At 38.5% G+C, this 144,179-nt stretch overlaps 3 protein-coding genes and 1 long non-coding RNA gene across 6 annotated transcripts in view; 3 read left to right on the top strand and 1 right to left on the bottom strand.

The window, feature by feature from the left end:
* Positions 1 to 20,812, top strand: part of GAD1 (glutamate decarboxylase 1) — a 32,932-nt gene extending 12,120 nt beyond the window's left edge. Inside the window, exons 6-17 of the mRNA XM_066553610.1 lie at positions 319 to 409; positions 4,488 to 4,600; positions 5,948 to 6,063; positions 6,200 to 6,279; positions 6,484 to 6,538; positions 7,464 to 7,580; positions 7,740 to 7,804; positions 11,066 to 11,144; positions 12,749 to 12,898; positions 14,210 to 14,317; positions 14,988 to 15,077; positions 16,650 to 20,812. Of these exons, the coding sequence (XP_066409707.1) occupies positions 319 to 409; positions 4,488 to 4,600; positions 5,948 to 6,063; positions 6,200 to 6,279; positions 6,484 to 6,538; positions 7,464 to 7,580; positions 7,740 to 7,804; positions 11,066 to 11,144; positions 12,749 to 12,898; positions 14,210 to 14,317; positions 14,988 to 15,077; positions 16,650 to 16,823 (1,238 nt within the window). The 3' untranslated portion in view covers positions 16,824 to 20,812. The remainder of the gene's footprint in view (positions 1 to 318; positions 410 to 4,487; positions 4,601 to 5,947; positions 6,064 to 6,199; positions 6,280 to 6,483; positions 6,539 to 7,463; positions 7,581 to 7,739; positions 7,805 to 11,065; positions 11,145 to 12,748; positions 12,899 to 14,209; positions 14,318 to 14,987; positions 15,078 to 16,649) is intronic.
* A 13,306-nt stretch (positions 20,813 to 34,118) lies between these two features.
* On the top strand, positions 34,119 to 36,266 carry LOC136559047 (uncharacterized). The gene is made up of 2 exons (XR_010783956.1): positions 34,119 to 34,217; positions 35,791 to 36,266. It is a non-coding gene; the product is annotated as an uncharacterized lncRNA (long non-coding RNA).
* Positions 36,267 to 37,987: 1,721 nt separating this feature from the next.
* GORASP2 (golgi reassembly stacking protein 2) lies at positions 37,988 to 53,638 on the top strand. Its single transcript, XM_066553807.1, has 10 exons — positions 37,988 to 38,094; positions 46,340 to 46,420; positions 47,143 to 47,346; positions 47,792 to 47,878; positions 48,328 to 48,458; positions 49,053 to 49,185; positions 49,298 to 49,421; positions 49,779 to 49,865; positions 51,799 to 51,894; positions 52,599 to 53,638. The coding sequence occupies exons 1-10, from the start codon at positions 38,032 to 38,034 to the stop codon at positions 52,916 to 52,918; spliced, it is 1,326 nt and encodes a 441-aa protein (XP_066409904.1). The 5' UTR covers positions 37,988 to 38,031; the 3' UTR covers positions 52,919 to 53,638.
* A 15,119-nt stretch (positions 53,639 to 68,757) lies between these two features.
* TLK1 (tousled like kinase 1) lies at positions 68,758 to 137,286 on the bottom strand. 3 transcript variants are annotated; one of them, XM_066553249.1, is made up of 21 exons: positions 137,127 to 137,286; positions 111,153 to 111,271; positions 107,605 to 107,676; positions 103,091 to 103,166; positions 100,528 to 100,574; positions 100,061 to 100,147; positions 98,887 to 98,976; positions 97,956 to 98,048; positions 96,613 to 96,723; positions 94,793 to 94,929; positions 93,298 to 93,486; positions 85,962 to 86,028; positions 82,328 to 82,425; positions 79,053 to 79,134; positions 78,705 to 78,796; positions 78,529 to 78,618; positions 77,740 to 77,909; positions 76,308 to 76,443; positions 73,760 to 73,871; positions 73,375 to 73,482; positions 68,758 to 70,509 (listed from the first exon to the last, which is right to left on the bottom strand). In XM_066553249.1, the coding sequence occupies exons 2-21, from the start codon at positions 111,264 to 111,266 to the stop codon at positions 70,333 to 70,335; spliced, it is 2,148 nt and encodes a 715-aa protein (XP_066409346.1). In that variant the 5' UTR covers positions 111,267 to 111,271; positions 137,127 to 137,286; the 3' UTR covers positions 68,758 to 70,332. The 3 variants fall into 3 exon arrangements, with proteins under 3 accessions (XP_066409346.1, XP_066409345.1, XP_066409347.1); XM_066553248.1 differs by lacking the exon at positions 137,127 to 137,286 and adding an exon at positions 136,397 to 136,664; XM_066553250.1 differs by lacking the exon at positions 137,127 to 137,286 and adding an exon at positions 135,668 to 135,687.
* Positions 137,287 to 144,179: the final 6,893 nt, after the last annotated feature.

The raw sequence follows: 144,179 nt of genomic DNA, 5'->3' as shown, positions 1-144,179 counted from the left end.
GCTCTGGAAGTGGGCTAGCCCAAGCCCCTGGGCAGGTCCCGGAGGTGTTTACAGCCACAGTCGATTCTGAGGTTCTCTTTTAAAGGCAAATGATTCCATACAGGAGCTCCCATCCGAAGCATTTTTAAAGTTTGTAGTAAGACACCCGTGAATGTTGGCTATCAGTCTCCCCATAAGCAAGACTTGCTTTGAAAACTTTGCTGCGAGTATTCTGAGTACGAACCTGTGGTTTTTGTCAGAAAAGGTGGATGGTTTAAATTTGAAACCTGAGAGATACCGGTAGAGTTTGTTCTAAGTTGCTCTCAATTCTCTTTACAGGTCACCCTCGCTTTTTCAATCAGCTGTCCACAGGACTGGACATTATTGGCTTGGCTGGGGAATGGCTGACATCCACTGCTAACACAAACATGTAAGCAGTGTCTTGTCACCAGTGTCTGGGACTGGTGCTTACACAGGCTGCCATGTATCATGGTAGATAGGTATTATCACAGATATGAATAATTTTCATTTTTAAATGATGAACGATACATCTTCCAGAAAAATGTCTCATGTTTTTCTAAATGTGTCCGTAAGACAATGAAAATAATTACATGAAACTGAACAGTTTTATGTTTCTTATAAATAGAAATGCAAATATCTGAGAGCACATGGTAAGTAAAACATTATTATTCTAATATAATAACCTGAAATTACTTTTCTTTTTTGGACCAATCTTCTCTATATTTTTCTTTTTTTTAAAAAAGCTTTGTCTCTAGACTGAACAGGTCTGCAGCTATTCACATGCTAACACTAGAACACAAGATATGGAAAAAATTTATTTTCTTCTCTACTGTTGACTTCAGAGATAGCAGGCTTGAGGCAATACCTTTTGTTCATGTGTAGTAAAGAATTGGCTTCTGGGTAGCTTCAAAATGATTAAAAATGTAACACTGAAAAATAATTTTATGCTAATGAAGGAATTAGTCTAAGATTAATAAAGTCATGTGTAAATGAATAAAGGGAAGTATAAAAAAGGTAAAATTTGACATCTGAATGCATCAAATAAGAAATTTTTCCTAATTTTTCTTGACCTCAGAGTTAATGAAAGGTAAATGTCAGTGTAAGGTATTATGATGAATTTTTTCAGCAGAGTGCAATTAACGAAAAAAACCCCAAAAAACAACACTAAACAAAAACATCCACAAAAACAATATATGTTTTAATTATTAAACAAGTATTGTAAAAGCTTTAAAGTGCTTTGAGGTGCCTTTTTAGCAGCACAATTAAAAGTGAAAACAGTTCTGATCACATTTCTAAACAAAACTTTGCTTAAAGGTTGTTTCTCTGTTTCTCTGAAATTGGTTTATATTTCAGTGTCACTTTTTCCAAGCCCATTTGACTAACTTAGTTATCCCAGTTTAGTTATCCTTTTGTAATCAGTGAAATTACACAAATCTGATAAGACATAAAAGAATTCAGCTCTATGGCAGACTGTGACAGGTAAAGAAGTACTGACATCATTATTAATAACATTGCACTCAATTAGTCACTTCTTAAAAAATAACTCTTTTTAATTGATGTTTTCCATTTGTTGAAAGTAAGCTGTTAAATAGCTAGTTTCTCAACCATTTGTGCTTTAAAAAAGAACGCATCTTGAAAATACTTCTCTGTGAACATGAAAATTTAGTATCTATTTGTTAGCATGAGACTTAGTGTGCCCTTTTTTTCAGAAAACCAAAGTCAACATGGTGTGCTTTCAAGTAACACACTAATTGCAAATAAGGTTAAAGGAAGATGTTTGTAAAATATGATTCTAAGAACTGACAGAGAAGGTTATTAAAAATAAGCAAATCTGTGAGCTCTGGGGAACATGGTATTTGTTTTGAGTACTGTTCCAACACACCAGAACAGGTTTTGACCTTTACCTAGAAACTGTTCCAACCTATTACAGCTACATGAGCACATAACACAAAAGCAACCATAATATTGAATTATAGTAGGAATGTTTTTCATATGCCATTTTTTCTTTTCTACAGATAAACAATAATTAAAATATTTACGAACAATTAAAAGTATGTGTTTTCTTTTTGCAGATGATTTTTGAGTAATCAAAACATCTGTACTCCCTTAAAATTTTAAATTATCATTAGGAAATATTACTTAAGTGTCACTGTGAGGATTATATATAAAAATAAACATAATAAGCTTTCCCCATTGACTTGGAAATGATGTATCAATGTGCTATTCATAGCTCAATCTCTAATCATGAGACCTTCAGCATGGGAATTTCAGAATTTCATTATTCATCCAGTTCTGTAGCACAGGGCATTCTGTCACCATGCAGCAGCCAATTGAGGTTAAAAATAAATATTATCTGGAAGTTCTGTTTATGCCTGCTGTTAGCTGAGACAAGGGAATACATTGGTGTTTTCAGTATTGTGCAAATATGCTTATGAATAGAAAATTGATGTAAAATGTTCTGTGTTTATTCTCAGACTGCTTTTTACATGCTGGCCAACAAGAGAATGGTAGCTAGAATAATTTGGTCTGATAAAGTGATTTGTCCTTTATGTGAGAGCAGAATTATGCCAGCACTGGCTTCTACCAAGAAACCAGTTAGTACATTCTGTTAGTAATGAGCTGATACTTATGACTGTGATAGTTAATTCACAGAAATACCTGTAAATGTTGTAACTATAGGAAAATCTAATCAGCTTTTTTTTGGAGATTGATTCTAAAGTTTGATGGTTCCTTGTAAGCCAAACACATTTTTTGGGTTTTTACAGAATTTTTCAAAATAACTTAAGTTTAAAACAAGTAAGGTGGAATGACCTTCAACTACACGTGATTTGTAAATTCATACCCATCAACTAATATAGCTTCATTGGCCTTGCAATTTATAAACATCTACTATCATTTATTTCTTGTCACTTCTTGGAGGCTTAGAAAATAACTACAGAATAGAGTAAATAAATAGTATTTTCTTTGTGTTTAAAGATATTCAAAATTCAGTGTGCAAGGTCTCATGGCAAAACCCAAAATGTGTTTAAACAGGTGGGGAAAAAATAATCACATTGACTTAAGAGTACCTTGTATTGAGCTACAGTGTTCTATAGACTGCTGAGTTCCTGTGGACATTGGTTGATCATTCTGCCTAAATAAAAATTGGAATCTATTCTAGACTTGCAGTGCTTAGAAACAAAACCCCAAACCAGTATTAGCAGATACTGATTTATTAATTTTATCCATTTGTAGATAGTAGCAGCACCCAAACTTCAGATCAGTATTGAACTGTCTCTGCCAGTTCTAATGATAATAAAAACAAAATAAGTAGTATTTTGGCTTCTGAAAATAGCAATCACAATAATTAAACAAATTAGAAATCTTTAATATTAAGGGAATATTTTAAAAATAATGGTGTTTCTCTGATGGACTAAGGACACATAAAAATTAAAGAAAATATTAAAATAATAACAGTGGAAGTGACCAGTGTAGTAAAGGACTGGAAATAAAGGACAAGTTTTTTCAGACACTTGTTCACTTTTTAATATCATGTCTCATTCAAGTTTGCTGTACCTGTTCTCAAAATATCATTTTAGTATTAGAGAGACAACACAGATGTTTTAGCAAAATTATTCAAGCAGAGAACATCAGTCAAATCCGAAGTGTCAGGGTGTCACACTCTTACAGATTCCTTTAGAAATCAGAGGTTGATTTCTTCATTTCTCTCTGCTTCCTTTTCCCCCTTACTTTTTTTTCTCCCCCACAGACAGTAAGCAGAATTTGTTTACAGCAGTAGTAATTTGTCCATCTACCTCGATCACCAAAATAGTTGTATGGTTGTCAATTTCCATCCACATATCTGACTCTGACATCAGGGCATGCCAGGATATGTAATGTTTTTTGCCCTCATTAAGTGGATACAATAGTTGACTGCTGACTTGGTTTTGGTAATTGGTAATTAGAAAATCATCATTTGTAATTACTCTTGACAGTTATTGATCACATTGTATTGTAGAAGTAAGTTGTCCTTGGAGATCATCAACAGAATAAATCCACATAATTAATTATATTTAAACTTTGAAACCCTAGCTCAATACTTCTAATTATGGTTTTATTTAGCTCAATGAAGTTCACTGTTTTCATAAGGACTTAGCAGCATGTTATTCCACAAGTGTGGAATTGGCACTTTGGGAAACAGTTGTTTTAAAGGACAAACTTGTACAGAAGTCAGCAGCCCTATGATGTTGAACATTAGGTCTTACATTCACTATACAGAAAGCTGCAATATATATAATACTGCAGTTTTTATTCATCAGTACTTCCAATATTGTCTTCCTGAGGATTTTGGCTTGGGTAAAGTTCCAGGATCAGGACCTCAAGTTACAGGAAAACTTTTAGAAACCTCGAGCATTTTAACAAAGGATCACAGTCTGGGAATTTATCATGTGTTTTTAGAATCTGTACCTGTATCATGCTTATTTGGTATTTTTGCTTTATCCATGCAGGTTTACCTATGAAATTGCTCCTGTCTTTGTCCTCATGGAACAAATAACACTTCGAAAGATGAGGGAGATTATTGGATGGTCAAACAAAGATGGTGATGGAATATTCTCACCTGGTGAGTTTTTCTTCTCTGTTTTGGTGGTTTGACTAAAACTTCGAAAGTTAAAATAACCATAGGCTGTGTCTGAATACTCACACTATGTGCAATTTAGAAGTAGGAATGCTGTGTTTAAACATCCCACAGAATAGTTGGGGCAAAAAATTATCTCTGTGTATGGCTATGTACTATGGCATTTAAAACTTGACCCCAGTACACAGTTGGGCATTTAAACACCCCTTTTATGAGCTTCATTTCTGGAGGCACTGAGCAACCACAGCTCCTTTTGACTAGAAGTTCTCAGAAATCATGTACTGGTTTCTTTGGTGGTCAGTGAGGATTTGGGCTCACAGTCAGGAAAAGTTTGTGGCTGTCTGTCACTTTCTGGGACTTGTTATCTGGGATATAATCTGATTGCATTCACAAGTATGACTGTGGTATAAAGACCAGGACAATGCAAGGAACATAAAGGCAGTGAGCAGTGACAGAAATGACTGGTGATGAAACATGTGAAGGTCCTGGGCTAATGTATGGACAATGTGGATGCCTAGCAGGACTTTTCTGGGTTTGGCATGAGGGAACACCACCCTGTCACAGAGCATAAAGGACAAAACTACCTCATTTTGGAACAGCCCACATAAAGTGCACACTCCATTCCTATCTGCTAGAAAACACAGATGTTTCTGTGTTCTCATCAATGACAACATTTCAGAGGAAGAAGTCATCCTAGGCTTAGGGGTGAGATTGATCTTATTAAAGCTTGAGGTCTGCACCAAAGAACTGAGCTAATTGTTCAGGGCTCTTTTTAGCAGCAAACCAAGATAAATAGGTGCTTTCCCTGTATTCAAATTCTTCAAAATTAAGTGTGAAAATAAATTAGGTGAATCATAGCCTGTGACGTGCCTCTTTCCCCTAAATGACTGTGAGGGAGTTTAGAAGAAGTAGCTCAGCTGTAGAAATCTACCTTTCAGCATCTACTTCTACATCTACAGTAAGATGGGATAAATCCATCTAATATATGACATTTCTTCAATCTCAGACAAGTTAATAAGTTCCTGTTGTTCTTGCTAACAAGAAGTTTACACAAAAGCAGCACAATGAAAGCTGAACTTTTTAGGAATATGTTACAAAATGATAGCAATTGAAAGAGATGGCGCTTAAGAAATTCTGATTGTTATTCTGGCTTTCTCGAGAGTCTGTCCTGTGCTATTCAGACAGATGCCAGTGCATTTCAGAGAAATGTTTTTTCATAGTTCACTGCCACTTTCACTGCATTATGCAAATGAGACAAAATTGTCTGTGGTATAATATACTTTTTGTTTTCATTATCACTATTGTATTACTCATTTATTTGTTCACTCGCAGGAGGAGCGATCTCCAACATGTACAGCATAATGGCTGCACGCTACAAGTATTTCCCTGAAGTTAAAACCAAAGGCATGGCAGCAGTCCCTAAACTGGTTCTCTTTACCTCAGAACATGTGAGCTTAATACACTGCTAATTCTTAATTTACTTAAGTTTACATTTTCACAACATATGTCATAACATGACATATGTTGTGAAAATGGTTCACCATTAAACAACTGCTCCATTTCACGTTCATTTGTTTGCTGCAGAGTCACTACTCAATAAAGAAAGCTGGAGCTACACTTGGATTTGGAACAGACAATGTTATTTTGATAAAATGTGATGAAAGGTAGGATGAATGCTAAAATTTTGATAGATTAAATGTGTTCATGTGTTAAATTTGTTTTATTGTGTTTAAGGACTGATTTAGTATAGTGTGTCAAGTCGCTAATGGCCTGTTGAGAAAATCCTATTAAATTATTTCAACTGCAGCTATTATTTACATATACATTCTTTAACTTTCTTTGCCTTTCTGTTTCTGTGATAATTACAGAGGCAAAATAATACCAGCTGATTTGGAGGCAAAAATTCTGGAAGCAAAAGAAAAGGTTTGTGTTTTAAAAAATTGGTGCTTAAATGCTTGGCTTAGTAAAATTGCTTCTTCCTTTGAAGCCAGAGTGTGGACATTAAAGAGAACATTATAATGATATAAATACAATAACAGTATTTTTATATGTTTAATTATACATTCATGTATTGTTTAAAGAATTATCTGTATGTCTTGGTGAGGTTTCCATTTTCTGTTTAAAACCAAAAGACTTTTTAACTCTTGAACAACAACTGTAGCTCATGATTTTTAAAAATAACTTCCTGTTTGAAAATATATGGAAACAAGCATGGAAACACAAAATCTTTTATCTAAACTTTTAAGCTTAGCCAAACCCATAAAAGATTCTACAGAGCCCTTAAAAATCCTATAGATTTCATGTAGGTAGCACGTATATTTGTTAAATATAGACAATAAGATTAATTTTTTGGCATTAATTGCTATTTCTTGAATCAATGCAGTGGAAAAACCCATGGATTTTTAATAAAATAACCAAAGAGAAATCAAGGTTTTGTTTTTTTTTTATTTCTTAACTTCTTTACATTTGGGAACTCTATGAAATAGCAGTTCACATTTATTTCATCTAATTCAAAATTGTCTCTCTTTGATCTGATAGTTTCTCATTTATTGCTTTTGTTTTAGATTGCTTAGTTTTGCTTTGTTTTGTTTATTAGTAGATAAGGACTAAAGGAACCATTTCAAGCTTTCAAATCATGACTTACAAATCATATTTAATTAATTTTTGTTTATACTGCTGTAAAAGTCCCACATTTACTTGAATATTGTTCATCTTCCACTACATTGTTTGAATCTCTTCTCTGAAATAGATTGAGATAATATTTCTGGAATTATTTTCCTTTTTTCTTTTTTTTTTTCTCTCTGAAAGTGTTTTCAATTTATAGTTGACTTTTTTTTTTTTTTGGTAGGGATACGTTCCTCTTTTTGTAAATGCAACTGCAGGCACAACAGTATATGGAGCCTTTGATCCGATACAGGAGATTGCAGATATATGTGAAAAATACAACCTCTGGCTCCATGTTGATGTAAGTAACACAAAAGTGCTGCTAGTCGGGCAAAAGAGGATCTCAGTTTACATGTTTTTTTCCTTGAATTAAAATACTTATTACTAGACTCTGAGTAAACTAAAATCTGTTGAGCTTTTCCAAAAAAATGAGTCTTCTCTTTTCTTCTGTCTCTTCCAGGCTGCCTGGGGGGGTGGACTCTTAATGTCCCGAAAGCACCGTCATAAACTGAGTGGAATAGAAAGGTACTACCCAGGGCTTCTTTGTAATTCTATTCTTAAAGTACTTTCACAAGATACCTGACACTTCAGCAATTCATGAAAATGTTCCTTTGCTACGGTGAGGAGTTTAACACTAAATTAAACAATAGTGAGGCAAAAGGAAAAGGTTCAGACTAGGGAGATGGAAACAATGCTACAGAAGAAATCTGTGATGTACCATTGAGTGAGAGGTAAGTTTTCAGCAGATTTGAAGGAAGACAAGTATATTACGCAAAGTTTTGGAGGGATCATAAGTCTGGGAATGCATGGAGAAGTATTTGAGGAAAAAAATGAAGTGTGAGAGCTAGACAATCTCTGAAATGTAGGGCTTCGAGAATACCAGTGATAAATGAGGGATCCGGGGAAGGTGTTTGAGCATGAATACCCACAGTGGGAATTTGTAGAGGTACTCTCCTGAAAGATGTTTGCAGGTTTTCTGGAAAATAAAGAGTGTATGTTCATGAGTTCTGTAAATGGAACACATACATATGCTTAGTCTTATATCACTTTTATTTATACATACACACACACACACACACACACACAGATAGGTGTGTACAACAATGAGAGGAGGTAGAGACTGAATTAGCAGCAATTTTCAGGGGCAAGTTTCAATACCTTTAAGGCTTGAAAGGACTGTGATAGACAGAACTGCTACACTTCTGCTGTACTATGGAGAAGACTGAGGTAGTTCACAGAGAGGCCAGAAAGGGTCACAGATGTCACCAGTCTGAGGGCACAGGGGCCTGTGTGTTGGTGCCATGTGGGGATTACATGAAACAAACGGGAAGCTCTTGTTGAGGTCAGAGTGAAGTCTGCAGAAAAGAGCATGTGTGTACCCCCAGGCAGGTAACCCAGTTTACCAAGATGCCCACTGAGACCAGAAGCCAGCCTTTGATTGAATCAAACTTAAAGAGGTAAAGCATTTGTATTGGTAGTGACAGCAGAGTGGGAATGTGACCCTCCCACTGGTTCTTACAATTTTGACTCAGGAGTCATTCCAGGCATAGTCTTTGGCACAGTTGTACCCATATCCAATGATGACAAGTCTGTAGAAGATGCTATATTTATAATCCCATGTGCGTGTTGAACTCTAGATTTTCTCTGAAAGCACTTAACCATAAAATGGTGCCCATCTGAAAAAAATCAGAAAAGCAATGAAGAATCACAAACTTTTGATCTTTTCCATCATTGCAGCTATCAGCCTTCAGGGAAGCAAAAATATTTGAAGCAAGCTCTATCCATGTACTTTTAAATTAGCATCAAATTGCTCCCTTGAGTTGGCCATTCTGAATATGGGCACTGTGTAAAATAGTAAAATGAGTATAGTGAGCAATGCTCTTCCTTAGGGAAAACAAACTGTCCTAGGTGTGGGCATCTCATGCAGTAAGTGAAGAATAAGTACATCAAGGATAGTGTATGGAAGGACTGGCAGCAAAACCATGGGGACCTTTCTGTTGCAAGTACAGCAGCATGTGGTGTGGAGTACCCTGAAGCAGCAGAATACAATCAACATTTGCCCAGCCCAATTTACTTGTGACTCATGGCAACATGTCTAATATTAAGTCAGCATTGCAAAATAATTTTCTTACCATACAGAGGTTTGGTTACAGGAGTTTGGCACACCCCTTTTGACCTGAGGTCAACCCTAAGGTGCTAATTAAGGCCATAATTGTAAGTAAATACAGAAAGCAGCAGGCTATGAAGTGTGAAATTATTTCTTTCCCAGTCAGCTATACGGGTTTCTAACATGGGATGGGGCCCACATGTATGGGATAATTGCCTGTCACGGGCCCCAGCTGGGCTCTCTTGATAACACAGGTTGTACTTTGCCTGCTTGGACACACTGGCATGGAGGACTGGCATGCTGCCAGGGCACAGAGCTGGGACTGCCTGTGGTGGGACAGCCTCTGGCTGGGGGCTGCACTGAGGAGAGAATGACAGCTTCATGTTAACATAAACCTAATGCTCCTTGTGAGGAACGACTTGAAATTGTCTTTGTTTGAAACCCTGAAAGTTAAATGAATGTGCTAAACTGAAGGCATGGTGTTTTCAAAAGGAAATAAGTTGTTATATAAATTCTGTTATCCTGACTGCTTCATCTGAACTATTAGTGAAGTTTTTCTAAAAGATAAGTCTGAGCTATTTATCTGCTGGTTTGCACTGCATAAGCAGCTGATGTCAGATGGATGGTGAGCTCCCCAGGTACAGCACAGGCTGCACTGTTCCTTCAGCTGAGGGGTGCTACAGTCTAATCTAGCACATACAGGGATTGGAATTGTATCTAGAAATCAGTGGTCCTCAGACTGGAGTGAAGACATCACTGTGTTACTCAAAACAGAGAAACTGTGGTTGTGTCTGTGTCCTCTGAGAGCAGGGTGTAGAAGAGGAGGAAGTACCTTTTAATTTTCTTTCAACTACATTGTAAAAACATGCATAGTCTGTGAAATACAATTATGCACTTTGCTTCTTTGGAACATGCAGTGAATCAAGGGGACGTTTGGTAATTAATTACTTGGGGTGAAAAGGTCAATGGATGTGCAACGTTGGCACATTTATTTCAGTGTCACCATTAAACTGTCTAGGATAGTATGTTAAAATACAGAACATCTGTTTGACTTGTAAATTAGGTGATCTTGTGGACTGTAAGAAATTTTAAGCTTTACATAGAGAATGGTAGGATAAGATGTAAGGTTTTAGAGCCTTTTAACAGTCCATGGGCTTGACAAGCAAGGGCTGTGGCTCTAACTGGGAAAGCAGGTAAGCATGCAGAACATCTTTTTACTTCCTTTCTATTTTTCCAGCAGCTGTTCAGTAAAGAACTGTATTCTCCCACAATTCATATTAGTCCCTTAATTGTCTGACACCCCCACTTTCCCAATCAGTACCTTGAATTGATAGAACATATCAAAGAGGTTTTGTTATTTTTATTAGCGCTATTTCTAGAAGAGAACTCATCTGGGGATGATGTTACTGTATCAGCTAATCAGTCTGATACTAATAAGCTGGTATTAGTAATAATATAAAATAATCACAAGTCTGACATTGCAATGTTAACACAAAAAAAATTCCTTTCCCGGACAGCATAGCTGGGAAAGAAGACACTTAAGACAGCAATAATACCCATAGTGATATCATCATGGTCAAAACTCCATGTATTTCCAGCTGAAAGCAGAAAACAAAGGTCACTGCTTCAGATTAAGTTTCTGTTTTCCAAACCTATCTGAATGTGTAATTTTTTTGCAGAGCCAACTCAGTCACTTGGAATCCACACAAGATGATGGGAGTGTTGTTACAATGTTCTGCCATTCTTGTCCGGGAGAAGGTCTGCCTTATATTTAATAATTAAACATTAAAAAAAAAAATAAATATCAAGCCCTACTTTTTAAGAGGGTACTGCAAAATCTGTTTGATTTCAAAACTTCTTTTGGAAGGAATAATTGTGTGGATTTACATTGTGTTTTGGAAGTTATTTTATCTGTCCTGGGGGTTTTGGCTTTTTTAAATTAAAGTTGTAGACAACGTGGGTCAGATCCTCACCTGTTGGATCTTTGCATATTCTGATAGCAACAACAGAGCCATGCTAATGTATTTCATCTGAGCACCTGCCCCCTTGTTTCTGTGATACATTGAACATAGGGCCTTGGCTTTAATACTTGGTCACAGTCTAAACTGCTTAAGTAAGAAGCAAGTTTTTACCTTACATAGTGGTTTAGAAGTTTCCCAGTTCTGTTGAAAAGAAAACATGCTGGTCTTATTATGACCCTTTTAGGGCTAGCGTCTAGATTCTTAGTTGTCATCAATTAAAGGAGAACCTTGTGTCTTGTTTCTTTTAAGCAATACATATTTTTATTAAATTATTTAAAAAAAATTAAATCATATGTGGTACCATATGTGGATAGGACTAATGATGTTGCCTACTAACCTCTTGTATGCCAATTGCTACTAGAAGCACTTAGTTGAAGAAGTAATCCTTGTGCACAGAATTGGAATGGAAGAATTGGAAGTTGCAGCCCTAGGTCTGCCATTGTTCTTCCAACCAATCCATCTCTAAACTGAGGACTGCAGCATTTATTTCCCTTTGTAAAACTCATCTATGAAAGGGAAGCACAAGCCTTTGTTAGTGGCATGCATGCTTATTGTGCCAGCTATTGCAGGATTTTGGCAAGAGTTTTTGTTCTCTATATGAGAACTTTGATAGATGTTTTTGTATTTATGAGACACACTGGTGTCTTCAAGTTTCTTGCAAAAAGCAGTTTCAAACTCTAAAGGAAATGCGAACCATTTTAGAAACGTCCCATATGAGACTTCTGTGTAACATAAGGAATTTGCTGCTCGGTGTTTCCACCAGGCATTTTTACCAGTAGTCCCTAGATTTCTATTGGTCTGTGAACCATATTTATTTATATGCAAAAAATGTCCAGTTTATGCTATTTGTGCTTATACTTATCCCTAATGTTAAGTGTCATAAAGCTGAACAACCTTCAAAGTTTAAACCTTCAATTACATTTTTTCACTCCATTTTGTGTAGCAATCTGTTGCATTGAGAGACCACAGCTTTATTCTCGTGTGTAATTTAACAAATCATGAATTTCAGTTTAAAGAATATAGCCTTATAAATTGAAGTGGTGAAAGCTAATATCACAAACTAAGTCTCCAAATTAATCTGTGAATATTTTCTCAGGGGGGTGTTTCTGTGTGTAAAACCATATGGCTACTCAGAGACTTCTAAGAGAACCACCTTAGGTTAATGAAATTAATTTTGTGGCTCAGGTTTGCAAAACAAGATCAGTATGTTATAATATGTCCCATCAAAGAACAATCCTCCTGTACAAGTTTGAAATACATTTTTATACATTATTAATGTGTACATTCTCTCATGCACAAATGCCAGGTAAGTCATGTAAGTGTACATGTTTTTTGTTGTAGGGTATCCTTCAAGGCTGCAATCAAATGTGTGCAGGCTATCTCTTCCAGCCAGACAAACAGTATGATGTCTCCTATGACACTGGAGATAAGGCAATACAGTGTGGTCGACATGTAGACATTTTCAAATTCTGGTTGATGTGGAAAGCAAAGGTAAATAACAAAAGTTTATCTCAAAAACCAGAAATGTATTTATTTAATTTCTACGTGTCATGTAATGGAATCCTTAATTTTAACATAAATATTTGTGTCATTACAACCTCTAAACACAGAAATATCCAAGTATTAATTCAGAAAGGAACTATGTGAATTGTAGAACAATGCTAGCTGTCAGTAAATTCAGATGGCAATTAGAAGAAAGATTTAAGTCACTAGATGAGTCCTGCAGAAAAACCATTGAGTGCAGGGCACCAAAATGATCTCTTGTTGTGATGCTCTACACTTAGATAGTATTTTATGGCAGATTACTTGTAACAGCAGAGCAGCCTTGATGACTTACAAGGGTCCTTTGAATATGACATTTCAATGCATAGATTTTATAAGTGACTTTTTAAGTCAAAACAAGGGCTTTTTCTGAGCAAGCTTTGCCCAAGTGACGATTCCACAGTTATTCTGGTACTACTGGGGTATGCCTGGATGGCTGAATTTAAGCATGGGCTTTTGTCCAGGCTTACATGTTCACAAGATGAGGATTCATGTAGTCAAGAAAACACATTCCATTGTTATTGCTTTATCTGCTATCATCTCATTACTGTTATTCTTGATCTTCTGCTGGCAAAATGGGAATTCAGTTGGGTAACCTGTCCAGAGTCTAATTTTTAAAATAAAATTGATATTATATCTAATGATAAACTCTAAAATCATAAACCAATTTTCACTTTGGGAGAAAATGCTTGCTTCTTCATTCATGTACAAAGTGTACTTCAAAAAAAACCCCAACTATTTATTATCAATATTCATATACTTTTTCTGGGATTATGACCTTGACAACATATCAGTGGGTAGGCAAGTGACATAGTAAACATGTTCCAGACTTTTGCTTGCTGGTTAAACTCACATTTCTAGCAAACCGTTCAGAGAAAATATTTTACTTCCCAATTCTTACACTTTCAACTGAATTCCCATTCCAAGTTTCTAGTCTTTCAGCAGCAGCTGTAAAGCCAGAACATAATATCCATAATATTTTTGGAAGCCCAAAAAATATAAAAGACCTAAAATAATCTACTAAAAATAGTGAAAGTCCTTGTTATTTTCATAATAAATTCTCTTAAAATGAGACAACTGGGGCCACTTTTAGCCACTTTTTAACCGTTGATTAATGCTACTTTTAAGTTACAAGAAATAATACTGTTAAATGTTTTCTGCCTGAAAATATTTAAGAGTGAAACTTATCTGAAAAGGTGATTGCATCAGAGCAGGAAAAAAATGACCATATAACTAATACCTACTTTCTTATTAAAATAGGGTACAGTAGGATTCGAAAATCAGATCAATAAATGCCTGGAGCTGGCAGAATATCTCTACACTAAAATCAAAAACAGAGAAGAATTTGAGATGGTTTTTGAAGGGCAGGTAAGTTTGCTTTCACGTATGTATGAGCCAAATATGTCTTCATGCTTCTCACAGTTCTTCAAGACAGCTATGCAAAACTGCTCTGATTTTCTAAAGAACTACATGACTATTGGCATCTCTGCAGATTTTTTGTCAAATACATGTGGTTTTATACCATAAATGTCAGGTTTATCTCCTCTTCTTCTGCAGAGGCCTTCTCAGTTTAGGGTATGAAGATTGCCTTAATACAACCTACTCATACTGAGATTATTAGTACATAACTGAGAATCTGCTATTTTTACTGTATATTCTTTTCCTAGTGCCAGTACAGAAACCTTTGGATCATAGTATAAACTTCATTTCCCCCTTTGCTAAGGAAAGGAATATTAGATTGCCCTTGCTGTGATCCTGAAAAACAGTTACTCATAGAACTGCACAAGGGTGAAAAGCATTTGCACTTCATTAGCAACATAACTATTGCAAATGGGACAATGTATAGGGAATCTAAGGCAGCAGTGGCAAGCAGCAGTACTGTAATGCATTTCTGTCTGTTTAAAATGCAGGACTAGGAAAGTTAATACTATATTTTGTTTTTCATGTCTGTGATAAAATATACTACTGACTAGCCTTTAGTGTGGGAATGATCTGTGTAATTTTTTTAATTGATGCATATGTTTGGTTCTTTTTGCAGCCAGAGCATACAAATGTATGTTTTTGGTATATTCCTCCAAGTCTCAGGGGCATGCCAGACTCTGATGAGAGAAGAGAAAAGTTACACAGGGTAAGTATTTTTTGGTTAAATGTAAAAGGATAATTCCAAATTCTGAGACGTCAGTTCTCCATTGCTTGCAATGACCTTGATATTTGTTCACTTTTGTCTTTCATTTATGTTGATGCTCAAGTAATGTTTTCCCTATAGAACAAGATTCAGAATATATTCAGTTATCCTGTGCTCAAAGTGTTACAAGCCTTCAAAAAGTAGCTAGGCCTACAGACATCACAGTGTTCTTTGGATAGGACAGCTTATCTACAAGAGAAACAGAGGGTAATTGTTTGAAAATGCTTGGACAGGTAAAGGACATGAAAACCTGTGAGTTCCTTCTCAGGTATTTATTCTGATTTTAAATGCCAATGCATTAATGCATTTCAGTGAAAATGAAGTCCTCCACCCTTTGGAGGACTTTGGGATACATTTATCTGAAGTAGTAGAGGAAAGTGAAGGCATCCTAGAAGCACCACCAGAAAAGATATAATGTTATTCAGAACTTGAGGGAAGCAAAATACAGTAATTTTGTAGTGGTGTTTTAGAAGTTGGAATGAAATACATTCAGAAGAAAAAAGAATGATATCATGGTGTCAAAAATAATTGCTCTTTTGTGTCTGAGTGTGAGAGTGTGTGTTAAGGAAGGGAGAAGAATGAGCAAACTTGGGAGATTTTGTAGAGGATTTAATGCCTGCATCACAATGGGGGAAGAGAATAGAAGAGACCAGAAATTCCTGAGTAAAATTCCTGGGTCAAGCCAGTCCCATGTTAGATAAAGAAATTGACAAAAACAAAGAGAGAATAGAGGAAGATAGCGGTAAGAAGTAAGAAACAGCAAGAGGGATGAAATATTTGATTTAACCCTGTTAAATGTTAGAGGACATCATAAAGCATTCTACAAAACAGTGAAGGAGCCAGACATCTGACCTTGCCTGGCAGAGAGTAGAGCAGGAGAATGAAGGTCTGGATGGAAAAACTGGGCTTAGTCAATACCAAATATTAAGACTGTCAGAACATTATTCCTTGTAAATTAAACCAAGGAAGTGAGCTTGTGGTAAATGCACAGTACTGCAAAACTACTGGAAGATTTCCATGGCTTATCCTAACAAAAAAATATTCTTTATGACATAGATCTTGTTGAAAAATTTCCATTGTTGTCTCCCCATACAAAATGCTTTGAGAATACATAATATTCTCATGGAAAATATCCACTACCCTCAAGAAGGTCTGAAGTGGACATTCATACAGAAGTAGAAAATGTTTCACCATGACAAAATCTTCAGCACAAAGAAATGATATACATTTAATATATAAAATTATTACACAGCAAATACTCTGGGGTACTATTAATTTGTAAATCAAAAAGATGGATATTATTGTTGTCAACTTTTCTTTAAATAGCCAATCTTACATATTTAGTTTTTCAAGCTTTTTCTTGTTACAGACATTTTTTATTAAAACAAATGCCTGTCAATTTATTTTTTCTGAATTAAGAAATGCTGCGATATACAAGGAAAGAATAATTTTTTTCTTCTCTCTTTGTGTGTGTGTGTCTCTCTCTCTTTTTTTGTTTTTTTTTTAATGATAAAGGTGGCACCAAAAATCAAGGCATTGATGATGGAGTCAGGTACCACCATGGTTGGATATCAACCTCAGGGCGATAAAGTCAACTTCTTCCGAATGGTCATCTCAAACCCAGCAGCAACTAAATCTGACATTGACTTCCTCATTGAGGAAATTGAGAGGCTGGGGCAGGAGCTGTAGTGATTGAATGATTTATTTCTTGAATTCACTGTTTTCCAGCACTGGCTATTTTTTAAACCCAGTTCTGCAGAACATGTTTAAAGGAAATTCTGTAAGTTGCAATCTCCTAAGACATCCTTAAACAAAACAACTATAGGCTACTGAAATATATATGTATTGGTAGATCATATTATTGAGGGAAAATGTATTATCTTGAAGTTGAAGTACTATTGACTCTTACATTGGTCTTGTTTATTGTAGACAGCAGAAAATTAATAGATATTAAAATAGCAAATTAAGAACTCTGCACAGTATATATGTACAGTATAAATAAATATATATAATTATATATATACATACATATATATATATATAAAGTGGTTATAAACTTAGATCGAAGCCACAGCATGTTTTCCACTTTAAGAAAATTAAGTTTTCCTTCAACAACTTTGATGTGGATAATGTGCTACAAGTTTTTCTGCCAGACAGAAATAGACATATAGAAACATTTCTAAAATGTAGATTCTTAGGAGCTAAAGAAAATGTATAACAGTATTAGATCTTATTGTTGGTGCTTTTCACACATACAAAACAGCAATCTCTAAGAGCACCTTTGAGTAAAATAGTTGTACTTGCCCCTTAGTGTCAAATCAGGGGATGACAGTAGCAGAGTCATTGTAACAGGTATATTATTGCTGTATTTTTAGAGGTTAATTTGTGTAGATTGTGTATATTATTGTTAAATTACTTTGTGTAAAAGGATTTAAATGTAATAGTTTTACAGCAAGATAACTGTTTAATTGTAGGTATCTGAAACATTTGCTTATTTATATGCAGAGATTTACCATGCTGAAGAGTTGTCTTGTATTTTCTTCCGTTTGTAATGTAATATTTATATATTATTGAAGTTCTAAATAATGTTTATGGTATTTTAGTGTCTTTGTGAGCCAAAGAAAAAATATGAAAATATTAGTTGACACTTTTGTTTAAATCCTAGTGCCCTTAAAGTATAACTTACAGATAATTTTACTGAAGATAAGGAATTCTGACATTGTGTATAGACTATCAAATTATGGGATCCCTTTAATCTATTAGAATTATTAGAAATTTCAGTTTTATTTATTGTAATGTCAGACTGTTCAGTGTTCTGAATGCTTTTCTAGTGAATATTGATTGCTAACCAAGGCCCCTGTTTTTGAGTTTTATTTCAGAACTGACCTCTGTGACCATTTTAACTAAATTCTGTGGGAGTTTCAACCACATCATTCTTTTAGTGAAATGGAATTTCACTAAAATGGAATTTGGAGCTTATAAAATAAATAAAACCAAAAGGAATCTCAGTATCTTTTAATACAGCCAGCTTGTCCCAATAATTTCAACTGGTTAGTCTTTTCAAAGTATAGACACCAGATTCATCTGCAGCTTGATCAATTTTAATCATTAGCTAATCAATATTACTGAGTGGAAAAGTCCATACTAGAAACAGAGTAGTGGAACAAAATGGAGATTCAATAATCCTCTATTCACTGAGTTGGTGTCATGGTGATAAATGGAATATGCTAATTTCAAGTGTTTTCATACGTGATTCTTTGCAAAGCAGTAATTAATTGCTTTTTTTCCCCTCCCCTCCATCTCAGTAATAAAATTGAATTATTTTAGAAACTTTCAGTGAAATACAGTCATGCTATGAAGTTTTTACAGTCTCTCTGGCCCCTGTCAGTCCTGTGGAAAGACAGCTACAGGTAAGAGAGATTTCCATCCTGCAGGTCCCACTGGTTGTCCTTTGAGGATGGTGTCTAAGGTTTGTGGCTGTGTTAGCACAGGGAGAAGGAAGAAGTTGTTACAGAAAATGCTGTCTCCTACAGCACAGCCTTTCCAGGTTTTCATAGAACTCTTGCTTATTCCTCTTTCAAAATCTTCTGTAAAATCTATTCTTCAAATCGAGTTGAAGCTAAAAATTATTGTAAATTTGTCACTGACCTTTAGATTTATGAGTATGACTTTCTAAATTGATCTGCATTGTTACTCCATATCATGAAACCCCCTAGTAATCTTACCAATACAGTATTCCTTTCATTAGATTTTTTCAAGACGGTGTAGTTGGTTTCTTGCCTTCTTGATCTCAAACCTCAATCTTGCTCAATTATAAGCCTATTGTATTACTTTGTATTCAATACTTGACATTTCCTGATGGAAACATCCATGCTGTATGACCTGAGGCCTGCAGTACAGGTCATAACCATTGGCATAAACATTGACTTTAGTGCTAACTTCCATAATATTGAATGCCATTCTTTAAAGATACCAGCTATTCATCAAAACTAGAGAACCTCTCATCGAGAGCTGTTCTTAGAGTACAGAAAGAAGCTTGTTTTGAAGAAGCACATGTCACGTTTTTATTTCAGACTTCTGTCTGAAATCTGGTCTCAGTTTTACTTTATTCAAAAGGCAGCTACAGAAGATTGAAAAAATTCTTTCAGTCCTTCTTGTTTATGAGAAACAATATGAGCTAATATAATTAATCCAAAGACATATAACTGGTGACTTAGCTTCACTAGAGGATTTTAGGTCTTCCACACAAATGCCATAGTTCTTATGATTTCCTCAGTTCTTAGGTGGGAATTTCCAATTTCCTCCATCTCCCTTGTCAATAACAGTATAACTAAAGCTTCATCTTTCCCTCAGTCCTCTAACCTTAATATTTTAACCTCAAGAACCCTGTAACCAGATCACCATCTCAACATTCTAATAGTAGTTTAATGTATCTGAGCTGTTAATTCTCCTTGAAGCAAATAAATGAGGTGAAGAGAACCGTCTTCATCCTGATCATGAAGCTGTAGGAAGGACCATAATACAGCTCATGGCACTCAGCACAGCCCTGTTCTGAAATGCAGTCAGAAACAGATCTAGACCTCCTCAGTGCATGTATAATGTTTTGCTCACTAAAATTTCTGCTTCTTCCTTTTATGAAGCACCTTGTGTTTTGAAGGTTAAAAGCATCAGAGGCTCTTGCTTTTGCCATTGATGGTTTGCAGCCAAGGGGGAACAATGGAGCTCCTCCTGCTTGTTTTGGAAGTGAGAGAGTCAATGCATAGGTGTTGTCTCTAAAGACAGAGGGCTTAGATTTATCTTCCTACCCTCTGCATTTATCTTGCTTTTCTGCAGTGTTGTGTCTTGACACAGATGACCACCATTGGATTTTTGCAAAGCTTTTGATTCTAATATCAGATTCTGGGGTGCTTTCCTATTAGATATACTGTGTTCAACAGGCACCGTGCTCGTATTAATTTCTGACTTGGTTAACTGATTTTAACAGAGCAGTTATAGTCATTAGTGAGAAAACTCATCTTTTTTCTTATTAGGTCATTTCCATCTGAGTAATATGCCACAGCTTCTCAGAGTAACACTGACCTGGAACTTTCCTTCTTTTAAATCCATATGCTATTGACTCTGAGAGATTAGGATGTATGGAGATACAGGAGTATTGACTAATGTAAAGCATTTTAATTCCAGGTGAGCAACTTTGTTTTTCTGAGGTTTAAAATACACTCTGAGCTAGCAATTTTGCCTTTAAATTACAGGGACAATCACTGTAACTTTGCATGGGTGAATTCAGATCAATTAAACAATAGGCAAGATCTTAGCTGAACAAGTAGCTGCAGTGCTTATGAACTGATATAATTTATTTGGAAAAGACTGACCGCTGGATTAAAATCAAGAGCAGCTGGTGATTTTGAATGAGAAAAATTCTGATTGTGTTATTAAAGGTAATTTTTAGAGAAGATAGATTATACCATTCATGGCAGACAGCCAGAAGCAGGGGCCTTGAGAATAATCCAGAATTTTAAGATTATCATGAAGTTAGCTCATAATCTGTTTTTTGAATGGTGACAAATATGAAAGGATTTTTTAAACAGAATCTCTGTTTTGTGGTTTAAGAAATGTTGAAGTTATAAAGAAGTTATGCAATGCACTTTTAATTTTTCAATAAAAGTTTATCTTAAAAATTACTAATTTGTCTCATAATTTTTGTGAGATCTTTTGTTTCCTTAAGAATATGAGACAAAAGCCATGCAACATTATCCCTCACCTCAAAAATAGTAAGGCAAATGTTAAGGCAACTATTTAAATTTAATTGTGGGTTGAATGTGAGCTTGTACCAACAGTGACTGAGGAAGAACCACAAGCACAGAACCTTGGTCAGTTTGGACAGGATTGTTGAGACATTAGTACTGTGTGTAATATGAAAAATGTGCTTTAAAATCGTGGATTCTAGACCATGCTTTGGCGTAACCCACTATTCTCTTGTACTCTTGCAGGAGATAAATAATTTTAGGGATTTTTTACACCAAATAGATCAAAAAATAAGAGTACATTTTGAATTCATTAAACTAAAATTCTTTTTTTCATGGTATAGATAAATTCTGATTAATTGCTGCTCTATGCATTATCAAAATCAACTGTCATTGATTTTAACATATATAGGAAATTTTATTTTGATTGCTTTAAGGTAGGATGAACATCCTGCAATTAGGATGAATTTTCTTAAGAACAGTTTTATTTTTAAGTTAAATATTTTATGAAACAAATTAGTCATGAGAAAAATACATACAAAGAAACTTATTCAGTCAATTAGTGTAGCATACAAATACCATCATGTAGAGCACTAAAAATTATGGAAGATAATTGTATGGTGTGAGTATTAAGGAATGTTCAGCTTATGCACACACTGTTCAGTAAAATGTTAGGACCACAACAAGGCTGTGTGTAGTTAGCACAGCTCTCTGTGGTCAACAGAATTACACCTGCCTGGATTTCTTCTGTAGTGTTTTATAATTTGCAAGTTGTGACAGTTATGCTGAGGGTGATGATACATGAATTGGGAGTACTGTTCACTCAAGAGCAGCAACTAAGTGAGGAGGAGATGAGAAAATGCAAGCACTGTCTGAAAGCAAATGATGAAAGGAAGGATGGCTGCAAAACACAAAAGGATTTCTGTTTCCTTTGAGTATTTGAAAGAATCAGACTTTTGGACAAAGTGAAATTAAAATTTTGGTTAGAAGAAAAGGTAAGATGCAAGAAGAGGATTTTAAGTAGACCTGGTAAAGACAGAGAAAAGTTCTGGTTCTCTGCTTTAATAGATCTATCTACTGGGGAAAAATGGAACATTGTTTAGTAATGATGATAACAGAAAAAGCTGAAGACCTTGAGTTATTTCTGCTATGTATAAGTATTCTGCTCAGCATCTGAATGTAATTATTTCAGATTGGATAAGTATACTTGAGATGTGTATTTGTGAATGTATTTATATGTATTGGTATAAATGAGAAGAATGGGTGCATACCTTACATACTCAGTGTGTATCAGAAAAAAAAGTTTTGCACAATGATTATTGTTTTGTGTAGGATTTTTCAGGACAGTTGAAATATAACATTGAACAAGTTATATAGTGAAGGAAACAGTAAATTATTTTCCCCTACCCTTTAAAGTATGTGTGTTGGATATTTATATAAATGATTAAATCTCTATCATATCGAATTCAAATTCTCAAATGACATACCTTTTAACAGGATACCAGTCTGGTTCATCTACAAATAGTTGGTTTGATGCAGGAATTACTGTATAAAAATTTATGGCCTTGTTTTTTGTGGAAAGGTGTGGAAAGTCATTGTGTCACGACTTTGTGAGCACAAATATGTAAGATCAATGCAGATGATAGCAAACGGAGAAAAACTAAGTTTAACTTTCAAGAAAACCTAGAAAAAATGTCACTGCAAGCAAAATCAACACATGTAAGTACAATTACTTTAGCTTAGATTATAAAAGTCTATTGTCTGTGACCACAGTGTAAGCTGGTTTGAAGCAGTGTCTACTCAGTGTGACATCATTAAGAGTTCCAATTGTGCTGGTGCATAAAGCAGGCATGTTGGCCTTCCAAAAAACAGAAACTTGAATGCTACTTTAAATCCAACAGGTGAAAGTGTCTCTAAAAAGCAACGTGAGAAAGGCATAAGACATTTCTCATTCAGTGTCATATGCTATTTGTATCTTCTAAAGTTGGCATGCATTATAAATTGCATTCACTGTTTAACACATTACCTTATTAGGACTTTCCCTGGGTCTCAGCAAAAAAGACCATTAATCTCAATTAAGCTTTTCCTTTACTTTTGGGAAGGTTGCCCACAGGGTAATGCTGACATTCATTCTCATGGATATACATCCAGTCTTATCACCAGATAAATTCTTTATTTCCATTAGGCTGAGGCTTTTTGTAGTTCCTTGTTGCATTTTCTGGCTGTGAGCACCCTCTGAAGACAAGGCCTTTATTGAGTGTCTCTTTCAGGTGATCACTCTCCTGCCACACTCACAGCACTGGCCATCACTAACGCACTGGCACAGCTCTTGGTTTTCTCAAGGAGTGCAGCTTCACTGGGCAGCAGGCAGCAGACCTCACCATGCTGGGTTTACCAGTGCTGAACTAAAGAACCACAGCTGTTTTGATTACAGCAGGATTTTCTATTTGTGGAGAAAAAAAGACTTTTACTAATTCATTATAACCACTACTCTTAATTTCCCAGTAAGTGTGCTGCTACAATAATTCACTGTGTTCACTTCTCTTGGTTGCTCTATCACTTGTACCAGACTCAGGTGTGTTTCAGGGGTACTATATTTCTTCATACTGCTTTGGACATCATGGCTCTTCTATTTTAGTCTATAATTTTTCAAGAAGAGGTGTGGGGGATTTTCCCACTACAAAAGAATCAAGTGTAGTTTCTGTACTACAAATACCCCAAATCAGTGAGTAGTTGTTAGCTTTTACTCAATCATAGCAAAAGTAAATGTAATTATTCTGTAGGTATAAATTAAATACCAACTTTATCTTACAGTATAATGTGATGTGTCTTAGTTTGTCTTCCCAAGCATATGAGGCCTGTCTTTCTGCAAGCTATGATGTCCCAGATTGCTAATTGTGGCCTGGCTCCCTGGCAGTAAGAACTGTAATTGCCATCAGACAGCTCCCTCTGCTTCCTGAAGTGAGTGTGTGCAGACTGACTCCAGCATTAGAGCTTGTGTTGTAGGTTAAAGAAGTTTAAAAAAAAATTCCTTTCAAATACATCAACATTACTTTAAAAAGAACTACTAGGCCAATAATTGCTACAATTTTCCTTCCCTAAAAGCCTAGCATTTTTTTCCTCTCAGAAATTCTGTGACTACAGTGTAAATAATTATGCTTAGCTATTGTTGAACAACTTAAGAACTCATGTTAATTTTCTATATATAATGCTGCTACAATTTTACAATTACTGCTGTACTGGAAGCAGGCCAGAGGTGGAATAGAGGTTCTCAGGGGAGTTTGAAGGCTCTCTCATTTATTCCATAGCTCAGATCAGAGCTGTCTCCATTAAGCTGGCAAAGTGGCTGAAAAAGTCACTGAAATCACTGGATTATGCTATAGAGAGTTGGTTGGATTCTCAGAAAATGTACATGGCTTGAATTTCCAACTGGAATGCCGGTTCCCCTCTAATCTTTTAGCAAATACATTTAATTAAAAGAGCTTCACCAAACATAGGGCCCTTACTTGGGACCATGCCCTCAGTTTAGGGTTTATGTAGTGAGCTACTAATTCATCCATCTACATAGATAATTTCTAAAAAGGCACAATACAAGTGTACATCTTGTCCTGGGGTGACTTTTATGATGCTTGTATCCCCATCCACACGTTTAGCCCAGAAATAAGTTTGGCACTTTGAAGACTGGTTCTGAGAGCAAAGTGGGGAGAAGAATCCCAGAATTTGTTATCAGGAGCTGCACTTGCTCTCCTGCATCCTTCTCCTGGACTGTGCTGTCTGCAGCACAGGCAGTGGGACAGAGCTCTCCCGTGCTTTTAGTTAGTTTTTAGGTGGCTGAGGCAGTGAATTTCCCTGGACTGTGGTTTTTCTTTTTCTGGGAACTGTTTGAACCTGCACTGGACTGAAAACCCAGAAGAGCACCAGGAGCTGACACCTGTGGCCACCAGGGCCTGGGACACTGCATTCCAGCACTGGAGGGACTGAACACAGACTGAGTGAGCCCAGTTACAGCCCACCAAGGGGACTTGCTGAGTTTGTCATCTCTCAGAGTAGCAAGAGGTTTTATTGTGTAATATTGTTCAATTTTTTGTGCTAGTGAGTGCTTTGCCTGTTAAATAAACAGGGTTTTTTTCCACTTTTCTCCAAGGAAATCTTTTCCCGAACCAGTTGTGGGAGGGGCCACTTGAATCTGCTTTCTGGAGGAGCCCCTTTTGAGGTTTTCTCCCAGATTTGCCTTAAACCAGGGCTGTGTCTAGGCTTGTAACAACAAATTATTCTGCAAATACAAGACATCCACCAAATTTTAGAAGTAAATAATATTTTATATATTATCTGTCTTCCCAGCATTCCATATTTCTCATCCTTCCAGTGAATGGATCAATAGATCCTTTCAAATGGGTGTACAGGGGAGAGAGAGTGTACAAGGAAAGCTTCTGTGCAAGGCTGCCAAACCAGTCCCTTATGCCCATCTTTGAATGGAAGACCAGATTGTGAGGTTGTTGTAACAGGAGAGCAAAAAACCCACCAGGGTTTCTTGGGTACAAATTAAACGGGAAAGAGAACGGGTACACCAAAGAACAGTCACATAGGGCTAATTTCAAAATAGTAAAGTTGTCCAGCAGGCAGAAAGGAAATGTACAGTACACTTTTGGCTGTACTGTACAAAGTACAGTACTTTACAAAGTGGTAAAACATTAGAAGAAGCCAAGAATTAATTTGATACCACTTAAGTGATGTTCATTGCATATAGTTTGAAATAGACATCAGCATAGAGTAGGTTATTTTGTAAATAGAAATGTAGATTAATATATACCAGTCCTAACCACTTACTTATATAGTTTTAGATCCATAAGGTTTTTCTGGCCGTAATATTTTTTCATTACATCCACAGGCACTAGGAACCTTTTTTGCCATCTACATCACTCAGCAGAAGGTACTAAGAGGAATTGTGTAGAGGTAAAGCTTTCTTCCATCCACTTTATTTACTTATGTTTATCTATGTTAAGTCAGTTTAATTTTCTAATAGTGTTGATGTCTGTAAAATTGGGTGTTGGTTTCCTAGGCTAAATCATACAAGTTTCATTACTAAAATAATTTGCTATGGCAAAGGGCAAAGTTAAACAGTGAAAAATAAACTGCATAGAAACAGATGTGCAGAAAAAAGTAGTCTGAGCTAACAGATTATTCTGTCTCTATGTGATTTGAGTCTGATGTGCTCTCTGAAATGCAGATTCAGCAATCTGAGCAGCTGTTCAGCAGTTACAACAAAGAATACCAAGTATTTAGAAAAATTGAGGCCCATTTCCCTATTACACTGTAAAATCAGGCTTTTGTCTCCAGTTGTGAATGAGATGTGATTTGGTAGGTTCTTGTCCACTAAAACCAAGTCATATTCAGACTTTGACAATTTTTAAAAATAAAACAATTACTGTTTGAAAATCTTTTACATAGTAAGTTATGCAGAATCTTCTCATGGAGAACTGGATATATATTTCTAAATCAGACCAAATATCTTAATCAGTTATTATATAAGAGATGAAGAAAACAATATAAAATAATTGATTCAAAGCATGCATATAAAAATACATCAGATGATAGAAATATTTTACCCAGAGTATTTTGATTTTACATTCTTTTGTTATACACTACATCCTACAAATAGCTTTTAAGCTACCCTAGAAATTGAGGAGCTTTGTAATTTCTTTGTATTCATCCATGCTCTATAAGCCACATTGTAATTGTAGCTAGTTTTATGAGCCTGTATTATTTGTAGGTCTCTGGACTTGGTAACATTTTATAAGATGCAGCTGTTGAACTGCTTTTAGCTGGTTCAGTAATGGTTGCAATTGTTTTGCAGTTGACTGTAATTCCTGGGATTTAGTTGATTTGTTATTTAAAAACAACAACAAAACAGGAAACCTTTGATAAATTACATTCCTAATTTATGCAGTTATGTTGTAATCTGTTGATGGCTCTCTAACAGATCAAGACTTAACAGCATAAATAAAGAGGTAGTTTAGAACCTGACATTAAAAAAAAAGTGACTTCACCCTGGTGTAATGCTATTGAATTTTAGTGCAGTTACACTAAGGAAAATTAAGGTGAAACTGAATGAACTAGAACCAGGTGTACTGCCCTGCTTCTAAAAGGGATGTGACCATAGTAGAAGAAAAAAGTCGTTTAGGCAAAAATAAGGTCAGGGTGATCACAAGAGATGCTCTGCATCCCTTTTGTCAGCCTGCACCTTGGTTTTCAGCTACAATTTCAGGGTCATATTTCGTGGCTGAACATCAACAACTCTAACCCGCCAAACTTTGCTGCTGTGGTACAGCGGCATGTAATGGTGTAAGAATGGTGGGCGCTGTAATTCCTCTGTGACTGCTCAGGTTATATTGTCCAAGACCCCTATTCAGGTTCATGTCCAGATTTCTTCTTTAATATCTCTAAGGATGAAGAATGAGGATGAATCTGATATCTGGTGTCTCCTATTTTCCTTCTGTATGTGATGGTAAAGCCTGAGCACATACCTGGAAGTGAGAGTAGATTATTCCACTTGCAGTTAGGAGGGAGACCTAACTAGTAAATGAATAAAATCTAAACTACCTTAAAATCTAGAGATCTGCAAAAAATAAAACAAAACAACCATCCCCCAAACAAACAAACAAACATACATCCCCCAACCCTAACCAACAATAAGAGATCCAGTGTAAAAGGAGACTAAATAATTTCATCTCCTTTCCAGGTATCAGAAGAATCAAATTTCAAGGTTTAGATCTAATAATCTTTTATATTTATTTGGCCTGAACAAGTATAATACTAAACATTCTGGAAATATCTCATGGGTGATAAAGAATTGTATTGAGTATTTACAATGGAGAAATAAAATCATTTCCCTTGATCATCTTAATATTTTTGATAAGGGTGAACCATTGGAACTCTCTTATACAGAGTCAGGAGTTTCACTAAGAACTGAGAAAATATTGAAGATGAAGGAGATTGGGTCCTCTGTGCCCGATGTGCTTGGACTTCTTCATGAATGACTGGTACAGACTGAGACAGCCTTCCAAAATTGTGCTGGTGTTCTTAAAGTAGTTGTGTTTTGATCTGTTTCAACAGCTTTGTTAACACTTTGCACTAAACAACAATTTGCAATCACAGCTTTTTAAGGCAACTAGAAACTAACCTGTGTTTTTCTTTTGTTTGCTTTTTAACTGAGCAGGATTATCTAAGCTGTTTTTTATTACAGTAATTAATTCAAAAGCTCTCTAATATCTGTTTCTCATTATGACAGAGCTAGGTCATGAATTGTGTATTAAAAAAAAAAAAAAGAAACAACTGTAACAAATAAGAGTCCCTGTTCCAAGATGTCTGTAATTTTGCATTTTGACTGCATTTTGCACTAATCAGACTTTAACATTGCTACTTTCCAGTTCACATTTTCCAAGCTCAGTCCCTGCATAAGGGACATTTTAAAGATTGAGCAAAAGGGAGGGTACAAGGAGATAAAACAAGGTTAAACTGAGATGAGCCAGAAACCCCCTACAAATCTTACTTTGTATATTTTAAAAGACAAAATGGGCTTGTACAAAATGGAGACCTTTTGGAAGTAGACCCACTGCCTTTCAATATTCTAATATGAAAAAGTACAACTCTAAAGCTTGTGCCAGTAGCCCTCAGTCAGCAGCTTTTCTGTTTCCCACGGGGCTTTCATTGAAGAGAAGCAGTAAGAAGAAGCAGTTGGAGAGAAGGCCAAGGGAGCAAAACTGAGCACACAGGTGTATAGGTGAGGACAGGTCTCACCTCAGGACCTGGATCTGAGAATTGCCTGTAGGTAGGACTGTGGCTGTAAGCCTGGGCTTCCTCCAGCTCCTGCTGGATCAGGGCCTTAGCCTGCAATTTCTGGTTCTTGCAGCACTCTTATGTTCCTTTTCTAAGCAGTTCTGTGGCTTCCATCAAAGCCAGTGGGTAAACTGCCTTTCCTCTGCTCGTTTTTGGCTGCAGCAATTTCCTCTGTGCTTCTGTTTCTTAGTCTCTTATGGTGACCGCAATTTTTCCCCTTTATGCTGACTTAAGTAGGAAAAAATTTCAAATTATCATGATCATCTGTTCTCAATTTTCTTCAGCCATTTAATTCTTTCCATCCTTGATGTTGTTTTGCTTAGCAGATTATTGGCCCAAATCTCTGTTCCAGGAGTGTCTGAGCCTAGGACAACATCCAAGTTTGTGTTGGAGGTTAAAAGCCCTGTGTAACATCACACAGTTCACTGAATCTGACACCATATCAAGAAAAGACACTCAAAGAAATACACTTGGGAGGTGATGTCTGTCCCTGAAAACAAATGAAACATCTTCCAGAAACATCTTTGAAAGTCCTAGCTAATGCCTTGTACATCACTTCTCTCTAAAGTCACACTCTAGCACTATCCATAAGTCAGAAGGAAGAAGCCCTCATGGTTAAGGTTCAGTCATTTATGTGAATAACACCACACTCTTCACAGTGTGTTCTAGAATAAAAGCTGGTCCATATATTCAAGGAGGACTATATTGCAGGACTCAAACCCCCCTTGGCTCTAGTAGTGATCTACCCAGAGCAGCTAGAGGAGGAGTCAGTGCCAGCAGGAATAAAGGGGCAGCTCCAGAAACTGGCTGGGTCTTTCCAAGTGGTGCTATATCACCAGTCCTGTCAATTGCACTGACAACTGTAAATCCCATCTCAAAATAAATAAAAGCTATTCCAGCACATCCAGCTGGGCCCACCAGCTCTTGTTTCCCAAACTTTGTGCTTGCTGAGAAATGAATCTGATCAGGTGGCATTAGCAAGGGCCATTGAATCATTCTTGTCAGCAGTATGGGAAAGCATTGTTGTTCTGTGTCATTTGGCTTTCAGTGCAGTGATTTCAGATGACAAACTGCTCATTTGATTTTTAAGCTCAACACATGGGTGACATCCTCAGTTGCTGCCTTTGGGACACTGCAGAAAGCAGGGAGAGCTCCATCTGCCTGCAGTGAAATGGAAACCATGTCAAACAGATGCTTGTCCAGGGCCAGTGATTCTTGTCATAAACTGCTCTTTAACTTAGTTTAATATATCTAGGTAGCTGTGAAAATGACTTCTGGCTCTTTTTCTCGTCTCTCTTTTTCTTCTCAAAATCAACTCATTGATTTTGCTAATTCACCCAGGAATTCCTTTAGCATTTCCTCTATGGAAGTGGTGCCAAGAGCACTCATATAGCCAGCAAAGGAAGGATTAACCTAAGCTCCAGCTTCTAGCTGCTCTCATTAGTACATGTGAGAGAACAGAAATTCCAAATTTTTTTTGGAGAAAGGTTGGGTGCTGCATTGGGTTGACACTGCTTTCTGGCTAGGCTTATAGGATCTGATTATATCCTAGGATTTTGCTCTCTTCCTAATGAATTTTATTTGCTCCCTCCAGCAAGAGCTCGTTAAGAGAACAGTCATCTGGCTTTTACAAACTCCACCTACAGAATAATTCTACCCAGTAGTATTCTTCCTAGGATTTTAAGGCCATTATTTGAGGATTGCCACTCCCATGACATGTATTACATTACTAGTTTTTTAAATTGTATTCAAACTCCCAAACATAATCTAAAATTAAATAATGTTCACAAGGACAGGCCTCCTGCTTTCTCAGGAATGTGATAAATACCAGCAGAAGCTCAAAAAATACATTTCCTTGTTGTGGAAGATAGAATTCTTCTCCGTAAGACTTGCAGGAAAAGAAGTTATCAGCTATTGAGGCAGAAGAAAATTAATCACAAAAGACTTCTCAGGGAAAGAAAAGATAAAGGACAGGGAGTTGAATGTTGGTTTTGTTGGGTTTTTTTTCTGAAGGGGGGATTAAAAATAACTTAAGAAATGCATAGTTATGGAACCTTTCATATTACATGTCAAGATGAAACAATTCAAAAATATAACAAAGACTAAAAGGGTCTTTTCCTGAGGCTAAAGCAGATTGAGCTTTCTCTGAGAGCAATGTATTGTTTCGAGTCTGGCTGGAAAGAGGCTAATGGTGCTTAGTTTGTAGCTGTCCAGAAGCTGGAGGAATGTGCCCTTCTGTGACTAATGAATGCACTTAGGAGGGCTGTCAGAGAGCTGGAGCTCTGTGGGCAGGAAAGAGGAGTATTGTGAACATGTATAGCCCATGGGGCCAGATCATCCTTGTGTCAGTCTGAGTGCAGCATTTGTCCTGTGTATCTCAGGTTCCCTGTGATAATGTTTGTTTTATTCCTTCTTTCTGTGAAGAAGGACCTTCTAGGACCTTTGTATTTCTCTCTCTTTCACCCTATTCACATGTCACAGGTTAGCCAAAAGAGAAGTAGCCCAGTCAGAGCACATGTGCAGCACAAGTCAGCGTTTATAGATTGCCTGGTTTCAGAGGGCCCCTGTTCTGGGCTTAGGGATGCAGAAGAAAATGACAGAGCTTCTGGGAGAGGCAACTCTCTGGTAACTCTGCCTTGGTACAAAGTGAGAGTACAGTTTTAGAACTGCTCCTGTACTCTGACAACCAAACCTATGAAGGCCAAAGCAATAAAATCAAATACTGTGGATGAAACCATCACAGGGATTTCTTTTATCTCCGATATTCAAGAACTATATTTGGCACTTCTGCTTGGTCAGAACTGTCAGGGCAGGTGTAATTTCTCTTTTTAATGTTCAACGTGTTTGCTATAACTCTGTAAAGCCTACAGAAAAGGTCTGGACTTTTTTCCAAGAAGGACTTTTGTGTCAGGCTCAATATATGGGACCCTGCTCAGGTCAGGACACTAAAGGACTTAATATATTAATCATTTTTAAATACAGGGGGTTTGTAGTGTAAGACTTTCTCCAGTACTGATTTCTTCTAGAAGAGTCTTCATCAACAGCTGTTCTAAACATCCCTCAGTGGACTCTGGCAGCTTGGTAGTACTGTCAAGCTGTAAATTTGCTTTCCTATCTTATTACTCTTTTATCTTAAACCGTAAAATTTGAGTTGGGAAACTACAAAGTAAATTTTTTGGTTTGGGTTTTTTTTTTTACATGGACCAACATCTGTCATTAACATTTCAGTCTATATTTTAGATAAAGGGCTCTAGAGAAACTGTAGATAAAGCAAAATGTAGAGCTGACTTCTTAATTCACGATCAAAGAATTTAAAGTGCTTTATAGGACTAAAGCTGAAGTAGTACACATCACTATACAAAGTACTGAGCACCCAAGACACTGCAGAATGGAGTCTGTGAGCAAAAAAATTTGTCATTTGATTTGTTGTATTTAAGAAAACAGGATTTTAAACATCCCTGGTAAATAAAAAGGAGTGCAGCAGCAAATCTTTGACTATCAACAAAGTCTCTTAGTATAAGCAGTTTCCAAAACTCCAGATTTTGGACTAACCACTTGGGTCAAAAATGACTGACAACTCATGTAAGTATCATGTAATGAATTGGTTGGAAATTACTTAATTGATCCTTCATTATGAACCCTTCTTCACAACATCCCTAGCTGCAGTACTCCCAAAGCCAGCTGCCATCTACAGCTGAATAGTAGCAGGCACATTAAGCCTCTTAAATACTTGCATTGTGATTCCTAAATTGGGTGACCAGAACCTTAGTCTATGCAATTGCTTCTATAATTAAGATTCTATCTGTGTTTCTATAATGAACCCTGTTTTCAGCTCAATACATTTTAAAGAGACTGCTTTTCGTTTTTAGCAGTGATTTCACATACATTGTGTTATTTCCTAGTTAATAATGAAGTGAATCTTTGAAACATTCTGACATTTGTCATAAACTCTGTGCCCTCTCTTAACCATTCACCAGTGCATCTTTTACTGGGAATACATCTATTTAAAGGTTATTCTCCTCTATTATGTCTCCTCTTCATAATACACTGTAAAAATTCTTAACACTATGCTTCAGGCCAGAATTTGTGGGCTGATGTTTGTATGAAATGGGACAACAAGCTAGAGTAAGGATTGCAAGTCTAAAGTAATTACGGTGGCAACAAAGAGGACATTGATTTTACTAAGCCCATTCCAATATTCAGGCACACATTTTCAAAGCTTTTTAGGAGCAGAAGACATCTATTTTTGAGCTTAATCAGTCTTTAAGTCTCAGATGAAACCCCTGTAGCAAGTAAAAAATCGAATAACAAGCCATTCTGTCAGAAACCTATGGCTATAATATCTTTAATAGTCAAAGCTGTGCCTCTCAGATCTGTGTGAAAACTATTTACCAGTGTCTAACTCAGAGCTACTGGCTCTTCAGCAGCTTTGGGAAGACAGAGTTTAACTGTATTACAGCCAAGTCAATCGCTTTTACCAGTTAAAGTAATGAAGGCTTTAGGTAATTTCCTGTGTCCTATTAATAGGACCTCCACAAATTAGTTTTGCTGAGTTTCTGGTTTCTGAAACAAAAGCCTTGATGCTGGTCTCAACTGACTTGGGGAAGAGAACTGTAGGTTACCTTTACAATTCTCTGATCCGTTGATGGCATCTGCAGTCCTTGGTGCAAATTACAGCAGCCAGAGGAACTGTTCCTGATAATAACCAGAGCATGACAACACTGACTACAGCTCTAACATGTGCCCATGCTGGGAGCTCTGGGGAAAAAAGCAGAGAGCATTTCTGGCAGCTATCTGCCACAGAGCACTCCCCTCACAGAGATGCAGTGTGCTCGTGCTGATCCTGAGACATTGTGGCCCTTCCCTCCCAATGCAGAAGAAGATTGCTGTGTGTTGCAATAGTACCAGTTTAGAGTTTTCAGCTGAGGGTTTATGAGCTCCAGCTCCTTCCTTGCTGGATACAAGTCACTCTTAATTGTCTCCGTGAAACTGCTTCCCCTCCCTTCTGCATTACCGTAAATCAGCCATAATGCAATAGAAATTGATAGATATTTAGAGTGGTAAAAAATGTCAAGTGGTCAAGACTAGGTTCTTTGTGTTTGGCATGGTTTTTGTGCCTCGAGGAGCACCAGGGGAGAACCAGCCCTGCAGCATTCTCACTGGCAAAACTGCCTCAGGGTAATTTGTCCAGCTAGTGCCTTCTTCCCTTGCATTTCATTCCCTGTTTAGCTGCGTAGCAACTAATGACTATGAAACCAGCTTTATAAAAGCCCCACACTACTTCTGTACTTAATTAACTTTTAGAGCATTAGACCATAGTATTTAACCATAACCTGCTGAGTTTCAGGGTTTCTTGTTTGGTCAGACACTCACTAATGCTTGGCTTCCATTCAAAGTGCTTCACTGTTAATTTCTCCTAACATTCACACACGGTGTGATCTTTTCACAGCTGCTCCCAGCAGCAGGTCAAGAACAGGCTCAGTCTAACACCCCCTGACATTTGCAGGTAAGCTGACCATTGCTATCTTATTTCTTCTCACATTGCCTCAGTTCCAAAGCACCTACTGCTCCTGGTCTCCATTGTCCAAAACTGTGGGGAGTGTTTGTGAGTACTCCTGCAGCCAGTGGATGGGTGTGTGGCTTCTCTGTGTCAGCAGGCTTTTACCAGCCATTTCTGTGATCGGGAGCTACATTTTTGTTTTTGTAGAGCTGAGGGGCCTGTGCTTCAGGTCTTCTGTTGCTGTGAAGTTCTAAGTATTGCAGGTGCACAGCCAGGTGGATGCCTTCCAAATAGCAGTGGGTTGTTCCCTGTGTGCTTGCAAAGGAGATAAAATCTCCTTGGGCTCTGCTAACATATGACTTGATCTTAGACATACATCAGACTCTTTATGGCTCCTACCAAGCCCAGTCCTGCTCTGCTGGGACTGAAGTCAACAAGCAGATATTCTGAACTGCAATTCCTCATATCAGGCATTACATTAGGAGCTGAAATTAATGAAGTCATATATTGATTAGGGGATAAAACTAAGAGTTATATATTATAATCCATCTGCTTCTTAGTCACCGCACACTGCTGGTGTATTTCCACCTGAAACTGTAGCCTTCCTTTAATGTTTGCTTACTGGGACAATCTCTTTTATTACTGTAGGCCTTCCCATGACTCTGGCAGTATTCACTTAATTTAATTTTAAAGGCACCCATTAATTAAAATTATTCTATTTACTGATTCTTAATAATGCCTCAGAAGCTTTTGTTGTGGAGTGCATGTCTGTGTTTGAGCTTAAAACCGTTTCTGCAATAAATCATAATTTTCTGCCTGTCTTAGCCTCTAAGTGATTTGGGTCAAATAGACTGATTTGCTCACTGTAGCTCCCTTCCTGCCACACATGCCTGGGTTTCTGTCCATTTTCATTCCTGTTTGCCCAGCACCAATAATACAGAAGGGTTAAAGGAGAAGAAAAGAAAGTGCAGTTCTTTTCTTTGTGCACTGCATATCCTGCTCTGCAGAAGGATGCTGGCCCTGCTGGAAGCATTTACAGCACATCCTCTGCAAAGGTCAGCGTGGCTGCTTCATCTATTGCAAACTGGATTTTAGCCAGCAGCTGTAGCTGACAGTTTCAAGAAGGCCACTTCCCCATCCATCTTCCTCAGACAATTGTGAGCAGTCTCCAAACTAATAATTCATCATTTGCACATGTGTGCCTTCTACTTTGTTATTTTATGAACATATTAGAAGGGCCCTGCTCTATTTATTAAATTCATTATTATTCTTATCCAATGATGACATGTTGTTAGCCAGGAAGATGCACTTGCTATCTCACAACTAATTATTCCAATTAAGTTTTCATGATTCTACCATAAAGCACAGCTCATTAACTTTAATCACTTTTGAAATGCAGCTGCTGAGATACAAACATAAAAGAACAGGTAGGTTATATTTGTTAGTTAATTTCTGCAAATGGGGTTTGTTGTCATTAGGTCTTAAGTGATACTTTCAGGCAATCTTGTTCCCACTTTCTAAGGTAAGATTTGTCTTTTTTATCTAAGAGGGTTCTAAAATTCGTTTGGTTTTTTTACAGACTAGTCTTTTGCCATAGAATATTGGATCAAATTCAAAGATATTTCTGCAAATAGACCTGTGTGTTTCAGCTGAGCCCTTAACTGAATTGATGGACAACTAGGTGGCATCTTTCTTTGCTGGAGTGGAACAATCCCAGAAAGGGTGACATCACTTTGATGGAGAGCTGAGATGCTGTGGTAAGGCAAAAGTTCTGAAGGAAAAGAATTCCAGGTCTTGCAGTGATGTGTGTAGTTTATGTCTCCAGGGAGGGGCCAGGTTCAGATTTCTCTGAAGGGTTGATTTGAGTGATTGTCCTGTTTTGGCTGGGATAGTGTTAATTTTTTTCTTAGTGGATGGTTAGAACAAAACATAGCTGCCTATTTTTGAGCTCATCACATGCAGGCATGAAATGTCTACAGACTTCCTGAGGAAGAGGGAAATGGAATCTCTTTGTTGCTTTGAAAATAAAACAAACTGACTGCTGGTGCAATGCTACTGACTGGGTCTCAGAGGTGTAATGTGTGAGCAGACACAAGGAGCTGCAAAATCTGTTGCCTTGTTTCACCACCAGCATCTTTAGGAAATGTGAAGGGCATTCCTCCTTTGATAACACTTCACTCTTGCAATTGCAGTCAGAGTAGATATAATTTGTATTTCCTTCCACAAACAGTTGGATGCAATAGCTGCTGCAAATTGCCAGAGTGCTCTTCCTCAGCCCCTCAGACACCTCTCAATGGTCACAGGAGCAGAATTCAGCCATAAAGTGTTACTGCCAAAGACAGGGGCGGTTTTCACCTTTAAAGTTTGTAAAGTGATGGGTTTGGCTTTGCTATTTACTGGGAACTGTGTAATTAGAAGTTAGGTTCATAAAGTCAGCACTGTGTAATTTGGCCAATCCCAGTTTTAAGGCTGTTTACATGTTTAGAAGTTAATGGAAGTGTGTGAAAGGCTAGTATTCACATCACAGATTTTCAAATGCATATTCATCAAAGTGGCAACTTTTTAATGGCAAAACACTGATACTCTTTTTGGTCCTGGTGTTGCTGGGCAGAACTATAAAGGTTTTTCTATTTTCCCAAAGAAGTAAAATTTTAGATCTTTTATTTACAGTTTTCATTGACATGGGAAGGGGCTTCTAATAGGTATTTTGCAGTGTCTGTTTTGCAGTCTCGATTTTGTGGAGTCCAGAACTGGTCATGTCTGACGAGAGTGCCTGGAGAAACACAGTCTGTCTGCTCCAGTGGAAACAGCTGAGCACAGTAAGGTGGTTAAGGGTGGAAAGGGTTTGGTCATCTCTGCAGGCAGCACCGGGGTCAATCCCAAGCACGGTGAATAGAGGCTTTTAATACTAAGCAGTGAAGCACTGTGATAATACAGAGGGAAATGAGTCCAAAAGAAGTGAAGTAGGCTAATCTGAATATCCTTTCCATACTCTATTAAGAATCTTTAACACTGTGCTGCAGTTCACTATTAAATAGTGTTTCTGCATCACTAAAAGACCGGTGACAGCAGCATTCCTTAAAGGTCACCTCTCTGGGGGTCTGCGGGATCGGAACCAGGACGCACTGGTCTGCGTGGGCAAGCTGTGAAAAAGCCTTCCAGTCACAAAGAGAGGGAAGATCTGAGGCTGACATTCGTAGTGTTCCCTGATCCCGCACCGTCCGTCTTCTCCGGCGGCACGGAGGCGCCCCGTGGGCTCAGGGCCGGCTGTCTCTGCTGCCGTGGGGCGCTCTCCCCGCTCCAGCGGGTCTCTGCCGGCAGCGAGCACCGGCCCCGTTACCGCGCTCATGTTTGCGGTGCATGCCTTAATTGCGGTGCGTTAAACGGGTTAATCCAAAATTCGGCCCTTGGGCAGCATTTCTCGTTCGCTGTGCCGGTGCGCCGCTCCTCCCGCTCCAGCTCCAGCCGGGTTCCTGCGCTGCCGGCGCCGCCTCGCAGGGGCAGCGGCGCTCGGAGCTCCAGAGAGCTGTGGGAGTAGAGAAGGCAGAGTAGGTTATGAACTGCCACCTTTACGTTCTGTGCACACATCTACCATACCTTATTCATGCAGCTAACGCTAATAAATTAATTAACTCTTCGGTCTGGCACCGCCGGGTGCCCCCGCCCCTCACATGGCGCCGCCGCACTCGGCCGCCAGGGGGCGGCACGGCTGCAGACGGGAGCGCGCGGCCGTGGCCCCTCGCGGCCGCCGTAGGGCCCGCCCGGCGCCGGGCGGGGGCAGCGCGCGGTGCCACGTCCCCGTCGCGGCGCGTTTGCGGCCATGGGCGCCTCGCAGAGCATCGACATCCCCGGCGGCGGCACCGAGGGCTACCACGTCCTGCGGGTAAGGGCGGCGCGGCCCAGTCGGGCGCCCCGGACACTCAGCCCGGCGGCAGCCCGTGGGCGCGGGGCCTGTCCCGCCGTGGGGCCGCGCTGGAGCGGCCCGGGGGCTCCCGGGGCGGCCTCGCCGCTCTCCCCGCTCGGCCCCGGGGACGCGCTCGGGCAGCGGGGCCGCCGGGGCTCCGCCGCGGCTCGTGGAGCGGTGAGGTGCGCCGGGCCCGCGCTGCCGCTCCCGGACTGGGGCAGTCTGGAGGAAGAATTGGTCCAGAATAAACAAATCTCGGGCCGGGTCGTGCCGCCAGGTTGTGCCTCCGTGTGCCCAGGCCAGGGCTGGCGCATGGGAGGCGATGCTGGGTTTGGGCAGCCTTTGAGGCGAGGCCGCCTCTCCTCCCGCAGACGCTGCTCACAGCCCGGCCCGCGAGTCTGGGCTGCGCTCAGGGCTCTCGGGATAACGCCTCAGCCTTGGCCTGGGCGCTGCATCAGGGACTGGACTGGACCGGACTGGAGCTGCTGCCACTCAGGGGTGTCGGGTCAGGGTGTTCGCATGACAGCACCTGAGGGCTGCACCTCCAGTGAAAGTACTGTTTTTCATAGGTACATTGGTTTTATATGCGAAATACAAAATACGTGATTAGGCTGCATTCTTGAGGTTCTGTGAACAGTCTTTAGAAAACCCTTCCGTTTGCTTCCAGTGGGCAGCAGACTGGCTCCCAGGTGGTGCTGTGGAATCTGAGGCTCTGGGCTACCGGGGTTTGCTGGAGTCGGTCCCTGCCCACAGCTCGGTGCCTTTGCCTCTGTGGCCGCAGTGAGGGCTCACTCTGGGTACCGTGCTGGGCTGGTGTGTTTGCTGGAATTGGTGCCTTTGGGATAACTTCTCTGCTTTTGAGAAGCACATACTGATGTTCTGGTCAAATCCAAACATTCTGTTAAAATTTATGTAAGGACTAAAGCCACAGTGGGTTTTTTCCTCCCTTTTAATATTAATGGTATATAAAAATCCAGCATTATTAGTTTATGTTAGTCCACTTTGTCTTCTCCTTATCCCTCAGAAAAACTTTCCTGCTGGTTGGTAAAACTGGCAGGCTTTTTTTTTCTTTTTTAGCATAGTACAGTGTAAATTTCATAAACTTTTTCCTTTGGAGACTTGTAAAATCAGTATGTGCTTTGCAGTTAGAATATCAGTTACATCAGATTTATGAGTTCATACTGTTTGATTAAAACATGTTAATAAATTGAGATTAATCTCTTTTATGAAGTAGAATCTACTCATTTTTTCTTGTAATCTTGCTTGGATCTGGCACCTTTTGTTTTAATTTAGGCACTTTTTTGTTGTGATGTTTTTGCTATGACCCGAAATTGCAGTCTTTGGTTGCCAGTCTTTGTAAATGTAATTGAGAGGTGCACATTAAAGGAGTTGATTTCCAAGAGGACATCCTTATTTGTATTAAATGCAGAAAAGGAGCTGCCTGCTGTCTTAAAAAGACTGGTATCTCTATTTTTCACTGCCTTGTCTTCTTATTGATATCCTGAGATGCCACAATAATAAATTATTACTATTTTTCTGTGGAGAGGCATCTTAAACTGCATCATGATCCCAGCCTAATAGTTATCATTTAGGATGTTTTTATTGAAATGCATGTGGCATGCATGAATGTGACTAGAATTTCTCTCTGTAGTTTTTCCAAGTTTAATTTTCCAGTTGCCATTCTGGAGTAAGTTTGTTACAGACAGCCTCGGGCTCGCACTGTTAGAGGAGCTCTGCGAGTGCTTTGTCTGCAAGGATTGACCTTCAGTAGAACTTTGGGTCAAGCAAAACTGCTGTTTTGTTCTAATTTACTCTCAAGTACATTTTCTTTCTGAGCTCAGTACTTTAATGAAGTAAATGAGAATGGTAGAAAGAAAACAGCAGTAGTCTTCCAGTGTTACAGATCTAATTCAAGTAAGATCAGATTTCTTTGATAACACCAAACTTCTGTAAATAATGTAAAGTGATTGTTTAAAAGATTCCATTACATGTGGGAAAATTAGAGAAATGTCAGAAAAAATTTTCAATTACTGGAAGAAATTGTTTGGGTAAGGCAGATAAATGAAAATATGTGTTAAACGGCCATGAAACAAAGACATTACATTGTTCAGTGTGACTGTAGGAGCCAAGCACAAGTTGCCAGAGGGATGAGCAGACTGAGACTGTTGCAAGTTACAGGTTTTTTACAGTGAGATTTTTAGACTGTACATGCTGTCTCCCCACAAAAATAATAAAAAGTCTCTCTCTCTGCTCACTTCAAACAGGAGCAGAAATATATGCAGCAAGTGAACACTACCATCATTAATCTTCAATGTAAGATTTGGAGATGACTTAATTCTTTTGGCTACTTCTGCTGATATTCAGTGCAGTATTGCTTTCACTGTGAGCTTTATCACCAGTGCAGTTGGAAAGGGAATTAGGAACTTTCCAGGGCTGAGGCGCTGTCAAAGGAAAAGAATTTCATCATATGCATACTTGACAGCAGAAGTTGCTCTGCATTGCATTGTTGGTGTTCTAGACATTAAAATGTAGGGTGGTTTTGTTTTGTTTTTGTGGCTTTCTGGGTTTGGTTTGGTTTTTTTTTTGGTAAGAGGGAGAAAAAGTTGTTAAGTGTTCTGTTGCCCAAGTCTCTTCATAAGCAGACCTAGTAATGAGTCATTTGTTTGAAGCAATTCTCCTCGAGTTTCCTTTAACATAAGGTGTGTGGCTGATAAGACCAACTGGCTGACTCTGTGTATTGCTCAGTATGTGTTTGTTTCTGCTCTTCAAAACAGAATGAAGGAAAATTTTGAGTAATTTTCTTGCTCAGCAGTGTGAAACTGCTGTAGTTTGCCCAGGCTGATGTAATGACCTGACCATAGCTGATGTCACAGCATCCCAGTAGCTGGGGCAGAGTGACTGGAAAATGGTCCAGTGGAAAAGGTCCAGGGGTGCTGGTAGACAGCAGCTGAACATGAGCCAGTGTGTGCCCAGGTGGCCAAGGCCAGTGGCATCCCAGCCTGTATCAGGAATAGTGTGGCCAGCAGGGCCAGGACAGTGCTTGTCCTCCTGTACTGGGCACTGGTGAGGTCACACCTGGGTGCTGTGTCCAGCTCTGGGCTCCTCAGCACAAGACAGACGTTGAAGACTCTGGAACAGGTCCAGAGAAGTTCTGGAGCACAGCTCCAGAGCTGTGAGGAGCAGCTGAGGGAGCTGGGGGTGTTCAGCCTGGAGAAGAGGAGCTCTGGGGAGGCCTCATGGCTCTCCACAACTCCCTGAGAGGAGGGTGCAGTGAAGTGGGGGTCACCTCTTCTCTTAGGTAACAAGTGATGAAACAAGAGGAAAGAGACTCAGATTACACCAGGAGAGATTTAGAGACTGGATTTTAGGAAAGGATGGCCAGGTATTGGAATAGGCTGCCCAGAAAAGTGGTTTAATCACCATCCCTGAAAACATTCAGAACACGTGTAGATGTGGCCTTTGGGTTAGATTTAACGGTGGACTTGACAGTGCTGGGTTAGTGGTTGGACTCAATGATCATACAGGTCTTTCCCAAATGAAATTGTTGTAAGATTCTCTGTAAGAATTCTTACGTGTGAGAAATTTGTATGCTGTCATGTTATGTGGTGTTCTCCCTCAAAGATACTGGCAGCAGTGAGTGCCCAAAGTTTAGATTTTCCACTCCTGTGTTTGTACTTCAGTTTGTTGTAATAGTGATACAAATGTGTTGCATGAAGGGATCTTTTAAGGGAGGTTCACATTTTAAAAGCTTGAGTTAAATTCTCTGTGCTAAAATAAAAGGTTATCTACATAGATAGAATCTGTTTTCTTACAAAAAACTTATAAAGCTTTTTCTTTTGAAAACTGTGTTTCATTAAGAAATTAAATTCAGTTATACAATGTAATGTATTAAAATAACTGACAGAAATCAAAGAGATTCTACAGATCTAGCAGGAATTGCTTATATATGATACATAATGAAATTTTACTGCCAGTTATGGAGTGGGTGGAAGAACTACAAAAAAGCCTTTCCGTATTTCTTTGCTAATAAAGTAGAATACTGGGGAGAGTTTCTTAGGTGGGGAAAAAAGAAAGCCTTGGAAGTTGTGTATTTAATGCTTGAAGCTAAGTTTCTAAAAGTTTAAAAACTAGTAGAAGGTAGCTGACTTTTCAGAAGTGGTCAGAGCCTTCATCTGCCTCTGAAAAATGCACATTTCAGTGCCTAGTTCCATTTGCAGTTGCACTGCTCTCTTGGGGCTTCAAATTGTGACCACTGTGCTGCTGAGCAGACTTCTTAAAATATATAATGTGCAATGTATACTGTGTAGGCATAGAATGATAGTGTTGGTAGCAGTGTTCAGCAAAGAAAAACTTCATTATTTACCAGGAAGGTCTTTTCAGGACTGCAAATAAAATTGGTGTACTGACCTTGAAACCTTTTTCCTGTTTAATTCTTGACAGTGAATTAAAAGTGAATCAGTGTGTGATCTATGTACTCAGCAGCCCTGCTGTCATCTTGGTGAGAAACTGAAACCCTGCAGCACGGTGTGAGGCCCTTTTCTGCCCTCTGATATTCAGCATTTGACAGAGATTTTCTTAATTTGCTCTTAAAAAGGTCTGGTATTGCATTGCCACAGCTTCTTTGTATTTTGTGTGCCACTCTTTGTCTCTATTGTTAGAAAATCATGATGTTTACCCACACAGTGGGTAAACTGTGACTTGTATTTCTGAAGTTACAGCTGGCTTTGAGAGAATCAGGCTTCCCAAACTGCTGGGGATGGTATCTTGCCTGCAGTAGCAACTCTTGTAAATTCTATTACTTGGTTATTTCTCAGCAGTTATTCAATTACAAAGGCAAGTCACTAAATACCTACTTGGGGCACCCAGCAAAGCTGCATAAAGCCAAATTGCTCAAGAGGCACAGAGTTTAGGTACACATCCATGGAATCTTTATTATCTCCATCCTTAATAAAGGTAGAATAATTTGTGTCCTTGTATTTTCTAAGGTCCCTGGTTATCCTTTGTTGCTGTAGCTCCTGGAAGAGATCCTGGCCACAGAGCTTGGAGCAGAGAGCTGTGCTGTGCCTTTGGCACTGTGTGGTGGTGATGAACTGGGCAGGCAGTGACTCAAAGTAAGATGGTGTGACAAAACCTGCATGGGGTCAGTGCCATTGTCGTGCAGGGCTGAGCCTATCACTTCTTTAAGGAGGAGACTTTTCATGTGGAATGAGCTCAGAATTTCTGGGTGCCATTTCTGGGACTGCCAGGTGTAAACAGGCTTTTCCATCAGTGAAGGTAGACCAGGGAAATAGAAACTCTGTGACAACCTGTGCACAGCAGGATGACAGAAGGGATGCACGTCCCTGCTTCTGAGGTGTGATTGACACAACTCTAAGGGTTTGATTTCTTTCAGCTACAGCTTCCTGGTAGTTTTTACATGCCCACTTAGAAACAAACCATGCAGAGGTGTTCAGGATTGTGATGGGTTTGGGGCAAGGAGTTCAATGCCTGAAGATACTTTCTGCAAACGAATCATTTGGAACTTGGAAACTCTCTCAGTCCTTTCATCATTTTGGGGCAGAACAAAGATTAGGTATTCTAAGTAAATTTTTATCCACCCAGGTGTCAGTGAGTTTGACATTGATGGATGCTGAACATATGTAGTTCTCATTTATTGTATGTACTCCATCTTATTTCAGAAAGTTGCTCTATTGAATAGTGGCCACTCTTGGCTCAGAGTGTTCAGGATATAATCTCTTGGAGGTCATTAGGGAGGGATACTGTCAGGATGCAGGGGGTTTGTTGTGATTTTGGTATGGTTTGGTTTTTTATTTCAAAGAAATTTCATTTAGAAATGGAGGAAAATCTCTGAATGAGATGAAGCCTGGCCTTTGATAATTTCAAGGCCATGACATATATCCAGTCCCAAAAATCTGATGTGTTATGCTGGATGTACTGATTTTTAATGCTGAGGTTTAACTAACACATAACATCTTTTTTTCCCAGAAACTGTTTTCCCAGAAGGTTCTGAAACCATCTGCTGATTTAATTTTGGTATAAAGCCTGCATGTCAGGTTCATTAAAAACACAAACTGTAAGTTCCTGTATGACCTATGCAATAGATGGTGGAATAAGAGAGAGAGAGAGGTTATTAGAGTATTTTCATGTCACTTCTCTAAACTGAGGGAAGAAGAACAACAAACAGCATAAACTCATCCTACAATCACTACTCAAACCCAGGAAAGGAGAGGATGTCTTGAATTACTTGATTACAAGAGAAACTGCAAGTCTGAGAATACCATTATGAATTATGTCTATAGGAAAGCAGAGTTTTTTATTCTCCTTTCACAAACCTGTTTAACCTCTCTTTGACCAGGAGGTCTCAAGTATTCAGTATAGTAAGTAAATGCTTTCTGCATTTGGGAAAAATAATTCATGTAGTGAATTTTAGTCTCTGTCTCTTTTCTCCTAAGCTAAAATTTCTGTTTGTGGAGGCTGTCCTCAGGTAGCCATACATTACTGCAAGTTTGAAGAAACAGTCCACAAATGCCAAAGCCACATCCACAATGTGCTGGGAATTTCTGTGCAGCTGGAAGCAGGCTGTCTGCCCCATGCAGCTTGGCTTATACTTTTACCTTATTACCTGGTGCACAGTTTGGTGTCTGATCTCTGGCTGTTGTTGGTGAGAGGCATGTGGAACAGACAGGGTGAGTCAGTAACATGGAGGCAATAGTTTGGATCTAGCTAGAGGGACTGCAGGATATTTGGTGACTGGGAGGTGTGGTTCCTTATACTTAATTCTCGGGGAGGGAGAATACCTGTACCCTAGCTGTGGGACATTATTTCCCAGGAGCATACAGACATCTTGAAGAGACACTTTTACAGACACACTTCAAATCCTAGTAAGAAATTATAAATGTGGACTTTGGGGATGTTATTGTTGCCTCAGTGATTCTTATTCTTAACTTTGGGATTCTTAACTTTGGGATGTTGTTGATTTTGTACTTTTTTGCTGCTTTACAAATCTTGGACAGCAATCAATGTGTGTGTGATGTGACTCTGGAATTACTAATTCCAGACTTAGGTTATGTGACTAATGTTCTAAGCTTTGGGCATCCCACAAGTAATCTGAGTTTTTTCCAAGCTCTAATTTTATGAACATATTGGGCAGAGATAAATAAAATTCTAGAAGAACAGTTTTATTAGTAATCAAGCACTTTTAAAATTCCATATTAGAATATTTTGTTCTAGATAGGTCATGTTAAGAAAATTCAGTTCCTGCAGAATCAGGCCAGTATTGAACAATCAAATACATTTTTACCACTTCTGTCAGGTAGAATAATATGTAATGTAAGGAACTGCACTGTAAAGGGTAATGTTTTTTAGATCTTTTTGAAAGGCGATTGTAGTACATAAAAGAAAAAGCCAGTGGGTAAAATTAATCAGCTTCCATGCAGAAAAAGAGTGCCCTTACCAAAAAAGCTGTAGGAAAAATCTGACAGCCATGTTAGAGTTAGTTTTCATTGTCAGCAATGCAAGCAATAGTGAAAAAATAACATTGGTAAAATGTCTCTCAGTTATTCCATTTGGAATTAAAAGCATATTTTTAGCTTCTGGAAGTAATGTGTATCCAAAACTTAAGCCTTGTCTTAGTGGAGCGGTTGAATTATTTGAGCTGCCATGGCTGCAAAATTGCATGTGTCTTTTCCTGCAACTTGAAGGGCTGTTAATGAAATCTGGTTGTACAGATGCCCTCTGTGGCTCAACAATGTCACCAGGTGTTTAATCACGAGATAACAGCCTGTGCTTACAGATGTGACTCTCCTATGCCTTTAGTAAGCATAAGATAAAAAGCAAGGTCCAATGTTGGCACTGCTGTGGAAAGATAGTATTTTTTAACCAACCTTTTCAGAATTCATTAACCTTCCACTATTATCTCCTTTCTTGAAACAAATACAGCTTATCTGATGCAACTGTTAAGCACTGCTTTTCCCAGGGAGTGGCTACTGCTGTGTCATTCCTCAATTTATAAATTACTAATTCTTTTGAAATATCTGTATTTTATTTTTTTTAGGGGAGGGAGTTTTTGGTTCTATAGATTATATGATTATATTTGAATATTTTAAAATTATATGTACAAACATTAGTAGCTTCTAGAACTACAGCTGGCAAAAATAGAAATATAATTCTAATCTGTGAATCAGCATTGAAGCACTTTTACTAAATTCTTATTTAACTTTGTTAGGTACAAGAAAACTCACCAGGGCATAGAGCTGGATTGGAGCCATTCTTTGATTTTATCGTGTCCATTAATGGTTCAAGATTGGTAAGTGTGTTGCTATTTTATAACTTTTAATAGAAACAATGGGTTGAGAATATGATCTTTATAGGTAAACCAATGGATTTGTTTTATTTAAATGTATATAAAATATTTCTTCTTACTTTAAAACGAGGAAGGCAAACTGCATGAGGAATTGATTTCCTTTACCCTGTAGGAGCTGTTCTGTCGGGTTTAGTTGGAGGATAAGACAGACATGCTCTCTGCAGACATCTGCACCAAGACAGAATTGCCTGCTGATCACCTCTCATGGCTCATGCTAGTGCCCTCCTACTTCTGTTTGCTTCCATGAGAACTCACAAACTTCCCACAGTCCAAACAGGCTGAGTGAAAAGCTGCTGCCAGAGCTGCTGGCTGGGCAGGAGGCATGGGGAGAGCTTCCAAGCAGAGCTATGATCAAACAACAGACCATCATAGCAGTGGAAAAAACCAGCTGTGGGAAGCTCTGTGCCAGTATGCCTGCATTCAAGAAAGCCTCTGAACCAGCTGGAGTGTTTTCCTTTTGGAAAGTATGACCTGTTACTGTGAAGTCCCAGGGGTTTTCCAGTGTTGTATTCTAAAATTGTGAAGGGACTGGAAACCTGTTACAAAGCAGCTGTTAATACATGTTCTGGTAATGTGCAGTGTATCTTTGGAATACAAGTGTTGCTGTAGAACTGAATGCTTGGTCTGTCAAACACTGAGCCAAACTCCTTTTTAAACATTTGCAGAATAAAGACAATGACACTCTCAAGGACCTGCTGAAAGCAAACGTTGAAAAACCTGTAAAAATGCTTGTGTACAGTAGCAAAACACTGGAACTGAGAGAAACATCTGTAACCCCCAGCAACATGTGGGGTGGGCAGGGCCTGCTGGGAGTGAGCATTCGCTTCTGCAGCTTTGATGGGGCCAATGAAAACGTCTGGCACGTCTTGGTACGTATGGACTTGGAAATGTTCTCATTCCTGGTGCGTCTGACTTTCTGTTGAAAAGTAACTTGATGGGATGTGCAAGTTAACGAGTCATGAGATCAAACCGGTCTCATTAATCAAACTGGCTTTGATTGATTTTGGGTTTGGGAAGACTTTTGAACCTTCTTTGAACCTTCTGTCAGGCTTTGAGAATTCTGTACAAATTCATTTCCCACACAAATGTATATTTGTGGCTGTATTATCAAGTCTTGTATTTAAATGAATGGGTTTGTACAATACTCAGAGATACTGTATTTGGTACAACACCAGAACCATATGGAAAGGGAGTGCCATAAGCCAGTGTTTCATTAGTTTGTCTGACACAGAGCTTGTGTGAAGTGCATATCTGTCTGTCCTGCTATACCCTGACACTTACATCGTGGTTTGTAACTTTCCATCTTAAAACTAGGAGGTGGAGCCAAATTCTCCTGCTGCATTAGCTGGACTTAGACCTCATAGTGACTATATCATTGGAGCAGATACTGTCATGAATGAGGTAAGTATAAAATATAAGGTCTTTATTTTTAAAAACTAAAAACCCAATTGTACCAGGGCAGTGTGAAACATCCCTGGCTCTGTCGCTGTTCAGTGTGAATGGAAATCAGATGCAAAGAGGAAGGAGCTCTGGCATGATGCCTCTTCTTAAAGGCAATCCTGGAAATAAGAACTGCTCTTAAATGTCTTCATGATATGTCAGATACAAACTTTTATACTCTAAAATTAATATTTTGCATAGCAGATTTGAAATCTGGGCTATGCCACATGTTCTGAGTTGTGCTAGCAAAACACATTTTAAAGTTGGCCTTTTGATAAAACAGCAGCACTGCAAAAACTGCAGCGTGGCTGTTACCAGAGTCCATTACAGAAAGTCAGGACTAGGATGATCTAATGCCAAATGATAAAATAAGGACAAGAAAGCCCTTACTCATTTTTCTCCTTTTGCAGTCTGAGGATCTCTTTTCCCTTATTGAAACACATGAAGCAAAGCCATTAAAACTTTATGTGTACAACACAGACACAGATAATTGTCGGGAAGTGGTGATTACTCCAAATTCTGCCTGGGGTGGAGAAGGCAGGTAAGGAGACAATGTGTTACAGGGGGATGAGGCAACTTTCTTATAGCACCAGCCTGAAAACTGCTGGATTTAACTTTTCCACAAAGACAGGGAAAGAGTGCTGTTATATCAAAAGCGTTTCTCCTCAAATTATATATTTACTTGAAATTCACACACTAATGAGAGGGGTGTAAATCAGTAAATTAGCTAGTGCAGAAGTACATAAAGTGCAATGGTTCTTTCTGCATTAAATTCCAAATAGTCATTAGCTTGTGCTACATCCTTGAAGTATTGTGAGTAGCCAGAACACAGCACTGCAAGTAACAACAGAGAGTTGAATTCCAAGCTGTATACCTGGTATAGCTGCTTGGTTTAAATAATAATGAATTTTACTTTGTGCTGAGTATTTATTGCTAAAGCCACAGATTTTCTTCTCAATTGTTTTGTATTGATTATTTCTCCATAAAAAGTGAGGCAACGTGGGGGCAGGAGGGGAAGGTTGTACAGCATTTACCTTGAAACTTGGTGGTGTCTTGAGTTGTTCATGCATTGCTTGCTGTAGTCTGTAGCTGTAAAGTCACTTAACCTGACTTAAAAATCTTCCTATTTTAAAAGCCTAGGATGTGGCATTGGTTATGGATATTTGCATAGGATACCTACTCGCCCATTTGAAGAGGGAAAGAAGATTTCTCTCCCAGGGCAGTTGCCTAGTGCATCTCTCAGTCCCCTCAAAGATGGTTTCACAGAGGTAAGTTGTGATCCCTCTCCTTTGCCTTGGTAAAAATGGATGATGATTTTATTGCTTTTCTGCCTCTCTTGGTTCATGTAGAAACAAACCCTTTCTTTTCTCTTTCAATAAGGTTCAGCTATCATCAGTAAATCCCTCAAGCACCCTCCCTCCTGGGTCAGCAGGCCTTGAGCAGAGTCTCTCAGGACTTTCTATTAGCTCACCTTCAACTACTGTCAGTAATGTTCTCAGCACAGGTTGGTATTGTAAGGAACTGACCTGAGTGCATGGCTTTTTTGACTTTTTTGATTCACAGATGTTTCTAATTAATTGAATAGACGGCAGAAGAGAGAATAAAACTTTCTCCTAAATTTTTCTCAACAAAAAGGCTAATGTACTGGATTTGTGCCTTACTTGCTCACAAAATAGTTTCAAACAACTTCTATTAAAAATACCACGTGTATTACTTAGAATACTATTTGGCTTATCAGCATTTTAATGTTAAGGCAAATAGTAATTCTCCTGTAAGCAATTATTTATTTGTACTCCTTAGGGAAAGAAGATGAAGTGTTGCATGCTTAAAATCAATATTGTTTCCCTGTGTACCCCACCAGGTGTTCCAACAGTTCCATTATTACCACCACAAGTCAGTCAGTCCCTAACCTCTGTGCCACCAGTTAACCCAGCAACTACATTACCAGGTGAGTAGGTAAAATTTCTTAAAACATTTCTGAAACAAAAATCTTACAGGAGCAAGAGAAAAGAGCTGCCTTTTCCACTGCTTTTTGGGGAAGGTATAACTTCATACAACTTATGCATTTCATGTAAGATCTCTCTTTATGCAACCTCTACAGTGTGAAGAACTATTTTACTTGGAGTATGTTCACAGCATGTCTGTAGCACAGAGGGTGACCTGGCAACAAGAGTTACCAGTTTACCTTTTAGGGTTCCCTGCACAGTGGATGCAGTATTCAGAATTTCTCAGGAAGGTTTTGCTTTGCTATTTGCAACATTTTAGGAAACCCATTTTTAAATACTCAGCTTGATCACTATTCTAGTATAAGTACAGGGCTAACAATATAGAATTTATGTTGCAGTTACTGTTTCTGAATTATATAGGAATTTTAACTGGTATAATACAAGTAAGAGTCCTTCTACAGCATGGTTGTTTCCTGATAATAATGAACATTTCAAACACTGCTATTCCAGAAGTATTCACAAGGGGTAAAATAAGGATTGTATAGGATTTTGCTGTGGCATTGGTGTACTGGTACAGGACTCGATTGTGCCTTCCAAGACACTGAAGGAGTTGTATTTGATGTTTTACTTGTTATGAGACAAGTAGACAAAGATGTGTCCATTAGATAACGCTTGGAGGAACAGCCTCTAACACAGAAAAGATGTGCAGTAGAGCTCAGTGCATGCAAACAAGGGCAGAGAACTCTCACAGAAGCTGAACTTGTTAGTAGTTTTCTATTTTATCTAGGAAGAAAAAGATTATTGTCCTTTTCTTCCCCAGCTGCCTAATCCACCCCTTCTCTAAACTCTGCAAATACAAGGTTTCTGTTCACCATTTTCTCTGAATAGTATCATTGCTTTTTTAAAAGCAAATTAGAATATTTCTTGCAATTTGCATGGGTGTACTAGTGAAATATTCTTACTAAATATACTGGAGGCTTAAAATTTGAGTGAATTTGTATGAAGTTCAGCTTTTTTCAGATTAAAAACAAAAAAAACCAACCAAACAAACAAAAAAAACCCAAAACCAAATAAACCCCAAACCAAAACAAATTTGCATATAGCTGACCTGAGAGCTCTTTGAATCAGATTATGTCAATTCATTATGGCAGATGAATTCATGGGTAGTTAAAGATGGCTGGGTTTTAATCAAAATCTCTATACAGTGGCCTTGCTTTAAGACTTTTCTCCTCTCTGTCTTCATACTGCAGTATCAACAGTTTATTTCTGAATTAGCCTTTTCTGAAATAAACACAAAGTACAAATAGAGCCCTTGTCCCAGAAATGAAGCTGTTCTAAAGTGGAAAATTCAAGAGCAGAAGGATGTTCCATAGCAAACACAGTGATGGAAGGACATGTGTTGCATTCATTGTATGTTTCTCTTCTACTTTCAGTCCTTTCTGACTTTGAAAGTTCTTTTGTCTTGCCTTTTGATATACATTTTTGTGATTGACTCTAGTCATGAACTAAGTAGAAAAGACTGATAATAGAGTGATCAAGATTAGGGATCAGGGAATACTGTGTATTTAATCATATTATTATTGTTTGCCACCTAAATTGGGAATGGAGAACTTCTGGTATAGTGCTGTGGTGAAACAACTACCTTTGAAAGCTGAACTTGGAATGCAAACCTTCTAATTCTGAAATAAGATTCTGCTTTCCTTAGAAAAATCTGAAAGGTTTGGGATTATGTATTTGCTAGTCCAGATTTCCTGCAGCAGGTATCTGATCTCACTGTGCAACTTAAAAGCTGAAATTCAGGTGAATTTGCATTTTTCCATGTAAAAATTATAATCAAGATTTAAAGTAGGTTTTAAATTATCAACAAGATCTAAGAAACAGTTAGAAAAAGACAATTTTAAGTTTTCAGATGTAACTGTTCCACTCTTCTCTTAGGTCTGATGCCATTACCAGCAGGGCTTCCTAACCTGACTGATCTGTCCAAACTTAATTTACCTGCACCACAGATTGTTCCAGAAATGATACAGCCTGGTATGTGCTTCTGCAAACTGAAACTCTGTAATTAGAGTTATCCTTGACAGTCTAATTTAGACCCATTTGGGGGAGTCCTGAAGGGGATAAATTAAATCTTTGCCTGAGATGGGAGTGGATGTTAGTGCCCAGATCAGGTAGATAAACTAATATTCTTCATCTTTAGATAAACTAATTCTAAACCTGTGTCTGTGTTTAGATGTTGCATTTTTTTATTACCTGATTTATATCTCAGAAGAGATTGTACCAGAAGTGGACGTATATTATTTTTGGGTAAAAGAAAAGAAAATGTGAATTGTTTCCTTGTAAGATAAATGAGGAGATTGGACCTCCCTGAACTGAATGCCAGAATTATGAACTAATATTAGATTTATAGTTTTGAATTCAGCAGAACTGCTGAAGGCGCTCATGGAGCAAGGAAAAAGATATTGGAAGCTTGTGTGTAATATGGTTTTTGTTAACTTCCTGTTTCTGACAGTTTCAGTGAAGGCCAGACAAACCTAGTCACAGTGTTAATGCATTAAATGCCTAGTCTTCTGGGGAGGTACAAGAAACCTTGAATTTACTCTGATTCTTCAATTCTGAAATCTGAAAAGTGTCAGGCTTGAAATGAGCCGGCTGAGTCAGTGCTGCACAAACACCATTTGAGCTGTCTGTGCTGTGCAGCAGCTCACTGTGGTTTTTTTCCCCTTTTTTCTCTTTAGGTTTGCAACCCCTTCCCCCCTTGCCGCCTCTGCATCTGATGGGAATAACACCTCTGTCAATGCCACCCAAGTGTGTTCCTGTGCTTCCTTTGGTCACAGAGGCATCCACTGTGCCTACAGATTTGCTTCCCTCTATTCCTCAAGCTGGAAGCTTCTCCGTCAATCCTGGCACTCCTGAAAATGTAGAGGAGACCTCTGCACTCACCTTGGATAGTGCTACTCCTACTTCCAGGGCAACTATTGTTGACAGATCAAATGAATCCTCTGCAGCTAATGAAAAAACAGCTGGAATCACAGATACACAAGCTTCTGAATCATAACTCCAGATCACTCTGTTGGATTGGCTTGGTATTTATTTAGCCATGGGATACCTATTTGAAAAGCAAGCTATCATTAATTTCATACTAGTTTGTACTTAATCTTTAGAAGTCCTGTAAATAATATGGAGGTATAATAAAAATAAAAGGGGATTTATAAAGTGTGGGGGGGAGGAAGAACTTGTATGTTACCAAAAAAAAAGTCAAGGTGGTAAATAGAGTTCCACTGCCAAACTCTGAGGTGTATGTTTTTAATATAGGCTGACAGCCTTACCCTGCTAGGCTTGTCCTTGCTTATAATTAGCAATTTTTGCTTCTGACAGAAATGAAGCGGGTCCTGCGTGTGACATTTACGTACCATAGTTCTTGTTCTTTGCAAGTATCTTGTTTCTACAGTGGGGATGAGAGTGTTTAGTCTGAGTTGTGAATTTTAACGCTGCAAAACTTCCACCTGAAGATATTTCTGTTAAAATTGCTGAGTGGCCTGTTAACTGACATGTTGTTATTCAACTTGTACACAAACCTTTGTCTTGAAGCTCTTGAGAGATGCTCCAGCCCTGTTTCGTGACCACTGCTGCGTTGTTCCATACGCCCACTGTAAAATGGCATCTGGAAGGGAATACATGGAATGTTAAATGTAGCACACAATTTGGCACTTCATGACTACTGTAAGGTGAATTAATGGATTAAGCATACATATAGCAATAAATTCCTGGAATTTTATTCTTTGTGTGACAAAATAGCTTTTTTTTTTTAATTCTTTAAATCTCATTTTTCTTAGCTTAGCTCTCTTGAGCACAGATCTGTGAAAGGGCCCCCTTCCAGAGGAATGGATCCAAGAGGGAATGCCAGACATCTTAATGGCAGGCAGGATCAGCACTTGTGTTAAATCCATTGCAGCAATGAGTCATTAAATCTGCCTCCATATGATTCATACTTGGCTTTTTAAATTCATATTTAGGACAAAAATTGCAGATTAACTGTAGATTATACACTTGTAGAAACTGTTATGTGCACTGTATTCCAGGTGATAGCATTTGCTTTTGTTAACGGGTACAGTTGATGAGGAAAACTCTTCTGTACCACTCCAGTCCTTCTGTATTCCTGGGATTTCATTTATATGTGGTTGCTAAAGCATATGCAAACTTACCCATATCATCAGCAGGCTTGAGCTGAAGTCTGTCTCAACAGCTGTGGAATTAATTTTGGCAATGTAGCTTGCCTGAGCAGTGTTTGGAACAGTAGTTGCATCTGACTTCTGATCATAATGATAATGTCTCAAATAATTTGTTCAAGTGGAAGCCTTATCTAATACCTGTTGTCCTGTCTTATCTTTAGCACCTAAGTATTTGTCTTTCCTCTGCCCCACTGCTGCACATTTCTCATCATCTGTTATGGCAAAAGCCCATGTCAAAGACAGACCCCAAATACTTTTTCATACTGTAAGCAGTTTGTTTTCTCAGCTGCTTGGAGTGTGAAATCCCTCTGCCTTGCTAAGTAGGGCACTTGCTGTTTTTCAGAATGTATTTTTATTTACCTTTGTAAATCCAGTGTCGTATACCTCAGAATTAAACCTTGACATGAGAAGAAGGATGTTCCCTTTTTTCTTTCCTCTAACAGGGACTGTATGTTGGTATCAAGCTTCATTGAGCCTCACAGGTCTGACAGCCTTTCCTGCAACTTTGTTCCAACACACTTCCAACGCAAGAAGAGTAAAAATATGTTTATCACAAACCAAATTTAGAGCAGTTGCTGATTGTAATCAGATGTTTTTAACTAGAGTCCTTGGGTAGATGTTTTTTCTTGCAGTACAGCACAGTGTTCTCTGGTATGATTCTATGCTTTGCAACAGCAAGCTGCAAACTTTCATAGGTCTTGTGCACTTGTCTCTAGTAGCAGACAAAAGAAGATGCTTAGTTTGAAGTTTAACATTTCTGTTAGCTATTTTAAGTCCCTTGTTGCTGACTATATAGCCAGCCTTTTGACAGCTACAAGAGCAGTGGAATTAAGGCAGTGTTACCATCAGCAATTCTGCTGAAGAAAATGTGACTTCAGATTTGGAGATGATTCAGTGGTGCAGATTTAAGCTGTAATCTCTTAGCTAAAAAGTCATGAACATTGGAAAGTTGAACATTTACTACTTAAAATGAAAACACAGGCCTTGAAGTCATACTGCTCTACTCTGTCCCTCTTTATCCAATTCCCTCAACTTGATGTGATGAAATTTTACCTTAATCACTTCTGTCTCTTAATTACTTGATTTTCCCACCAAAAAGAGAGAGCACAGAGGAATAGGAACTTAAGATACACCAAAGGACTGACAGCTGATGTAACCTTATTTTCATGAGTTCATATATTCAGCTGTTAATGAACAGTTAGGGACAGGCACATTAGCTTTATTTAAAGCATTGACACTTGGAGTTCTTTAACAAGTCCTGACAGCAGATGAAAAGAGATGTACCATGAACACCCCCAACCTTGCATGTAATTAAAAATTACTTACATGTGTATGACCTACTCTAAAATGAATACAGTAATATCCTGCTCCACCAAAAGCTGATCTGGGGGCTGTGTTCTCTGGCACCCTGGATTTGTTGTGAGGACAGGGTTGCCTCGACAGCCATGTGAGCATGTGCTGATGAAGTGCTCTTTGCAGTTTGATGCTCTGCTGGTGCTCCAGGAAACAGCTGCTCAGGCTGCAAGGTCAAGGCAGGAGTGTGGACAAAGCACTAATGGTGAACGTTTCTTAGCTTTGGGGAGGGGGGGGGGGGGGGGGGTGTCAGAAGGTGGGGCTGAGCCTCTGAAAGCCACCTTTTAAGTCCTGTCCACATCAAAGCTCGTCGCAACTGGAGCTCCCTGCGTTGCCGCGAAATAGCTGTGCAGGGCCACGAGATGGCGTGCACTCATTTCTTTCGGCTGAATTTACAGGATAAGACTCAGCAACGAGGGTGGTTGGTTCCCGCCCCCCCCAGCAGCAGCAACTGTAGTCAAATGGATGCCAGCTGGATGCAGAATGATGGTGCTTGGGAACTGTAAAACCAAACTGATCTGAAGGCAGAAATGGGCTGAGCTTAAGCTATTTCTAAATTTCAGAGTTTTGCTGGCAGTTTGCTGACTTAAGTTAACCATGGGACTGGGTGAAAGTTTTGAAGAAAGCAAATCCTTACAGGCAGGGACTTGTTTGAGATAGTGCAATGCTGAAGGAGAGGCCTGGATAATAGTTCCAGCCTCTCTGTGATCTAAGTGCTGATTATGGAATTAAGTTGAAGGGGCAAGATAAGGATCAGGGACGTTTCATTGTGGCACTGTGTCTTCCCTGATTGTACACAGGCTTTGTCTGTACCAGTCAAACAAGTGCTCACAATCACTCTGTAGCACAGGGGTTTAGCTGGCACCAAGCTCAGATTTTTTGGTTCTTCACTTGGATTTAGACACCTAGAATCTGTTTCATTTTAGATTTGAATCTTGTAATATTAGACGAGAATTAGACTGCAGAAGTGTTTCTTCATTTTTAAGTGCCTGTGATTCGTAACTAATTCTTGTAATCCTACTCTGTACATTCTTAATGTACCAAGGCTTAATATATATTTGTGTAGTCCAGCACTACAGTGTCTTGCACTGTGCTGCACCTCCTAGTAAAAACCTGCGTAGGTCAGAAAATTAAAATCTTCAAACTGTTTTCCCTGTAATATCTGTGGAGAAACTGGATTTTTTTAGCTGCAGTCAGAGCCAACACCTGCCACAGCACAGTTTTAAAGTTAAACACCTAAAGTGCAAGAACTAATCTTAAAATAAACCAAGCCAAACTCACAGCCTCAATCAAACAGAAAACTTCATTTAGCTCATGTGAATCTCCAGCACTTCTGCCCTGCAGCCCTGGTGAAAGAGTTAAAGGATGGTAATCTGCCATTTTATGGAATATCTAAGAGATTTGCAGATGGTGGCTAGAAGCTACCGAGCTGAGCCAGGAGCAGACACCTCCTTTTCCTGAAACCTCAATTCATGTTTATCCTTAGGCCAGCGTGCAGTTAGCAATTTAGAATTTTACTTGGGTACGTGACTGGTATTTCTTAGGAAAAGCCTGTGCACATGATTTCAGTTTAGTAACAAATTTCTGGGTTTGTGCATGTGAAACTGCATCAAGACTAATGAGTTCAAAGGCTAGAATATGGCATGTGGGGGCCTGCTCTGGGTGGAAGGGGTGAGGTGGTGTACGTGATTTTGTTCCTTTACTCACAGCAGGAGAGTGCAGTCTCTGTCCTCTGGCCACATGCCTGCCTCTCCGCTGCCCTTCTTGCACCTGGGAAGGAAGAATTCTCTCCTAGGAGGAGGCTGCAAACATTACTCTGCACTGACAAGATGACTGTGACCCTATCAAATAATTATTCTCAGCCTTGGAACATTTGTCCTACAGGATCAAAAGTTATGCTTCATCCTTAGTAGTGCAATGTAAAGGTTTTACTCTCTCTGAACAGTTTCCTTTGTTAGGTTCACAGTTAATCCATCTTAAGAGCTGCACTCCAGCATTGCTCAGCTTGCCTACAAGAGAACTTCAACAACCACAGAGGTCAGGCTCACCTTGGGCAACCAGGAAAGCCTATTCTGCCAACAAAACAACATTTTAATAACAATCCTCTTGTCTGAGAGCTGTTTGCTCTGCCAGCAAGTGGTTGCATATTCCCATACTTTGTTCATGGCCCTTGCAGGTTAGGTGAGCTATGAAACCCCAACAGAAGCTGAAAACATAGGAAACATGAGTAAACTCAAGCTGCTAAACCCATAGTCAACATAGGCTTGCTAGTTATGTAAGAAAAGCCTGCAGTGGATGATTATAGTATCAGCAAAAGCAACACAGAGCTATGAGCTTTGTGTTTGATGAGGGCACTGGAGGTAATGGGACTCACTGTGGGTTGACTTGTCTGGACCTTCTGATGTGCAGAAAGGCCATTATAGCACTGCCCAGGTCCTGCTTCCTGAACACATCTTCTCCCACCGCTCCAGAGTTCATCTGCAAACATCCTCTGCTGGCAGCTTGCAAGAACAAACAGCTCATTTCAGTGATCTCACTCCTAAATGAATGATGGGGACAATTAGCCAATCTTCAGGAAAGCCCACTACATTCTCAGCTGCCATAATAGAAATAGCTTCCAGTTCTTGGTACTGTACACAGAGAAAGCAGACAGACACTTCAATAGCCAAGACTTCTCAGTGACCATTTTGCTGCCATCTCACTCTTATCTTTCAAGCCGATTTCCCCTGAAATTCTGTTTAGTGAGTTTTCAAAATGGTCTTTAAAATCAAACTGAAGATTTTAAACCTCCCATCAAGGCATTTCAAAGTACCTATCCATTGCATGGGCTTGGAGCTGTGCATATACCATAAGCAGTGCTTACACACATGAAAGAAAGAGTCAGGGAACTCAAGTGCAACTTCTTTAAGAAACATCAGAACTTGTAAACAAAAATTGCATTTTTTGCAAACAGCAGCTCAGTATTAACTGAGTCGTCAGTCAATTATTATTAACTATGACACTAAAAGCTAGAACTGTAAGAAAATCTATTAATAGCTATTTCACAATACTGCTTATGCCCTCAGGTAAATAAATATGTGTTCACACAAATCAGGGAACAGAAAAAGTGTGGTCTCAGGCAGTGACACTGCTTTACTAAGGCTCAGAAGTCTGACAATAGGAGATGTTTTTGTAAATATAAACAGTACTTGGGTAAATCCTTTAAGAGAGCAACTACAACTTCTAAAAAAAAGAAAGCAACTGGAAGTATTTGTATTGCCAAATAACATGCCATGTACTAGAAATTACTGAATTTGTGAATCAGTTACCTTTGTTTCAAAGCTGCATTTTTATTTGAAACAGGTTTCTTACCTGTCTTACTAGTAATACCTCTTCAGAGAGAAGACAAAAAAGCCCCACAACCCAAAACCACACTTGTCTGGGCAATAACTGTTTAATAATGAAAAGGAATTTACTGTTCCTAACCCAGTTCCTGACTGTTTTCATTCCTGACTACTAAGAGTAACAAAAATAATGTACTTATGGATTGCATTGTGCTTCAGAATATTTTTAGCCTAAAAGTATGCATCAAAAAGGAATAGAAAGACCTGGAGGAATTCAGGGTAAAATATTGAGGACTGTGGGGAACTGAACCAAATATTTTTCAAACTCTTCTTGGAAGCTGCCATATGTCACTCACATGCAAGTGTCCTCATGCATCCTTACCTGCAGATAGGCACTGCTGGAGTTCAGTATAGGCTGCTCCCCAGTGCCTCACCAATTTGCAGAAGGACTTGTGTCTGCCTTTACTCCTGTCTTGGCAATGCCTACTTGTCAGTCTATAAACTTCTGCCTCTGACAGCTCAACACCCTCCCTCAGTAAGTACATTGCCAGCTCCTGCTCTAAAGACTTGCTGCCTTGGTGGCTGCTGCCATAACCAGCACTACTGAGGTAATACTTCAAGATAAGGCCTGAAGGCCTCTCAGATTCTTGTCCACTTTATCATCTTCCTCCCCTTTTTCTTTCTTCACCCTACTCTACCTGTCAATTTGTAGATTGGAACTTGTAATATGATTCAGACAGGCCACAATGGGTTGCCAAAAACACAGAGAAATTTCTTGTGGTGTATAGGAAGAGATGGTGAAAGAGAGCTGTTAAAAGGACAGAAGCCAGATGGCTGTCTTCTCACTAATCACTGCATTTGGCACTCTGCTTCGCTACTCCATGGAGCAGAGGGGTCCTACTGTCACCTCTTGCAGGGGATTCCTCATTTACCATCCTTGTACAAGGAGTGCCCGTGCATTTTCAACTGCTTCTCCTTGGAACTCCCAAGAAAGAAGTTGCCACCCACATCCAGTGCCTGGCATGCTCTGCACACTCTGGTCACCCACCACCCATCCAGCCCCAGCCTGTGCTCACCTCAGAGCCCTGCAGCTTCTGTGGAAGATGTGGGCTGGCCTGCGAGAGGATCTGAAGTCAGTGGGTTGGGAGAGAGGCACTGCCTACGCCTGCCACCTGAGACACCACATGGTGTCACTGTGATGGCTCAGCAGCACTTCTCCAGGTCAGGTCAGCCTCTGGAAGCAGCTTGCTCCGCCCACACCGTTATGCGTGCTGGAGGAGAGGCACCACACTCCCTTCAAGGAGAGCTCTTCAAAAGTATTAAATGAAAATTGTTGTTATTGGGGTTGAACTTCAACAACCTTTACAACTGATTGTGATGAGCAAAGCTCATGAGCACAGTGCAGCTCCACGTGCAAGGTCTTTGCTTCTAGCCCCACATGCTGTGCGAGCAGAATATTGGCTGTTTAAGCAGAAGATGCACCTCACTAGGGAAGGCTGCTTGATGAGTCCTGTACATATCTCCTTATAAAGACTAGAAATGTGCTTTCTGAAAGAAATACAGTATTTAAATTGATTAGGCAAATAATAAATAATGCCCCCAGCCTCCCGTCTGCAGCAGTCTGAGAGCTGGGCATATGGCGCCTTTCCAGACCACATGGTGGCCAATGAAGCAGAGCTGGGGATTATTATTTCACCCACCTTTAGCAGGAAATAAAACATCTGTTTAATCCTGACAGTGGGACTCCCCAGCAGTTAGGCTAAGATGGTTCAGAAGGAATATAATTGTTAAGGCAGCAGAAAGCAGTGAAAAGATATCAATTTTTTTAAGTCTCCAGTCTCTGACACTTTGAGAGTCATGGGATTTTTCATGGCTGTAGACAATCAGGACCTCTGTTTCACAGCTCAGTGAGAAAGAAAAAGGGCATCTTTTCAGCAGGAGTCAGTGGACAAGTGGCTGTGGCTCTGGACTGTTCACAAGTGGAGCAGCTGTACTTGCTGCTGCTCTCAGTTCTGGTTACCAATGGTGTTTTCCCAATGCTGTTCAACCACAAGGCAGCGTGAAGAGCTTGAACACTTGGACTGTCACTGTGAAAAACCAACAAGAGCAGACGTGCCATTCTGTGCAATATATAAGCAGATGAAGGTATTTTTGGGGTGCAGAACAACTTCTAAAATTATGTGTTCCCCTGGAAAATTAAACCCAGTATTACTGACTACCAGTAAGTAGCCAGAGGGCTGACTGAATAGCCTAGCTAGGCAATGATGAACAGGCAGTACAGCTGCAAATCTCACCTTATGGAACAGCAAACAGGGCACTAAGTAGTCAAAAGAGACAGTCTCCAAAAGAGAGCGGGGTATTTAAGAGGGTGACATAGTCAGAGGGGTCCAGTGAAACTGAGCAAAGGGAAATTGAGACCAAATGTTCGTAACAATTCCTGTCTTAGATTAATTTGCATAGCAGTCTTAGCAGGGAAGCGTTCAAATCCCCTTCCAGAAAAGGACAAAACAAAGTCTTGGGTTCAGCAACCCAAAGGATAAATCTGTGCTGAATTACTAGACTATGATGAAAAACATTTGTTGTTTTTGTGGGATTCTTCTCGCTCTATCCTCATCCTATCCAGCAGAGCTTACTCAGAGACACTGTAGTGCTCCTCTTTGAACTCGTTTGGCTCAGTGGGTGGACAGGCATTTGGTTAGTGGTGGTCACTTTGGAGGGAGGAGGGTTTGAAGAATCTTTACAGGCAGTCACTGAGAACAGATTCCAGCTGGCTGCAAGCACTCCCACTAGGATGTGATGCTCAGCAAAGTCTCATGCTCCTGAGCACCCCTGTCAGCCAGTAAACACAAGCACCCTGGCATGCATGGCAGCACTGAAATGTCATTGTTGTGCTACCCCTCAGGAAACAGCTGATTTTGCTGCAGTTTGAAACAACAGATGTGGCTTAAACTCTCAAAAAAATTGGTATCCATTTGAGGCATAATTAAAAGGAAACCAAAGAAAAAACTGAAAAGCAAAAATGGAACTTTAGTAACCTGACTTTGCCTATTGCACACTTCTTTACTGGCTTTGACTAGCAAAAAAAAAAAAAGTTGAGCCCCTGCAGCTGCAGGTAGCTGTTGTCCTTTGCTCAGAAATACAATCAGCTATTGGCACAGAGCTGAAACAGAGGCTGCTGTTCTGGTTAAGGGCTCAGAGCTACTTAAGTTGGGCAAGACCATTACCATCTTCCACCCAGACCTGCTGCAGTGTGCCCACCACTAATTGTCACCAAAAGTTCCTATGCAAGCTTCACATACCTGCATGAGTTGGAGCATATTATTGAGAAGGAATTCAAACTTCATTTAATAGAGGTGCATTATATACCTGCAACTATTAAAACTCTTACTGTATTTTGTTTCCCTCACTGGAAAGGGTGAACTTTTCTTCCCCATATGGTCTTTGTAAAATTGTGTGCATTTTTTTCAAGGGTACACTGCACAAAGATTGCCTTGCTTGACTGTTGGCTACATGTTCACAGGTGTCTTTGCTGTCAGTTATTGATGCTATCAAGAAAGCAGCATCTTTTAAAAGGCTTCCAACTGAATTTTAGCTCCAGGCCACATACTTTCTCTCTGCAGGGTAGCTTTTACCATCTAATCTCACTGGAACAAGAAGGCTTTAAAACTAGGAAAAAATGAATGAGGAAATCAGTGATACCAATTATACACCAAAAGAAGATAAGTCCCTCTGTCTCATTAGCACTGTTTAATTATGCTTGGATTTAAATTCTAAATATAGTTCATACAAATTCACAAGGGCAAGTGTTTGCTTCCCCTATTGTAATCCTCTTCACATCTAATACTCCTCTCTCCTATAAGATCAACAGTTTTAAGGACCTGTCCGCTTGAATCATAAATAGAAAAGATGCTGACACTTCATCCCTCACAAGTGAGAAATGCTGGTTAAGCAATGGCTTATGTTTTATATTTGCAGTGCTGCGAGAGCCCAGAGGTCTCAAGTGACTTCTCAGCTTCCTGTGCTGGGTCTGTGTGTACATGTGGAGTACCTGCTATGGGTTTCTATACTTCTAACAAAGCAGAGGTTGTATATTTTCCATATGCTTGTTGTTGTGACCTATCATGATGTTCATTATAAACTCTAATCAGGCTGAACAAAGGCACCAGACCAGGTGTCAGGAATATTTATACTTTTATTGTACAGTTGCCATAACTGTAGCAACCAGACCACTGTTCAGACTAAAAAGGTGTTGGCTAACAAACTCTTAAATTCTTGCAATAGGCTTCCACAGAGGTGTTGGCTACACAAGCCCTTCATTTTGTACCCTTCAATAAGTTCTCACCTCCCACAGCAAACTCATCAAAGGTGCTGTCACACAAACCACAACACAGCTCCAGAAGCTTCCCACTCCCACAATAAACTACAGTAATCTGTGACTTCTACCCAGGGGTTCAGCTGAGAAAGAGTGGAGATCCACTCCCCTACTCCCTGAAGAAAATGCCCCCAGAGACAAATCTCTGCTCACCGAGAAGGAGCCTATTCTTAGTCCATGTGCAGAGTAACTGTCCAAAACGCCAATGAGGATGTCCTCCATCTGAGAAAGATGGGGTTTAAACAAGTACTTCTGCACCAGCTATTCTGAAAGGAAGGAATGGGGCAGGGAGGAAAGATGCGAACACCTGTTTTCTTTCTAGGTCTGCTTAAAAATTCAGTTAAGTAGCTGCATCTAAAAAGACAAAGATTTGAAAACATCACCAGCATTTCTAAAAGTGCAGAGCGCAAACATGCTCTCTACCATGACCTTAGTACTTGCTAATCCTTTATCAGAGGTTTTGTTTGACTCAGAAATACTATTAATTAATCAAATCACATATAAAAACTATTGAGTGAGAATTTTACCGCCCTCAAAACTAAAGTTTATTGCACTTATGAAAGCATTTTACACTTGCATCCTCAATTGGTATGTATCTGCCAAGAACAGATGTCATTGCTTAGTCACAGAGTGCAAAGGCATTTGATGCTCAGTGTCACCTCAGATTTGTGTGTCCAAAGGATAACAAACATAGATGCAGTATTAGATTAGAGCTTCAGATGCTTGAATTCATGCAGCACGTAGAGGAACTACACTTTAGTAATGCTGGGATGTGGAATAATTAGAACACCAGGTTCTTCCTGCATTAGTTTAGTCAAGGAATGCTTAAAAATGATGGTGGGTTTTCATAACTCCTACCCCCTGGAGACAATTGGGCAGAAATGGCACTGAGGGCTTATATGCTGGTAAGCACCTAAATCTCTGTGGTAGCTGCTGTGATTGTTGTTGTACCTTGGAAATTTTGGTTGGACTCTCATGCCTGGAGAAGGAAATCATCAGTGCATCTCTGGCAAGATGTCCACACACTGAAAATTTGAGACTACTGGTAGGACAGCCAGCCAAGTGTCCCCATAGGAGAGGTGCTCCTCATGAGGGAGAGCCAGCGAGCAGAGCCCAGCCTGGGAGCAGGCCTGCCTCTGGAGAAACCCTTCCTCCTGCAGGGCCTGGGGAGCACAGCCTGATGTGAAAGGGAAAGCCTGTCCTGCAGCAAGCTAAGATGCTGTCATTTCCAGAAGTGTCCCCCTCTGCTCCCCACAGCCCCAGCGCTCACTCCCACTTCCCAGTGCCTGTGTCATGGGCTGCCTGCAGCCTGGGCTGGCTCTGGCCTGGGTGAAGGGTAACCCAGCCAAAAGAGAGAGCTGCCTTTGCCCTGAGATAAGGAGAAAAACCACCAATCTTTACAGATTTCACCATTAGAACCATGTCTTGTTGAATGTACTACCTACATATTATGATTTTCATTTTACCAATATATGAAAGTATTAAGTGGGAAAAGATGAGGGTCATGAAAAACAGGAATCCTGACAGATGATAAAGGATGACACAGAAGTTATTCTTCTAATTTTATGTGTAAAAGTTTTGTCAATTGGGTGATGGGACAGTAACCTTTAGGATATGGTAATTTTTTAGATTGGAATTCATTTGGGCTCAGTAATAAAACTAACCTGACAGCTCTAAGAGGACAATTTATGAGATCAGCTCAGCTCCTGATACATTCTTATGTAACCCTACAAGCAGCAAGAGGATTTTGTGGTATCATGTAAATGTATATGAATTGACATTTAACCAATGGAACAGATGCTCCAAATCCACTATGGGAAAGTGTGGTTTGCCAGCCAATGGGTTACTTACTTGTCTTTGCAATAGAAGGGCATGCAGGGAAGGTATTGCAGTGCTCAAATCAGCAAGGAGAGCTCAGCCAGCAGCCAATGAGCCACAGCTGCAAGCCTGAAACAATCTGTGTGGTAGTTAGGGTGAAGGAAGTTGTACATTATGCAAATATACAAAGCTGTGCAACAGCTCTTCATGTGGCTTTTTATAGGGACAAATCTAGGGGAATGAAAGAAGCTGCACCATCTCCTAGGTCAGCCCCGTATACGCGACTGTTTGGCAAGTCCTGTTCCTCTGCCATGCTCAGCCCAAGGGCAGAGGAGGTGGATGGCAGAATTCTGGGAGCATGGGGCATGTTCTGCTTCTCTGAGTCCTTTAAATCTTTGCTAGTTCTATCAGTTTTAGTGGAAACTGCTGTTCTACCATTGAAGGAAAGTGAAGATCTACTGATCTGCTTGCAAATGCACAGAGGAAAGCAGCTCTTGGTGCTCTTTCCCTCAAAGCTTTTGACAATGCTAACAGACAATCAGCTCCCTTTTCCAGCTTTCATTCCAGGCCTGCTAAACCCATGAGTGTCCCAACAAGTTTAGATACAAAACAGAAGCAATCATCTCTCCTGTCTTTATCTTGCATTTTGACGACTCTTGGATCTCTTAACATCAACTACAAACTATCATAGTTCTCTATTAGTGAACAACATTTAGAAGAAGCTGATTTGAACATGTCTTCTGTCCTGAACTATAAATATTTCAGTATTCCAACATCAAAAATATTCTATTAATTCAGTAAGGTGCTGTCAGGCCCTTCCTAGGCACTGAAACGCTGGATAGTGCTTATGCCTCTTTGAGCTATGGCTGCTCCCAGACCTTACTGAAGACAATAACTCTGCTAAGGATTGTCCTTCCAGCTTTGGAGAAGGGAGTAATTGCACAACCCCCCTGGACATCAATACTACAAATAACAGGAAGCCACAACCCCAGGCCACCTGCAAAATGATTCAAACTTTGCATATGGGTAAACAGGGTTCCCAAGAGTAACAGCAGACACAAGGGTGATGTCCAGGGACTGTTTGGTTTTTACACTGTAAGTACAACTGCAAAACTACAGAAACAGGAATGGGCAAGGGGCCTGGGGCTGAAGCCATGGCATTCCCTTCCCAGGAAACTCTTGTTCCATTGGTCTGCAGAGCTGTGCTCTGCTCAATACCGTCGCATAGCTTCCATACAAGAGCAAGAAAACAAATTTCACTTTGCTGGCTGACCTGCAGGTCTGCCTATCTTCTGAGGACACAGCAAATGTGGCTTTGATCTCCTCCACTGTTTAGAGAGAAAGTCCCTGGGTGTGTTTGAACGGTGCAGAGAAAAAGATTTGTACGAGGGGATTCTAAAATGTAAACATCCTGTAATTTCTTAATGATACCCAATGAGCTCTCGAGACACTAGATACAAAATGAGATTTCTAGGGAAAGCATTTTTCCTTGATTTACAGACAGAATTTTACTGGCTTGGGAAATGTAGCACAGTGAAAAGATTGCAAGGTGACTCGATTTCTTCCAGCAAAAAAGAAAAATCAAATTTCTCCAACAGCAAGTTTCTCGAACATTCTGTTAGGAGCTCAATATCTGAAATTATTCTGCAAGAACCTCACTTATTCAAAGGACAATAATATTAATTTCAAAAGATACACATGAAGTTCAAAATTAAACTTTCTATACATGGTAACTGTATAGAAAGCAAAGCTCATCTACTATACATGGCAGGAAACTGGTTTTTGTGCCACAGTGCCCAGGATGGAAATAATAGGCTTAAAGAGCAGTAAAAAGACAGGATGCTAGGGAAAACTAGAATAAATCACTTGGATAAGTAATGCAGCCATCACTGAAAGGCATTTTTAAGAATAAGGTAGACAAATTTGTCAGGGTACGAGCAAACTTGAGCCAAACTTAGGTATTGGAAGAGGTTAAAGAGTTTTTCAGGGATATTTGCCTAGGAAGCTTTAAGGACTGAGTAAAACCTGCTTAGTTTGTAGAAGGGATACTTAGAAACACACTGGTGTCAGGTGGCAGGTATGTAATGCCAGACAGACCCCCAGGATGGTGACTTGGGGAACTCTGTTTATCTCACTGGACTCCTTTCACCAATCTGTGACCACAAAGACATGAGCTTTCTGGATCATTCATTATTTCTCTGAAAAACATGCAGTCTTACCTTTCCTACAAAGGCAACACAGTCCTCAGCTCTACAGTCCATGGCTGCCTGGAGGAATGGTCCAGGCCTGAGGAAGGGTATTTACCCCCTAGAGCCCAGGGCAGGCCCATGCTGGGCCCCGGCCGTGCCCCGGTCCCTGTGCTGTGGTGGCAGACGGACACGCTGGGCTGGCTGGCTCACCGAGTGTGGGGCTGGGCAGGCCCTGCCGCCCGGCACCCCGCAGCTACCAAACCAGAGCCCTCACTCTGGCTGTAGCTGATACAGAGAAAAGAGAGTTTTTAAAAATGCAATAGCAATTGTGAGAATCAAGTATTAAAGGCATTGATATAAGGACACTCTCTAACCACACCGGCTCCAAATTTTGAGGCTCCCCTGTCTGATACACTGCCCAGGTCCCTACCCCACCAGGCCAGGTTCTCCAGTCTCCCTTCCCAATGCAATATCCCACTTCTGGAGAAGTGCACCAAGTTCTCAGCGCTCTCTGAAGAATAATAAAAGACCAAAAGACACTTCTCACCTTGCGGCCAACTCAACTCCGTTGCCGAACCGCTCCTCCCACACGACACGGCTGCGGGGGCGGTGCTGCGCCCGCCCGGCCGCGGCCCCGCGGGCCGCAGCTCCTCTGCCTCACAGCTCCAGCTCCAGCCCCAGCCTCCAGCCCCAGCTCCATCCCCTGCCCCAGCTCCCGCCCCAGCCGGAATTCAGGGCACGGCTGAAGCAGCAACGCTGCTGGGGACCTGCATCCCCGCCCCAGGCTGGATGTGCCGTGTCCTGGTGTCCTGCCGGGCCGGGCTGGTGGCCCCGCCTCCGACCTGTGGTTTTCCTACAATACGGAAGACATCAAAGCTGGAGCAGGAACAAGCAGGATGCTTTAAATTCCAAAACGTGCTTTCCTTTTCGGAGCTGCTGATTTTAAAACACGCAGGTGTTTTAAAACCTGCTCAGGTGGCAGCGGCGTGGAGCTCCCCAGGCCATGCTGTTCCGGTGCCCGCACTGCCACCATCCATTTCTCGACTTCCCGCGAGCGTCAAAAGCACTTTCCAAAAAGTCAAAATATTGACCAGCCTTCACAAAATAAAAACACTATTTCCCCTATCCAACGAATTTTCATGTGGTAAAACCATCAATTCTATTTCAGTTACCAACATGCAGAATAAGAAGGAATGAATTCTATTGTGAACTTACAGCTATAGCACATTTTCCTTGAACTCTGCACTCAGACTTGTGCTGTAGAGAGTGGAAAGGATGGAGTCTCAGTATTCTGTTTGAGTCTAATTTTCTAATAATTCTATGAGCTAATGTTATCCCACAGCTCAATATTTTAAAAAGAATACTGAAATACTTACAAGTTGTTACTGTGCAGTCCATTCAATCAAATGAAGTTTTGGTTACCTCATCATGACAGATGTTTTAAGTTTCATGAATCTTCCACTTTCACCTCCAATGCTACTTAAATTAATTATTGCATTATTGGCCTTTTGTTTGTAATTAAGAAGAGTTTGCTTTAAATATTTTTGTGCTCACTGATATGGTTATGTGATTTACCCTATGCTGAAATGTTAAAGCACACAATGAAAACCTTGAAATTTCAACTGCCTGTTGTTTATTACTGTTTTGGCTACATTCTCTACAATTTCAGCAGCATTTTAAAGAGACAGTTAACATTTCTTTATATACAATGAAAACAAAATGGCTTGCAACATCAGAAACAAGAGCAACAGTTTAACTGTACAATACTAAATGAAAACCTGTGGTAATACAGCCTCCTCTTTCTGCAACATGGACAAAATTACATATAGGTATTCAGCATCAAGAATGGGATAGTAAAAAGAATAGTGAACAGGAGAGAGATACACTGTTCTGAAAAATAAGTTTCTACCATACAAGGCAGTTAGAAAATGTTTCACATTTTAAAATATCTGTACAAGCCACAAGAAACATTTCCTTGTTGATAGGAACTTCCAGAAATAGAGAATAACCATGAGCAACTTCTACACCTATTATTGATGCGCTCTGCGGGACGAGAACGCAGCGAACGGACTGAAGGAACTGTACTGTAAATTGCCAACACAGATCTGCTGTACATGCCTTGATTGATAACGATTGCCTGTGCTCCATCTCTCGTACAGTTGACTCGCACCTGAAGGAGGTCATTTGACTCTTGTAAAAGTAAAAGCAACGTCATTTAGCAGCAATTAAAAGCGCCTTGAGGGAGACTTAAAAAAAATACAATATCCAATTAGAAAAAGCCATACTTTAAACATTTGTACAGGAATAAGTTGCTGAAATTTAACTGAAAATGTGACATCTGTACAACAATTTACAGTAGAGCTAGAAGGGAATTTATCATTATTCCTGCATAGAACATTATACATGACCTGTTTGCATTTGGTTTCATACTGTTGCTTGCTTTTATTAGAAGCCTGAAAGGTTTCACAAGTTTCAATACCACAGCAAGTATAGTATTTAAAAAAAACCGAATGGATTTCAAAATTAGCAATCTATTTGAGAAGTAAGTACCAGGAATTCCATATCACCCTTCCAATCTAAATTCAGTGGAACACCACAACATTTTTGGAGGTACAAGCCTGAGTAGCCAAATAAAATACTCTAATTTTATTTGAAAAATCTGATGCTGAACATTATCTTTCACCATCTCACATTCCTTACTTTGGTTTTGAAAGATCAATGTCTTTGAAAGATGGCAGCTCATTTACTTCATAACCAGGCACAAAATTTTTCCTGTGTTTTTAAATTTGCTCACTACCCTTTTTTATTTAAATAATGAAAAACTACCCTTCATGTTAGAACTTTCCAGTATCCACCAAATGTACTTTAAAGTATTAAAAAGATTATTTACAATGTTCCCCAGAAAAAAACTAAAAACCTTTTCTTCAGTCTTAAACACAGTATACCTGTTAGTTTGTAACAGGAAGTGTCATCCTTCAATGTTTAACGGTGTTTCTCAGAAGGGCACATTTATTCACAGTCCATGATCCACTCCAATCATACAAATGACACTATGTAGGAGGACTTCAGTCTGAAAACACAGTTATCAAACTTGTCCTGTGTAAAAGCACTCAAATGCTTTCAAGCTCAAGTCTGCATCTGAAAACTAAACAAAGGTATCATCCCATTCCTCAGCTGGAGAAATTTCAGTACGAAATAATGCTTGAAGTAGGTGGTGTAGGGGATGCTGCTAGGCCAGTCATATGCAAGTTTCCTGAAGAATTTGATCTCCTCATATGAGGGAGAAGATAAGGATCATTAGCCAGCTGGTGGACATCAAATCTGTCCTCTTTTCGATATGCTAAACAGCGTCTGATAAAGGCCTAGAAAAGAAATGTAGAAAGTTACAGTAACATTCCAAATACTTATATTTGCTTTCAGGCAAATAGGCAAGTCCTCCTGGATAAACTAGCTTCTAAACAAGTTCTTTTTCTTAAATAATTCAATTCAAATGACCATGTAACATTTTGTTGCTGAGCCCACTGAAGAAATGCAACATCATGGCAGAAAGAAAAAATGTGGCTTCAAATAATCACACTTCAAATACTTATTTCCATGTTTAGGAACTATAATTACAAGTAAAACATTAGCACCTCACCCAATTAGATTTTTGCATGTTTTATGTGAACAGATGAATAAAAACCAGGAGCAAGTGTCAGAGGATTGAAAAAGGAGACCTTTCTACTTTCTCCAATGAGCTTCTAAAACCATTGAGTGGGGAAGAATAGGTGGATGATGCAGAGATAGAATTTCAATGCTTTAGCTGAATTTTGAAAACAAGCATTTCCACATGTGCCATGACAGGGTAGAGCAAAACATGAAGCTGACATTGATGGTTGCCATGCTCAATAGGCATTATGTAAAGAATATTTAGGAAACCACTACCTTGCTGAAACTCTCTTCCCATGAAAAACTCAATCACACCTGCTTAAAATTAACTAATCAATTGAAAAACTCTGTAGCTAAATTCACTATGTCATCCCTACATCTAGGTCCATATGACCTATGCCAATTTTACGCTGAAAGTTTCTGTCAAGTTTTATGTCTAGCACACACAGAACATTTGGTCTCCTGAGAGCCTGGGCTTCAACATTTAATGATAGAAAATCCTTATTATTGCTACAGAACTGATTAGCACATCATTACTTAATTTAGAACTTAATTTAAAAGAATTACATATGTCTTCTTTGATAAATCTGTTCAGCTGTTTGTTCTTTGCTCCAATTAAAATCTGGAGATTAAAGGAGAAAATCTGTGATACAAGTTCCAAAGAATCATACTAGAATTTACTTTTAACATTTGCATATCCAGCATGGACAAGGTACAATATAAAAATTATGCACATCTGCTAGTAGATATTCACATGTTCTTGGATATTACAGATTTTAATCAAATTCTTCACAGTAAATCCTTCAAAACAAATGAACTGTAAACAGTTATTCTCAAGATCCTCAGAGTAACAGTTTGTGTCTGAAATGTTTTTAAAATACTTCACAGTTTTGTGCCACTGCAGCCACACTAGTGTGAAGCAAAGGACACCACTGCACAAAACAGGAAACAGTGAGGAGGATCAAAGGACAGTTACAGTCTGAAAACTAACTAACAATGTCATTTGAGGTTCCATATTTATTTAATCTCCGTGTTTTCCAAATCAGAATTTCAGTTTACAAGCTGTTCTTTTCCAACTGCCAGGCCTATAAATCTGAAAAACAATTTGGATTCTATACAGTCATTGTAAACGGTCTACATTAAGAAGTTAGTCTGAAATTGTTTTATAGCATTTCCACCAGAGAATAATTTCTCCCTCTCTCTCACAGCTATCATGACAATGGTTAATATGAGTGGAGAATACTAGAAGTTTATTTCAGTCGTTCAAACAAACAGACCATGCAAATACATAGAGAATGCAAAAAGTTGCCAATTCTCCATGCTGAACTGCCTACTCCTTCCTAACATCCTCTGTATAAAAACTATTCATGACAAAGAAAGGCAAAGTTAAAAGACACAGATATAAACTCTTACTACGTAAAGGTATCAGGAACATGATGTGTGTTTGTCAATTGCATTCAAGGGATAGTTTTCTCAAATGCCAGTGAAAAACCAACAGCAAACAAAAACCCCAATTCTAACTACAATTCTTCAACCAGTTTTTCATAACTTTAACTGCAACTCTCTCACTAACACTACTTTTAGAAAATATAATTAACAGAAATATACCACCACTTGTAACAGCAAGTTTATGTATCCAAAAGACTTATTTTGTTGTGAAGCTACTGCCTCTAGAAATATATTTCTTTTCCTTTTAATCTTTAGAAGCTGAATCTTAACATTCCTAAATTTTTGGTGTGTCCCAAATCTAAATATGTTTAATTAGTTGCTGAAACTTGAATAAGCATTCTACTATCTTGGCATTTTTTTCTCAAAGAGCATATCTATTGCATCTGGTCATGAATATATCTTTCAAAAATTGGGAGAGTTTTGACAAGCAAGTAACATATAATATTTTCTTCCACTTTCACAGAATTGGATTTGTGTTACAGATGCTCACATCAGTGATCATGTGGGAAACCACCTCAATCTGTTTCTGAATAGCCAGTCTGTGTAGAGGAATTGACACCTTTGTGGCAGAGAACTATTTTGGCAGTCTTATTTCCTGAATCAGCATCAAATTATCTTCTAGATTCCTAATCTCAAAAATTCATGTTTCTAAACTCAGATATAAGTTAATACCCACACACTATGACCTTTCAAAGGGAAGAGTATTAGAGGTCATATCCTTTAGGCACCTGATAGTCAAATACTTCTTCTAGCTGCAGGGAATAAAATCCCCTATTTCCAGAAAGAGTTGCTACTGTTAGCAGCAGCATTTCACAAGAACTTCTAGTAAGACAGCCTGAATGAGACACATAAGGTCCTCTGAGAAAAAGTAAAGCAGACCATTTTTGAGGTGGCCTACTTAAAAACCACTTGCAAATTTCTGGAATATATATATATAGTTTTGCTTTGAAGTACATGATTTTGAGAAGTCCCAGAATAAGACTGCTTAAATAAAAACATCCACATCCTAGCTTCTCAAGTACGTTTTTCTACATAGTTATTATGTCCTACAGCATTCTTGGGTTAACAACAATTTTACAGCTGAATCTTTCAAGATGAATGTTTCACTCAGAGATTATAGTAAAAGTTACCTTGGCTTCATTGCTTACAACAGGTTTGACAGGGAATTGAACTTCTGTGGCTTTTAATATTGTATTTTCTTGTAGGATATCTTGCTGTGATTGATTGTGGCCAAATGGCTGCAAAACAAGCACATGTGAATTTTTTTTCAGGAGATTTATCCAATTACTTTGATTTCATAAATATTTATCCTATAGTAAGTTGTTGCAGTATACAAACTGCCAACTATTCTGCAAATAAAAAAGTTACAGGCAAGATTTTCTAATATTTTGCAAAATCAGTGTACACTGCCAAAAAGTAACACAAATCATTTTCCATGTAGATTCATGTCTTTACAGTCTAGTGAGAATAGGCACCTACACTAAAACTCTTTAGATTTTCTAAAGCTTTCCTTACCTTTCTACCATAAAGGCATTGGAAAAAGATTACTCCAACTGACCACACATCAACCTTATTAGAAATCTTTGGTGGCTCTTTGCCAACTACAAAACACTCTGGAGGCAAGTACCTGGAAAACAAAACAGGCATTTCAGTCTGTAAGTATGGCATCACTAGAACATGCTCAATTATCCAACTGTGCAAACACCTCACCTACACATCTCTGAGCTTCTGACAATCGTACAGCTGCCCTACAATCTGCATTCCAACACCCAGCAACCCACCAAAACTGATATTACAGTTTCTATACAGTTAGCCAGATAGAGGGGTCTATTTAACACAAGCAAAAATGCAAACATTTTTTACCTAAACTGCCAATTATAATTTCTTTTTAAATTGGGACCCCAGGTTAAATATGAAGCCATCTATCAAAGCAAGAAAAGATGAAAGCCAAATAAGGCGTTTTAGCAAGACCTGGTTAGGAACAAAGAAAATGCAGATATGGCATAAAGATCCTTTAACCAAGTTTTTAGTAAAAATGGTAACTTTACCCAGAGATGTGTATGATAGACAAAGGTGATTGTTATTTCTGTCCCTGTATTTTGCAGAAAGAGAACTTTACTTAATGAAAGTTGAGGAAGTTCCCATGCCATTCCTGAATTACAGAATAACTGATGAAATGGAACTTCCTTTAAAAAACAAACAAAACCTTCCATATATATTAATTTAAGGGCAGTCAAGTATTACTGACCGTAATATTTAAAATTGAAAAATGCAAAACAACTATTATGGCAACTACAGAACAGGCACTCTGCTGTCAACAACATATAAGACTTAAGGAGAAACTTTGAAGAAATATTTGTAGAAATAGAAATAAGCAGAAAAAGGGAGATAAAAAATGCAACAATTTTGAACAGCATCACAAACTCTCTTCTGGAATACTTGTTTACAATTCTGATTACAACAATCAAGACAAATGATCTTAAAGTGATACAAATGCAATGAATGTTACTAAAATGATCTGAAGAATGGATAGCCCATAGTTCAGAGGGAAAAAAAAAGTGAAGGCTACAAAACCACCAAGGTGCAAGTATACTAGGAGGGGGCCACAACCTACTTGAGGGAGGACAGTGTTAGCACAGGAACAAACAAGTATAAACTGGCCACAAATATACACAGCCTGCAAATTAGATTAGATTTCTAATGATCAGAGAACTGAGGTTGCAGAAGACATTTCAAATCAGATTACTGGGGACAAAACACTAACTAAATTTAATATAAACATCTAGAAGTTTACCAAGAGATTACATAACCTAACTGCCTGGGAAGGCAGGTAACTGAGCCCAGTGACTGAGGAAATCCCTCCCAGGGCTATACTGCAGACAGTTTGTGCAATGTACTCTGAACAGATTCATTCCCAAGCTCAAACTCACTCTAAGTTTTTCCCTGCCTAATGAAGATTTTGGGCTCAGAGAAAGCATGAATTAGAAATGCAGAGACTCATCATGAATCTATAATGATTACAGATCTTTTTTTACTTCTAAGTTTCCAGCACCACTAGTGCCTGAGGCATTCTAGATGAAATCCAAAAGCCAAAATTTTTCTGATATATATTCCTAAAATAAAACATTTAAACTGGTGTTTAAATGGGTAAAGTATTAAAAAGAGTAGCAAAAGCCTAACACTTCTAAAATGCTTCAACTGGAGTAATCATTTTCTCACAGCATGTGCACAGTGGCATTTGAGGAAGAGTATGTGTTTCCTTCACTAAAAACTCTGAAGGAAAAGGCAAAAACTTTATTACATCCAACCCCTGAATATGGGAAGAGGTGCAAAGCAAATGGGAATGACACTGGCTTCTCTGTAGAGCAAATGACTTGTAACAACCTGCCCAGTAAAGGATTTCTAATCCACCCACTGACACAGCCAGCACATACCCAGGCTGAAAGAGCTACTCTGCCATGAAGAATCTGCATCTTTAGAGAGTCTAAAACCAGATTTTCTGTAAGCAATGACATGCTTATTGTCATACCTATGCTTTGGCAGCTGTAAAACTCCAGTGTTTTGGATGAGCATGCAAGTACACAAAAAATAAATCACAGCTGCTGGGCTGTCATTAATGTTTAGGAAGGAAGAGTGAATACTCTTTCGTCCTAAGGACATTACCTGTTGGCAATACCTGTTCTACAATTTCCAAGTATTAAGCACCCACACTTAATCATCGAATGTCTCTGTCAAATATCTTCAACCACCAGCAGCCAAAGAAATAATACCTGCCTCTTCAGAGGTTACCATGTTTCTAAATCACAGTGATCATCTCCACATTTATTTATACATATTTACTTATAAATAAATAACACACACACACTCTTATTTTACTTTTTAAGTTAGACTCTTCTAATATTTGGGAATATCAACATCACAGTACTGCACAAACACCTCTGTCTGCCATCCATGTTAATATTTTTAGTCCTAGTTGTCTCTCCAAATTGGCTTTGTAAGACTACATTTATAAAATCTGAACAATGATCCAGAGTCTAAACAGCAAAATCAAACCAGGGCTTACCAGTAAGTTCCTGCTCCCTGTGAAGTTAAATCCATTCCATCCACTCCATAGCTATCATCATCCATTATTTTGGACAGACCAAAATCAGTAATTTTTATTTCTCCACATGCTGTTCCATCTACAAGAAGGATATTACCTATTCAGGGGGAAAAGAAAAATGACTTCAAAAAAAGCTAACAGAATGCTTTATTTTCAAAACCAGGTTCAATTTTCAAGAGCATCTAACTTCATGAGAGTAAGTGACAATTTTACAGAATCAAAGACTCAGAACCACAAAACAGCCTGGGTTAAAAGGCACCCATGACCAAACCCACAGTCTTGGTGTTATTAGCACCATGCTTGAACCAACTGAGGCACATTTACATAATCTTTACATCCTCAAGTCTAGAGTAACTCGACTATGATAAATTTCTGTGCAATTTCAGCAACTCTCCAGGTTACCATGATGATCTGAAATGGCTCTCTCATCTGGGAGCTGGTTGGTCAGCAAAGAAACACCAAAATGGAGTGAGGAAATATCAGAATGCAGCCACGTACCAGTTACAAATAAGCCTCACCATTTTTCTGCCAGAAGAACCCTACACTACAGTTTTCACGGTTTGCACATGCCACAAAATTGTGCCAAGAAATTGCTGCAATCCTACAGCAAAATCTTACTCCATGTGTTAAAGTTGTACAATAATTCTTGATATAAAAATTATTTGATGAAGTTCCTCTGAGAACAAAAAATAATGAGACAAAGAATTCATTCTGTACAATTTCATAAGACAAAATAAACCTGTGTGAGCAGTTTATTACAGAACAGAAAGTAAACAGCCTGGCACTAAGAATTACTTTACAAACCCCAAACTTGGAAGTGTAACAGATTAAAGCACATGAAGAATATAAGCATCATTCATGCAAGATGGTGAAACAAAGACAATGGAATCAAGACAAATATTGTTTATAAATATATTTATTATTCATTGTAAAGAAAACTGTCTGTAAAGCCTTACTTTGGAATGGTTATGCTGGGATCCTGAAAGTGACTGATTACATATTTACAAGTTTAAAAAAAACATATGAGAAAAATTAATTACACATCAGCATCCCACAATTACCAGACAGGATTGAGCCTACTTGATCTTATGATCTAATGATCTTATCTGTTTATACTGCTAGCTACCAATGCATGTATCTATTAGCTGTATGATTTTTTTCCTACAAATTCAAATCAAAATAATGCAAAGTAGAAAAGTTGTAACAAACATTTTTCACAGAAAAGGCAGGTGATTCTGGCAATGAAATTCTGAAGAAAAGTGCATACTTTTTCCAGTTGTTTGCAATAACCCTGACACACAGAAGATAACTCTGGCATTTTCAGGCATCAGTTACAAACAAAATAAAGGATAAAAATTAAATTACATTTTCAATCATAACATTTCTCACTTACCTGGTTTAAGATCATAGTGTATAATAGGGGGCTTGATCTCATTGAGATACCGTAGTGCATTTACTATTTGCATTACAATGGACCTAGCTTCTTTCTCTGACATCAATTTATGTTGCTTGAGATAGAAATCCAAGTCATTGCCTTCACAGTATTCTAAAACCGTGCAAAACCTAGGGTAGAATTTAGAGACACAAAATGAAAGAATGTATCATACTGCACAATCAGAAACAGACATGACAACCTAGTTTCATTCTGACAAGTTTAAGAATGGCTGCCTGAATATTAAAATACATGAATGAAATTGTTCATAGAACACATGGTGTAACTATTAGCTCATGAAAATTCATGTAAATCAGAACATTCATACTAAAAGAGAAAATGCATCCATATGGATGAGAAATTAAGAAAAACCTCTTTATTTATAGTAGACACATTTCTCAAAATCAAAATGCCTTAACTATCCCTTAAGATGTCACAATTTCATGCAAAGAGGTGCAGCCCAGTCACCAGGAGCTATGCCTAGGCTAGTAATGCTCCTGATGCCATTTAGTCTTGGAAAATTGTCCAAGGTATGGCAGCCTTTTGACGCCAGTCAGGTGTTGCAAAGCACTCTCTTCTCATCACCTTACAGAAAGCCTGCAATATTTAGCAGATAAAATTCTGAAACTAGTATGGGGTTTTTTAAAATGTTTTGGCTGAAAGCAAGAACATATGTTATTTTTGTTCAAATACTCTTCATTTCTGTTTATCTAATATACAGCACTAAAATCCCTGCCAAGTTCTACTTACGTATCTGTATCCAGGGAGAAGTAGTCATACAGTTTAACTATTCGGGGGTGATCCAGTTCTTTGTGTATTCTATACTCTCTGCAGGCATGTCTAAAAGAAGATGGATACATTAGCCTTCAACAATCAACAAAATGCTATTAAGCTTAGCATATGAAGTGTAAGTAATTAGTATTTACTTGTGGTAGTTTTCTTTCTTTTCATCCCTCCAGCTTTTGTTAAGCTGGTGAATCTTCACAGCAGCATATCTTTGTTCATAAAGATCAAAAGCCTAAAAAAAGAAATGCATGAATATGGCAAAGTTATAACCAAAGGTGATAAAAATAACACCCAGTAAAGTGAGGAAAAAACATGGCATGTAATTCACAAATCTATTGACAAGGCTACTGTCATGCTACCTCTCCTCCACAGGTTAATTGAAGCCTGATCAACCCATTACAGTCTTTCCACTTAGATCCCATTTTGTCCCCCCCAAATTAAATGTATATAGCTCAAAAATTATATTTATCAGACTCAACAAACCCTACCTTGTACACTTCACTGAAGCCACCTCGGCCAAGTAAATGGAGTAACAAATACCGTTCATTCAATGTGGGGTGATCTTTAAATCTTGAAAGAAAAAAAAAGGTTTTATTTTGTTTAAGGTAAACCATTGCATCTAAAATGCAAATTTCTTAGTATTACTCATCAAATAAAGTTTTCTTTTTAGAAACAACATATAATATGCTGGGCAATATTACACCACAAGAAATCTTATGACACAATTGTACAACATGACCAATACCTTTTGACTATTTAGTTTACACATACTAATACAACAACATCATCAAAACAATCAATCCTGGCAAACATTTTGTTATTTTTCTCAATTTTTTTTGAAGATAAGAAAAGCTTGCTTAAATTTAAACATGTGATACATGGGTCTCTCTTTCGTGTGCCAAATTTTAGAGAAGACTCACGTTTCAACTTTCTGAAACAGACAACAAGGACATTCTTCCAATTTCACACAAAACATGATTAGATATGTATATTACTGCCTTTTAAAAAATTGGTTTTATAAAACAAATCAGAAGCAGCAATATGGGGAAAACACATGAAAAAATTGACTATCTGCTCACACTTAAGCAAAAGCAAAATGAAAACACTTCTTCCAAATATAAAATGATACTGCCAGACCAAGAAAAAGGACCATACTCTCTCTCCTAAAATATATAGAAGACAAAATACATTCTTCCATCCAATCAGAGGGAAGGGATCTGAATATTCATAACATTCTAAGTACAGCAATGAGACAAGCCAAGAATCTAAGGCAAGCTGCCAGCTATATTCCATAGAAAACTTTAAAGAAGAATTTAGGGCCAGTCTGCCAATAGCTCCTCCTATCCTTCCGTATTCTCTACAGTTTTAGAAGTATGGTCATAGGTAGTTGAGTATTTGAGAGAAGATGTTCGTGCCTACTGTGCCCCTTTCAGAAATAAAACTTTCCTTTTTATTGACTAGAAAGATACATACTTCAATGCTAAATATTTTTTAAGGAAACCATAAACAGTAAATAACGTATTCAGTGTAGAAGAAAAACTAATTTAGAAGCAGCATCATTAGGCACTTGATGTCATGTGACCAGTAGCCCAATTCTGTTTTAATGGTCTTTCTATCAGATGTGTACCTCCAGTAGGCCAATCTTGTGAATCTTACCACCTTCCTTTCCACTGCTTGTGCTACTCTCTGTGGCTCTCCATGGCTCAGAACCTGCACCCCAACATCATGTGGGCTCCAGAGCCAGACAGGGCAGCCCTAACCTGCACTCTCAACTTGTCCCATCATTCCGGGGCAGCCCTAACCTGCACTCTCAACTTGTCCCATTATTCCAGGGCAGCCCTAACCTGCACTCTCAACTTGTCCCATCATTCCAGGGCAGCCCTAACCTGCACTCTCAACTTGTCCCATCATTCCAGGGCAGTTGCAGACATACAGGCTCACCACCCAAGGGTAGGTGGACTTGTTGCTAGAACAGGAAGAAAATGGGCTTAGCTTTACAGCACAGCTGGAAGTGGGAATCCCAACAGGATTTGAGCCAGAACCCAGCAGTTGCTTTGCTGAGAACTCTCTCCCTTACCAAATAGCCACATCACCAAGACATGTTAGGAAAGACAGCAGGGGCTACAGACCTAAATTATTTCTCCATTGCTTCTCTCTTCTACATGAGGACTACAAGCTGTGGCTTGGCCACTTGGTAAATACTTGTCCAAACTCCCACAAAAACATGAACAAACAGTTTAAAGCTTTCCATTCTGTACCATAAAATGGGTTAGCAGATGATGAGCAGTGAAGCTGCACCATGGACTGAAGCTTGTCCATGTCCTGTAACTGTTTTCAATTGTGACTGTAATTTGGACATTCTCTGCCCCACATATGCAGTATTTTCAGTCAAAGCCTGTCAATTTTCTTGCCATTTATTCCTTATTGCTGAAGGATCCTTTTTTAAAAAAACCTAAACTTGTTCTAATGCAAACACTGAAGATTTATAAAGGTTGTCATTTAACCTGCTTGTTTATTTGTTGTAGGACATTTATTTTAAAATAGTATTGTATACTTTTATTTTAAAATATGGATTTTTAAAAAAAGAAAATACTCTGCCATTAAGATGTAAGTATCAACACCATTATTCTTCATATCCAAAATACAGAACAGTTTAGCTATCAATTAGCACTAAAGGCACATGGTAACAAATAATTTCTGAATTACTGCATGGTAGGTACCATCAGAACAGTGAGGAACACTTTCACACCTTTTTCTTTTAATATTTAAAAGCCTTAGTGTGTGCACAATTCTATTGTGTCTAAAAAGTAAAAAATAAAGACTGAAGGCTTAATGCTACTGTTTCATAAATATTTCCTAGTGCAGAAAGAGAAGTCCAGTCCCATCATGTCCTTCCCCCTGGCTCATTCCACCCTTGCACTGCCCTCTCTTCTCATGGCAGCATAAGTATTTTTGCAACTGGGCAAAGATCTAGACCAGGAAATTGATCCTGGATTAAAATTAATCCAGAAAAATAAAGCACAGGAGCTGGTTTTAATTTGGATTGATTTCCAGCATTGGTTCAGTACAGAAATGCCACTGCAAGCATGTGAAAGAAAACAGGGCTAAGTAGCCAGAGAGAGGCAGAACCAGTTCCTTTCAAGCAACAGTGCCAGCTGAAAGTGTTGGTGAAACTGTGTCTGGATTTGTCATGATGGAAAACAGACTTAATGAAGTGATGTAATTATTTCTTTCAAAACTACACAGTAACAGTTCATATTATGTAGCAATTTAACATTGTGATACACTGCCATTCAAGGTGAAATACAAAGTAACAACATAATATGGCTTTTTCCTGCTAGGTACCTATACCTAGTAGGAGTTAAAGCACAGAGCCGTAAACACAAAACTAACTTTAAGTGCAGCACAATATTGCTGCTGGTGCATCAAACCTCTTGCATTATTATCAACTAAGTGAACTGCATTAAATTATCACACAAGTGTTTTTTTTTTTTAACTTAATAGGGTCTAGGAAGTTTCAGCTCTTCACTATAAGCTGCGTAAGCATGTTTTTTTTCTTGCATATTCAACAAAAACAATGATAAATTTACTAAATTGCAAGAAATTTTAGTTAAGGTTAAATAAATTGGTGTTTAAAATACATAGATAAACTTAGAAATGCAAAAAGAAATAATGAACAAGTCTCTCTTCTATAGGTCAAATGTGGTACTAGAGAATTACTTTAAAAACAGACATGCAAAATTAAGATAGTAAAGACTCTTACTGTGAATTATCTTCATTATTTATTCTTTTCAGTTCTCTAATGTGAAGATTCCTAACTCTTTCCAAACGTTCAAGTTCTGCTTGTATTTCAGCTTCCTCCTGCAAATGAAAAGAAGAAAATATAAAAGCTCATTTACTTCCCATTTGAAAAGGGTATTTTTACCCCTGCATCAATACTAGTGGTGATGGAGGAACATTACATTACAAAACCCTGCTGAACTAGAAGAAAGCACTGCTTTTCTCTTAAAGGCAGAAAAATTCAGAAAGATAAGGCAAAAGCCTGTTTCAAGAAATTTTTCTGTTCATGAACCCACAGGTAATGGGATGTTCATGGTTTTGTTCTGCACTGCAGGGATGCTATTTCAAATGAGAGGCAGCTGGGTTTTGTACCTCAGCCAAGGAGATAAATTATCTGGGAAGCGGTCTGAAATTGATGTACAAAAAAAGAGGAAAAAACCTGAGATATGGGCAATTATAGATTCTGTACAAACCAACAGATTAAGAAAAGACATGTAAAATATTTTAACACTGAAGTGCAAATCAAGTAAAAGAATAAAAGAGCACATGATTACAGCAGAAACATTCTTAAGGTGCTGATACAAGACACCAAAACCAATCTAATTAGAAAAGTTTATTCCATTTGTATCTTATTAAAGTTGCAAACAAAGAATGAGTATTGCATAAGATTTTAAGTGCAACTTCAAAAGAAGCATGTCAGGTAGGAGCACATTCCTTAAGTAATTTCAGCACCTAATTTTATCTCATCTTTATTCTACGTATTAGGAAACAATTAAATAATTATTTATTCAGGTCATCTAAAATCATAAAGATTTCATGATGCCTAATTTGTGGAAACCTATGTATCTATACTCAAACTGAGAAACATACTCATTGAAAGATAGTGTAGACACGGTTATATTGGTTTCAGAGTTAGTGCCTCTAGAACTTGAAAATTTGAGGAAAGGGCAGACAAAATTAGTCCATATCAGAAAGCTCATAATTATGGAATTACTTCAGCTGAGAAGGAAAAAGGCCTGGCATCTGATACATATTTTTTTAGTAGCAGCACCCGTCACCACCTCTTGTTATTTTGGCACAGCCTTTTGCACAGCCACATGGTATACCAAACTGGAATACTAATCAATCTTTTCTTTAAGAAAAAAATATCAGAAGAAAGAAAAGAAAAAAAGAAACAAGCATAAAAAAATTTGCACATTTGCTTTCTGAAAGCAGCTAGATCAGTTCTCCAATCCAATTTATTCGCTGACCGTACAACCCAGTGGTGCAAAAGCAACAGGGCAACAAGCCATGGCACAAGGGGATGGAGGCACAAGTCAACAAGGTAGAGAGTAAATAATGATACAGCATTTTCATAAACCCATATCCTGAAGCAACAACTGTATTTGTATGATCTAAAATTAAATGCCCACATATCCAATGAATTGAGGAGTCTGGACTAGATGATTTCAGTGAATACCCTGAAACCATCCCCATAAGTGATGAAAAAAACTTCTCATCCCAAAACAAGACATGAGATGAACCTCCATGGAGGAAATGAAAATCAAATTCCTAATAATTTAAAAGCTGGACTAAGTAGCACTGATCTGCCAGCAGATCTGGGTGGACCATTTATTTTTCCTAACATACAGTGTCAAGAGTTGAGTTTTTTCCTGTTTATATAATGTTAAACTCCTTTTTTCTATGTTTACACACATCCTTGCAGTTCTCTGCTAAATACCCATAAATGATAGGCAGTTCCTCATAACCCAGTAGTCCTTTATAAAGAATTTCAGTCCTTCTCCCCTCACAAAAGGCCACACACTTATACACACAATTGTCTATGTTCTTCCCAAAGGCTAACAAAAAAAAATCCATCAGTTATGCCTCTTTTGGACCTTTTTGTTCATATATTATGCAATTCAGTGGTTCTCAAAATGTGGTTCATAGGCCAATGTTAGTCCAAAGAGAACTGGCTGGTTGCATTGTTTCCAGCTGTTATTTAGGACACTCAGGCTGTGAATACCTTTAAGCAAGAATAAACCAGCTTAGCTGCCTCAGGTCACTGCTATATAAAAGGAAGTGAGAAAACAAGAGCCTCTCTCCAGGACCAAAGCAACTAGCTGGAAAAGAATTTCCTGGGTAGCAGCAGGAAAAGAAAACTGGTGGTGGCAGCATGTACAGGGCACCAAAAATAAGAGCACCAGGAAAGCATCTCAAGAGTGAAAAGGAAGAGGAGCAGTCAGCAAAACAGCATATGCTGAAGGAATGAAGAAAAGAAATGTAAATAGCAAAGAGGCTCAGGGAAGAAATACAGCCATGTAAAATCAAGGTAACAAAACTGGTGTTCTTAGTTAATGACAAAATCTGTATCACACATAAAAATTATAATGTAAGAATGTATTTTTATTATTTTCTTCAGATATAGTCAAGTATGATTTGCTAAGAATAACACTTGTATTGCCCCTGGCATTTAGTCAAGGAATTTCCATCTTTTGCAAAGTACTCCAGCACTGATGCTCAAGGTGAAACCAAAATTCCAGTATTAAATGATCCTGTAACAGTTTATTTCATCTATCATTTGAAATCCCCATTAGATTTCCATAAAGTTAAAGCATAGGAAAAAAAACCTACAGAATTTCATGTGAAGCTGGAGTTTCTAAACCATTAACAATGAAGAACAATGCGGGCAGTCTACTTCACCAGTGCCAGCAAATTATATGCAGATTTCCTACTACAGATTCAAGTACCTTCCTGTCATATTCTTTAGAAACAGCTGCAGCTTTCTCAAGGGGCCCAGTTCAGTTTATTATAGTAGGATTTATAACAGGTGGCTTGTACATTTAAAGAGAACAGGACTGAAACAGACTTGCAACATTTCAAGGGGAAAACATATGACCTGTTTTGACTCAACAACTCAGGAACTACTACTCAGCACATATAAGTCCTTTACTTTCACTCTTGTTGAGGTATTTTTGTCTGCAGAAATGCTTTGCTTGAATGAGCAATAGTTTCTTCATATAATAATTATCTCACTACACAGATTTATTAGAATGATGGGGTTCAAGAAAAAGGTTTTTTCCAAAGTCAAAAACAAGAGTAAAATATCTGACTGCAGAAATAATTTAGGACCTAGAGAATAGATTTTCCATAAAAGTAGGAAAATTATATTCTCTTGTGATAGGTAATATGCTAACTGATAACAACTGAAGTACATACTGCAAAGGATGAAAATGTTATATTAATTCAGAAGTATAACGCTGTGAATTGGACCTCTTTAAAGGCCAAAAAACAAAAATAAAGAGCCCATGCATCAAACTCGGCTGGCTCACTGAGCTGTGAAACAAGAGCTCAGAAGGAAAGGGAAAGGCAGGATCAGTGGCATCATCAGTTAGCACTCTTAGAGGGATTTAAGGAACCTGGACAGTGTTACACTGGATGGACTCATTACTGCTCCCCTGTAATCCCAGTGTTTATGAAAAGTTGCATGAACAGAAACAAAAGGAAGGCCACTATTAGGCATAAAGTAATACAGCACTTTTACTATTGGATTTTTTTTCAGACAGTTCTCAATAACCCATCTCTTCATTTTAACAGTACTAATTTCTGTGGGTTTGGCCACGATTAAAGAAACATACCTTTTTGAGATGTCCTAATCGAAGCTTGAAAATTTCTTCCTGTTCATGGTACTCTGCTAGAGTCAAACTGAAAAATAAAACAATCACGTAATTATAACTTTTATATGGTGGCAAAAAAACCAATAGCAATTCTACTTAAAAACTACAGTACATCCAGTATTTTGTTATTTAGAAGTCACTAGAACTACTAGAAGTACATTTTTGAACCATCTGAACATCTTGGATTTGTCATTTCAGGTCAAAACATACCTACAGAATGCCTATATTTGGTATTCTGCAATATGAACTGCCTCTCCCATTGAACCATTTTGCTTCTTCCAGATAGCCTGTTAATTACCTAGGTGCATCTTGAATCATATCACCATCCCAGATTTTAGCTGATGCTACTCCACTGCTTGCTTCTCAACTCTAACACATTCAGAAATTAGACAAGAATGGTAACACTGGATTTCTGAGCTGTGATTTACAGACAGTAGTGCAAAACCGTACTTTTCAAGTTCATTAGCACTACATTTTGCATGATGTAGTGCATGAAACCACAAATTCAGCTTTGAATTCACACGTGACTCTCCTGCTTGTTCTCTTTGCATCTTCCTTTTCTCTGCAATTTCTGGCTACAAATAATTCAGTGGTCCCTCACTGTCTATAGACTTGTTCAGACATAAAGTCAGTTATCATGCAGAGAATCTGGACTGTTTGCATAGATTAGTAACTAAGAAACCTGAGAACCAATTGCATGCAGTATTCATCTGATGAACAAAAAAGACAAACCACCCAAAAAATAAAACCAAGAGACTAAAGTTCCAGATAAGAAACCACGCACATATGAGGAAGAGAAACAGGGGATGAGGAAGGAGAAAGAGGTGTGGTCTCCTTGAAAGGGTTCACACAAATCCCAACAAAAGAAAATAAAATTACACTTTTTATTGTTTTGCCTAGACCTAATACTTCTTGCATGATATAAAGCTTGAACTCACAGTATATGTTCTCACAAAGTCCGTATTTCTGTGGGTTCAACTATCAGCTGGGAAGATCATCATGCAAGGTGGTTAGAAGGCTATACATGCTGTTTATATTGCAAGTCTGAGGACTAGAATGTCTTGAGAATCACCAATAGTTTTCCTCAATAGAGATGAGGGACACTAATTCAGATTTCTCTTACAGCAAATGCCAACCAACCTCAACAAAATTTGCAGAAATCTAATAGACTGTGAGACTTCTTCCTCCCATTTAAAGTTCAAGTTTACCACAGTTTTCAGAATTCCAACACCTGTATTCTTATTGCATCTCAAAAGTTGTTGATAAAGGAGTGCATCTTTTTCAGATAAAATCTGGTGGTTCTGAAGCTTTCATAGAGCCCTTTCCATTCCTGTTATTATAAATACAGAATTTTGCTGCTCGTTTTCTGATTTGACCAGAACAGAAAACTGATTCAACCACATCTCAGTGAAATTATTGAGGGTTTTTTTGACCACACCATCTAAATTTTCAAGAAATTTGAAAGAGCCTCACAAGACTGCAGTTATTTCATCAGCCTTCTGGGTTTGTAACATATAGAAAACACTCAGATCAGGTGAAAAAAGCACCCATCATCACATCCTGTCAGAATCTGAGAAGCAAGCAATCGTTTCTTTTAAGACATGTCTTACAAAGTTACCCTGCATCTTTTTTTTCTTACTGGAATTCAGAGCAGTCTTGTATCACAGTCAATTGACTTCCCCAAATACTCTGAAGGCAATGGAGGGAGGAAATTTGCCTCTCTGAGAAAGGCCTCTTACTAACAGATTTTGGGACCTAACATTTATATTCTTTTCTTAGCAGAATTTCCTCTGGGTTTAGATGTATGCTACATGTTAAAAGAAGAGGCATTAAAGCAAATGTAAAATGGGCTGTCTCCACAGCTGGGAAAGCTGGCAATGTACTTGGACTTTGTACAGTCCAAGCAACAGCAAGAAACATAAGAAACAAATGCTCCAATTCCTGCTGTAATACATCTACCAGCACTATCAAAGAAATGCAGACCATGCTAGATGACCTAAAACAATATCCCCAACACTTTATCAATACTTCTACTAAAACAGCAAATTACTCTAATGTGGATTAACTTCTCAGTTAAAAAGACCAATGCCAATGTTTACAAGGTTGAATATTGTCATTCTCAGATCCTTGTCTACACTATGAATCACAGGTTTCCAGAAATACAGATACAGTAAAGTTTGTCTTTCTCAAGAAAAAGAGTGAGTATTTTAGGTGAATTTGCAAAGCTGAACCACCAGTAAAACACACTCAAAATACGAAGTTTATGACATGACCTATCAGAACTTTCAGTGAACACTGAGAGCCCTAAAACCACAGATCCCCTTAAAAACTAACATAATACAGAAAATTTGCTCCTTTTTATAAAACCTGAGGTGTCCCGGCAGCATTACAAAGTGCCCAGACTGCTCTAGCAAATATTGTCTTTCAGAGAGTCCTGAGACAGCGCTCTTGAGCACAGAGCACAACTTGGACATCATATTGAAAACATTAAGATTCAAAGTCACTCTTTCCATGTTTCTATGCCACAACCCAACAAATGATTGTTTTCCGTTGTTCTATTTCCTCACAAATCTAACTCTATTAGAAGCACAGCATGTTTCACAGCAATCTAAAACTGTCATTACTGACCACCACATTTTGGAGAAAGGCATACAAAACACAGAGCTGTACACAGATATAGTCACTTTGGATTTTGTTCATTTACTTCTGAAAAACAAACCTTTATTCTCTCATACTTGGAAACACTTTTTTTTTTAGGAGTTTATTAGTTTTTATCTAAAAATACAGTGTAGTTTGTATTAAAATAGCACACAACTAACAGCAGTAAGCCAATAACAATGTCTGTTTTCTGTAGGCCACCAACTCACTGCACAGTCTGAAAACATCCTACCAGCCTAGAGGCTGCTACCCATCAGCCCACCACTTTCTACCTGCATCCACTCACCACACCTTCTGCAGGGCAGTGGCATCCTAGAGGCACCTTTTGAAAACAGAATTACAGAATCACACCATGTCTGGGTTGGAAGGGACCTTAAAGATCATCTGGTTCCAACCCTCCTGTCATGAGCAGGGAGCACCGACATCCAAGCCATCCAAGGCACCTACAACACACCACAGTTCCCTGCAGAAGGGGTTGCTCCTTTATCACCTGAGACACACAGGTCCCATCAGACGTGGAGGGAGAAAGGCTGAGGAGCACAGGGTAGGGACATCAACCAGAAACAAGGCTGCTGCCATCTAAAGCTGCATAGGCAGGCCTGGGGCTAATCTGAGGAGCACAGGGGAAGAAGGGCAGCTTGAATTAACAAAACAGGTTGCATGAATTAATATGGAACAGTCTGGTCCTGATCGTGATCTTTTCTGCACAAAATTACTGTACAATAAACGCTATATTTTAATAATTTTAATTTAGCTGCTGTCTGCAGCCAAATAAACTCTGAAACACATGCAATAAATTCCAGCAATTCTCCAAAATGCACTGGACATACTCTGTGTATGTAGCATAATTCTCCTGTGACATAAAGGGCCACGATGTGTGCCTCTCTTACTTGTTGCTGGAAGAAAGTAGATAGCTTTCCTGGCCTGAAAGACTTGATTACCACCAATTAAAACTTGTTTTTTTTAATTAGAAAGAATAGGCCTTTCAGAGGCTTATGTTTTCACCACCAAATTTCAAAGGTTTTGACACAATATACATGCATTGACATCACCAGTCTTCTTTTCACTTCTTCCTCACAAGTGCAGATAAAACTTTCTACAATCACAATTCTTTTACTAGTGGGTACAAACAAGACAAAAATCCCAAACTAGCCATGTGTTTCTTGGTTCTCACCATGATCAAGCCTGGTATGTTTACAAGCATCTCTCTTCTCACCTCTGCCTTGCTGGAAAATCATCCTGGATACACAGGCACAGCAGTATGCAGCCATGCTCCCAAACAGCCAAATACACATCCAATCCAAGTTTTGTTGCTACAATTTCTGAAGCTCTTCCCTTTTGTTCCAAGCTTATTTTCACTCCAGTTCCCCAAATTTCTACAAGGATGAATAAACTTCAACCAAGTCAAAACCTTTCATGACGTCTTTTCACCCATTGTTTCCATGTCTGCCTTAGAAATAGACTGCCTCAGGAAAGGAGCTGTCTTTACTTGTCCAGTAAAGCCCAGACACATTGTTGGTACTTCAGCCTGAAAAAGTTCCTGAAAATATTTTTATTTGTTCCATACAGAACAGAATGCTCCTGCTATGATGCATTTCTTCAGCCACAGTCACAAACCCTGCCAGCTCCCTCAGCTACCCTCATCCAAACTGCATGCAGGGACAAGGATGCATACAGGCTACCATGGAGGAACAGGGGAGCACTTGAACAGGTGACAGGGAAGTGAATACAACTGAAATGGCTGAAGCTGCAGAAGAAGGATTCCATCATCTAAACCAAATAAAACATTGCTCCTAGAAACAGCTGTCTCGTGAAAGAAGAGCTGCTTCCATAAGGTGAGGACTTGCATTATACTCTTACAGAATCCTCTCTCATGTCTACAAAGAACTTGGAAGAGAGGTTTCAAAGAGATTTTTTTCCAGGGCTAAAAAGGCAACCTCTACCTTAAATATTTTTTTTTCTTTAAATATATTTAAATTTATTCCTTTCACATAAGACTAATAGAATTACTTTGCTCAGTAGAAAACAGAACTCACAAAATTGAAACTACTTTTTAGTTCTGGCTTAGGCCACAAAAGGGGAAGAATGATGGAAAACCAGGACACTGTTTAGACTCATGTACTCCATGTTACTTGAAGCACCAAGCCACCATTCACTCACAAGACACTGGCAAACTGGCCACTTTTATAACAATAACTTCAGAGCAAAAAGTCTGCTTTTACATTCCTATCAGAGACCACAGTAAATTCAGCTAAATTCAAAAAATGTCCTTATTAGGAATGCCTCAGGCAACATCTTCAGTCTGTTTCAAAATATTTGACACCTGTTTGCAGAAAAAGCTTCAATACTCCTGATTGTTACAAAGCTGTAGATCATTTTGTCTCATCAATACCAGAAGCTGGAGATATTTTTTTAAAGCAAACAATGCAGTGGTAAAGACACCTGTTGGTAACAAACCCTAGCAAGTCATTTGTATGTTTTAAATAAATCTGCTTGATCACTTGTATGTATGTTGTATTAATTCACTACTGGTTTAGTTCATTAATCTCAAGCAGCTCTGCATTTCCTCATGCCTCATAAAACCAGAACCTTTTCCATTTGACTATACGAATTAATATCATTACTGTCAAAGTAATGCAGAAACAGTGATAAGCAATGTAATAGGAGAGAATCACATAGAGCACATGACAAATTTACTCTAAAATGGAAGTGCATAATTAATGTCTTACCAAGATACACAAAACAATTAATTCTGTACTGAGAAGCAGAAAGGAGTCAACACATAATACTACAATACAGAGTTATAACAAATCCTAAATACAAAATCCCCTTTCAAGTAAAGGCCTAAGAGCATAATGTGGCTAAATGACTCTGTGATCTCAGGATGCACTACAGATCTCCTCAAAGATCTGAAAAAAAATGTATAAGCTTATGTTACAGGCAAGTGATCTTATATCTAGATTATCTAATGATCAAACTATGATACTTAAATGCAAAACAGTTTTGATTCAATTACTGCTTACATTTTTGCTAGCATTAGATTCAAAAGGACAATTTTGATTGTTCTCCTGATGATTCCATAACAAGCAAGCATTTTCATGTATCATTTAACATGTAACTGGTTAAGCCAGATGAAATGAAAATTTGCAGTCTTTAGTAAATTGGAAATTATTTAACACCATGTAACACCAGAAAATATTCTGAAGTTTATTACCCTACTTTAAAATTAGAACACGTTGTCTGTATTTTTTCCCCAATTTATATTTCATCGTCTCTCAAAGGAGCAATAAGATTATGGGAGTATAACCAGCCAAAAGTTAGCAAATAAAATTTCTGTAAGTTTTCAGGTATTTTCCATTACTTAAATGTTACTTTTAATAACAGGAGGAATTACATTCAAACACACAGCAATATATTTTTAACACAACAGCAATATTTACTGTACTATTCTGAAGTATTAATTATGGTCTAAGAAGAAGACAGGCACTAAGCAGTACTAAAAAGTCACAATGAGCAATGACTCTTCAGCTCTCCACCAAAACAGGAGTAATGTTAACCAAGATTTGCTTACATTGCCAGCCTTACTACTGTATTTTCATGGTATTTTTATTACAGTTAAACAAATCCACAATGTGAATTTTAAGAATGATGCATTATGCAAAACACATGCAGCTGTCTTCAAAGGGATGGTCCAAATGTATTTAGCAGATCTAACCAGAGCAATTTATATACCCTCCATCCCTGCAGGTATAAATTACTGCCTCCACATGTGAGAGGTGGCAAGTGACTATGCTCAATACAGGTAGCTTACTTCTGCAAAGTAACAGAGACTAATTTGCTACTCTTTTAAAGCCTAATTATTTACTTTTTATTTAAAAATAAACTAGGAACAGATATACTATCAGCTGCAGCATATTGGCTTAAAGGGCAGTAACTAATATCTTGAAGTAGCAATTTCATAAAATATTTAAATGAAATGTCAAGAACACATCTTCGTGTGCCTTGAATTATACCCTTTCTGGCTGAAGGAAAAAGATGTCCCCAGAAAAAAGAGAGTTCTTTAGGACTTTCAATTTTTATGTTTCAAAAAATGACAACACTGTCAATACGCGAAATGAGATCAGTAACTTCTGACAGTTGGTCTCAGGATGTAGCATTCAGAAGGAGGGAAAAGATATTTCTATTTATTTTAAGACATGTCTTCACATACTAAAGGCTGAAAAAGGATTTTTTTTGGTCAACTAGATACTGCTATATGGAAAAAAATAACCTCCAACTAAAAGAGAAGCTCTTAAACCAACATGGATACAGAAAAGTTCCATTGGTATCAGTGACATTAGAAGACTAAGAAGACAGGATAAGGAGAGTTCTAGTTCAGGATAACATAAGGAACATTGCCTATCCCCAGAATGGGCCCTTCTCTGGTGACTTTACCAAAAATAAATTGTACAACTCATAGACAGTGCAATTGTACAACAACTTCATAGACAGTGGTGCAAATTTCCCTAGCATCAGCAAGTCCTTAGTGAGAATATAGCTGCTGAATATACCGAGTGCCTTTTTATGCTGTTATTTGAATAGAACACACAGACAATATCTCAGAATTTATGTAAAAGACTGATTGAAATGTTAAACTTACAGCTGTGGTAAATTGGGTCTAACAAAGGGATCGTTTTCTGCCCCATTCACAGCTTTATTTTTCCTCTGCTTGGGTTCAGAATTGGCAGATGGTGCCTGAGAATTATTTGTAGTTGGAGGCTTTCGCTTGGCCAGGAGCTTTCTCTGCCTTTCAATGTCTTCCCTTTGTTGATTCACCCACTCTTGCTGCCTGTAAACCCCAAAAAAAGCTTTATTAAAGTTTCATCAATTAGCATTTTTTCAAGAACTATCTTTTTAACTGATAAAGCATTTAGAAATTTAAAAAAACTTACTGAACGTGTGAAAATGTTTCCTAGGAGAATGAACACCAGCGTTCTTCATGAAGTGGAAAAATTTTGCTAAAGTTATGGCACAATTTATTTTTTAAATATATGGTGGTTTCAGGGGGATTGTTTGGTTTTTGTTGTTGTTTTAAAGTTTTGTGGGGTTTTTTGTTTTGGTTGTTTTGTTTTGTTTTTGAAAGTGCTATGCATGACTTCAGCATTAGAAAAAGAAAAAAACTACCTATCTCAGCTGGTGGATATCTTATTTTATACTACCAAAAACACTCCCTTGACAGCATCAATAGAGAGCACCTGATTTTTATAGGCCAAATACTGAATTTGATCTCTTATCACAAATAAACCATCAGTTTGGTTGTATGGCAAACGATTACAGCTTTTATGCAAAACGCATCTATAGACTGATTTTAAGACTGTTTAGAAAAACAGTGTCCCAGGCAATCCCGTAATGCTAAGACTAAATACTGCCCTTCAATAACAAAACTCTTGGTGAATTTCTTCTTAAAATATATGTATTCTTCTATCTATAAATCTATCTGTACTTCCAATGAATCAGACTCATTACGAAAGAACTCCTTTGGAAGCACTGCATAATTATTTTACCACCATCTCTGAGAGTCTTGCAGAGCCCTTTTCCTTGGCCCCATCTCTGCTGAAATACCTACTATGGCAGCTCTTTTCCAGGTGGTTGCTCTCCCCCATCCACTTGCACTAAATCCCATCTGAGGCTGCCAGATTTGTCACTGCTCCTTCACAGCACTAAGGAGCTGGATGCCAGAGAAAGCTGATGCCATGAGGATGTGCAGGTAGCACCTATGTGACCAGTGAGAACTTCACAGACCTCATCTGTCCCAGTGACCACCAGGCATGCTTGGTTAGCTTCCTGAAAAATCACTGATTTACCTTTATAATTCTATCAGCTGAGTTGAATAACTATGTGCTGCTTATTTACAACATTCAGGCTTTTGTAAAGATAGTTAAAACAAAGTGGAGCCAAACCCTTTTTTAAAGAGAGACAACCTTAGCATTCCCTCACCTGATTAATGGAGTTCTACACTCTATTCTCAGTCTTCAAAAGGCAAAGCAAATACAACATATGAAAAGCTGCTTCAATCCTAGAATATTAGTAATAAAAAAGTCCACTAGAGGGAAGTAACAATTAGTGAGAACTTAAAGAACATAGCATTGACTAACTTCACAAGATTTTGAAAAGCAAAGCCATCTGTCCACTGTTCAGTAAATGAAGCACCATGACGAACTGTTGTAAAATGCCCCAGGCGTAATCTGTCTTGCATGCTCTTCTCTCTGCTTGCCAGCTTCTCCTGTGTGCTCTAAGAAAACAACAAAAAAAATTTCATATTTAGTAACACTAAAATGTTCAAAAAGACAATAAAACACTCAGGATTTTTTTTTCTCCTCCAACAGCCTTTTAAGGCAAGGATAAGAGGAGTGTCAACAAAAATATGTTGTAGTATTTACCCCATTTATTCAAATTTCTAGAGAACTCAAGCTGCAGTTGCCAGAACCAGTATTAGAGGACAATTTATGCACCAAAACCCCCCGAGTTTGGCTCTGTTTCCCTATAAAGTTTGCTGCTCTTCCTCATTAAAAAAACACTTTATTTAGAGTATAAGCATCATAGAGGATATAATTAAGATTCTATCTGTACATGTCTACTACAACAAATAACTGACTCAGATATGATAAAGAAAGCACTTCCTATACTTGGCCTGGAAATTCCTTGCCAGAGCATCTACATTAGTACTGGTACCAAGTGACCTGGGGCAGGGACCTCTGTGTGGCACTGCACTGTGGGCAGCCTTGACTGCACTCAGATATCCACTTGCAGAAATAAAGCAGATTCCCTTCTCAGAACCAGCACTGCCACCACAAGCACCCTTGGGATGTGACAACCAACTGAGTCTGCCTGCTCTCCCTCAAAGAAAGAGCACTGTGAACACCTAATGCAAGGAAACCTCTTTGATTGCTACAAATGCTTGCTTCATAACAAATGTCTATGGCCCAAAATCATACACACAAAAAGTGAGAGGTTGTCAGAATTAAGGCTGTTTTTACAAACAGAATTCCAGGCTGAAGAAGAGCTTTTCACAGGAAACATCCCTTGTGGGATTCTCAGTCAGAAGGTAAGCACTTACTATCATGCCAAACAGATCTGATGCATCTTTCCCCTGCATTCCCCTCATGCTGGAACTTAAAAAGATCTGCAATAATTTATTTATGACATGCTAGTGAGAAAACTCCTGAATCCTCCAATGGCTCGCTTTGTGCCATTGTGTATGACAGCAGGATCCAGCAGCTAGCACTAGGGAAGGCACTGGGGCTGTTTGTCTTAAATTTTTTGTACCTGTATTTCTAATAACATGATTTCCTATTAACTTTTCAAGATTTTTTTTAAAATAGGCTATTTTAAAGAAGAGGGAGAGAAACAAGGTATCCTTGTTGCCTAATAAATTGCTACTAGTTTAAATATAATTGGTGTGAAATTTTTAAAAAGTGATTCTTTCATTAATGGTAGTATGAAGGCAGTCATCTTCATTTCCTTTTTTTCCATTAATTCTGAGCTAACACAGCATTTTATCATTCTACATCAAAAATTACCATAGCCACTTAAGTGTCTCACAAAGAGATATTGTCCATCTCCTCTTCACAACAGGTTATGATCAAAAATTCTTTTATCCAGTGTAATCTTAAAATTTTTCCAGAAAATATGCCATACATTAAATTCATAACTTTAATGATTTGCTATTTTGCTTTACTTACAATGGGTAAATCCTTAAAGTAAAAGTACATTTTCCACAAAAATCTGAAAAAGGTAAATGTTTTATTTAGCTTATTCAGGTTTATAAAAATATTGCCAGATAGAGACCATGGATACAAAGTTTCAATCAAGTGACAAATGTGAAAAAGTTGAAGTGAAAATGAAGGAATCATAATGGAGTTTTACAGCAATTTCCAAGCTTTTATCATGAAGATTTTAAGAGCAGTAAACTTACCTTTTCAATTAGAAGCTTCTTGCTCATTGAAATACATTTGTTTAACCTTTCTTTGTATTTTTCAAGTAGTTTTTGTTGTTCATCTATTTGTCTTCTAAGATCACAATTAGCCTAATAAATATATACAAAAGATGAAGAGATATATTGAAACACTGTTTAAAAATCAGCTGTCACATAAAATAAATACATCTAATTTCACATGACTAAAGTAAGGATGTTTATGTTTAAGGATGTTTATACATCTATTTATCTAAATAAAAATTTCATTTCACAGATATATCCCTATCTATAGAAGGATGCCTTGATTCTTTTTTATTTCCTTTACATGGTCCTGCATTCTGTATTACAGAGCATTCAGCATAATGAGAATATACAAAAACTCTGTACCAATCTCATGTTCAGCTCTCCACTGAGGGCTGAGAAATTCAAACCGGAAAATTTAGCATCAGATCTTCATATATGATTCTCAAGTCATGTGAATCCGAACATCTCCAATTTAAAAGAAAGCAAAAATTTCACAATTATAAAAAGTTTTAATTATCTGAGTAGGAAGCTTAACAAATTCCCTGTGTTCCAATTATATTTAGCTTATTACCTTAAAAATCCCACAACAATATTATTTTGATTTAAAAAAAAAAGTTAAAGATAGTTTAGGCTTGTCTACTCCATACTGTTGAACATGTGTTAAAACAATCTACATACACAATTTCACAGTACATCATTACATGGGTTAATATTTTTATGTATTGTACATATGTATGTATACGTACAAACACTAAACAGACTACAAATTGTGAAATACAGGTTTGTTTCATATTTCATATTTCTGTATATCCCCTCTCCAGTGTTTCCTTCAAGAGCATAAACATTAAGATTTTTTTTCTGAAAACAAGTCTTAGAGTATCGTATAGTTTTCTCATTGAAAGTATTTATTCACTGCCTGTATTTTATTTCTGTCACAATCACCTCCATTCTGAAAATGCCAACAGTTTTTCCACAGATAATGCCTATTCATAATTAGAACCAAAAAAAACCAAAACCACCCGTTAGGTGAATTATAATATGAATTTAAGGAATTAACCAACTGCCTGCAAATGGCATCGGCTTTCTTTGCACCTTCAGAAGTCTAAAAACATATTTAATCATTAACAAGTTGTAGTACAGAAGCTGAAAAAAACTTATACATTACATTATGTAGACTTCTTAGATATAAGAAAAAAATTACAAAAATTAAAAACTTGTTATACCTTTTTATTTAAGTAATTCTTTTAAAATCTAAAAAATTGTCCTCATATTCGGTCTGCTGTTCTGAATAAATACCTTTACCCATGTCCAACACTTACCCTGAGTAAGTCATCTATACGACCTTCTTTCTTTTCCAAGTCTTGATTTTTATTACTTTCTAGTGCAGCTAATTTCAGCATTGTGAGATCAGTCTAGAAAGAACATTTTGAAATATTTATCCTTTCCTTTTACAACTACAGCATTATTCTTTTTATGCTTGATAGACAGCGAAATAAATGACTTTAAAACATTCAACAAGACCAGAAAAATCTTATTTTCAGGTGTTTGGAAGCGTCATTAAAGGTTCTTATTCAAAATCACTTTCCCTCTTCGTGAGGACAACTGTGAACAGTTGGGACAAACCATTAACAGTATTAAAGGATTTCATCACCAACTGAGAAGTTACTGTTCATAAAAAAGCATAAAAAACGGGGAAAGAATGTAAACATCCACTAATTAATTTCCCTGTATCAGTCAACAGGTAAGCAACCTTTTTCTGACTAATGTGAAGAACAGATCACATCAGAAATGGCAGAGAGAATCAAACAGTTGATTTCAGCTTTTAAAAGTCATGTCAGAATTGTGTTGATCATTTTGATTGCCATCTCATCCATCTCATTTTTCTTCTTCAATGTCAGATTTTAAATGCAGTATGACAATGGCAGCTGTCAATTCAAATACTGCCTGAAAAAGCAGCTTCTACTTCTAAAATCACACAACAGCTAAAATCTTGAGCAAAAACCTACCAATGCCATGGTCATCTATGTAATCATGAAGTGCCATGCTGGGAGCTGAGCAAGTGCAGAATACAAAACTCACCAGACATATTTAAATTATGAGCTGCTGAACTTAACCAAAAAATGCTTCAGAAATTTTAAAAAGCAAAGCTTTTCAAAGTCTTTAAGAGTTTATAAGAAGTTAAAAGACAAAGAAATAAACATAACTACTTTTTTTTTCCTGCAATGTAAAGTGATCTACGCAAAAAGTTACCTGAGTAATTTTAATAGATAACTGCTTTGGTTGTGTGAGAGGGTGGTCCCCGAAAGCTAATGAAGTAGGAGAAGGACTATTCTGTCGAACCTGAAAAGCATGAAAGCAAAGAATTTTAGATACAGCTGTAGTATTTAATTATGAGCATAGCCTTGGTACAACTCTTGGCAGAAACATCTCAAAGAAACATAGAAATAAGGTATTTTTGTACACAAGCTACTACTTGGAGCTCTGCATCAAGAGCTATCAGTATGGTGTTACATACTACTTGCAGCTCAGGAAGGATGCAATACATTCTCTGAGAAGACTAAGATTGTCACTTTTAGGGAACACACTGAAAGATTTAAGACAATACAAGACTGACATAAGGTAATGTTAGTCTTACAAAGACTTATTTTTCTGATTCTGAGTTTTCACAACTCAAGAATAATGAGAGTTATTTTTGGAATGTTTAGTTCTCATGGGAGAACCTGAGAGGGGAAGCTATTGCAAATCAGAAAGCAAATCCTGTTAATGAACCTAGTTTGTGTGAATGAGACCTTTTTCAAGCTGAATTCCAAAATCTGTATTACACTTCATATTGTTGGCAAGACCAAAAGGATGCCTGAAGTTGAAAGCACATGGAATAAAAGCTGAGGTCCACCTTCAGAGAAAACAAATCTTTTCTGTAACTGGCAAAATTTGTTTAGCCATTTAGCATGTTGGTATGCTGGGCACTGAAACTGTGCTTATGAGAAGGAAAAGAAGGAATTAGCACAACCAAAGAGAATTTTAGAGGCGAAAGGTATCAATTATTGAAACAAATTACAATTTATCAAAACCTCAGCTTTTAAAGTCCCAAGCTAGGGGTCCAAGTTTCCTTATAAGTAACAGAAAACCTCCACTTTTTTGTGTGAGGCCTACAAATAGACATCATTACAACATTTCAACATTTATTCAACCTTTTACATAACTACCTTGTATTTAAACAGATGTTTAAGAAAAAATGACCCGGTGTTAATAGAAAATTTAGTTTTAATACTTAATTTAATTTCTTTTTTTCCTGGTGGAAGAATGAATTCTTCCCCAGGACTCGTTCCTTTGAAAACTCCCCCCCTGGAATACAGATTATTTGCAATGTTGCTATTTTGAGGCTATAAAACTATGTGGTGCAGTCATGAAGTTGCAGACTTACAGAAGAAGGAGCGGAATGTGAGTTCTGAGGAGAGCGGATTGCAGGAGGCACGCCTCGCACTGGGCTCGAGCCGTTCCCACCTTGGTACTGCAGAGCACACAGGCACCCCCAATGAGTCAGTCCTCTCAAAATACATTATACATCTACTGAAAGTACACACTACGTTCTATGGCTCGTCTCTAGACAACATTTTAAATCAGATTCTATTACTTTTATCAGTGCAACCTTTAGCTGCTTAAAGAACAGTGTGAAAAATAATGGGTTTTGTAGTTCAGTTCGTCTCCATCAAGAGATGATTGCATCTCTACTTCAAGGTTTAATACTCAGAAGCATACAGAAAGAAAAGAGAAGTAATCTCTCAAGAGGTCTGTCCATTATAACCAAAAATGTTGTAGCATCCAAAAAAAGCTAAAAGAATATTTTAGAAGAAAATTTTAAAACCAAAGTAAAATTTACAAAATTCTTACCTCAAAATAGTCACTAATCTTGTGACCACGTCCCCCAATATTCTTTCCTGCAATAAATACAGTAGTACATTAGAATTGGTTAAATAAATTACTTGTGGAGGTGTCTTACATTTTTACATATAAAATAATTATAGTAAAATCTTATCACTTGTTAATTGGTTTTCTTTGATGTGGTAATACTTGATGTCCCTTTATAGGTAATTAAGGGATTCCCAAAACAAAGGGACTTGCATATTCCATTCATTGAGAAATCAGATATTAAGCCGCCTTCAATTCCTAAACCAGTTTAGAGCAGACTTTATAGAAACCCTAGACCTCTTAAAGATAACATGAAATTCATCTCTAATCCTACAGATCAAACCTTCAGTTTTAAGTCCCTCCCCTTTTCAAGGACTATCTCTAAGTATCAAATTGGCCACATCTACTAACAATATGTACTCCAGGTGAGTTATTATGCCCACATATTCTGCCCAAGGATTTTCCTAGGTGCCAGTAACAGTGAGGGCATAGAGAATGACAAGTATTTCCAGTCCTCTTAACCTGATAATGAATTGGGTAACTCACAGTGTTAACTAGGGAAATAAAACACCAGAGATTGAGATTAGAATTTATCTTAAATGGATTGAGACTTCAGGAGAACTAACATGAATTGTATTTCTTCAACAGGAGGACCTGACCCACACCTGGAATTCCAGAGATTGCACCTATACCTTATCCAATGCACAAATGTTTTCTCCTGTTTGGCCCAAAGATGACCCATAAATCTTAAGACTGGGCTTTTCTCCTGTAGAAGTCAGACAACCTGTTCGGAAACATCTTGGAAATGGACTATTGTTCAGAGCTTTTTATTTATAGAAAGAAATTTTTGCAATATATTAGGAGGTCATTACCCATAGATCCATAAATTTGATTTCCACTTTTTAGCAAAGATTTTCAAGCTTTTCTATTGTTTCAGCCCTGACGAATTCTATCTAGTTCAATATACCTCTGTACTGACACTGCTGCATAATGCTGTGTCACTAAGAAGTAACACAAAACCAGAAACATTTGGCAGCCCTTTTTGTGTCAAGACTTCTAACAGAAAAATTTAGATAAAATAATTCCAAGACCTAGAACAGCCCACAGCCAACTTCTCCAGTAGTTACCCAGTCAGTGTATGTATTGCTACTACACTTCCCTCCAGGCAATTCTTTACCTACTCTGTAATTCTGCTAGTGACTTCTGTCCTCATGCTTAATTTTCACATCACTTTATCAAATTTTCATGCAGGTAAAAGAGACAGACTGCACTCCTCTTCAGTATAGAAAAATCTATTTAATGTCATGTTACAGAGCTCTACACTGAAGAAATAGTCAAATTATTTTGGCACAGCCAATTATGAATAGATTTACACTGATTTATACCACCTTCCAATTAGTTCTATGTTCTAAACAATCCTTTTCTTCAACATTTATGGATTAATTTACATATTAAGAAGTCAATATCCTGGGTATGCTATACACAAGAGATTGATTTCTTGTTTCTTTTTTCCAATACAATAGAAGGTTTTTGCTGTGCTTCAACTGTACTGTACCACTCCAAGAACCTGCAGTTTCTTAGGCCAGCTCCTTGAGAATATTGCAGTGCAGACTACTCAGTTTTACTGCTGCTGACAGTAAAACAGTGATAAGAAATAATTATCATGTTTTCTATATTAAAAAGGCCAAAAAAGTTCCATCATCTCTAATTTCAACACTCATTAGTAAGAGGAAGGATAAGCTAATAGAACAATGAAAATAGGAAAATTCATTCAGGTTCTTTGAACAAAGCAGGTGACTACAAAGTAACACTTTGGAAGAAATTAATTTTAATCAAACAACATGATTATTCTACTAATAGCACGCTGCATCATGAAGACTTCCAGATATGGAGCCCATTGCTTTATATCTGAAGTGACATTTTCTAGCTCTGTTAGAATGAAAAATAAAGCTGATGCAGACGTTATCAGAACTATTTCCGCTCCCCTTCTGATGAATTTTTGTCTTGAGGTTAAATTTCCACCAGTTCTCACCCAAAAGTCACACAAAAGAGAGGAATGACAAAAACTTTGTAAATATTAAATTAGAAATCAGTCTCATCATGATTTCCCCACCCCTCTAAACTACTACCATCTTCCACAAAAAAAGGAAGAATAAAATTAAATTCTTATATATACCTGTAAAATAAGCCCCAGATATTGTAATCAGTAATCCTTTTTCCCCCTTATTTACTGAAAAGAAATTCAAACCACAAGGTATTTTGCATGAGAAGAGTTGCTGTAATTCTTAAAAAGATTACAGAGTTGTATCATAGCTGTGAGTTACACACGCAGTAGCTCATGATTCTTTTGGGTAATTTCCAGTCCCGTTCATGTTTTACTTGCCCATCCCTGCCAGTGACAAATGGGAGGGTGACAAGAATATATAACTTATCATCCAAAACATAACAGCCATCTTATGTAAGCAAAAATAGAGAATTTTTAAGGCTAACGGCCAAAACTGTATTACATGCAATCACTGCCTAGTCAATTTACATTTTAATTTACCTTGGCTGCTTTCACTCTGAGTGTCTGCTTTTCTTTTTCTTCCTCTGGAAGGTTCTGACTGTTTCTTCTCTGGAGTCTACAAACAACAAAAAGAACATGATGTAACATAGGCTCTATTTATTTGTATTATTGCTGTATTATTATGAAATAAATTTAAATCCTCATCCATAAAACATGATTTCACAATTCAGCAGGGATGCAATTTCAGATCATAGTTAAACTAGATAATATGATCTTTGGTCAATCAGGTACAAGCTAGAAGAGGTATTTAAGAAAGTGAGAAGTAATTCTTAAATTATTTCCCAAAAGGCAATTCCACATATTAATTTTGAAGCAATTACTCCTTTTCATTCATTCCAGGGTTTATGAACACCCATTTTTGTTTCATTTATGTTTATATTTTACCAACATCTCTCTATTTTAGTGCAGGTGTTTTAAAGCTAAATACTTTAGTGAAATAATCTGATTCTTGATGGTGTTTTCTACACACTGCTGTAGCATAAACACAAAGTTCCAGTACTTCAATAGGAAGCCAATAATGTTACACTTTTTTGTAAGTGCAAAAGTTATTTCCAAACTAATAAAAGCCATATAGATTTCTAGAATCTGCTAAAATTAAAAAGAAAGTAAAAGAGGAAAAAGTAGAGAGCAAAAATTCCTCAAAATGTTAATATCTATCCACTTAGAAAGTGTCATCCTCCCCATACACTTTTATCTCAAGGAAAAGAAAGAAAAGTATCAATGGTAAGTGAAGAAATACAGATATGTTAATATTTCAGGAATAAATTTTTCTATACAGTTGCCTGGAAATTACAATCACCATGTACAACACAGATAGCAAGAAAGGGCTGTGATCAGAAGCATCTCTAAATTACATTTGCTCCTCTTTGATCTGAGGATTCAAACCAGTTAGTCTCCCCAATTTAAATAATAAAAGCTGCTCTCGTTCAGCATATTGCAGCTCTGTGTGTGTGCATTCTTCATGGTGCCTCATACATAACTGGAGGAAGCACAGGAGACATTACATGATCTATTTTACCAGTAAACCAAAGTTCCTTAATAGCTCAGACTAAATTTGAGATCAGTGACAAGATGCTTCATTCTCTCATGATACCATCATTTTCTAATTTTATTGTATCTGTCACTTGGTGCTCCAAGAATGCTTTCTTAACACAGCAAATTATATCAACATTCAAATTTCAACCATCAGTAAATCATTTCAAGGACCTTTCATTTCCAAAATTTTTGTGTGGATATGCTCAAACATGAATTTACTACAAATACCCAATAGTATTTATGTTGGCAAGAACCACTTTAAGCTACCTGTGATCCCTAGAAAATTATTAGACTAATAAAAGAACAAACAGGACAAGAAAGGTCTTCCCTACCTATACCATGTATTTTTTTATGTGTTTTGACTCTTGTGTGTAGCTTCATAAAGATATCTTTGGAAGTTTTACAACCATAAATGTTGTATTAGCAGGCTGTAAATTAAGTTTAAATTAAATATATTTTACTTTAAATAAACTCATCCAACTGACATTTGCATCTTCTACAGTGCTATCATACATTAGCAAAGTATGTAACACAGACTCCTGGAAATGGAGTCAACTCAAGACTATTGATTCTAAAAGCAGAAAGCATAGCTTAGAAATTTAACTTTAATAATTTGGAATTCTTGCCAGGTAAATAGGTAACATTAAGCTACCTTTCCACGAACTAAATTGAAACTACTTAACCAAGCATTTTCATGTTGTTCTTGTTTTCCAACTTTCAATTCTGCAGTTACATTCTAATGTAGTAATTTTTACCTACCATATCAAGAAAAAAAAAAGTTTAAAATCTAATTAATGAAAAACCACGTAAGATTTCCCCCACCAAAACTAGTTTCCAGCTGCTGTGGCTTGTAAAACCAGCCATTTAAAGAGGTTTATAGTTTCAAAACTCAAGTAATTCATGAATGTCTATTTCCTTAAGCTCTTCTGATTTCTTTCAGTGTTTAATTTAACCTTCCAAACCAGAAAGTACTAGCACACTAATGAGGTTATTAATGAGGTTACTCAACAAGGTCATGTTCCCCTTTTCTAAGCACAAAATTCGCATGATAATGTACAGCACACATCAATCACTAGAAAATGTACTCCAAAATCCTTCCTAATGAATGGAGTCCTCTGAATTACAAGAAACTGAAGACTAATGGGGCTGGGGAGTATCTCCCTGATAAATGAAGACTGAAGCTACTCTCTGTAGCTGCCAAAGTATTTACATATAGCCAAGATTTAAATTTAAATCTTACTATTTCATAAGCAAGATAAAATACTTTTAAGGTTACCCAATGCTAGATTGTAAAGTTATATTAAAGTCACACACAGCCTGGCATACTAGCAGAGCCTCATACATCTTGGTCCTGATCCTAGTTTTCCCCTCCATTTCAGTGTGCTTCCCCTGAGTCTTCCCTTCACATTCACAGATTTAATGTGCCACTTCATGATGAAAGCACAGAGTAATGGCATGAATGCATCATCAGGGTTTGATCAGAAATTGACACTCCTGCTAGAAATTAATTTCAATGATTCTGAGATTTGCATATCTACTTTTTTTTTCTCCCAAGACCTACTGTAATGTAACGGTGCTCTTCCAACATCAAATGATGGCACTGCCTCCCCAGTGAGCAAGTCTGATTTCCATATCCTACCATCATGATCATTTCCATTATGATTTCCATATACTACCATCGCTGTTACTATGAAACCTTCAAGGTCATGCTATTAAAACAAACAAAAACCAACACAACAAAGCAATCCCACAACCTGCTTGCAGTACTAACATCTACAGCTTACTTTTTATGGTACTTTAGCATATAAGTAATCAGATGTAACTTTTAAGAACTGTAAAAATTTATTAACATACTTGCTATTACAATTATAATAGAGTGAATACAACTAACAACTTCTGAAAAAGAGTCAAGAAAACGCATTTTGCTACTCAATGTCAGTAAGACTCATCTTTCACTGTGCAATGGAGCACAGTGGACGTCTGTGCAGGGACATTTTCAAAAAAGATATGCACTTCTGTTTTAGAATACAAGTCTTAGAATATTTAAAAGACAAAATACTATCCTTACTCAGAAGCAAGACTTGAGGTTACAACACTGTGCAGAGACTTTCAAATCACATGCCTTGGAAAAGCTTTGCCTCTGTATCTCATGTATAGAACTGTAAAATAATATTTTCCTACACCAAAAACTTATTACACATATAGTCAGTGTTCTGAGATCACTCAACTACTCATAGACATGGTTTTCTGTCAAGGAATGGCAATAATGCATCATAACCTTCAGGCTACTGCAGCACATTCCCATTCCCACACCTACATCAGAACTGCATCACTGCCCAGAGTATTTCCAGGAAAAGCCATGAATAAAAACAACAGGCAGACAGAACCTTCTGGTTAAGAAAATAGTCTATGCAGTTGGATGCATAATCCAGCTGGGAAAGGTGAGGGGAAAAAAAAACATAGCAGAGCTTTTTCCAACAAGAAAAACAAATCACACATACAGAACTTTTATTTATAAGGTATCAGCTTTGGGAACCAATTAAATTCACTTGCTGACAGCCCAGTAAAAAAGCATCTTGTAGAGACTGAGCAAATGAACAATTAGGCCCCAAACTAAAGCTCTGATGTGAAAATAACACCAAGAGCAGATTCCAAATAACCATCTCTCCAGCATGACACACTGTCACACAGGGCCTAGCCTAGGCCAGAAATCCACTCTTGCTTACAAAGGATATAATCTTATCCTGCAATCTGTGACACACAGAGGCAAAACTGTCAGAGACACTCACTGACCCCAAAACGGGTACATTCCAAGAGCTGTAGTATTAGTGCAACTATAGCAATGCTCATCACTAAGAGGAAAATATTCTACTCAAGGCAAGTCTGAGCTCTGCACATTTAAACCTAATAAAAGCATGCATCCTTTTCTTGAATTACAAACTGGATTTAGGTAAGAAAATACACAGTGACAACTGCAGCTTTAACAAATAAAGATGACGTCTACTAAGGATGTCTGTCCTCGGCACAAATCCCTATTTGGAAAGAAAACACAGTAAACTAGTTTCTAGAGTATTTTTAAGAATTCATCCAAAGATCAGTCAAAGCTATTTGTGCTGATGAAACACTTTTTACTTATGAAACAAAAGACAGCAAACTATATAAGCATTTTCAGCTCCAAAAGCTGTATGCATCCTCAGACCATGACTACACAGATAACAGAGAAGCAGCAGCAGCTAGTTTCATGACCAAAAATCCAAAGAAACTCACTTCTTCCAGTCACAGTTCCTCTTCCAAGACATAATGTCTTCCAGTAATTTATGCTCTTTCCTACCTATCTGAGTAGTCTGCATTTTACTTTAAAAGCTTCTATACAAAATAAGGCATCAAAGAAAAATAAAAATAAATTACTTGTTAGCATTAAAATTCTGAGGTAATAATGATCTGCCCCATACACTTACCTCTGATTCTTTATCACTTAAAGATCCCAAGCTTCCAAAGCTGTGATTTGAACTCTCGTTATTTGTTGAGGCCTACCAAGACAAATAAAATACTCAACATTATACACAGAATTATAAAACATAATCCACTGTTACCACTCACAGTTACAACCAGTAACAGTCATTTCATGCTCTCATGGAAAAATTAACTATGGAGCACTTGTAACTGGAAAGGGGGATAAGAAGTTTGACAGGTAAATATTTTCACAGGACACAGCAAATTTTGAATTTCCATTGCTTTTGAGCCAAGTAAAACCCTAGCATATTCAAAACCACTGGGAAAGTTCTAGACACTACTAGAATTTTTCAATTTTTGAAGAAAAAGAGGTGTAAATTAACACAGGTTTTAATTTTCTGTCATGAAATAGATTTAAAAAATAATCTTTGCAATAGTCTAGTTTGTCTTGGAGAAAATTAGAACCTATTGACAGTACTATTCCACATTCTTAAAACAAATTTCCCCCAACACAATAAATTTACATTAGTCAGGGAAGAAAAAACAGCAACAACCCCAAGTAGTGATACAGTCCCAAATTACAATATTTTTTTAGAAATTTACTAAGGCTGATTTATTCAGAGATCTTTTGAACACAGCATGTCACGAGGACATTTTAATGAGTCATCATCAGCTGAGTGTCTTTTTATTAAAAAAACCCACCAAAATTCTTATACTGATGGACCTGTCTCTTCTATATAAGAAGGCAGAACAAACACTTTGAAGTGAAGTAGTTCCAAGGCAGTTTGCTCCTGAGCATTAAATTCCAGCCTGGTATCAGTTTGCAGGAGAGTACTCATCTGTGACATCTGAATAACTAAATCATCTCTGGATTACAATGTCCAGAGAAATGTTAGTTAAACACACAAAGTTTCCATGTATGTTTTCACCTCCAGGGCAGTCTCCGTTTACACAAATGCCTGCATCTTGTTCTTCCTTTGTCCTGTGTCAGTATCTGACCATCAAAGTCTGATACAACAATAATATCAGCAACCTACATTTGTATTTCCAACCTTGCTTACTGAAAAAGCTTGAACATAATGGGGTTTTTTACCCCCAAAAATTCCAAAACTCTTCAGCAACACATATGGTAAGGATAGCCTCTCAAAAGAGTATTCCCAATAAATAAGAGTCCATTTCAATTTAATTACTAGAAGTATATAATGACCCAGAGTATTTAAAAAAATAACTATTGAAGTTGCAAGCTCTGTATTGTCTTGCTAGCTTAGGAAAATTAGAACCTGGAACATGGGGATTTGGGATTGTACACAAAGAAGTTTTCTCATTTTGGCCTTCAAAGTGAAGGCAGACCAATGGATATTATATTTATACCTCATATTTTCCCAGTTACCTCTGCACATCAGATCAAAAATGTTCTATCAGTTTTTTAAAATAAGAATCAGATAAACCTGTCCGAACATCCCCCACCAAGACTACAGACTATATTTTTTAAAAAGCATTTTTCTCCAAACACAGCTCAGATCAGCTACTACACTTCACATTATCTGCATGGATACACTGAATGGTCACAAACCAAAGAAATACAAACAAAACTGATGGAATTGTGGTTTTACTGATGGTGTAACAAATTACAGGACTAGAAGGCAAGAATAACAGTGTCTTAGATGAGGATCTGCACCTGTAAGAAACAGTGGTAACAGAATCTTCTGCAAACATTTATCAAAGCATTTGATAGTATTAAAAAACAGCACTTCATCTAGATATCCATTTGGAAACCAACTGGATGAGATACAAATCTTGGAACGCATCAGGGACAAGAAATGTAGTTTTTCCATGGCAGAGTGAAAAAGGAAATTAGTTGTTTTAAATTTCTTTTTCTGGCAAACTTGGATGAACAAACTGAGAATGTGAAAGTGGAATGTAATTTGGCTAACAGCTGAAATCAGCTGAACAACAGACAACAAGAAAAAGACTTCAATAGATTTATGGAAATGGTAAGCAGTGACTCACAGGGAATCAAATTTTAAAGAGGAGGAACCCCAAGAAACCTGATAATGCCTTGAAAAAAAAAAAGTATTACACATACAGCAGCAGACAGATTATGAGGGAAAATTTGCAACAAAGCAATGGACCAAAACAGCTCTATCAAAAGTAAAAGTTCAATGAAGTTAGAAGTACAGATTTAGTAATAAAAAAGGATAAATAGTAATGTGAACTATGAGCAACTACCTGAGCTATTAAAATGAGTTAATTAATTAGGGGAGTAAGCAGTACTAGACAACCCAAGGAATAAATAAACAAAATGGACCAGAATCATTGTGTTTGTCTCTTTCTAATTTTAAGCATAAAATATGGCAAATATACAATTTTGCAATTATAATGAGAAGACAATTAGACAGTGCATCAATGTGACTGTGTCAATCCAACCTCATTTCTTCCCCTGACTATTTAACTCACTTCTTGTTTTAAATGATAGTAACAAGTTTGTGATCTTTTTACAGTTTTGTGACATTTACCTTCACGTCACTCTCCAAAGCAAATTATGATGCAAGATCACTATATAATGATTTCAATTCTGTGTAGTTTGTTCATAGCCATTGATACATGACATGTCTTCAGAAATTCCAACAATGTCTTCTATCAGGAAGTATTTGGTTCTGTAATCTATACTGGTAACTAAAATACAGCATAGGAAGCTAAAAATACTACAAGTTTGTGTAAAGCACTTAAAACATGAGGGCACTGCAAACAGTTTGGAAACAGAATTCAGAAGTGATTTAGTCATGAGGGAAACACACCTAAAATATTAGTATGACACCTTTTTAATATCTGTCTATTAAGTACTATACTTGATGGAGAACATTCCAATGCACAAATACAAAATGGAGTCCCTCTGGCTAGGCAACAGTATTGCAGCAATCAGTCTTGGAAGCTGAAGTTAGTAACTTGAACAGAATATGCAACAAAGACAAAATTATTTTGCAGATGTATTAACTGAAAGGAAATATACAACATATGGAAAGTAATTATTCAGTGTTCATAAGGTTCTTCCTAAAGTGTTGCATCCTGGCTTAGATACTAAATGACAGGAATTCTAGAATGAAAGTAAGAGAAACTGATATAATGTCTAGAAATGTTGAAATATTTTGTTTATCTATATGTACTAATCTTCAAAAAAATTTAATATTGAAACAGATGTCACACACTACTACTCTGTAAGTAGATGGTCATCTGCAGCAGGGACAACTCCACCTAAATAATGGGAAAATCTTTCATTTCTGATCACATGTGCACTACAGCAAAGACACAAAAGAGCCTGTATAAGCTCATTCTTCAGTGTTTTTAAGAACAATTCAACATCCATGTCACAGAAAGGTTCAAGATAAACAATCCTACCTCAAAGCAAAATAACAGACAACAGGGATTTTTCTGAGAGCCTCTTCCAACCCAGTGCTTTTACAAGTAAATCACATTAACAGTATGAAAATGAGATGGTCTGAGATAAATTAGTATTTCAAAATGGCAGATCTGAATGACTGCTCTTAGGACTTACTTTAGCTCCAACACTGCAACTTCCAGTACTCCCAGTGCTGCCACTTACTACTCCCGTGAATCTTGCCTCTAACAATTCTTGTCTTCTTGGGTCCAGGCTATGAAGTTCATCCATTGCTCCTAAAAAAATACATATATAAATTTGTTACATTTCCTAATATTTGCAGTGGAACATTTCACAAACAAGCCAAGCATACCACTGGCCTACAAACAAAGGATTTGTACCCTCAACTTGACAATGACACACCACCTGTTACCTAATAGCCAAAGCACTCAAGGAATTACAAAAATGTTGTGGCAAGTTCTGCATATCAGAATAGCTTTGTCAATTCTGGTTGAAAATGAGAACCTGTTAGAGGCATGGAAGAGACATATAGCCTGCAGTATGCAATACGCCAACCCGGCAATTATTTATAGATTAAAAACTAGCTGACAGGAACAAAGTCGTTTCCAGCATAAAGCCTCCCAATTCTGCAATATATTCTGCAGTGCTCCTGTTTTCCGTGTTTTTTAAATGCTAGACTGTCAGTGTCAAAGATCAACAAGCAGGAATTACAGGGGGAAAAACGGAAAATCAGAAGGTAGATTGCAGTCCTCAACCCATGCACAGGAATGCAGTGTTACATGGAGGTCCAAAGGTCAGAGAAAAAAGGAGCAGGATCAGCAATGAAAAAGGAACCAGGAATAACAGAGACCCTTGCAGAGGTGATGGCTTCAACAGAGCCCTGTAAATGGAGTTAAAGCAGTGCTGCTGGCATCTGCAGGGAAAGTAAGGTAGAAGGAAATGGAGGAACAAAAGGAGTTTCTGATGAGCTCAGCCTACATGAGTAGGCTGCAACATGATGTGCAGCTTCCTAATTTGTATTTAAATCACTTATGGCTGTTTAATGAGTCTGAAAGATGATGTAGACAAATAAGTCTTTTGTATTTACACAAAATGCATTCTGTGTTTTTTACCTTTTCATCTACTTGAACATTCAGTTTATCTTCAATTGGAAACGTTTCAGTTGCTTTATTTTAAATAAGATATTTCATGTTGAAGTCTTAATGCACTATTGTAATAGCACATCCTTCAAGTACCACATAGTAAAACAGCCTCAATTTTTTCCAACTAAGACACAACAAGCTGGTGCTTTTCAGTCCCACAGGACAACACAGCAGTTCACCAAAGAACGGTGCCATGAAAAAAAGCTTTTGAAACTTTGTTTTTGTGAAAACTAGTTTTCAAAGTTTAACTGGTGCTATAAACCTCAACCCATCAGCTTAACATTCTAACCAATGCATCAATGTAGCTTCCCCCTTGCTATTAATAAGTCAAATGACACTTTCTTATGGGACTCGGGTATCTCAAAATCTTCAGCATCCAAGCCCTAGACAGACCTTTCTGACATTTTGGCCACTCCTGGCCATAGAGCTAACCCCTCTGGTAGGGAAAGCACTGCTTCTGCTATTTGGCTAATTCCAGTTGCCCTTGCTCCTGTAGGAAGGCAGATGATAGAAGTGAGGTGTAGCAAGCTCCTTTACCATGGGAACTGCTAACAGACCTCCTCCAATGGAAGAAAATCATACCAAGACATAAACAGCTGGGAAGGAAACATTCAGGAAATGTTTGTGGCAGAATCTTTTGAAAAATAAAACTGTGAGTGGCAGGTTGGAGACACCACATTTTGTTACTACACCCAAGTGCAGCCATATACAGAGCTGGAGACTCTTCTCCAACAAGGCAGGGGAATGACAGTTTGAAACTGCAGCTGCCTTCTCTGCAGCTGTAACACTGCTACTGAACTTGCCTAGTAAAAATTTCTCAAATTTCTACATCCTTTGGATTGTAAACTTCCTGGGTTTAAAACTGTTTGTGTATATACATGTATGCTGAGTGCAGAACAATCAGGAATCCTCTTTAAACTCTTGCTCCCTAAATTGTGCTTGTGTACTGCTTTCAAGCATTTCTACAACAAATTGAACACTTCTTATATGCATAAAAATATTTCTTACATTAATGGACTGTGCAGTAAGGATATATTTTTTTAGCAGATATGTTCAGCATATCTTTCCCAGTATGTATGGATATAATCCATACCTTAATGGGAAAGTACTGCTCTGAAAAAGCATAAGGAATTAATCACAACAGATTTGTCAGAAAAGTTTAAATTATTACTATTTTGCTTTATAACAAAAGAAGTTTCTAAGTGTATGTCACTCTGAAACAAAAGCATTTTACTTTAGCAAAGTAAACCATTCAATGCAGCAGGTCTAGCAATATTTTGATTTATTAGCCTATTCGATAGTCACTGCCCGCAAAAGTTCAGTGATCACTTAAAATTACTGATGTAACTCCAGCAAGTACAAAACCATGTGTACATTACAGAAATAGATACTACCATACCTTACATTGTTTATTTTATGAAATGTGGGAAAGCAATAATCACTGTGGATAGCTAAGGCTCATCTGAAGTACTACAGGTCTCATGTGCTGTGTTTAGATACTAATGCACTAAAGAGATCAGTACCCCTGGGTTAACTCACCAGTCAGAATGGTGATGTAGCATGCAGAGGGACAACCCACAGCACAGATAAAATACAACACTTTCTTTTTCTGCTCAAATCTTGGAGCCTACACACACTAATAAATGCACTGCATTCTCTTCACTACTTCTGCTGAAGTGGTTTTTTGCTGTTATGTTAGGGGGTTTATTTTGGTTTGGGTTTTGTTATTGTTAAATATTCAAAACCGAAAAGCAACATGCACTCTGCTATCTTTGTGATTTAAAGGACAAGACAGAAAAGCTGGATTCAAACCTTATTTCCTCAGAGAGAAATCCCAGGAAGGATCCCAAGAACTGCCTTCCTCATTCATGCTGTAATTTAAATACACCATCTACATCCAAACCCACAGCTGTTTTATCAAGAACAAGCAGCTCTGTAACTTCAGTTCTCAGCACAAGTTACCTACTTTTAAAGATTTTTAAAAAGGCAGTTTTAAAGGTACTGGCAGTTTTAAAATGTGACGGACAATTTTCATGTGAGGGACAATTTTTTTTTTAATTACAAAAATGACATATTAAATTTAAGGGACATATAACTTTTTTTAAGCATTAGACTTTATAAACTCTCCTGCTCACAGAATGTCTTGCTATCAACAAGACTGACATAACTTACAGTCCTGAAAATATACCCAGACTTCTTATTTGAACTAATGTCCTACACCTTCCTACACCTGAAGGCCAACTCACTAACTCAAGGGACATCCAATCATATTACACAAGTACTTACAGCATATTTACCATGATGCTGAAGGAAAGGTGGCATTGCTACCACCCACTGCCATTCAAATTTGTACTATCTTCCAAAGAAAACCTGAAGGGCCACCTGAAATTCATGGAAGAGTCCTAAAAAACTACATTTCTTTATTTCTTGTAAACACTACAGATTCTGAATGCTTCTTCTGATAGGTTTTTTGGGGGTTTTTTAAAATTATTTAATTACCAACATTTTCTCACTTTTGTATTTTTGGGGAATGGTGGTATCCTCCACATTATTTTATCAGATAGACAGCCTCTTCTCTAAAAACTAATATAATATATACAGATACCTTGTCCTGAAAAGGATGTTTTTAGAAGGAATTTTTTTGGAAAAAGACCTCCAAATTCCTCTGAGAATTTCTTAAGCAATGGGGTATGTCAAAAATCAAAGTTCTAAGTCAAAGAAGTAATCTGCAAGCTTTTTCATGGCATTTGGTATAATCTATTATACAGTACTCTACCTTAGCAAAACAGATGTAAAGCCTCAGAGGATTCTCCATGGTAGTCAGAACACTTCAGAACCAGTGACCAAAAAACAGTGAAGTGCAACTACACTTGTATCCCAAGGCTCTACATCCCCAAATACATGAACACTTGCAAATGATTCACTTATTAAACCAAGTACTTGCTCAGGCCTCAATGAAATTGATACTTTAGGAGAAAAAGTTTAGCAGAGAGTTGCAGCTGCAATTATTCACCTTCTAAAATTGCATCTTTTGTGATACTCTTGTACTACAACCTCTATCTTGAAAACTGGTAGACTACACAGAACAGCACTGCAGATCCAAACACAAAGGGTTGACAGATCAGACTATTTTTCTTTTCCACTAAATATGGAATCAAGCTCCACAACTCAGTATTTATCTTTGACTCTCTTATTACCCTGAATTGACTCTTATTATCTGGCCATCAATTACAGCTTTGAAATGAAGAAAGATCAACAGCTTCACACATTGTCAGCTTTCTACAACGAAGATAAAGTTCATTATGCAGAAGCCAAATTCTTCTTAGAACAACTCTCCAGATTAGATTGAGGCCCCCTTCTCCTGAATTCAAGGCCAGCACAAACCACCTTTCACTTAAGTGAAAGCCAAACTGGCTTGGTCTGGTTTCTTTAATGCATTTATATGCATATAGCTTTTAATGCCAGAGCAAAATACTTCAACACAGAGACCTATCTGTTGAATAGAAAAAGACAGTTTAACAATAGCCCAAATGTAAATTGAATTTCCTGATGTGCTCCTAGTAGGCACTCAGATTTTATGGTAACGCACACAGTATGAGAGTTCTCTGCAGTGTATTTTTAGGAAAACTTCACATTAACGTTGATAATATTGGTGCCATGTAGTCTTCCTCAATGGCAGTAGCATCCTTTAGAACAGTAATTCTAACTAATAGCCAGCTAAAAGGGCAAGGGGCAAAAAAGGAGGCAGAGAGGCAGTGTACACATTTTCAATAGCAGGAAAAGCAGCCTGGAAAGCAGGGGGATTTTTATGCCCTCATTCCCTTATCTGTTTTTTCATCAAGATTCCTTTATAGGTATCAAACCAGATTTTAAGCATAGTAACCACTCCAAGTATAGAAACCACTGTTTAACAGCACTGCAATGCAATCCTTGAAGTCCTTAAGTAACTGCTTCTTTCAATTTGGCATATCCTAAATATGGTTTTATCCCACCCACTATGTTGATGCTCCAATAATTTAACTTCATAACAATTGAGTATGATAGCTCTTGTCATTCTAGAATACACATTTACTAACAAGCAGGTAGAAGAAAAGCTTTAAAATATCAAATGCAGAACAGACTACAGAAAATTACTAAACCCAGATTTTTAAACCCTTAAGCAGTCTCTTAAAAATGAGGCCACATAACTACTTTTCTCCATTCACCAACATGAAGATACATATCTGCATCCACATGTATTTCCTTTTAACTGAGCTCTTCTCTTGCTTCCTTTAGCAAAAAAAAACAACCCATACCAAATCCAAAACCAAACCAATCAAACTATGCACTCAAGTTCCTTCTTCTTCCCTATCTTTCTGAAAGTCTGGGTTTTCCTTACTGAAGAACCAACCAGAAAAGACTTTTTAATTCCCAGGAAAATAGGCTAATGAAGCTAATATTTCTGTCTCAAATAAAACAAACTATTTGGTGATAAACTATTCTGTAGTTACGTAAACGTTGATCCAGGTCTCTTCCATTGGAAGTGCCTTATAAAAGCCAATGGAGAATAAAGTGACCCAGGACAGGTTGTCAGTCAAGGAATAAAGGGAGCACTAAAATATGAGTTTGGCCAAGTGAAAAAGCAAGACAAACCAACTAACATCAAACTGTATGGAATGAATGGAAATCTTGATTTCTAAGTTGGAAAATAACACCTGTTCAATTTAAAATAGAACATTTGGGCAGTGGGGTTGAGAAATTGATTAAACAAAAAATCAAAGTCACAAAATTGACCTGTGTTGCAAAACCATGTCTTGAGTAGTCTCTCTTCCACTGATTGGTTTTGGGAATCACAGATAAGAGAACTGGAAACAGCCTTAAAAATGAGTAATGTGCTAAGAAATCAAGCTGAGATGTTAGTATAATGGCATAAGGCCAAGCAGTTTTAATTTCAGAAGAGTTCAATTTCAAGGTAACAGCAAAAATACAGCCCATTCTTAGCGGGAGCCTTTGAAGTACATCACCATCCAATGGTAATCACAATCCTGACGTCAAGAAGATCCCACCGAATTGAAATGAGCAGTCAGTAGGGCAGAGATAAAGAGACAATCTCTGAGATTTAAAGCAAAGCAAATAAAACAAAATCCCAGACCTATATTTATGTCCAGACAATCCAAAGCCTAGAGGACACTACTTACCAATGCCCCAGGGCTACAGCTCTTCCAAAATACTTAGCAAACAGCTACAGATTACTCATGAAAAAGTTTAACCTGGGAATTTAGAAATGTTTAAAAGCATTGACTTCCCAAGGAACAGGATTAACTTGTTTTACAGAAGACTATGTAGCTACTATAACCTCCAACCAACAGGTAACCTGAAAAAGTTCAAGGTACTACATTCAAGTTGAAAACCGTAGCTGTATCTGAAACTAACAGTGGCAGTAGATGAAACAGGAAAGGATAAAAATATATCCTGATGTTCAAGTGAAACTAGCCTTTTGAAAAGATCATAAAAGGTAAGAAAATCCTAACAACAGAGGGACATATCGAAGCTCAGGGTAAAGAAAAAACAGAATCTGTTTAATTAATCAAGAGTGGTTTTAAAGACAGTAAAATGCAGTATTTCTCAGCACCTGAGAACACTGAGGCACATAACACAGCAGACACCCCGTAGCACTGCTAAGGTGCCCAGGTGAACTTAACAGGGTTTTCCTATTAATCTAAAGGAGACTGAGGGGTAAAAGACAGATAATTAGCAGACAGATCAGGCCTTGGTCTACATGAAACCTGTGGGAGGGAAATAATCTAACTGCCAAAATTTTAGCCTAAAAAAAGCACAACTGTGGAAAATCTAAAAGTATAAGAAAAAAACCCTTTCCTATGAACATAAAAAGACGGCAGTTTTTGACAAATATTATACATATTAAAATACTAAGCAGAGAACTTTTTCTGATGTGGAAAAAAAATATCCTCAAACACAGCATAACTTCTAACCAATTTCCCATGGACTAAAAAGTTGACAAGGAAATGCATTTTGGATAGATTGCTGGGTTAATAAAAATTAATTCTTCTAGTGCCCAAAGAACAGGAAAATATTCCATGTCCCTTCTGTCCCCAAGATGCAGCAGTCTATTTCCTTTTGGAAATCTTTTTAAATTTACAGTAGCTCTTGAACGCTGTTTAAGTTGTTTAAGTTTCACTTTTCCCAAGAGTTCAACAGTCCAGAAACTTGATCTAAAATAAAGAAAACTTTGGCTGCTGGATAGATAAGTAATTTTCTGCTAATCATTCTATAACAGACATCAATTCTTTAACGTTAAAAAAAATTGTAACGATCTTAAGACTTCATGTCTGTGCTGCCACTTTTTGATTTCAATTTTGTGGCCAACAACCTGGAAAAGAGAAGAGAGTTATGGAGAAATATGTTCCTGAGGGAACCCCTGCCAACACCTTGAACAAAGACTTATGAATAAAGCACTTGGGCCAGCTCCAGACCAGCTCGGAGACATTTGTGGGTAACAATTTAAGAATGTTTAATTCTCCCTGCCTTCATCTAGGCGCTGTATTCTAGGGATCTCCTGAGGATTATGTGTCTCATCAGATGGCTGTAGGCAGCAGAAGCAGAGATGAATTTACAAGTTGCCTACCAATGCTTTAATTTGGCCAAAGGCCAACAACATATACTCATGTGAGTGGGTGTATGCACAAGGATGGTAGCTCAGGATGGCTCCTTGAGAGCTCAGGGAGCAAATGATTCAAACAACAGAGAGGACAACAGATCCCCGGGGTCTACTCTGTTGTAACTGGGGCTAAAGCTGGCATGCAACCCTGCCCTAGGCAACACCTCATTTCTGACTAATCCCACTACCAACCCTACCCCCTGGAAGTACAACTGAATTGCCTGAAAAACACACCTGGCTCAAGACTAATGCTTGAATCAATAAAGAATTAATTCTCAGGAATTTCTGAGTGACAGTATTTCCCCTATGTATGCCTACAAGAAATTACACTTTCCTTCAATTCCACAGACAACAACTGCACAGGTGTAAATACAACCTGTTTGAGGTGCAGTGCAGTACCCAAGAAAGACAAACAACAAAATAAGAGAAAGATCTGAAAAGGGAAAAAAAAGCCACAACTGACTGAGCACACCTCTAAAAATTATATCTAAGCATAAAAAATGGTAAAACCTGTATGTCTATGACAGCTTTCAAGACTGAAATCTAAATTAATGATGCTGATGGTCTGAAAGCTACTTTTTTCACAATACTCATTGAAACAATGGTATGCTGTCTCTCCTTTCAATTTTATTCATTATTCAGAAAATGAATCAACATTTAGTTTTATTTGGCATGTAAAATCACATAATAGGTCAGTTTTCAGCCATAGTTTTCTTTCTGGCAGCTCTTCTTGAAGGAATTCTTCACCAATCAAACTTTTCTCATCTTGCCCCAGGAATTATGATGCCATTATTTTTGCAGGATGGGTTTTTTAATATTAGGGATAGGAATTGGCAAGTATGAACTAATTAACAAAGAGAAAGTAAGATATAGCACAGAACATTCAACATGTTATCTATCTATCCATTTCCCAGACCTTCAATAAAACTCCAGGTGCATTGTGTACAGGAAGCGTTAGCATAGCAAATACTGCTATGAGCAACAGAACCACGGCAAGGTCCTTCCTGAGTCTGTTGAATAGTGCTTCATGTGATGAATGAGGGGACAAACAACAATTGAAAGAACACACAGTGTATTTCTCCTTGTACTCAGCATTGGCGAGGCCACACCTTGAATACTGTGTTCAGTTCTAGGCTTCTCACTTTAAAAAGGACATTGAGGTGCTGGAGCCTGTCAAATAAAGGGCTTGTGAAAGGTCTAGAAAACCTGTGCTGTGGGCAATGGCTGAGTGAGTTGTTTAGTCTTGAGAAGGCTCAGGAGGGACCCCATCACTCTCTAAAACTCCCTCAAGGAAGGCTGCAGTGAAGTGGGGGCCAGGCTCTTCCCTTCAGCAAGAAGACCCAAAGAAATGGCCTTAAGGTGAGACAGAGGAAATTCAGATTAAATATGAGAAATCTCTTTTTCACTTTTAGAGTGGTCAGGCACTGGAATAACTTGCCCAGGGAGGTGGTGGATCCACCAGGCCTGGAGATGTTTAAGAGGTCTCTAGATCTGAGTGATATATAATGGTTTCAATGATATTGCTAGGCTAATGGTCAGACTGGATGATCTTGAAGGTTTCTTCCAACCTTGATAATTCTACATTTCTTTATTACTAATCGATCAAAAGCTGTTTGTCTGGAATTGCTACCCCTCAATGGCACTTAGGAGACTACACTTTCAAGACTGGTATCACTGTATTCTCTCCTCTCCTTTGCACACCTTTACTGAATTCAATAGATCAGGTCATGGGCACTGTAACAGAAACACATGCTGTGCCCCATTGCAGAACAGTCCACTTGGAAGAATAATTCCCCACACCTAAAATCACTTTCCATGTCCAGTAATGCCTTTTAGGCTCTTATAAACAGTATTGAGTTAGGCAAGATCAGAGTGTACTTCCTATGTCAAAACCCCAGTCTGCAATATCTTTCCCCATCATGAAAGCCCTCCTATATCAATAAAACAGAAAAGCTGCTACAAAAAAAACACCACTTGAGAAAGTATCAACAGTGAATAATATTCCTTCTGGAAATGGCCTCATTTACAAAGCTTATTCTGAACTCATACAATTAATACTTTAAATAATAAAAAATTTGCCAGGTATTTACCAGGTATTTCAAATTGTTGGTACAATACCACATACAGAACAAGCCTGACAAGTCAACACTCTGAACATACACAAACTACACAGGTGATATCCTGAACATGCTCATGACAAAGAATGGCATCCATTTCTTTGAAATTTGTTGCTATATATGACACTTGTTGATATAGCAACAAGTGTCACATTTACTTGCTTTTTTAAAAGGTCTGGATTCCTCACTTGCAACTGTTCTCTATATTATTCTGAACGACCAAGAGCAAGTTCTGATTTGGCAGAAGGATTTTGGTGTTTTTTTCAACAAGGCCAACTTCCACCACTTAATAGCAAGCTGCCAGAGCCTGAATGTTACAAAGAAACAGAAAAAATTAGGTTTGTTAAGGCAGTGCTCACCGACCATTTTGCACTCTTCATTGCTAAAGAAAGTGATAACAGAGACCAGGTTTAGTTAACTCTCACTGTCTAAAATACTGCTCTAACTATTTAGTCCATTTAGAACAAATATACAGATACTGAAAAACAAATGCATCTTCAGGAAAACTCATTTTTAATGACAACATCTGATTTGAACATTTGCTACGGTGACGGAATAATCAGAGATACAAAGCTCTCTTTTAAAGTGCTTTTAATAAAGTTTTGTTCCAGACAACTGTCAGTTTTGGCAGCAACTGGATAGCCAGCTAACACATCCACCTCATGTTTCTTGTCATCTCTGACCACTATAGTCTGTGCATGTATGAATGTGATCCTAACCTCTCTAAAATCTCCCAAAAGGCTTTAAATAATCCTATCGAGATTCCACGCAGCTTTTTCCTGGAAAGGGAATATTTACTACACAGTTACAAGGTCAAAAGCAGTAACTTTTCTTTCTTCAGAGCTAAAATAAACATTCTGGTTAAGAAAAAATGCCACTAAATACATTGCTTTATGACTGTATGCTATGAAGTTAGAAGAAAAGTTAAAAAAAAAGATGATGACACTCCTTTGGGTTGCCTTTGTCAATCAAAAGTAAAATAAGTCCTTGCTAGTGTCCTATAGAGCAGTATAAATGTTGATGTATTATTACACTGTACTACTCCCACTACTATAAACAGATATGTAATACACAAACAAGGTTATGCTTACAATCCCTCTATAAGGTAAGAAAAACCTGTTTATATTTTTCAGAAAGCACCTATTGTCTTGGCCAAAGTTAACAAGACATCTGTGGCAGAACACTAAAAGACTGCCTGTCTACGTGGCAAACATCTGCCTGGAACACAACATAATGTCAAGAGAGATAAAACCTAACAGCCTGGGCTGCACATATGCAGGTGACGTGCTCCTGCCTATCTCTACATCTCCCTCTTCATCTACGTAGAGAAATGTGCAGCAATTACTCTTGCTTCCAGGCAACTCTGTAAAAGGTATCCAAACAGAAAGAGAGCAGCAGAATTTGCCCATTTCAGCTTCATTTGCTGCCAAAACCAGACGCTCCCTGTCCCCTTGGGGAAGAGGCAGCAAGCAGGGAGAAGCACACTGCAAGTTCATGGGTCACTTGTTGGTGATGCAGACTAACAGGTCACAAGATAACACCAGTTCTGTGATACTCTCAAATCATGCCACTCTAAACAAAAGGCTCCATCTACTACATTCCATCCCTCCATTTATTTCTATGCTGAAAAGGACTAAAAGCCAGGAGCAGTCCTGAAGAAGAAACATCTACCTAGAGAAATACTATAAAGTCCAGCAAATTTTATTTGCAGCATTCAGTGATAAGGAGGCAAACCAAGAGCTCTAAACACTTGTGTCCACAAAATGGCTGTTCTGCAAGAATTTAAAATGGCACAGGCCTTTTGCACATATCAAAAACAAACAGTAGCTTCTGCTATCTGAAGAAGGAGTGGAAAGGAAGCTAAAAGCAGAGGTCACCTATTGAGCAGGAACAGAGCAAGCAATGTCTCTTCCCACAGGGCTTTTGGTTCTCACCCTCCTTAGAAAAAGTAAACTATGAAGGAAGAAATACAAGATGCTGCAGCTTTTCCCCAAATAAATTTTTTTGAAGTTACCCATAAAGTAGAGAGGTAGGCCAAAACCCCTCAACAATTTAATAGAATAAATTTATTTTTCTGAGTTACAATACCAGTCATTTAGTATCTGAAAGCTGCATTTGTGTCAAGAGAAGTGTATTTCAGTTGTTAATTCCCTGAACTTCCTAATCTCATTACTTCTGTAGCTCCTACTGCCATTTCTACCCTCATGATCTTCAAAATCTCCCAAGTACAGACAGCCCACTGACCCTCGAGGCGAGTGCTCTGCTCCCTGGAGCACACAGGACAAACTGCTGACTGCAGTACCTAACTCTTAATCTGTATTAGTTTTGCTGTTACATGGCAAGGAACATGTTCTAAATAAGAAACTAAAAAACGCAAATTATAAGTATTTCCAAGTATATTCATTTATTTCACTTATTACATTGTGATAACCTAGAACATCAGCCCCATACAATTTTAACATCCAACATGAAAAAAAACCTCATTACACCTCTAAGATTAAACTAGGATAGTAAATTCAACACTAATTGTAATTACAAGATACATGAAATATTTTGGCTTTTGCACTACAGCATTTTAAGAAAAAGGTATTAACCTCCAGTAACACCATTCATTTCCTCCTTTTTCAAAATACCTGTATGGCCCACACAGAATAGAAACCACAAAAAGCTGAAAAAAACCCCCATATTTTAAGATATTTAGACTGCAGAATCACAAGATTCAGCACAAACCACCAGAGGGCCTGTGCAACAGGGATCCTGTGCAGGATGCTGAGCAGGCCATGCTATCTGTGAGATGGCTCACTGGGCTCTTTCTCTTGGAGGCACCCTGTCTAGGTGGTGCTCAGAGGAGCCAGCAACCAGCTTCTGCTCCTTCAGGTTGAAACCAAACCTTGGTTTGTTTTTTTTTTAATTTACATCTTAAATAATCCAAGTTTCAATGAACACAGGAAGAAACTCATTTCCTCAAAGTCCCTTGTAGGGAGGAGACTCTCAGAACATGGCTAGAGAAATTACACACATACAGACAGCTGACATGTTAATGACTACACCTACTACACCTACAAGGTGGGACCTTGTAGCATTGCTTCCATTCCACAGATAGAGGAAAAAAAAGACTTACGTGAAATGACACATGAATCCGTCAAAAATTAGGTTTAAGGCTGTGAGGGGGGGAGGAATATTTCAACTTTTTACTCCTTACAGCACAGCTACAAAGCCTGTTGATACCAACAGTATACACTGAATTCAGTTGCAACTTTGAGCACTGAACATTTTTAAAAATTTTAAACCCACTCAGTTCACACACAAAGAAACATCCTATGTAATCATCTGTCAAAAATTCAGTTTTAGTTTTGCTCAGCATTATCACTAAAGAAATTTGCATTACAGCCATTTCTCCTATCCAAAGCTCATTGCCTAATTTTAAACCAGCTTTCTTTTCTGCTATACTATCACTTTCATTCAAGTTTTAGAAGAAAAAAAACAGAAGGGATTTTCATTCCTTTCAACACAGTCCCTTCCTAAGAAGTGCCCATCTTGCTGGCTAAGCGAACCTCATGGAACACAGTCTGCAATCACATGAATAAAACTTCAAAAATGCAGTTAAAGCCCTAGGGGCAACCAGAAATTAGGAAAGAGCAGAGTTATAAGTCTTTGATATCACAAATTGGGAATCAAAATAATATTTTCAGGTATATGTTCAAAACATACTTCAAGACATCAGCAAAAATACTGACCTGTAATTAACATCACCCACCATGCAGAAGCATGAACACTCACAGTACTACTGCCCTTTTATTCTTAAGGGATAAGGATGTTACAGTGCCTTCTGTGGACCACTGTAGGCATAATTTTAGCAAAAGAAAGAGTGATCCAACCTCTCCTCCCCATCTGACTGGAGATAAAGCAGGATTTCTCCTTCAAATAGCTCACACCAGAGGCAGGGGAGTACCATGAATCCCTTGGACGGTTAAAGCAGGCTTTGTGGAGCCTACTTCCTGCAGCCAACTTAACAGAGACAGAACAGACCATGCTACTTGGGAGGCAGCAGCACACCTTACCAACATCTGACAAACTGGGATGCCTTTTATCTGGCACAAATTTAACACAACTGATCCACTTTGGGGTAACTAAGCACCAGCTAACCACATGGAAAATACTTTAAAACTGAATACATCTATCGATGGACTTAAGAAAGGACTCAGAACCAGATCAGGCTTACTTCCATCAGTAAGAAAACACAAACAGTCCAAACGAGACCACTGCCCTAGCTGGACACTGCCAAGGCCCTGACAAGTCTGCAGGTGCATGGGAGTATCCGCCACACGCACCACACTCCCCACCCAGACTGCTGCTTTAGCGAGCTGTCTCAGTGACAACTTCAGCACTGCTCAAAGCAACTGAATAAAAACACACCAGTAAGGAGTTTCACCAGCAGCAGTTCACTGAAGAACAAACAGGCTGAACTGGAAGCTGCCCTCCTCACCCTGCCTGTGCCCAGCGGGCAGGGCCAACACTCACCACATGCCCCCAGAGCTGGCAGCCAGGTCCCTCTCAGCTCCTGCACTGCCACAGTAAATATGAACATGATAAAGTCTAACCTCGGGAAAACTCCTAAATACAAGGTAGCAAATAGCAAAACAAATAACTGAGTCCATGGGGCAGGTTTGGGTCTAACTGTTAAAATAAAATCAGTCTAGTCTCTAATGAAACCCTTTCCATCCCTAATAGATAGTCATGCTACCTATTTTGGCAGTTCCCTGAAACATTGAGTCACTGCTTTCATCTACTGCTTTCACACAACAAAATGTTGTTCTGTGAGTACGACATACTAACAAGATTATTTACCAAATGAGAAAACTCCACTAAAAATGGCTTCTTTTTTGGAAATAAGCTCTTCCACTCACTATCTCTGTAATGTTGATACAACGAACCAAATACATTCCATGACTCAGTGGATGTAACAAAAAGCATTCGTAACAACCTGTCTTAACTTAAACCTGAAAAATCATGAGCAATTTCATTGAAGACTGAAAAAACACTAAAAACATCTGTTATTTCCCAAAAATTTCTCATCTAAACTATTACCCACAAGAATCTTAAAACTGGATTTCACCTTTTCTCAAGTGGTAACTGTGGTCAGTGAGAACTTTGACACCTCAGATAAACAAGCATTCCTCTCCAGCCTTCCTAGACACAGGTGCCTGTGACTGGGAAATCCTAAGTGCACAAAGCATTTGCCCTTGCTGCCAGCACTAAGCAGGAGAGCTCCCACATGGAGATGTGCTGCAGGACAAGGGAGGAGACTCCTGGGCACATCCTTGGATCAGTCTCACTGAGCACATCCCCAGCTGAGCGTGGGAGGTCAAACATGGTCAAACATCCAGAAGGATCCTGCTCCTACAGCACCCACCCACTCCCTGCACCTAAAGACTGCCCTCCTGCCAGCAATACCAAAAGCATGCACAAATGAAAACTGAGCAGGAGGAGCACTGCTTAGAGAAGCACAGGGGAAGCAGAGAAGCAGGATGGTAATGGAGGTCACCCGTGCAGTCCAGCACCAGTCAGGAAGGGAACCTGGTAGTAGGAGAAGGCAGGCTGAGTGTTCTGGTGGTGTAGGAGAGAGCACATATCCCATCCAGGGACACCAGGGAGGATGGCATACTACCAAATTCTGCAACTTCTGATAGTCACTGGTATTGCTGCCTCATTGCTTGCTTCCCTTAGAAAGATGGGATTTCAAAGCCACAAGAACAACACACAAAAAATAGTAAAAATAGCTGAAAATTTTCCTTTTTTTTTTTTGTTTGAACAAACTTGAAGAGAAAGATTTAAGGGAAACAGCAGGAAGGTGGTGTCAGACACTGGCAGAGACTGGTGCCTGTTGTTTGCACTTCTCTGGAAGAAAAAAACAAGTGAAAGGCTCAGAGAACAGCATGTTGTGATTTAGCCAAGAGAACAAATCAGGTCAACTAGCAATCACACAACATGGGGGGAAGAAAAGCCAAACCTCGCCACTATTAGGGTAATTCAGTGGGGATTTCATTGTCACAGCTTCACTATTTCATACCCAAATTATGATCGATGTTGCAAGTATAAGAAACAGGGAGAAAATACAAGAAACACAATATTAATGTATAATCTAATACACAACTGGGCTGTTGTGAACTTTACACATTTCTGTTCTTCTGCTTAAAAACAAACAGTACCAAAACCTGAAACTCATGATGTGGCAAAGCTAGCATGATTAATCCAAATGCCAATCTTTGTACCATCTGCAATCATCATCAGGTTTAACAAAATTACATATTTGAAAAAATGAAACAAGTTTTTAAGAGGTATGTAATAATTAACAATAGGAATTTAGAACATTTTTACTAAAAGACAGCTGAAATCTTTGCATAAGTTTAGCTTGTTTATGAGACTGCTTTGTAAATGCAGGGTCCTAACAGCAACATTAGTATTCCTAATGACTAAACAGTTCACTGAGAAAATTGTTTGTGTATACATAAAAATGTGTAATTTCAGGACATATAAAACTGCTGCTTCCTTAATAGTAACCACTTGCATGTTCTGGATATGGTAGCATGTATCAAGCAAGCAACTGAGAAAAAATCTTGTATGGATGCAGAATACAAAATACCACCTAACAAGGAAGACCAACATGACATTTGCTTTTCAGTTTGAATACTGGTGTAACTCCTCTTAAGCATTATTTGTATCACAATCATTTAATAACAATCACAATTTGATTACAAAGAGGTAATATGCAATATGATTGTATAAGTAAATTCAATAAGCAATGAACTTCAGAAAAGCAAACTGTGGCCATAACATGCACAGCAGAAAGTACTTTTTAACTCTCATTTAAAAATTCTAAACCTGCATCTTCAGGAATTACTTCTACTTGAATCCTACTTGTAACTTTAAAATACTAAAATCCCACTCCTCATAATGAGACCCTTCATAAGACTAAGAACACAAGTACTATAAGAAGAATTACTCCACTTTATTCAAAGTTAGAGCTTGTGGAGAGCTTACAAGAGAGCCTCTTACCAAAGTGTGACTAAAACTACTAAACTAAACCATGACACTAATTTAATAGTCAAGAAGCTTCTAAAACATGTATCAAAGACACAGCAAGCACTTCCAAACAGCCACCACCTCAAGAAATAACTGAATTGCCAAAAAAACCCTGAAAAAAACCAAAGAAAAACCCTAGTAATACCAATAAAACCACTCTTTATAATCGCTGCTACCACGGTTAAAATAAAAAAAACGTACTTTGTAAAAATAATCACACTCCCTAGACCACCACCACTCTTGACTATTCTACAGATGTTAAAGTGATTAGTATTGATAATGTGTGGATTTTCTTTTCGATTGCTTTATAATGAAAATATCAACTTCCTTAAGGACACTACTTTTCTCATCACCTTTACTTAGAATACTCTAAGAAATAGAAAAGGCTTCAACATCCTTGAGAAGCAAAGTAGTTACCAAGAGGGGATTAGGATACACACTAAAATTGGCTAAAGTACTGTTGCAAAATTAAGGACAAAACTGTGGAACCTATAAGAACATAGCATTAACTAGAAGAAAAAACAGTATTTACCAAATACAGTCAAGCAGTGTACAGGTTGGATTAGTCTAAGCCCCAGGAGTGAAAAAAAGAAGTATTACAAATCCTACTTGTAGCATCATCTGAGTTTGTCACCATAGAATCAAGAGGCCAAAGAGTTCCATGGTGGAGAACAGAAATGGAAACACACCTGCTGGTCAATCTACATGGTCCCACTGTGGAAAGACTAGGATCTAAATGATACTGTTTCAGATTTGCAGGACTTGTGAAACTCATATATTTATTTCTAAGATTACTTTCCCATTTCTTGCCCTTCAGCATATAGTTCAGAAGTTTGTTTACTTATTAAAAAAAAAAAAAAGCAATCCACCAAAAGTTATAGCTGCAAGACACAGTGTTTGAAGTATCTACACATCTTTCAATTCAAGGTAGTTACAAAATAAAATAGCTAAAAGTCTAAAAAATAAAATAGCTAAAAGATTTTTCTAAAAGCATCAGGATTTCCTTTATTCCTCAAAAAAAAGGCTATTTTTCTCTTATTGGTATAGATCTATTAGAAGTCCATAGAAATGGAATCTAGTACTCCTCAACCCCCCAAATAACTATGGTCAGGCTTCATTTCCTGTAAAAGGCACTCTGGAGTTTCTTACCATCATTCCCATCTCTTAAAATACAAAGTTCAGACTGCTTTGTTCTTAAGGACATTATAAAGAAAGCATTGCAGCCTTAAGTTTCCACCTACTTAAAACTGCAGATTTGATGAGGTGAGATACATTGCCTAATGCTCCTGCTGCCACCTCTCAGCAAGCAGAGGTGGTCCTAGGGAATACCAACCTTCTCCGTGATGTCCAGTTTCACATAAAAGCTCCAGTAAATGAACTTTCCCACTCCAAAGTGACCAGATTCCTGTTGCAGCTGTGTAGTCACTCAACAATCACTAGCTGTCTCTCTAAATCCTTGGAGGACAGTAGTCAGCTTCAGAGCCTTTCCAGCTAAAGCTACTGAGCACAAGGCAGGCAATTTCTCTTATTTGTGCTTTTTAAAAATATACTTCAACACCAAATGTTTAATTGAAGCTCGGAGCAATAAGAGTCTATGGTGAGGTTTAAAGTTTATGATCTATTAAATTCATAAAAGACAAAAATATTCAAACATTATAAACTTGAATGCTCTGCTGGCAGACAGACCATCACATCACTGGAAGCTGTGGGTGAGCTGCCTGAATTGGAGTTCTGAAGCATTTGATCAGCTTTCACCAGCAACTGCCATTTTTGTTTGCTCACCCACTTCAGCGGTTGGTTTACTCAGAACTGCTGAAGAGCAACCAACAACTTTTTCAGAAAGCAGGAAAGCCTGGCTTTCTCTTCCAAATTATGAACATGAAGGACTGGTGACTGGATTTGATCTATTAACTCCAAATTTCGCAAGGCACGGTGACCAGAAGCAATTTACTCATTTCACAAACTACAAACAATTCTCCTTTTTCTAGTTCAAATGCAAAGCACATTTGGATATATTTGTTTCTTATTATGTACGTAGCACAATTAGAATTCACTTTATTTAACTAACAAAGTTAGCTAAAAGCTGTCTAAAGCATGGGGAATTACATTTCTTAATCATAAAGAACCTAAGCAGTGTAACTCCTTAAACAAATGCATATAGATGTGTCCCCTCCTGCCTAGCAAGAGGTACGATCAAATTAGACCAATTAGAATCAACATTGCACTAGAAAAAATAATTAAGCACAAATGCAAAATAAAATTAAAAACAATTATTTAATCAGGGTTTCCTGCTCACTGATTTAAGTCATGATTAATCATACAGTCACTGATTTCAGTCAATCCCTCAGTCCCAGTCTTCCCCCAGCATCTTCAGCATGTCCAGCTTCACTTAAGACCTTCTGCTCCCTTCTTCCAGGACTAAATTTGAGGTGAATTAAAGCTTACAAGCAGTCATGTTCCTGCCACCTACCACATCCTCCCCAGGAAAAGCCTAGGTGCCAAGATTTTTCTGCTAGTATATCCCATTGCTCTGCTCAGGAATGAGAGAAAGGAGTAAGACCTCCAGAGAGAAGATGCCTGGGAAGGAAGCAGACCCTTACTTCCTACGCCAAACAAAGCATCTCAATAAGGATGGAGTTAGGATCATGGGAAATGGAGGATCCAAAATACCTTCTGATGCTCACTAATGCTTCCCTATTCCTAGAGAACTTTGTCCTTAAGTGCTGAACAAAAAGTGCAGTACTTGTTATTTTCAGCAAATATTAGAAGTTTTCCACTTGCAACACCTGAAAAACTGCGTTATATTATGGTGGCCAGCTTCTGTTTAACTGCTCTCCAACGATCATAACTGAAGTACTGGCATTCTCAACAGAAACCCTGACCACTCTTCTTCCTCTACCCACCTTCCACTAAGAGCAATTTGGCAACCCAAATCTGCCTTTTCCTCTTTTATAACTGAAACACACCAAGCCAAACAGAAAGAAGTTCATAAAGCTTTTCTTCCTCCCACTTGTGTGCTTTCATGCTTTTTAGCTACAATTCAAGAACTACTCTACTGCATAAAACAATTTACTAACTTCAATATTTTTTCTTGTGAAAAAAAACCCAGCATGGAAGTAAAAAATTTAGTATGGGAGCAAATGGATTGGGAGCAAGTACTACTTCAAAACACAACCTTATACCACGAACACAAAAAGCAAAAAGGACTATTTAAGCCTGTCATATTTCCATAATATCAATTCTTAAGGTAGCAAAATTCTATAGAACTAACTTTGCTCATGATGCACATATATATGGTAGTGTTTCCAAGCAGTCACAACAATATTTTGCAATCATTTAGGATTATCAGGCTCTAAGAAAATCCAGAGAAATGTCAATACTAACTGCAGACTACAGTTATTACCAACAAGCAAGTTTACTTCAGCTTGGTGGAGAAAAAAAATTACTTGCTGAAAGAAAAAGCAAACAAGAAAAAACATAGAGGGGAAGAAAAAAGAATGAGAGAACTAACAAGTTTTTTACTTGAATGGAGATAATAAATATAAACATCCTGTCCCTATGTCAATTCCCTCTCTCGATTTAAAATAGAATAGGTTAATGGGAAATTCCATTCCAGGAAGAATAAAGCAGAACTAAAACAAAACAGTTGGCCAAGAACTAATTTACACTATTTGCTACAGCACTTGCATTTTAGAAAACCGGATTCAAAAAAGGATTTGTATTAAAAAAGGTTTCCTTTCCCATTTCTCATTTGGACATGCTACAAGATCTCCAAAGAATTTGGCATAAGCATCAGCTTACTATGAGAATCACATCTTCAACAAAACCAGCAATAATATCACAAGCTAGAATTTGTGTGTATCACTGGCACAACATTAATCTCAGACAACACCTTCTCATGCTACAGCCAGCCTAAATAACCTTTTATGATTGCTGTGTTCATTCTGAGTAAAAATAAACCATCATTTTTAAATACAAAAAGTGTTCCTGTTCTTCTCTGCCCCCATATAAACTGACCAAATCAATAAAATTTTAAATCTACAGTTGAATGATAAAAGCCAACAAACTTACTGAGAACTTCCTGTTAAAGCAAATAAAGTAGCTGATATTTTGCACCACATGCAAACAACAGAAAACAACAACCCTGGAAGTTTTAATGAGATTCAGGTTGCTTTCATGTTCATGGACTAATATATTGTATGTAGCATACAGATACAACCTGGCATCTAGAAGCGTTTTCTAGACTGGAAACTTAAGGAGGAAATAAACTGTACCTTTGTGCTCAGACACACAACTGCCATCACATTTTAGGTAACAATAAATACAAACAATACACATTTATCAAATTTTATTTAAAAAGTCACCAACAAAATTTGCTACCCATACAACATAACTTCTTCAAAGACTATCAAATACATGGCCTAAATTTATTGACCATCATATTACCATTTACCATTCTGCCATCATATATAAATTTGGAATGAAATTTGCATTTCTGTTAATTCAAAGTTCTATTTGGAATTCTATTTTGCTTTTAGAAGAGTATTGAAAGTCAACAGCACACACAAAAAATAACTTACAAAGCATTATGCTTAATTACCAGACACTGCAGCACCACCCAGTGAGCCAACCATGTCCTGGGCTGCACCAAAAGCAGCATGTCTCTAACGTGAAGGGAGGGCATTCTGCCCCTCTACTCCAGTCTGCTGAGACCCCACCTGGAGGCCAATGAGGGACACGGACAGCTGGCAGAACCCAGACAAAGGCCATGAAGATGATCAGAGGGCTGGAGCATCTCTGCTACGGAGACAGGCTAAGAGAGTTGGGGTTGCTCAGCCTGGAGAAGAGAAGGCTCTGGGGAGACCATACAGCACCTTCATACCTAAAGGGGGCCTATAAAAAGTTGGACAGAGACTTTTTACAGGAGCATGAAGGGACGGGTGAAGGGACAACAGCTTTAAATGGATACAGGGTAGATTTAGATTTGATATTAGGAATAATTTATTTACTTGGGGGTGGTGAAACTCTGGAACAGGCTGCTCTCCAGTAGCTGTGGAGTTGCACCTGCCACATGCCTGGAAGTGTTCAAGGCCAAGTTGAATGGGGCTACCTGGTCTAGTAGGAGGTGTCCTTGCCCATGGCAGGGGGTTGGAACTAGATGATCTTTACAGTCCCTTCCAACGCAAGGCAATCTGTGGAACCTCTTCTGACTCTGCCCTGTCAGCATTGGCCTGAATATTCTCCATTTACAAAACAGCACTTTGCAGGTATGTGCTTTAATATTTTTAGTTACACGCATGAAGCAGACAAAAGTAAAGAAATTTCAAGCAGGAAATTGTGTGACTGCAATTATGTGAGCTATGGCACAAGATTTAGTCACACAACCACACATACAGTATGTAAAATAATACCTCGTAACAGTCCTCCTAAATTCCTGACAACATCTACTGCAGAGCTCTTAAGTGACCACATATACCACACATAAGTTATGGGAATATAAAACAACTGACAGAATGACAGACATTTACCAGCTACACTAAAATGCAAATAAGAGATAGTTCTTCTACAGTAAAAGTGTACAGCTGCAACTGTATTCAAGTCCGTCCCAGTCTTTTTATTTCAAAACCTCAAAACATAAATTCAAATCAATACAGTGAAGCCATGAAGCCACTCTAGATCAAGATATAGAAGATAGCATCCAATGGAAAATGTTGCTGCAATGTTACAGCGCATCTTAAAAGATTAAAATATTTTTAAAATATTATTTCCACTAATTTCACCCACCTTTTCCAAGTAGTCTCTTGATACTGACAAGACATTGCCATTTTTTTAAAAACATGTTTGTGCAATCGTTATATATGCCAGAGCTTTCCTTTTCTGCTTTTTTCTTATTAGAGATTCCAAAAATATTTTTAGAACTTCCTAAATCAAGATATGGAGAGCTTCTGTTCTGAATAAACCAGAATCTTCAAATGCCCATATGAGACATGTGAGCTGATACCAGACCTTCATAGGTGAGGTCAGATCAACCAGAGCACACGTGGTACACTCTGTGAAGGTCTACACTTCCAAAGGCAATAGGGACATAACTCTCACCAAAGCCAACCAAAGGGATTTTAATCCACACACAAGAAGGCCAGGCTGGGAAAGAAGCTCTGCACAAGTGCCAGAAGCCCTGTATCAGTAAATATTACCCACTCAAAACTGGCACCAGCAGCAATGCAGCTGTGATCCAGTACGGGCCAGCAGCCTTGTGCACTGCTCCAGAACTCACAGGCTCCATTAACATCACCAGGTATCACAAGTTTAGAATTGATAATGGCCCAGGCTCCCATAAACACACTGCACTGCAAATATTCCTTGTTTAATAGTTTGAGCTGGCATCAATCTTTCACATATATAAGCCAATGTCTATGAACATACTAATGTATTTTTATTTCAGGGCCTATTGATTTCTGGCAAGATATTTCTTTGTAAAACATATATACATAAAGTAAGATCCCTTGATAACATCCCACAAGCATGAATGCAAAACATGAACCGAAGCATGGCAGCTTATGCTCATTTTCAAAGACAGCTACCTAGCGAGGACATACAATTTAAACACAACCCAGGAACACCATGCAAATACAACACATTATAGTACCGAGCAAACACCAAGGTTTTGATTACTTTTAACCCATAATCTGTATTAGAGGATGCAAATTACAGTACCCAGAAAAATCCAACAGCGTGAGTTGTAAGAAAGAAAAACGTAAATAGCATAATCACCATATTAAAAATGAGCTTCACAAAACATATTTCTCTTGTCTCAACAGAGCTACTCAAGGACCACCATTTTTTGTTAAAATAAATAGATATATAATTTATATTGCAATAATAATTTCAAATTTGTATGGCAGGTATTTGAAATACATCCAAAAATATCCTACATATACATATTACCTGCATGCATATTCATAAAAAGAGTTGCAACAGTGAAGAAACCTGCTCTCAATAAACTTAAAACTATGAATTTGGCTGCTGCTGGTGGTTTTTCTAACAGCTTTGCCTTCCCAGAGAAGACGAGCACAAAATGCCTGCCACTTTACTCAGCATCTTTAACATATACCATAATTCCTTCCCAGGTATTTTCTAGAGCATTTCATGTCAATCTACCTGCAGGAGCGTGTGCAAAAGTGACACAGAGTGATACAAGTCTGACAACTACTGGTGTGGAAAATGGAGAAACCAGACTGCATTATACATTTTCAGGATGTCGAGTCCCTGCTACCAAGTCCCTACATTGCTTATCAACCAAATAAATAAAAAAAAAAAAAAAACAAGAAAACCAAAAAAAAACAAGCAAGCAAGCAACCACAGGAAGACCTAAAAAACAAAGACTCTCCATCTTCGCAACTATTTCTATTTTAAGTTAGCAAGTTTCCTGCTTGGGCGATGACGTTTTGCAGATGCTACAAGAAATGCTACATGGTATTCATTAATCTGGGGCAAATCAATTAAAATTATACAACTGCTCGGTATGCAAGTATCTGTGCATAAAAGTTCTCCTCCGCCACTAACTGGCGTTCAGCAAGTAGTTATTTTAGCTAAAAGCGCCGAGCAACTCACTAGCTGTATAACTGCTACATCTTGTGGCAACACAACACAAGGAGGAAAAGCAGACAATACCCGAAAGGGAACAGCGAAGGGACTTGTTTGCTCATAACCTTCATACAGATATTCCCTGCAAACACCCACAACACCCTGCTGTCGCTGTCGGTGTAACACAAGAGGGGAGGAGCAGGGGAGGGAGGAGAAAAATATTATCATCGAAGGCGTGATGGAGGACAGGAGAAAGTTGCAGTCATTCCGTGGCGGCCGCAAGGCGCCCTGTCACTTCTGGCCGCAAAACCGGCCGCCCCCAAGGGCGCTTGTCCCACGGGGACGAACCTCCGGCCCCTCTCTTCCCACCTCCATGATGCCAAAAGTGCCCAACTCCCTCCAGCAACAGCGGCTGCATCCTCCGGCGCAGCACTTCTACTTAGCCGCTGGCGGAGGGGAGCCTATTTCGGGGAGGACGCGGCGAGCGGCCGCCCGAGGAGACGCGAGCGGCTGCGGCAGGCGAACGATCCGGGAACGGAGGGAGCACGGCGGGTCCCCCTCCGCGGCCCGGCGCGGGGGGTAACAACGAGGCGCCACCGCGCTGACGAGCGGGCGGGGGCGGCGGGGCCCCGCTCGCCCAGCGACCGAGGTTCCGCTCACCACCACCGGGCCCAGCGCTGACCCCGCGCCGCCGCCGGGGGCACCGGCCTCTCCCGCCGCCGCTTCCCAGCGGCCCGGGACCGGCCTCCGGCGGCGGTGGCTGGGCCCCTCCCCAAGGGCCGGGCCCCCCGCGCAGCCCCGCGGCGCGCTGGTTACCTTCCTTGGGCGGCTTGCCGGGCGGCGCGCCGTGCAGCTGGGAGGCCGCCGCCGCCGCGGAGCAGCCCTGCAGGCTCGGTGGGGACGTGGAGAGCCGGGACCAAGATGGCGGCCCCTCCAAACTTCCACTGCTACTTTGGACACTCATCAAGCTACTTTCCTGGAGCCCGGCAGCCGCCGGGGGCGGCGGGGAAGGCGGCGCGGCGGGGGGACACCCAGCGCCGCGCTCATGGCCGGGGGGCCGGCCCAACACCGGCGCGGGGAGGCCGCCGGCTGGGAGCGAGCTCCGGAGGCAGGCGGGGCGCGGGAGAGACGGGGCGCGGGGCCAGCGCAACCTGCCCGCACCTCTGCACTGCGTCGCCGCCGCCGAGCAGCCGCCTGTGTCTGAGGCCAACCTTCCCCGCCGCCGCCGCCGCTGCCGCCGGGGAGGGGAGGGGAGGGCGCAGGCGGGGAGGGGTCATGCGCAAACACGATCGCGAGCCGAGCGAGCGCCGCGCTCCGCCGGCGCCCAGCCGAGCCCCGCCGAGCCGGAGCCGCCCAGGGGCGGCCGGCGGGAGCGGCGCCAGCCGCGCACGCACCTGCCCCCGGCCCTGCTGCGCCGCGCGGCCCGAGCGCGCCGGCTGCTCCCGCCTCCGACCCCGGGCCGGCTCGCAGCCGCCCGCCGGCTGACCCCTCTCCCCGTGCATGCCCGTCCGGCGGCGATACCTCCCCGCCTTGCCCAAGCGCGCACCTTCCGCGCCTCGGGCGGCCCTCCGTTGGCCGCCCCGGCCCGGCCGGAGCTAGCTCCCCTGAGGCCGCGCCGTTCCCCTCCGTCTCGGTTTCCTCGGCGGCGCGGTCCGCCCGTGCCGCTTCGCCTTCCCCCGCGCCCCGCCGCCACGGCCATGGTGGTGTCGGGGCGGGGCGGCGGGGGCGGGAGCGGCGGCGGAGACAGTACGCGCGGCTGCCGCGGCCGGGGCCGGGGCCGCGCCGCCCGGCACCTCCCCAGCGTGCGGCCGCGCGGGGCGAGCCCAGCCCGCCGCTGCGAGAGTGCGGGCGGCAGCGGCGGGGCTGAGCGGGCTCTTCCCTGCCCGGTCCAGGTGAACGTTGTGCAGGCAGCATCTCCGGGCGCTCTTGGGCGCCTGCCGCGTCTCAGCGTTCTTCTCCCGGACAGGACGGTGTGCTAGCAGAGACTCGGGGGCACTCGGGAGAAGCTGATGACCCGAGGGACAGAGAAGGCTTTGGCCGCCAGCCGCAACCCGCTTCGCTGAGGAGCGGGATCTCCCACCGGGTGAACTGGAAGTCGGGCACGAGTCATTTACCAGGCCCACCGCCTCACCCGCTACAACCACCAGGCTGGGGCTCCCAGGTGGGCACCAGCGCCGACCTGGCAAATTTCAAAACGTCCCTCTCTGCCTTGAGTTTAGAGACTAAAGTGCAAACTTAGCCGAATTTTTCAGTTATTCCATCCTTAAAATTAACATAATCATGACTGAGAATGGAAGATATATGGAAAGTCACTTCTGAAACAAAGCCTTTTAATTTACCAGTGCAACTGGTAAATATATTTCATATATATTTATATATATAACAGGGATAAAAATTACTATGATTACTTACAAAAAATCACGAGTTGCAGATATATTGCACTTTGTGTATAAGAAGAATTATCTTCATCATTCAGGCATGGCGCTTATTTTGTGGTTGCTGTGTGGAGACATCCTGTCCATCTACTAACCTACTTTCTCCTTATTTGAGAATGACAGGCATAGATTACTAATGTTGGATTGCAGCTCTCTGCACAACACACATATTACTAATTCTGTCTCTTCCTTTTAAAGTGACATCTGTGAAATTATCTAAGATCTTCACCTCCCACAAGTATACAGCATAGCTGGAAGTTTCCTTGCAGTTTGGTATTAACTTAAAGTAAAAATTAGTATGTTTACTTGATAAACAAGTCACTTCCAGGGCATATATCTAGTAAGAGCTAATATATATATGGATAGATATAGATAGATTTTTTTTTTTTTTGCAGAGAGGTGATCTGATATTTCAACAAGGACTTGCTTTTAAGGACTTGATCCTAAAGACTTTATGTAAGCAAATTACATCAGGAAATTTCCAATACTTGGGAGTGAAGTAAAACAGTGCTAGTTCACTCTGACTGCATTAATACTTAGCAGCTGGTATAGAATATTCTTGCTAGGTAAAAACTAAAACATTCTCATAATCCCACAATCCATATGATAGCATAAATGAACATGCACCTGGCTTCCTGATGCTGCAGCATGCTGCTTCTAAAATCTGCCAAGTAAAAAGCCGTAACTGAAAGAAATTGTCTCTTCATTTATAGCCCCTTGCATCCACTTAATACAAACCCATGCTATCCTTACAAAACCATACATAAGCAAGCATTCTTTCTTCCAGTTTTGCTTACAAACTGTTGCTTACAAATCATTCCACTGACATGGCTGGGACTTGTTCAAATAAAGCATTATTTGCTTTGATTAGGTGAACAGGACATCATGAAGAAGATCCCATTCATTACTTCCTCTATCAGACATGCAGATTAAATATTATAAAAATGCTGAAGTGTCTTTTATATTTTCATTAACACTATGAAAAATAATCAGATCTTTGCCATCTCATAATGTGTTAGACAACACCTCATCAAGGGACCAGGAGTAAGTGGGCACATACTGCATGACTTCCCAGCAGAGCACAGTATCTGCTGCAAAATATGGGTTGAGTCTGCATTTTGTAATATAGTAGAGCTGTATCTCTTGGTTTCATGAGTTGTTGATGTAGAGATTGAAAACAGAGTGTGAATTATATAGATCATCTCCAGATGAGAAAACATATATAACTTCAAGAATACATGGAGTTGGGTATATACCTCTCTTTAGTTTACAGCAAACCTACTTTCTTTCTGAGTTAGAGCTGACACTGATTTTAATGTACCCCTTTATTTGTAAACCACATTGCTTCAGTGTTACGAATTTAATAGTATCATGGCAGGAGAGAACATCTTCCTTAGTACTTTTCAGAAATTTCAAATTTCGAAAGACTTCCCTTATCAAATAGCATTGTAAATGTACATAATGCTTTTCCTTGAATGCCCTGTCTTTATTTTGCAATAAACCTTTATGATCTAGTGGCAGAGAGATGGCCTTTCTCTCACAGTGGTGAGCAGTCAGTCAGCATCACCTGCTCAAAATAATAAATATTAAATCCAACACAAATAGTACTAAGTATTACTAATTATTTCTTTAAAATATAATATATATTAAATCTTTCTCTTTGCCTTCTAGATCTTAGAAACAGAATAGTTTTTATCAAGGTTTATGTGAACACTGCATTCCATTAACATCAGGCATAACTTGAGGTAGTAGGTAGAGGGAATCAACTTTTAGTGGGATTGCTCTGGATAACAATGAATAAGGTGCCACACTCCTACCTACATAGGAAAACTTGATTCCAGGTGAAGTCCCAGAAAACTCATTTAGTTTTGCTAATTCCTAAGGAAGAGGACCTCAAAACTCAGATCAGAACAGAGAGGAGTAAGAACCCTGTCTGCTGATTTTCTCATAAGAATGTGTCAAATGAAAATTAGCAATGTTTATGGCAGTAGTAACTCTCTAATTGAGGACAGTTGAAGAACAGAAGAGTATAAGGAATTTTCCTTATCCCAAAGATGAAAAAAAGGTAAGCAACAAAATCCTGAAAAGCATTAAAGTTCTAAGAGCTTTCAATTTTGTCACTGGAATTATCTATGCAAGAAACTTTAATCACAGTAAGTTCACAATCTCTAGGAAGTAAGAGAAGTTAACTGGCAGATAGCAAAGGAAGGTGCTTAAAGAAAAGAATTAATGGTCTGAATAGTGACATTAAGGAAGATTACAGCAGGAATAAGTTTTTGGAGACATCTACCTTGCATCTATAAAGATTACTGTGCACTCGAGTCAAATGTCAATTACAAAATTTCCACATACATCCTTTAGAGAACAAAGAGACATAATTTCAAACATTACACATAAAATCCAGAGTTTATCCTACATGTTCTTAAGGAAGAATATGCTGTGACTGTGGGGCAAGTTACAGAGATATGGCAGTTCCTTCCCTGTTCCAAGACCTTCATTGTTCATAGGCACCAAATACATTTTGGTGTCCTTATGAAAGATTTGTACCTAATAACATCAAATATTACATGTTGTTAATGACTGCATATATCTTACTTGTGTTTTTCCCACCAAAGTCAGTTTGCTATTAGCAGGCTTAGGTTTCATGCAAGCAGCAGATGTTGCAATACCAAGGTGTAGTGACTGACCACACCAGGTAACTGATTATATGAATAATGTATGTTTACACAGAGGTTCCAAATAAGACCATTTTAAAATTATGTCAGTAATTAGAAGGAAGGCCTCCAATCCACAAGATGATTGGAAGTAGAGGTAGAAGAGGAAATTGATTTAGCAGGCTGGTTCTTTTAGTAAGGAAAGTGAAGTATTACAAGAAATGACAATATCCTTGCAAAGTAGTAAACTATATGCTAAACCATATGCTTCCAAACTTAAATCAGTCTGTCAACTACAAACCAGGGAAATGCCAGGAGTAAGAGATCATTAGGGTCTTTACCTCTGATGCTTTTGGTATCTATTTTACATATAGCTTCTTCCATCTCCTTGGACTTGGCACAAGAAAGTAGAGCAACCAAGACTTAGTACCCTTTGATTTATCCCCTCAGTTATTTGTGATGTCAGTGAAATGGAGGTTTCAAATTCTTTGTTAGTTCCTTGTCAGCCTAGCACTGGATAATAGACCCATAGCACTATTTTCTTAAAGCAAAAACTTTTACAGTATGCCTCACTGCATATTTGCCAACATTGATGAATTTTATACATAAAAATATGTATATTTTTATGCATGCACTCACCTACCCCACATAGAGACAGATCTACACAGATCCTATAACTATGCCAACACTAGCAGTCAATCTGATTTAACTAAGATAGTAGAAAAATATTCTTGCACCTAAGGAGACACACCTTGTGTAGAAAATGTTGAAATTATTTCATCATCAAAATGATGTATTTATGACATTTCTAGGTTAGATGTAATACAATATGCTACAAAAACATAACAGAAAAAAATACTGTCTTCTGTCTTGGTGAATGCTGGAAGTTTGTAGCTCAAACACTCTGTCCTTCCTTCTCCTAACACAGCTGAGCACATGTATGGACACTCCCTGGATCAGACCAACATGCACCTGGCCAGTCTGGCTTGGGATAATGACTAGAATCTTCCAGTCTGTATTCTGTAGGTCAGAAGATTCAGAATGCAGTTTTGGCACAACTACTGTGTAAAATGCCACGTGACTGTGGCAGCAAGTGCATTGCTGTGATAGAACACTATCTCAGCTTGGAACAGCTTCTGCACCTGTTTTCTCACGAAGCATTTCTATTTATGAGCAAATAGGAATGTTGCAATTGTACTAACATTGATTTTAAAGTTTAGTTAAACTTTTCTAAAACTGGTTTAGTGCAATAACACTTTTATAGGAAAAAGTTGTTTTGAACTCAATTTAATCAATTCTGAGACTCACTGAATTAGAGCTGTATTCTTAAGCCATATACTGCACTACAAGCTTTACAATTTTTTTAATATGGCACTTGCCAGCAACTCTGAGTTGCAAGGTAACAAAAACATGCATAAATAATACACTAGCAAAAATATCTTCCCTACCAGCTTATCAAGATGCAGAGAAGCTAAAATGAAAACAATGTTATCACATTAGGCCTACTTTTAAGAACTAGACACAAACACTGTGTAAACAGTTATATTTTTATCATTTATGTAATTGTCATAAATTGCAATTATTATATCTTTAATATCATCACCATTAGTCAGATCCAGTGATCCACCTCTGCTATAATGATTTTTGTTCCAAATTTCCAAGAAGCCTGCACACAATTTCCTGTCAAACAAAACATGAAAATTAAATGGAATTTGGGGGATTTTTTTTTTTTTTGCCATGCAAATGTTCCTTTCTACTCCAGCTCTAGCGACTTTGATTATTAGCTACATTCCAGTCAGAATCAAGGGCAGTTTTACAATCTTCTTGTTTATGTCATTTTAATAAAAAATAATTTGGTTTTAAATGTTCTCTGGTGAAGAAATAAAAAAGTCTGGATGGATGCTACATTCATTTTCTTTCTCCCCATCTGTCTGTTTTCATTTTATTATATTCCTTTCCTTCCCATGTCCCTTGCAATCTACTTGTCTGCTCTTCCCTGCAATTTTTTTCTACACTCAGACTATTCCTTTTACAATGCTGCTCTCAGGTAAACAGGCCTCTCTTATCTGTCAGGCTTCCTCTCTGTTTTTTTAAGCTTATGCTTTCCCACAGGTCTTTCATAGTTCTTTCTCACTCTTTACACCTTGTATCTTCTTTCCTGAAGTATCTGTCTTGCCTGGAGCTTATTTTGTTGCCTTTGATTTTAAGCCATTAGAGACAGACAGTGTTTGGAGAGAGCCATGTCTGTATATGGTTTCCAATAGCAATGGGGCATGTCTTGATGCTTTTTTCAGGCAACAGGCTTACCAGTGTAGGGTTGTTGGTTTGGGGTTTTTTTTGTAATTTTTGAATAAGGCCTTCAAATTTTAGCCACAAAACACCAGCGATAAGCCTGACAGATAATTAAATATTAGATGCTAAAATAACAGTATTCTAATTACAGATTCTCTGCCTCTGTTCCCTTCCAGCTTCAGATGAGCTGGTCTGCTGCATCATTCTGCAATGCCCCCTGTGCTGGGAATAGGGGAGCTGCTTTGCTCCAACTGTTCTGACACCCACTCAGTTCAGTGTCCTACCCCTTGTTCTGCCCAAGCACACCTCCAAAAAAAAGATAACAGCCCCATAGTCAGCAGATTTAGAACAACCTTTCTTTCAGGGTACTAAGACAGTTGAAGAGATAAGAGAGGAAAGGCTGCTTTGCATATTTAGCTCATCAGTTAATGCTTCCTAATGAGACAAAGGGGAAGATATAAATATGAAACTGATCACAAAACAATAAAATGATTGATGCCAAAGAAAGCACAGAGGGACAGAAAGAGTATGGCTTTCCAAAAGTGGATTTTTCTTGGCTTACGGAATGAACGGGTGGGTAGATCTTTTGGAAGAAATTCATAAGGAAATAGGAGCATAGGAGAGCCAACAGTTACTGAAAGAAGTGTATTAAAGGCACAACAGCAGACTACCCTGATGTAAAGTAAGCACTGAAAGAGAGCAGCAAGGCCTATTTGGTTAACTGAAAAACAGGAAGGAATCACACGAAACAGTGAAAACAAGAACCCAAAAAGGAGTTTAAAAGAATAGTAACACACTGGAAACTAGAAACTCACACAAGGAACAAAAGATGAAGGCTAAGAGGCTATATGAGTTAACCTAGGAAAAGATCTAAGTAAAAGACTAAGTAAAAGACAGCAAATAATGTGAGATGAAGAATTCTGAAATATACAAAGCTTATTTGCCTAATGTGTCTACAAAATATCTTAGTGTCAGACATGCAAAGCAATTAATTTCAATGAAGGTCTAAGACACACAGACCAGAAAAGGGAAGGAATGTGTTAAGCAATATTAAGAAATGCCAGTTTCCAATCCTGCTGACTTAAACATGTAGTTCAGAAAGCAGTGGATAAAGCCAGCCTCCCTGTATCCTTGTGTCTCTTGACTGCATTAGCCCAGAGCAAAAAGTATGACTGAAATTTATGGCTGGAATATTCATAACATTCTTCTGTGAGTTTT

The sequence above is a fragment of the Molothrus aeneus genome, chromosome 7 (assembly GCF_037042795.1).
Source record: "Molothrus aeneus isolate 106 chromosome 7, BPBGC_Maene_1.0, whole genome shotgun sequence".
NCBI classification, from domain to species: domain Eukaryota; kingdom Metazoa; phylum Chordata; class Aves; order Passeriformes; family Icteridae; genus Molothrus; species Molothrus aeneus.
The sequence above is the reverse complement of the archived record's forward strand: the minus strand, read 5'-3'. Positions and strand labels throughout refer to the sequence as shown.

Coding starts and splice junctions, on each gene's coding strand:
- TLK1 (XM_066553248.1), bottom strand. CDS start 136,544: ATGAGTGTCCAAAGTAGCAGTGGAAGTTTGGAGGGGCCGCCATCTTGG. Junction 94,930..96,612: donor AGAAGCTTCTAATTGAAAAG/GTAAGTTTACTG, acceptor TTGTTTTCTTAG/AGCACACAGGAGAAGCTGGC. Junction 86,029..93,297: donor AGACCCAATTTACCACAGCT/GTAAGTTTAACA, acceptor TTTATTTTTCAG/TTTGACTCTAGCAGAGTACC.
- GORASP2 (XM_066553807.1), top strand. CDS start 38,032: ATGGGCGCCTCGCAGAGCATCGACATCCCCGGCGGCGGCACCGAGGGC. Junction 47,347..47,791: donor AAAACGTCTGGCACGTCTTG/GTACGTATGGAC, acceptor TCTTAAAACTAG/GAGGTGGAGCCAAATTCTCC. Junction 48,459..49,052: donor GCCTGGGGTGGAGAAGGCAG/GTAAGGAGACAA, acceptor CTATTTTAAAAG/CCTAGGATGTGGCATTGGTT.